At 40.7% G+C, this 143,944-nt stretch overlaps 1 protein-coding gene, 2 long non-coding RNA genes and 1 pseudogene across 3 annotated transcripts; 1 reads left to right on the forward strand and 3 right to left on the reverse strand.

Moving 5' to 3' along the window:
* Window positions 1–38: 38 nt before the first annotated feature.
* LOC136935817 (putative nuclease HARBI1) lies at window positions 39–1,295 on the forward strand (annotated as a pseudogene).
* Window positions 1,296–2,096: 801 nt separating this feature from the next.
* LOC136936331 (uncharacterized) lies at window positions 2,097–2,747 on the reverse strand. Its single transcript, XR_010875053.1, has 3 exons — window positions 2,500–2,747; window positions 2,284–2,403; window positions 2,097–2,207 (listed from the first exon to the last, which is right to left on the reverse strand). It is a non-coding gene; the product is annotated as an uncharacterized lncRNA (long non-coding RNA).
* A 4-nt stretch (window positions 2,748–2,751) lies between these two features.
* On the reverse strand, window positions 2,752–3,384 carry LOC136936330 (uncharacterized). Its single transcript, XR_010875052.1, has 3 exons — window positions 3,147–3,384; window positions 2,892–2,953; window positions 2,752–2,804 (listed from the first exon to the last, which is right to left on the reverse strand). It is a non-coding gene; the product is annotated as an uncharacterized lncRNA (long non-coding RNA).
* An 18,113-nt stretch (window positions 3,385–21,497) lies between these two features.
* Window positions 21,498–111,542, reverse strand: tmem259 (transmembrane protein 259). Its single transcript, XM_067230067.1, has 11 exons — window positions 110,649–111,542; window positions 81,165–81,488; window positions 55,101–55,227; window positions 30,327–30,437; window positions 28,271–28,393; window positions 28,033–28,133; window positions 27,792–27,849; window positions 25,595–25,678; window positions 24,858–24,990; window positions 24,300–24,399; window positions 21,498–23,218 (listed from the first exon to the last, which is right to left on the reverse strand). The coding sequence occupies exons 1-11, from the start codon at window positions 110,859–110,861 to the stop codon at window positions 22,406–22,408; spliced, it is 2,187 nt and encodes a 728-aa protein (XP_067086168.1). The 5' UTR covers window positions 110,862–111,542; the 3' UTR covers window positions 21,498–22,405.
* Window positions 111,543–143,944: the final 32,402 nt, after the last annotated feature.

Consider the following 143,944-nt stretch of genomic DNA (forward strand, 5'->3'; position numbering starts at 1 on the left):
ATAAAAACCCCGCCCACTAACTCATTCTTGAGAGGATAATGGCGTCACCGTTCGTGGAAGACCCCGTGGAGCTTGGTGCGCGGATAGTGAGAGGTGCGCTCAGAAGAGCCAGAACTTTTAGAGACCGGTAAAACCCGTTGGCATTCCATGATGACCATCTTTATGAAAGATATAGATTTTCAGCTGAGGGAATGACCTATCTTTGCCAGCTTCTTGAGCCGTATGTTGCAAATGCGACACATCGAAGCCGTGCGCTCACAGTCCCACAGACTGTATGCGTAGCGTTGCGGTATTTCGCAACGGGTACTTTCATGTACAGTGTGGGTGATGCGGAGAACCTTAGTAAAAACACGGTCTGCCGCGCTATTCGCAAGGTGATGCTTGCTCTAACGGCACACGTGGACACATTTGTTGTGTTCCCAGGGCACCTGCCCACGCAGACAATAAAAGAGGGCTTTTATGAAATAGCAGGTAAATATTCCCTTAAATTTTTACTTCATCTATAAATAATCTTGCATATGAAATATATATATATCATAATATTGAAATTCATCAAACTCTTTAGGCTTCCCAAGGGTGATTGGGGCAATCGATTGCACCCATATCCCCATTGCTGCATCGCTGGGGCATGTTTGGTCATACTGGTAAAGGAGGAGTCCTTCTAATGCACATTGATGTTTCCCTCACGTTAATGCTGTTATGTGGATGGATTCTAACACAAGATTATTTTGCAGATGACTTGTGACCATCAGTGCTTGGTGACCAGCATTGAGGCAAAGTGGCCTGGGTCAGTGCATGACTCCCGGATATTTAGGGAGTCTGCACGTTGCCACAGACTAGAGCAAGGTATGGCAATTGTAACTAACATTTTGTATTGCATTTTGTTATACCGATTATGCTAATATAAATTTTCTTCTTCAGGGCTCTTCAGTGGATTGCTGGTAGGGGACCGAGGGTACACCTGCCAGCCCTTTTTGATGACCCCCTATCCGGACCCCAACACATGGCCACAGAATTCCTTTAACGTGGCCGTCAACCAAACAAGGGTCAAGATAGAGATGACCTTTGGGATCCTGAAAGCACGCTTCAACTGCCTGCGTGGCCTCCGAGTGGCCCCAGACCGGGCTTGTCAAGTGGTGACAGCCTGTGTCGTGCTCCACAATGTGGCCTCCATAAGAAGGGAGAGAGCCCCACCTGTCAGCCAGCAACCCCCAGATGTGGTAGACCCCATCACCCTCGACTACCCTACTGGCAGGGCAGTGAGAGACGCTATAACGCGGCAGTTTTTTGTTTAAGGGGAGACAGGCTAAGCCATTTTTCTTTAGTCATTTTTCTTTACATTTAGTCATGTAGCGGCATTCTTTACCTTTTACTTTTCAGTTGGGCTATTTTGGTTCCATAGAATTTGAGCTATGTAGATTTTATTTGTGTCCTTGGGCAAGGCACTTCACCCTACTTGCCCTGGGGGAATGTCCCTGTACTTACTGTAAGTCGCTCTGGATAAGAGCGTCTGCTAAATGACTAAATATAAATGTATTTAAAGTTGCCACCATATTCGGATTACGGAGTGATGAAAGATATCCAGAGTTCCCTCTGTAGAAACTTTGGACTCTTAATATGGTGACAAAATGAAACAAGGATTTGCATTCTGTCTTCATCCAATGTTCTGATTTCCGTGCTGGAAATGTATGCAAATTATATTATATTTTACAACTTAATACATCATTTGCTCATTGAAACATACATTTAGAGGAAACTAGTATTGAAAACAATATTTGACCTAATATTAGTTATCAACTGGGGAGGTTTCATGTTGATATGTTATCCCTATTCACTGGGGTGTCTCCCCCTAACCCTTTTGTATTTGGGTTGCTTTGACCCATTTTCTAATCATTTCCATATCAGAAATTGGGGTTTCTTTCAACCAAAACATTTCAAACCAAAAAGAACAACGTGTATGGTACCATGCAATGCTCTTCAAAAGTTAAATAAATGATTTCACTACTTTCATTGAATTTTGATGTTTTTTTACATTTATTTCAATTTTCACAAACAATAAATAAAACATTGAAAGAAAGAAATTTTGAAAACCCCCTCAAAGGACTAAGGCACAAAATAACTCTTTGGGGACAAGCCACAAAAAAGGTATAAAAAGTCCAAAACATAGAAAACAAAATGCATCCTCCTCATGCGTCATTCTCCCTTTCCTAGGAACACAGAAAAAGAATGTCAGTGTAACTGTAAGTTGATTGTAAGTCATTCATACATTCAGTCATGTACTACCTTCTTCTCATACTGAAGTTTCTCAATCTCCAGCCTTGTTTGTTTTATTAATAGAGTCTTATGCTCAATATCGAGCTCCAGGGTCCTCTTGCAGAGGTCCCTCACATTGTCTGCTCCAACCTAAAACAAATAAATAGCATTGTCCCTTTGCAAGGCACACTTGGAGAAAGTTGAAGGTGTCCATTTGACTACTGTGTTTCAAGGTTCATTGCTTACCCCATGTCTTTGGCTTGACCTTGAGGTGGAGGCCCTAGGCTCAGGGGGAGGAAGAAGTTCCTCTTCCTGCTGAGTTTAACACCAAAGCAATTTAATCAATTGAGTCATATTTGAAATGAGCAATTTAAGGACTTGTGTCTCATGTTCTGACCACCACCATTAGCAAGTCATTACAGACACTTCAATCACAGCCACACGTTCACACACTCTCAGCATCTGTGTTGGAAGTGGTAAAAAACTGAAAAGCATACCCCCAAAGCGTTCTCTGAGCAGGCAGACAGAGTTTCCTCATCTAGGGCCTCCACCTGAGAAAGTGAATGGCATATTTGATCAATATTCAGCAACCACATATGGCATACATACTGGCGTATGACTATTAGTTTCACTGTTACCTCTGTATGGCACCGTGGGATGACAGTGGGTGGTGGCAGCAACACCACTGTATTTCCTTTCACTACAGAGAACAGTAATACATTTCACTCCTACAATATTCATAAATAATTGTTGAATGAACATGGTCACATAGATTACTTGAAACATACCCTGTACATATGCCTGGGTGTCATGTAACAGAACAGTTGAGACTCACCGCTATTACCTAGTCTATTACACCACTCTCGTGCTGTATCGGGTTCGTTGAGACTCACCTCACCTAGTCTGTTACACAACTCTCGTGCTGTATCCAAGTGGGGTTTGTTGTGACTCGCCGCACCTAGTCTGTTACACAACTCTCGTGCTGCTTCGGGGTCGTGGTGAGTCACAGTAATGTTATGAAAACTTTTCACAATAAAAAAATAAAGTGAAATATTTGTATTCCTTGCCTTGTCTACCTCGTCTGTTACGTGACCCTCGTGCTGTTTCCAAGTTGTTGAGACTCACCGCACCTAGTCTATTACACCTCTCTCGTGCTGTGTAGGGTTCGTTGAGACTCACCTCACCTAGTCTGTTACACAACTCTCGTGCTGTATCCAAGTCGGGTTTGTTGTGACTCGCCGCACCTAGTCTGTTTCACAACTCTTGTGCTGTATCCAAGTCATTGTGAGTCATGTTGTGAAAACTTTTCAAGATAAAAAAAATAAAATATTAAAAGTGAAATATTTGTATTCCTCGCGTTGTCTACCTGGGGCCCGTTCTCCGTACGTCGCTAACTCAGTTAGCTGGATTTGATTGTTGACGATTTCTCATTATCTTGGATTGTTCGGTTCTTCGAAGCTCATCCTGGACTTGCTGTCATAGCAACAGGTCTGTAAACTTAAACCTGCTCGGGAGCAGGTTTATTTTATGTAAACACGATTAGATTGAGGCTTTACAAGCAGAGGTGATACAGGAAGTCTGTCACAGACATGTCTTGTCCGTTTTTACTACAGGAACCTGTTGCAGAAGGTGCAAGAATAATTAGCAGAATTTAAATGAAACCGAATTAATTGCTCATTGCGTGATAGATAGGCTCCTTAAGCACAGCGCGATATTATGCTAGCCATACTTTTTGAGAGGATAGCCTATAGTTTTTTTGTGAGGGTGTCATTTACATAATACATTTGTTGAAACCACATCATATGACATTAAAGATGATAAATGAAAATATGAAAGTATGAAAATAAAAAAAAACATAGGCCTAGCTTACTGTAATAAGCGATAAAACGCGTCACTCCTCTACATTTAATTTGGTCTGCTACTTTTTGCCAGCCCTCTTTCTTGGATTTTGCAGACTTTGAGGTGTTCCCTGGCGTTCTGATAAAATCTTCAAATTCGGAGTAACCTTCGAGCAAGCTGTTGCTCTGTTGGCTCTGTTGCGGAAAAAACAGGGCGCTCATTTTGGCCACGGTGAGCAGCCATAGACTTATGTGAGCAGCCAATAGCAACGTTGCTGATCAAGGATTCTACTATCGATATACTCTTTTAGACCAACGTATAACTCAATCCAGCTATACTAATCATAAACAACAAGTGTGTTCGAAGAACCGAATTAGCCAGATCATGATAAGCAAGATGATGTCATCTTGGATGTGTTATTTGATCTCGGATGTAATAAGTGACATAATGTACTTCACCTTAACCATTTTTTATATTAAAACACTTCCATTCTGTAGGAGAGTTTAATGGACTTCTGCTTGGGGACAGAGGTTATGCCTGTATGTCATACATGCTGACACCCTACCCAAAACCAGCAACAGACCCAGAGAGAGCCTTCAACCATGCCCATGCAAAAACCAGGGCACGGATTGAGATGGTCTTTGGCCAACTGAAATCTAGGTTCCAGTGCCTAAAAGGTCTCAGGGTTGCTCCAGACAGGGTCTGTGACATAGCAGTTGCCTGTGCAGTCTTGCACAACATCGCCACCCTCGTCGTGAGACACTGCCCAGAGTGTTGACGGAGGAGCAATGGGAAGACTTGAACCCAGCCCTTCAGGACAGAGGAGGAAGAATGGGGTTTTACAAGAATACTTATTTCAGTTAATACCCATTTTAGTCACGGTCACCTTTGTTTGAATTAACCATTTATTTCAAAGCTCAGAATGTCAGTTAAATTGGTTTGAATTCATTTAAGAGGGAAATTTTCCTTGTCTTCCTTGAGGGTTTAGGGGGGTTTAGGGGGCAGTTATATGGGCATACACTACCGTTCAAAAGTTTGGGGTCACTTAAAAATGTCCTTATTTTTCAAAGAAAAGCACTGTTTTTTTTTCAATGAACATAACGTTAAATTAATCAGAAATACACTATACATTGTTAATGTGGTAAATGACTATTCTAGGTGGAAACGTCTGGTTTTTAATGAAATATCTACATAGGTGTATAGAGGCCCATTTCCAGCAACTATTACTGTATGTGTTCGAATGGTACATTGTGTTTGCTAATTGCCTTAGAAGACTAATGGATGATTAAAAGGATTATAATTAGAATGCCCACTTGTCTGCAATGTTGTAATTGCTGCAAATGGAGCATTATTTGACGAAAGCAAAGTTTGAAGAACAAAATGTATATTTCAAATAAAAATAATTATTTCTAATAATAATAATTAACCTTCTAAATGTCTTGACTATATTTTCTATTATTTGTTAAATAAAAATGTGAGTTTTCATGGAAAACACGAAATTGTCTGGATGACCCCAAACTTTTGAACGGTAGTGTATGTAAAGGCCTCTGTGACAATGCTTGTAAAACAGAATATACAAAACAACACATTCAATTTCATTTGATTTATTTATTTTCATCAAGCTGTGAAGACAAAAAATAAAAGTTATTAAAAAGTCCAAACATGACCTTCTGCAGTGTTTTAAATGTATACATACATAATTCTCCAGTTTCTTTATCTCCAACTGCAACTTTTTAATATTTAATCTATTATACTCCATGTCGAGTTTTTTGCTCTCAATATCAACAATCAAATGCCTCTTGTATATTGCCCGGACATCCTGTGAAAAAGAAAATTGTCAGAGTAGCCGATAATGTCGTCAATAGCAATATTAATAGTTACCTACTTCTTGTTCAGTTAGCCTTGCAATATGAACTAATCTACTAGGGAGACTCGCAGAGACGTAACTGCATCTTAAGAACTGTGTTCCTTTATTGAACAGGTTACATATGGAAGGTTCCTACCCCGTATTCTAACTAATACTACATCCCCCTTTCTGACTTCAAGATGCTGTCTAAGAAGATACATAACTAAACAATAAAACTCATGGAGTCAGTTGGCTGAGCGGTGAGGGAATCGGGCTAGTAATCCGAAGGTTGCCAGTTTGATTCCCGGTCATGCAAACTGACGTTGTGTCCTTGGGCAAGGCACTTCACCCTACTTGCCTCGGGGGAATGTCCCTGTACTTACTGTAAGTCGCTCTGGATAAGAGCGTCTGCTAAATGTAAATGTTAAGAAAACAGTGAATATTTTTCTTTCAGTCCTCCTGAATGTTTAACTCAACACTTCACATATTCAAGCATAAACAGGTTTATAAACTAAGACTGTTTTGTGTTAATCTCATAACCTTTTAACCTTTATGAAATAGTATTACTGGAAATATAAAATCATATCCAATGTTAACAGTTGACATATTCACTTTCAACACGTTTTTGAACATCATTCAATCATAACTTTAACAAAGTAACAGCAGTCAACATTTGTACAGTTCTCATGTCTTTTTCTTTTTTTCACGAACAGTCATAGTCATGTAAATACACTGGCGGTACTCTCACTCTGGAAGGGACATGTCTTTCTTTTACTGCTGTCCGCTGCCCAGAGTCACAGGGGATTGCAGGTGTGACAGGTGTGTTCACTGCAGCGGGTGCGGCATACTCAGGTAAGTTGGTGTGTGTCGCTGATGCTATAGGAGTGGGCGAGTGATGGTATCGGTTTCTTCGCAGAGTGCCCCTAGACGTCTCTACAATGTAGGATCTCGGAGTGCCTAATCTTTCTGCCCATGAGGAGCTCTGCTGGACTGTGTCCGTTCGCCAGAGGTGCGGCGCGGTAGGCCATGAGGTCAAGGTAAGGATCACTGGATTTCTTCAGGATACCTTTGATTGTCCTTACGGCCCGCTCTGCCTGTCCGTTGCTTTGTGGGAAGTGGGGACTGGAAGTGACATGACTGAAACCCCACTCTCGTGCAAACTTTCTGAAATGCTCAGATGCATATTGTGGCCCATTGTCTGAGCGCACTACATCTGGTATGCCATGATGCGCGAATATGGATTTGAAGTGCTCCACCACAGCCTCAGATGTTGTATAGGTGAGTTTGGCCACTTCGAAGAATCTGGAAAAGTAGTCTACGATGACCAGATAATGTTTTCTGTTTTCTGACTGAAACAAGTCTGCCCCCACAGTGGACCATGGTCTTGCTGGAAACTCGGTGGGTTGCAGTGTCTCTTTAAAGTTGGTTCTCTCACGACTGCATATGTCACAGTTCTCTATCAGTCGTGTCAGGTCTTTGCTAAGGCCTGGTCACCACACAGATTGCTTGGCCCTCTCTCTGCATTTAGTGAGTCCCAGGTGGCCCTCTAGCAGTTTGTTCAGCATGTCTGCTCTAAGTGACGCTGGAATTACTATTCTACAGCCGTAAAGTAGCAAACCCTCATTAACTGTTAGCTCACCTGAGTATTGCAGGTAGGGACAGAATGCTCTTTGTATGGAGAATTTATCCGGCCAGCCCTTCTTGCAGTATCCCTTCAGTGTGTGGAGTGTCTTTGTCCTGATGTGTTTCTATTTCTATTTGTCTTTTGTCTGCAGCTGGCAGGCTTGCCGTCACAGTATCCACATACAGGCTCACCTCTTCTTCCTGTAGGCCTTCTGCTGTGTTCTCGACTGGCGCTCTGGATAGCACGTCAGCAGTGGCGATGTCCTTGCCTGGCACATGTGAGATGGTGTAAGAGAACCTCATGAGCCTCATACGTAGACGCTGTATACGAGGTGGCAGTTCATCCAGACTCTTTGAGCCTAGCAGGGGAACCAAAGGCTTGTGATCTGTCTCTATTGGGTCGTGTCCCCCCCAATATTGAGAAAATATCAATCTGTCCCCCCCAATATACAGCAGAAAATATGTAAAATATATGTTCTCCTTTTATGAACCCTGTCAATGGATCGGTCTCTTGTTATGTTTTATTTTTCAATTTATTTCTGTTTGTTAAGAAAAACATAAGTGTGTGAATCCCCCCTCCTAATTGTACACTTGTGATTTTGTTTGAATCCACCTTGCGTCGTTCTGCGTTGTTATGGTTACCTAACACTTTTTCGTCAGTCAGTTGAGCACAAAGAAAGTAACGTTAGTTAACTTGTTGGAGAGGAGGTAGGGTAATGGAGGATTTGAGGTTACCTAAAAAGCGGAGAAAACTGGACCAGCAGCCAAGCATACGCGTTTTTTTTCAGACAGTGAGTAAGCTAACTTGATACCGAGCTAAATTTGTAAGCAAATAAAACGAGTACCATCATAAAAGCACGAGTCGCTGTTTTTCTGATAAAATGACAAGTGGTCACAATGCAGGTGTAACCAATAAACAGAATTTCCTCGGGTTGTGATAGCAGTTTACTATCGATCCAGTTTTATTTAACATTTGCTGAACTGAAATGCGTCTTACTTGATCACAATGTAGGGCAGGAAAATCATAAAACAGTAAACCTTAAATCACATGGAAATGTGATTATATCAATTAGAAGAAAAAAAAAAATATATATATATATATTTCCCCTTTTTAGGCAGTTAACCAAATACTTAAATGTCTGAACAACACCCTGTTATTCAGTACAAAAATACCTGAAGGAATGTTACTCCTCTTCTTTAATTAAATGTGTCTTTCTCAGTCCATTAAAACAAAATGAATACCGGTCTTCTTATAGAACATAGAACAAATCTTGAAGTGTCCTTATATTGTCTTTAGCAACAACAAAAAATTAAGTAACGTGCTGGCCAGCAATAATATTATAGAGCTCTATATGTGTGTGGTGGTTCAGTAGTTTTGCCTGCAATCCTCAGGATATTCAGAAGATGACGACGGCTCTTCACGAGCTCACCAGCCACAGGAAAGCACTCAGGAAACAGCGGCAGCGTCTCGTCAATGTTCATTCAATCGGCGGAGTTCCTTGCAAACGGTCTTCTTGTGGATAAACGTTACCGACGGACTTCCGGATATTATCCAAAGAAAACCGAGTACTTTGTACGGTAAATATTTCACTTAAAAATACTTTAACAAGTTAAACTCCAAAATTAAACAGCAGGAGAATCACAGCTGGACCACACATTGCTTGCAGGCATTGAAGAAGAGATCTACCCGCGAAAACTTCGTCTCCAAGGTAACAATAACACACACCGTAAAACAGCAGTCGTAAAGCTGCCGCAACATAAAGTGGTCGTAACCCTTAAAGAGACACACCAAAAACAGTGATAATACAGAAAAGCATTAGCTGACTGAAAATATATCTGGGTTACACAGGCAGTCACTGTCTCTGTGAAATGTCACTATTCCTTTAGATGTGAATTCAAATGGTCAACGTAGTCCTCGAAACTATGTTCTAAATGTGCGAATTTTCATATATAAATATAGAATTGTAGGCAATACACGTAACAAAAAAAATATTATATGGGGAATGGTATTCATTTGGACCCCCCCAATGTCTAAACTATGGTTATGTCCTTGCCTATTACCTCTCAATATTCCTCATACACAGTGGCGGAACCAGACTTTTATATATGGGGTGGCCAAGGGGTGGCCAGGGCTACTTCAGGGGGTTCACAGACCAATACTGAAAATGTGTGTGTAACCTTAGCCTGGCATCTAAGCAGTGTAAATTATTCATATGATTGCTGATGAGAAATATAAATTCAAATTCACTTAAGCCTGAGTTATTCAGTGTGGCCTAATATGGTCCACTAGGGTTACTTTAATCAAATTCTACATTTACTATGAATAGACTGTGACTCTACATCTGAATTGCAACTCATTTCTTTCTTACACACACTGTACTGTACTCACAAACTGGAGAGACTTTGGTCACTCTGTTTTCATGAATATATAATCTGGGTCTAACCAGGTTAGAGGTTTTACTTTTTTTTTTTTTACATTTTTAGTCATTTAGCAGACGCTCTTATCCAGAGCGACTTACAGTAAGTAGAGGGACATTCTCCCCGAGGCAAGTAGGGTGAAGTGCCTTGCCGAAGGACACAACGTAATTTAACACAGCCGGGTATCGAACCAACAACCTTCTGATTAATAGCCCAGCCTTTAAGTTACTAGATCATGGTTAGCCCTACTCTGAAATACATATTTTAAACAGGCATTATACAATAGCAAACAGCCAGGGTAGCTATCTGACTGCAGTGTTAATCTTTTGTAACGTTAATAGATTGATAAGGCATCTTATCAAGGAATCTTAGCAGTTAAAGTACAAAAATAGTGTAGCGACCCACACCGAAAGACGTGTTATATGTTAGGCTGAGACATTCCCTTAGCCCTCCCCTTTAAGGGGGAGGGCGGGAGTCAGGTGGCTGAGCGGTGAGGGAGTCGGGCTTGTAATCAGAAGGTCGCTGGTTCGATACCCGGCCGTGTCAAATGACGTTGTGTCCTTGGGCAAGGCACTTCACCCTACTTGCTTCGGGGAGAATGTCCCTGTACTTACTGTAAGTCGCTCTGGATAAGAGCGTCTGCTAAATGTAAGGGGGAACGATACATTTTCCCTTCCTGTTGCGTTCCCACACTCGCACCATCAACCCAGACACACATACACACAGAGTTAAGATCAAGATGTTTCATGTGATTGATGCCAAATAACAAAATAGTGGCTTAGATAAAACACAGAACTTTTGACCATAAGTAGAGACTGACTACAGGAAGATTTCGTAGAAGAACTGTTTGGTTTATTTTGAACTTATCCTACTGAGTTGACGTTGTATAGCTATGATGTTAAATGTGGACACTTAGCTAAATGTTCACGGTAGATTACGTGTTGAAAGAAATTAATAGTAATTTAAACCAGTCAGGATAGGTGACAACTATTGCAAGTGTGATGTTCCCTGTCATGAAATTTGCAAAACTTGTGTAATTACCTGTGCATGTAAGATAGCTGTGTTGCAAGTGGTAAATAAAACTCAAAAGTGTACCCCCAAAATGCTCTCTGAGCTGGCAGACACAGTTTCCTGATCATCTAGGACCTCCACTTGAGAAAGTAAATGGCATATTTGATCAATATTCAGCAACCACATATGGCATACATACTGGCGTATGACTATTAGTTTCACTGTTACCTCTGTATGGCACAGTGGGACAACAGTGGGTGGTGGCAGCAACGCCACTGTATTTCCTGTCACTGCAGAGAACAGTAATACATTTCACTCCTACAATATCCATAAATAATTGTTGAATGAACATGGTCACATAGATTACTTGAAACATACATATGCTTGGGTTTCCGAGCTGCTGCCACCAGGGTCTGAAGAAATGCCCCCTTCCACTCCTTCCATCATTAGGCGACCCTGATAGCTGGAGAGGGCCAGCTCCTCAGCAGGAGTGAAGTTCTGTGGAGAAGGGCCCCCTTAGTTTTCTTTGCCTTATTTTTCTTCCTGTTGGCTGCAAGCAATTTTATTGTTCTATAGGCCCTTTGTAGCTATACCAATATCCTACAAAAGGGACTGACTCAGGCAATTCAGCCATGTACTTGTTGGCTTTAAAATATGTGCAAGTATTGCCTACTGCTACTTACCGTTTTGAATTATGGTTTTATATTTATTTTTTATTTGCTCCCACGATCGTTTGCCAGTGCCAGGGTTGCAACTAAAACTAGAGAGGGTACCATTTCTGGGGAAATTGTAGGGTGTGCTTGCTTGCGTCGGCACAGGGGTCAGTTTTTGAATGACATTTTTATAACTGATATTTCTGTATATTTTATATAAAAATGCATACTTATTATTTATAAAGATTAGCCTACATAGATTTAAAAGCATTTTTTTTTTGCTGCTCATTTAAAACTGAAAATACGAGTGAAGTGTAGAATGAAATAGATGTATTCTCATTTCCCCTGCAAGAGGCAGCCTCATCGTTGAATCAAAACGAAAAAATTTGGCAGACCGGTGTAAAAATTGACCTAATCTCTATGACTTAAACGTCCTTTTAAGTTGTTCCCTTCTCGTGATATTTTAAGGCATTTAGCCTACTCATATTGCATTCATTCATGAATAAAGAACCCCCTTTAAAGATTATTCTACGACGTTACCGGCAGTAGAAGATGGAATCGCGATTCAAACATCTGCTAACTGAAAATATGCCCCCAAAAACGTAAATAAGCTTGACATTTATTTAGTGGAAAATCGCTCATTCATAAAAGGTTCACTGGTAGCGATCATTGTCAGTAACAACGCAAAATGCGATATAGCCCTGTGCGGAGAAGCTGCCCCGGTAAATTCTACTACTACAGTACTGTACTAGACTACTGCTGTGTTCGTCTTGGTAGCGATTGCGTTTGTTGAATTCGATTAAACGTTCCGTTGTACGGTTTAGGCTGAAATTAATTATTTTCATGAACAGATTGACAAAGTTTAGGCTGTGGCAATGAAGTTCAGGTTAGTAGTCAGATAGTTTCATCTATTGAAAGACTTTTGATTTAAGTACTGTAAGGGGAGTGCCGAACATGTTCTGTCGCCGTTTGACTTCCTAAACAGCTGTGTAAATTAGATGTTTTTGTAGTGTGTCTCGCGTAGGCTACAGCGTTGCAATGAGCAACACTGGTTTGAAACCACAGGTAATGATAATTTCACCAACAAATCGTTTACTTGTAATGTAATGTCATAATAAATCCTACAACGAAAATGTATTTGTGAGGAATGTTTATTTTAACGATTGAAAACAGATGCATCATAGACCACTGTAGTATGTGTTGCCCGGGCAACAGAGGCTAATGTCATGATGCTTATGCTTCAGTGAAATAGTAGACTACCGTTTCCGAAAGTAGATGTGGGCCTACTTCCTTAATAATATCAGCTAATATTGTAAATGTAATGTACATTGTACATTACATTTCACAATTGTGTTTCACATCACAAAGTAAAATGAGTAAATAGTTATCACCCTGGCCTCTTTTGCATGTGGCGTTTCTGCAGCTGCCTTGCAGTAAAGCTATAGTTAGCCTAGCTATCCCCCAAGTTAACAGATGCGAAACGATGTTCTGCTTACAGGTAGTCACGCGTTTTCGTGACGTTAGTGACGTCGTGACGTTAGTAACGTCAGTGACTGTGGCTAGCAAATTAGCCACCGTTAGCTTCACTTTTCACCACAAAAACTTAACTTAGCCTAAACCATGCAACGGAACATAAATCCCAACCAACGCAATCGTGACCAAGACGAACCTTTTGACATCGACGTTGTCTATGTAGTCCAAATATTGACTGAGCCTTAGGGGCGCGAAAATAAACAATAACTAGAGAGGGTACAATTTCTGGGGAAATTGTAGGGTGTGCTTGCTTGCGTCGTTTGCACAGGGGTCCGTTTTTGAATGACATTTTTACAACTGATATTTCTGTATATTTTATATAAAAATGCATACTTATTATTTATAAAGATTACATAGATTTAAAAGCATTTTTTTTGCTGCTCATTTACAACTGAAAATACGAGTGAAGTGTAGAATGAAATAGATGTCTTCTCATTTCCCCTGCAAGAGGCAGCCTCAACGTTGAATCAAAACGAATACATTTGGCAGACCGGTGTAAAAATTGACCTAATCTCTATGACTTAAACGTCATTTTAAGTTTTTCCCTTCTCATGATATTTTCAGGTATTTAGCCTACTCATTGCATTCATTCATTAATAAAGAACCCCCTTTGAAGATTATTCTACAACGTTACCCGGTAGTAGAAGATGGAATCGCGATTCAAACAGTACCATCTGCTAACTGAAAATATGCCCCCCAAAACGTAAATGAGCTTGACATTTATTTAGTGGAAAATCGCTCATTCATAAAAAGCTCACTGGTAGCGATCATTGTCAGTAACAACGCAAAATGCGATATAGCCCTGTGTGGAGAATCTGCCCCGGTAAATTGTACTACTACGGTACAGTACTAGACTACTGCTGTGTTCGTCTTGGTAGCGATTGCGTTGGTTGAATTGGATTTAACGTTCCTTTGTACGGTTTAAGCTGAAATTAATTATTTTCATGAACAGATTGACAACGTTTAGGCTGTGTCAATGAAGTTCAGGTTAGTAGTTAGATAGACTTTTGATTTAAGTAAGGGGAGTGCCGAACATGTTCTGTCGCCGTTTGACTTCCTAAACAGCTGTGTAGTGTAGATGTTTTTGTAGTGTGTCTAGCGTAAGCTACAGCGTTGCAGTGAGCTACACTGGTTTGAAACCACAGGTAATGGTAATTTCACCAACAAATCGCTTTCTAAAGTCAGAATAAATCCTACAACGAAAATGTATATGTGAGGAATGTTTATTTTAACGACTGAAAACAGATAACGCTACATCATAGACCACTGTAGTATGTGTTGCCCGGGCAACACAGGCTAATGTCATGATGCTAATACTTCAGTGAAATAGTAGACTACTGTTTCCGAAAGTAGATGTACTTCCTTAATAATATCAGCTTATATTGTACATTACACATCACAATTGTGTGTCATATCACAAAGTAAAATGAGTAAATAGTTATCACCCTGGCCTCTTTTCTTGTGGCGTTTCTGCAGCTGCCTTGCAGTAAAGCTATAGTTAGCCTAGCTATCCCCCAAGTTAACAGATGCTAAACGAATGTTCTGGCAAAGGTAGTCACGCGTGTTTTCGTGACGTTAGTGACGCAGTGACGTTAGTAACGTCAGTGACTGTGGCTAGCAAATTAGCCACCGTTAGCTTCACTTTTCGCCACAAAAACTTAACTTAGCCTAAACCATGCAACGGAACGTAAATTCCAATAGAAGCAACTCAATCGCTACCAAGACGAAACTTTTAACACCTACGTTGTCTATGTAGGCCAAATATTGACTGAGTTTTAGGGGGGCAAAAAGAATAATAATAATATATATGTGAGAGAACAAAGGTTGTGCCCTTGCCGAAGGCAAAGCACACCCAATAATATATATGTGAGAGAACAAAGGTTGTGCCCTTGCCGAAGGCAAAGCACACCTAATAATAACTAGAAAGGTACATTTCCTGAAGAAAATGTGTGTGTTTGCTGAAAGCAGTTGAAACAATTGTTTTGATGGCTTGAATAGTGAAGAAGGTTTTACAATTTTTTTTAAAGAGGTATGTGCTTTAAAAAGAAAATGGTGAGAAAAAGTGTTAAAAGTATATCTGTCATTGTTATCCATTGCGATATTTTCTTACTGTTGAAAATTGAGAAAAAACAGTGATGAAAAGAATATCTTATTGACTTTCATACATTTTTAAGCGTTAAAAGTAGTGGTGGGCATAGATTATTTTTTTTAAATCTAGATTAATCTCACTATAACTTTGGCGTTAATCTAGATTAAAATGGCTCATTTGAATTCCACCGAAGGCATTCAGAATATGTGTGCTACCCAAATAATGACTAAAAGTAAGTCTTTGAGAACGGGTTTCTCAAGCCAGGTGGCTCATTAGACCAGAGGCTCATCTCCTGTTTCCAAAATGCATCACAAACTGCTTGAGAAAGCTGTTCTATATAATTGGTGATGAAAATAAATTATGTTCAATAAGATGTATTTGTGTGTATTAACTGTTTATTAGATTAGTTAGCTTGGCTGATAGACCTGTGCTGACGGGCTTGCCTCGGTTGCACTCAAACAGTAGTTTGACGACGACTCTTCCCCTGCGCTACATCAGTGCTTGACCCGGCATCTTCCGCATTAGCTAAGGGATGCTTTGCGTTTAGGTGGTATTTGAGACTGGAAGAACTCCTACAGTAAACTAATTCCGCATAGCACAAGGTGCAAACAACCTTAGTCTTGTCGAGGTTTCCATTGGGAAGCTTCTTAAAAATACATTTTCCCTGAAGCAAACCAGGCGGCTTCATAGCTGCATCCATGTTAGCACGTTACGTTTGATGTGATAATTTCATACACAAGGCATACACACAGGTTCAAAGACTTGTTCTCGCCCTCTACAGTGCAATTCGGCTAGGTATACATCCGCGCTAAAATATCAAGGTGAAAGTCATTATAGCTTGCGTAGTACAGACCCAGCTCCCAACCCGGGGAGTCAGTTGGCTGAGCGGTGAGGGAGTCGGGCTAGTAATCCGAAGGTTGCCAGTTCGATTCCCGGTCATGCCAACTGACGTTGTGTCCTTGGGCAAGGCACTTCACCCTACTTGCCTCGGGGGGAATGTCCCTGTACTTACTGTAAGTGGCTCTGGATAAGAGCGTCTGCTAAATGACTAAATGTAACCCAACTTTGAGAATAGATTAACGGCGATATTTTTTTTTAACGCAGCGCGTTAACGCCGATAACGGCCCACCACTTGTTAAAAGTATTAAAGAATGAAAGATTGAGAAACAGAAAAAAGTTTGAAGTTAGAAAAATTAGCAAATATAGTGATGAAGAGTATATTGCCTAACAGTTATCAATATCATAGCAGACAAAAGTATGTCAGCAGTATGAAGGTGAAAAAAAGTGTTGCTTTGAAACCAAAATGGTGAGACAGTGTTAAAGGTATATCTGTCATTGTTATGCATTGCAATATTTTCTCACGGTTGAAAAAGGAGAAAAAGGAGTTATGAAAAGGGTATCTTATTTAATTTCATAAATGTTAAAGCGTTATGTTAGAGCCATTTTATATTTTATTTCATTCTAAGCCTTTTACATTTTTAAACCTTAGTATTAGACTTGTACACTTCTTATTTAAGATTCTTCTATGTTTAATGTGTGCACCTTCCTGCCATAGTAAATTCCTTGTCTGTGTGATGTTTCTTGGCGAATAAAACCCATTCTGAAAAGTATTAATAATTGAAAGATGTAGAAACAGAAAAAAGTTTGAACAGTGGAACAGTGAAGAGCGTTGGCCAATCTGATTGGTTCCTTGTTTCTTGTAACGTAGCAACTGGTCAATGTCAACATTTCTAACCTAGAATCTAGGTTTTAGGTTCAAGATGAAGGAGAAACTAATCGTGCCTGCACAACCAGTCCTGTTCAGACACTTAATTTAAAGATGACATCAAAATAATAATCCATAGTGCAGGGTTGCCGATGTTGTCGTTGTCCCTGGTGAGTTTTTTAAATTCAATCTCGTCACATTATGTGACTTTGTTGTGCAACTGGAAAAGCTAGATAGTCTAACTCAGAATGGAAATTCTGACGCTCACGGTGGAAAAAGGAGTGATGAAAAGGGTATCTTATTTAATTTCATAAATGTTAAAGCGTTATGTTAGAGTCATTTTATTTCATTCATAAGTTCCTTAACCTCTGTTGTTAATATCGCCGATAAAAAGTAAATACTGTTACGAAGCATTTGTTTGTAGGAACGAACGATAGACGTACTAGTAGCTAGTTTCGCCGTTCTATGGCAGCTACAGTACTGTATGATGACAGTCGTAGCTAGCGTTGTAAGCACTCGTCACTAGAATGGCCATAACTTTAAAACAAACGATCATATTTCAAATCTGTCTGCTGTTCTACATTGCCCACACAATTATGTATATATATCAACTCTAACATGGCCTGTATCTTGTATTGAAAGTGCTCAAAAATTAGCTCGTCTAATGGTGGACTGAGAAAACATTTGTCAAAGCGAAGCGAGCGGATGTCGTCGGAGAATTCCTACTGTGTTAGATTTACTGCTTCAAATTGAAAACGGAGAATATATTTAGAGTAAAGACAAGTTTCTTAACGTCTGTGTTCAATATCGTCAGCTAAAAGTACAAACTTTTCAGTTACGAAGCTTTTGTTCGTAGTAACGCCAGCTGCAGTAAACCTTTCGTGACCCCGGTTTGGCTGTTCGTGACAGTCGGATATGACAGTGTTGAGCCTCGATTTTTGCAGATTTCTGTGAAACTTTCTTAAAGAAAAATAATCTAGCTAGATTATGTACACTTTAAGTTCAATGTACATACCTTGTTTGGCCAATTTTGTCGATTGTGGAAAAAAGGAGAACCGTGTTAGGTTATGGAGAGCCATCGCGCTAGCTTGGAATTGCGTTATCCCACTCATCACTTCAGTGGTCATAACTTTTAAACAAAATAGTCTATTTTAAATATGTCTGCTGTTCTGAATTCACGACAAACGTACGCACATTTCATACGCTGTAACATATCCTCTATCTTGTAGTGAAAGTGGTTAAAAATTAGGTTTTCTAAAAAAGTAATGCAGACGGAGAATACTTTTGTCTGCTATGATATTGATAACTGTTATGCAATATACTCTTCATCACTATATTTGCTCATTTTTCTAACTTCAAACTTTTTTTCTGTTTCTCAATCTTTCATTCTTTAATACTTTTAACTAGTGGTGGGCCGTTATCGGCGTTAACGCGCTGCGTTAACCTGAGACTCTTATCGGGCGATACAAAAAAATATCGCCGTTAATCTATTCTCAAAGTTTGGTTGGGAGCTGGGTCTGTACTACGCAAGCTATAATGACTTTCACCTTGATATTTTAGCGCGGATGTATACCTTGCCGAATTGCACTGTAGAGGGCGAGAACGAGTCTTTGAACCTGTGTGTATGCCTTGTGTATGAAATTATCACATCAAACGTAACGTGCCAACATGGATGCAGCTATGAAGCCGCCTGGTTTGCTTCAGGGAAAATGTATTTTTAAGAAGCTTCCCAATGGAAACCTCGACAAGACTAAGGTTGTTTGCACCTTGTGTTATGCGGAATTAGTTTACTGTAGGAGTTCTTCCAGTCTCAAATACCACCTAAACGCAAAGCTTCCCTTAGCTAATGCGGAAGATGCCGGGTCAAGCACTGATGTAGCGCAGGGGAAGAGTCGTCGTCAAACTACTGTTTGAGTGCAACCGAGGCAAGCCCGTCAGCACAGCTCTATCAGCCAAGCTAACTAATCTAATAAACAGTTAATAAACACAAGTACATCTTATTGAACATAATTTATTTTCAAAACCAATTATATAGAACAGCTATCTCAAGCAGTTTGTGATGCATTTTGGAAACAGGAGATGAGCCCCTGGTCTAATGCGCCACCTGACTTGAGAAATCCGTTCTCAAAGACTTACGGTGCTTGTCCACTGCAGCGACGCGATGCGAGCGACGCAATGTTTTCCATTCATTTTCAATGGAGCCAGGCGAATCGCTTGCGTGGTGCATTGTGGGTAGCGACGCGACGCGATTCAAGCGATTCGAGTTGAGATTTTCTCAACTTGATGCAAATGAGGAGCTATTTTCGCTAGCGATGGCCAATCGCATTGTTTTCCTGTTTCTCGTAACGTAGCAACCATGGTAAACATTTCTGGCTCTCAGTTTCAGAATGGAGGAGAAAATAATTGCTTGTGTAGCTGCTTACCCGGTGTTGTACGACACATCTCTATATTCGTACAGAGATGTTAATAAAAAAACGATGCATGGCGCAAGGTTGCCGAAGTTGTTGGTGCTTTTACTTTCAAATTCAGTCTAGTCACATTACGTAACTTTGTTCTGTGTTAACTACAGTAGCTAGCTAGCCCGGCTGGAACTCCCTATCGTATCGACAGATTAGCAGACTTTGAGTAATATAATAAAACGTTTTTTACACATGTCAACGTTTATGTCTATTAAACAGTTTTGTATTTTGTATACAAGTTGTATTTTGATCGATGTTGCGAGTATGTAAACCCAAGTCTGCACACTTGGCCATGACAACTACAACAGTGACTTTAGAGAACTACATTTTACATTAATCTGTTTGAAACGCCCCCGAGCGTGGTGAACTGTGGGAAGGCGAGCGATGGCAAGCGATTCGCGTCGCTGCAGTGGACACGCACTGTTACTTTTAGTCATTATTTGGGTAGCACACATTCTGAATGCCTTCGGTGGAATTCAAATAAGCCATTTTAATCTAGATTAACGCCAAGATTACAGTGAGATTAAGCTAGATAAAAAAAAAAATCTATGCCCACCACTACTTTTAACGATTAAAAATGTATGAAAGTCAATAAGATACTCTTTTCATCACTGTTTTTTCTCCATTTTCAATAGTAAGAAAATATCGCAATGCATAACAATGACAGATATACTTTTAACAATTTTTCTCACCATTTTCTTTTTAAAGCACATACCTCTTTTAAAATTTTTGTAAAACCTTCTTCACTATTCAAGCCATCAAAACAATCGTTTCAACTGCTTTCAGCAAACACACACATTTTCTTCAGGAAATGTACCTTTCTAGTTATTTTCATGAACAGATTGACAAAGTTTAGGCTGTGGCAATGAAGTTAAGGTTAGCAGTTAGATAGACTTTTGATTTAAGTAAGGGGAGTGCCGAACATGTTCTGTCGCCGTTTGACTTCCTACAGCTGTGTAGATGTGTTTGTAGTGTCTCGCGTAGGCTACAGCGTTGCAGTGAGCAACACTGGTTTGAAACCACAGGTAATGATAATTTCACCCACAAATCGTTTACTTGTAATGTAATGTCATAATAAATCCTACAACGAAAATGTATTTGTGAGGAATGTTTATTTTAAAGATTGAAAACAGATGCATCATAGACCACTGTAGTATGTGTTGCCCGGGCAACAGAGGCTAATGTCATGATGCTAATGCTTCAGTGAAATAGTAGACTACCATTTCCAAAAGTAGATGTGGGCCTACTTCCTTAATAATATCAGCTAATATTGTACATTACATTTCATAATTGTCTTTCACATCACAAAGTAAAATGAGTAAATAGTTATCACCCTGGCCTCTTTGCTTGTGGCGTTCCTGCAGCTGCCTTGCAGTAAAGCTATAGTTAGCCTAGCTATCCCCCAAGTTAACAGATGCGAAACGAATGTTCTGCTACAGGTAGTCACGCGTGTTTTCGTGACGTTAGTAACGTCAGTGACTGTGGCTAGCAAATTAGCCACCGTTAGCTTCACTTTTCACCACAAAAACGCAATTTCTACTTAAACCATGCAACGGAACGTAAAAAAAAATACAACCAACGCAATCGCTACCAAGACGAACCTTTTGACACCGCCGTTGTGTATGTAGTCCAAATATTGACTGATCCTTAGGGGGGCGAAAATAAACAAATAATATATATGTGAGAGAACATAGGTTGTGCCCTTGCCGAAGGCAAAGCACACCCAATAATAAGTATGCAGAATAACAATAGTGTTTTTGCTTGCAGCAAACACACTAATAATAAGTATGCAGAATAACAAGTGTTTTTGCTTGCAGCAAACACACTAATAATAATAATAAGTATGCAGAATAACAATAGTGTTTTTGCTTGCAGCAAACACACTAATAACAATAGTGTTTTTGCTTGCAGCAAACACACTAATAATAAGTATGCAGAATAACAATTGTGCTTTTGCTTGCAGCAAACACACTAATAAATATATATGTGAGAGAACAAAGGTTGTGCCCTTGCCGAAGGCAAAGCACACCCAATGAGGCTATTCAAATAACATTTCAACACATTTTAAAGCAGAGTTCCAGTTTGGAATCTTTAATGTTGTGAATTTCTCCACCCAGCAGTAAATACTATGCAGTTGCTCACAGCAAAATAATTTCTGTATGCAAATGACGTGGCAAAATTACTTCCATCTTTTTGAGGATTTCAACTTTGTTAAGAAGCAAAAAGAAGCAAGTTGTAAAATATCTGCTACTTTAACACATACACTGAATATGTAAACACACAGGCTTGATTCCAATATAATTTTCCATGAACATTTTCAGCATATGGTTGAGCTTCTTTCGGACAGACATAAGTTCAACATTTTGAGTAGGTCTCATGTATGAATTCCTTTTTTCTCAAATAGACATTTCTTACTAAATGAAATATTGATTTTGAGTTTACTGACTAATTACGCATTTTAATACAACAACTGATCCTTCAGATATACATTTTCTATCACAAGATATTGTCAAACAATTCATGTATTTTTTGTGGCAAATTGGTAAAAATGTTACCATTGAGTTGCATCAAACTGCACATATGCACAGTAAATGAATTAGGTAAGACAGACAACGTGGGTTCAAATTTTGGTCTTTGTTGTACAATCTTTAGTTGAACACAATTTTTGAAATGTGTATTTCTTTAATAATCATTCATGACTAAATCACATGGTAATCAAATCATAGTAGCCTTAAAATGATTACAAATGCTTACCTGAAATGTGACACGTTCTAAACATACTTCCAAAAAGAACATGAAACTGATAAGTCCGGCCTTTTGCAGTTGAAAACTAAAAAGGTACCCCAGTCCACAGCTAATATGCAGAAGGGCACATTTTGTACCAGTCCATTTCTGTCTTTTCCCCTCTCCTCTGTTCCACTTTGCATTGTGAATGACTAGTAAAGCATACATAATGCAAGAAAGTGATAAGTGGACTCAACATTGAGTGGGTTTGATAGAATTTGAGGGGTCATATTTCTTGGAGTCCCAGTCTGTCTTGGCCTGCTTGGGTGTGGATATGTGTGCCAAGGAGCTATCTCTACAGTCCGTTTGGGAAGAGGGGGGGCTGAACATCTGGTCAGTCTCTCCTCTTTGGGTACCTTCGTTTTGAACAGAGTGACAAAACAGTGGGCCTGAAGCATGTGCACTGTGACTAAAATCACCTATGCTTTTGAATTCTACTGCTACCTTACTGGGACTACCAGCATTTGTATCTCCAACTCCCCCTGCCGCTTCACCTCCACTTACTGCTCCCATCTGAATCTCTGCCACTATGCTGAGGCCTTTTTCTGAACTCTCCACTCCATCAACCTCAACCAACTCCACCCCAGACCCTTCTGCACTATCCAGCAGGAATTCACCAAGCTGCTGGGGAGCTGAGGTGGAAAATGCCTCAGTGAGGATGGCGGCAGTCTCTGCCATCCAGTTCAGGTCTGATGTAACTTCACCCCTCATTGCGAGGTTGCTGGGCTGAGATCCCTGCATGGGACCTTGGCCCTGGGTGGCAGCTTGGGGTTCTCTTGGTGTGCTGTTCTGATCAATTGCTTCCCCTCCCTGAGCTGGAGCTATGGCAGCAGGAATAGAGCCTTGGGTTGCACTCGTTGAAGTTGTATTATTGTTGATATTGTCCTGCAGGGCTGTCTGGTTGCCCTGGCCCGCCTGCTGGTTCTGAAGCAGCATCTCCTGGATGCGGATCTGCTGCAGGATGGCAGGTAACTCGTAGTGGTGAAAAAAATAGATCATTGAGTGCTGTGGATAGATGACGGAATAGAAGCCAGGTCATGGTTAATAAATGGTTTACGACATGGTTATGGATTTACAGACTTTAGCCTAGTTCCCTAACAATCTGTGATTGTAAATGTTAAAAGCCAGTTATTACTAGTTATTTGTAGAACGTATATAAAATAGTGTGAATGTCAACAACAGCATACAAATATTTGAAATGGAATCCTAGAGATTTGCAGAACTAAAACGGAAACTAAATTGGCACCACAAAAAAAGCAGTTCACTGAGACACTGTCCGAGTCAGTCCTCCATATGCCCAAATAAGTGCTTAATAATAAGCGCTTGAGGCAAAAACCTTGGTGGTATTGCATTTCCGATAGTATTAGTATTGCATTTAACAAGGCATGAGCAAAAAAGGGAACATTAGCCGATCGCTGATTTACCTGGAGCTGACTGAGCGCAGGGATAAAAGGCTTGATAATCTACACTTTCTTTGCACATGGTTGCACACATACAAAGTTTATTCCCATTATTTTTTATTTAACAGTTTTGTAATGGACGTTATTATGTTCATGACATGACAAATGTAGGGTAAGTATTATATTATTATTGTCATTATAGTGTGACGTTGTGACTTATGCTTATTCTACAGGGGTCATTTGCCATCACTTTTAAACCTTTTAGTTTTATCCTATTTTATTGACTACTAATAAATTGCTTAAGGTCATCCTGGGTGTTTCCCCTTTTTTAACAGTGGAAGTAACATTTAAATTGCTGGTATCAAACAAGAACCCCACATGTTTGTGTGACATATTTCTTAAACCTTGCAGAAAGTAATAGCAACAACGCATTCAAAAATGAGACGCACAGTTAGGGTGGGAAATAATAAATATGTGAGATAACAGTAGTGTGCCTTGAAAGCAAGCACACCTAATATATTTATTTTTTTACAATTACTAATACAATTACTTTTTTGGGGGCATTTATCCCTTGTGGATTTTGTAAATAGAATATCTAAAATAAGTCCCAAAATAACTAAATCTGTACAAATGTAAGGAATCTGAATGCTTTTTAAAGGCATTGACTAATTGAACTTCCACATCACCTGTATGAAGAGCCAGGAAGTAACCAGTGCCAGGCTGCTGTACTGCCCATTGAAACGGTAGTGGTAGGCGTAGAACGCAAAGTGATACAGATAGAAGAACCTTGAAAAGAAACAACAGGGACTGTCTTAGCTGAAATTGCCTCAAAAATAAGGACAAAGGACAGAGTAAAAATTATGAATAGCATTTACATTACATTTAGTCATTTAGCAGACGCTCTTATCCAGAGCGACTTACAGTAAGTACAGGGCCATTCCCCCGAGGCAAGTAGGGTGAAGTGCCTTGCCCAAGGACACAACGTCATTTTTCACGGCCGGGAATCGAACCAGCAACCTTCTGATTACTAGCCCACTTCCCTAACCGCTCAGCCACCTGACTCCCACCTGACTCCCACCTGACTCCCACCTATAGCATGACAAATTGCAGCTGAGTTTGGCTTATGCTTGTGTGATCCCATTTCTCCAGCCAATTGTATTGGTGTAGTGTATGGATTTGCTTAGACACCAAACAAGCCACTTACATGACCAGTGCTGGTGTTTACAGATGTGTTTGGGTTTTACCTCAGCCAGTGACGTTTGCTGGTGTTGGTGTGGCAGCAGATAGCATCATACTGGTCAGCCAACCACACAATTAGGATGATATAGAAGGCTGTGGTTGTGTCATTAAAAAATTCTGACATGATGGCTTCCATGCCTGTGGAAAGGAGGGGGGGAAGTATGTAAGTGTCTGAACTTGGTCATTTCCCCCATATTTATGAAGTAATGCAGAAAATTACATTTACATTTATTCATTTAGCAGACGCTTTTATCCAAAGCGACTTCCAAGAGAGAGCTTTACAAAGTGCATAGGTCACTGATCATGAGAACAAGATAACCACAAAAACATTGCGAGTAGCCAAAACATGAAGCACACATTGTGAACAACCAAAGTAAGTGCCAAAGGGAAGAACCATAAGAGCATGTAGTTAAACAAGTTACAATTAAACAACATGAACCGCTATAATATAAAATATATAAAATTCAATTTGTCACAAACAATGCATGTGTTCTACTATGTAAAACTGCAATGCCAGATCCCACAGAGGTGTTCTACTTTAATTCCAAACCGCTGGACGGTCAAAGGAAGGAAAGACAAATTAACAAGCCAAATTAATTATTTAACATTTCAGTCATGTGCATAAGAGGACAGAAATGCATCAATAAAGGCAAACAATATCTTAATTTGCTGTGCGTTTATTAATAGAATACAATAGAATTGTTATTTCTAGGTATGGTCCAAAACACTTGAAGGATCTTACCCACAAGGGCCAGAATGACGGTGAGCAGAGGAGCTGCAGGGAAGGCAATGGTCATATTCATTTCCAACATCTGCAGTAAGTCCACTGAGGGCAGAGTGGGGGGAAAAAAAGATCAAAACAAAAATACATTATCATACATTTTGGATGGATGTCAAGCTGTACACCTTAATTGTATGACTTTAAAGAGGTCATTGGCTGCAAAACCGAGTGTACCTTGTCCTAGTTGAATAACGACAGTTCGGTGGGTAAAATGGACATACAGTAAATCTCCTGTACTGTATGTCCATACAGTACATTGACACCTGGGCACCCATTGACCCAGGTGTCAATGGGTGCAAGTCCATTGACACCTCTTTCCTATCTAAATCTCACAATTTGAACCGGCTGCTGTAAAACGAGCGGTTTAAAAAAATCCACATTTGTGACGTCAAAAATGTGGCTCCACCTTTTTTGGCTCTGGTCTGTACCTTTGTCACGCCCCAAAATTTGCTGCACACTGCTCTGTGTACTTCCACGGAATTACAAAGAAGAACGTTTTTCAAGGACATTGAAAATGGACTACGGTCGTAAATGCAGTGTTCCAGGCTGTACAGGGAATGCTGACACTTTTCAGAGTCTTCCCAAAGAACCAAACACTCGACCGGCTGTGATGTTTGTCTATGAGAAGATCCCTGCGCAGTTCGACCCTCAATTACACATTTGCTCTAACCATTTCACCATGTAAAGCAGGATTTGCTATGAAGCTGTTGCTGAAAAGAGGTGCTGTTCCGACCTTATGTTCATCACAACCGCAAGTTGTAGTATGATTTTGATGCTGACAGTTATTAGCAATGCTAACGTATCCTGTATCTAGCATAGGTAGAATGTGTGATGATTTAGTTTATTGGCAATGGGGCTAACGTTATTTCATGTTCCTGACTGTGTTTCATTCGAATAAATAACCTGTGTTGTCACGTTAATCTACAATTCACGATTCATGTTTGTCCATATCTTTGTCAGGTTATTTTTTATTAGTTAGCAAGATAGCTAACTGAAACTGAGTTGAATCACGATAGTTTGGTTGCTAAGCTGTAACGTTACCCACCTAAGTCGATCCCGTTTGCTTGAACAACAGAAGTGGAAACAACTAACGTATCTAGTCAATCTGTTGAAAACAGTGTGGTGTAGACACAGATTTATTTGTACGTTTTTATTTCAAGTCTCCACCTTCTATGTTTTTTTAAGACAAAGAGTGATTTATTTAATATTAAGAACCAGAAAATACAATACACTGGCCACCTTCGATGTTTCAGTGAGTGCTGTTGGCCGTGTTGCGTCTTTGCTCCGTAGCTTCACTCGTTGTGAACCAACCAATCAGCGCGCAGCTCATCTATATATTCATGAGCATACCATAAAAGGGAGAAAAGCTCTCGTTTTATTCCAGGGCTATTTCACAGGGTGAAAGAGACCTTAAGGAACAGTGTGAAATACACTATAAAATCAGTAAATGACCCCTTTAAGGACAAATACGTTTGTGAATCTCGTCAATGAAATTAGGTTTTGGCATAATAAAGCAGTTGCTACTACTTAGTCAATGACCCTCGTGCGCAATCTGTGCAGAAGAGAGATTGTCCAAAATCTTTCACATTTACATTTATGGACAATGTTATTTACCACACAAATAATTTATTGTAAAATGTTTGCATTTTGTGTGTGTATTAGTATATTTTAGTAGTAATATTATTTACAGATGTTCCTTAATTTGAGGGTTCTGGTTTTGCGGTAAGATGCCACATGTAGCATGATGGGTGTATTATAAGTGTTTGCTATAAGGGGCCGAAGAACGCTGTGACACTGATACAAAGGCCTATATCAGACCAATTCAACTGTGGGCCAACGGGCTGAATCTGGCCCTTTAACAAGGTTAATCTTAAGAATTTAGAACTCTGTTCTGAAAGGTAGATTTAGGAAAACTATAGAAATATTTTAAATTAGACACACTACACTGCTATATGGCCAAAAGACTGGTGGTGAGTTATATTTAGATATCTGTAATGTCTTTATTTTGTATATGGAGTATTATTGAATTTGACTCTTTATATTTTATGAATTTTGTACTATGTGTAATATGTCTTTCACCTATATTTAGTCTGTCTATATTTTCTAGTACATCTTGTACTCAGGGCTCCCTTGCAAGGTTGGGATAAAATCTGCTCACCTATGAAAACGAAAATCTGGTGGTGGGAGTAACGCAGAAGCATAGAGACTGACAGGGTCTGTAGGTATGGAAAGAAACAAGATTGATAAAAAGAAAACATGTATGGCACAAACTAATTTTCCCTCATGTACACCACAAAAACCAAGGGATGTAAGGTCCCTTGATCTAAAATTAAAGGTTGCCATTGGGATGATTATTTTACAGCTAATTTGCTACAGAAAAGGTGCATTGAACCACTTACAAATATGACCATGATGACAAAAGCTGCCAGGTAAGAGGTGCGAGCCATCCACATGCTTACAAATCTGTAGTGTTCACCAGATACCACATTCCTAAGGAAACCTGTTGACAAAGTGCAAAAACTGCTTGAAAATTGCCACATATTCAAATAGGACAAAAGTGAGTAGATTAGAAGGAAGTGTACTTTCTTGTATTTTTGTGAAGTGTATTTCCTTAACAAACAATGCACATAAACATACCTTTATTTTCCTCATTCTCAGCCAGAGCCTTGACACTGGACATGAGGATATCATCGTAGCCGAGGAACTCATCCAGGAGAAAGCGGCTGAAACCATCTCCAAAGCACTGATCTTTCAGAGGATCTAAAAACAAAAAGAATCAGTTGTCACCTAAGATAAGAGGCAACCCTATTATGATATAATGCTCATCTGGGAGTCAAAGGACTATCCAATTATTTAATATTTTTATGAAATGCTGGCTAGCTAAAAAGCAGCAAGATGAATAAGATGAATTTCTCTAATCAAACTGTGAAAAGGTTAACCTGTGGTATATCATCAATTTTCAACGTCTGCCAATCAGTCAGATTTCAAGGTCGGAACTACCCGCTGTACAATGAGTTATCTATGCCAATACATAACTACATGCTCTTATGGTTCTTCCCTTTGGCACTTATTTTGGCTGTTCACATTATGTGCTTCATGTTTTGGCTACTCGCAATGTTTTGGGGGCTATCTTGTTGTTATTATCAGTGACCTATGCACTTTGTAAAGCTCTCTCTTGGAAGTTGCTTTGGATAAAAGCGTCTGCTAAATGAATACATGTAAATGTACATCAGCTGGTCAAAATACAGCCAGTCAGAATTTTAAGAGCTAGATGACCATAACTAGCTATCTACAGTACTTGTGACTGGATAACTAATTAGTTAACATTGTTATCAACAATCACACCAACTCAATGACAGCATCAGTTAAGACATTTATTCTTGCCAGTTATAAAACTGAAGTAAAACCAAGGCTGGAAACAAATGTTTATGACATAGAACAGTAACATTCATATAGAATGCCAAAAAGCATTTAGGTGCTGCCAATCTCAATATCTTTAAGCGGGAGCTTGTAGTAAAAAAGTACAAACTGTCACAAAAAGGTATTTTTTGAAAGCCGTTGGAGGTTACAAACATTACACTAACGATTTTTTAAAGTCGCGTTAAGATTACATACATTTTTTAAATAAAAAGGAGCAAAATTGAAAATCTGTCCACCCTAAAAATAGTAACATATCAGTGTGCATGTAAACATACTGACTAATATTAGTTTGGAGAATAGGCAGCTGATAAGACACCAAGAGTTAAGAGATGGTTATGTGTTACAGACTTAAGTAATTCAATGCATGCAAGACATGTTACATAAAGTTCAAGACTTGATTGTATTGATTAGATTTAGTTAACAATAACAAAAGTGTCTCTGCTCCCACAAACAAGCTCTAGCTATGGCTGGCCTATTATGCTCTCTTTGTAATTTTTTTACTTAACTAAAGTCACATTCACTTTATAGTTGATATTCTTCTTAGATTGTAAGTCAAACTGATCAACTACATGAGGATGTCAAGGATCCCAAAATTAAGAAAGTGTTATCTGAATCGCATACATGAACTCACAACTGCTCATCTGCAAACCATGAAACAGTGATTTCCCCTGTGTACATGTTAAGGGTTTGATTCCCCATACATTCAATAAAGAGCTTGCAGTTGTCTTACATCACTGATTAGTTGTAATTAACTAATGTATATCTGGCAGAATAATGGCTCTGTACTGAGCTCAAATGTAAATTAACCTCTTCGCTGTACCCCAGTCACTCATTATGTCAACGTCTTAACAATCCTGTAAAATTAGCTAAACAAGGAATACCCAAAGTAAATTGAAAGTTAGAATCCCTGTAAGTGCCACTGCTTTTCTATTATTTAGGTTAGGCAGGGTATTTAGCACTTTTGTTGTTTTATTTTCTTTGGTACCGTTCATGGTTCTCCTGTGACGACTTTGTTGTTAATAAACACCTGGCTATTGACACCCTGTCTCGTTTGTGTTCTTTGTGGCTACAGTTGTTATACCCTCAGGTTCCCCCTAGACATCGTGCTTAACACCTTAGCCGTGCAAGTTCAAAGAGGGACATAACACATTGGGGGCTTGGCCAGAATATTAATCTTCCCGCAGTAGGAATTCCAGGCCATGTACTTATTTCACTGATTCTTTTCTTATAACTTTTTGTCCAAAGTTTAATAGTTGCACTTAATGTAGCTTACCTAGAGTGACCACCATGACAGGGATGTTGAGCCGCTGTCGGGTGGTTTGGGAGAGCCGGAGGAAGCCATACTCCAGAGAGTACTCCACTATGTACTCCTCCTGAGGCCATACTAAAGAAAAAAATACACACATATGTTTAATCAAAATACTCACCTTAAACACAGTGAACATTCTACCCTCTTAACACTAGAAGCGTAGAGCAGGGGTCATTTGACCCCAATTGTGTCTTCGCACTCAATCAAATTCCAGGACCCTGCTTTCTAGACTTTTTACTAGATGTGTTATATCATCAGTATTTTTTAATCACACCGGAAAAGCTCATTTAAGGCAAATTTACTCATGTTTTGGTTTAATTGCAGATTAAGATTAAAACAGATGTTGCAGGGTTCCATTGCAGTCTGTCATTCAGACAAAGGTTGTATAGCCTAAATAATATTTGTTTGTCCAGAAAAATATGTCTAGTTTATATATAGCCTATAATTACGTGCAAAATGATGACAAAAACTTTTCTGAATTCTATGAAGTGCATTAGCTTTACATGGGCGTTTGTTTGTTGACTGGTAAGCGCAATGGTAAACTAATCCGTTTATGAATATAAGTAGGCCTACTGAAAGGAGATGACGGTATGGGCGGAGGGTGTTATGATCACTGTTCACAATAGTTTAACTGATTGTTCTTGAATGTTTATAATTGACAATAATTAGAGACACGGACAGACTACAGGGCTCCTTGACTTCTCGGTGCGGCTGGCCACAATTGTCTCCACTCTCTTTGCACACAACTTCTTCCTTCAGAATCCAAGTCCCCCTTTTTTTATACCCTGCCTAACATAATAACAGGTTACTCAATACAATTGCTTACAATAGCATTTCAGAAATATCTAGTAGTATAAATGAGTAGCTGTATTTTACAGCTTCTTAGAATCTGGCTGCAATGAATGCCCATATTCTGTACAAAGAGTGCGTGAACATAACAGTAAGCTAAATTAAATGTATTCTTGAGCTGTAAGTATCAAAATGGAATGCTGGGAATGTTGGAACTGGAATAGAGTAGACAGCCTTGAAAGAAACTGATGAGCCCTAATTTTTTGATACACTACACGATCGATCATTAGAAGGGGGGATGGGATGCCTGAAAGATGCCTTCACGTTTACCAGCTGAAAAAAAGAAGAAATCCTGTGCATAATGCAATGCCAGAGAGTAAAGGGAACAAAACATATTCTAAATGATTTGTCTGGCTAGTTGTAGTAGAGAGGCCACCTACTTGATTTATCAAATGCAACTTTCGTTTTACACATAATGCACCACTGCTTTTGTGTAACCCCTCCATCCACACTTGGAACTGGAGTCCCAATGTTACAGTAATAGCCCAAATAAAACCACAATAGACATTCTCAACCAGTATGATATTATCCACTGCCCGTCTTGTCATTCCGAAAGTTGTTAAATTGAATAGGCTAAGCATCAACATGTAACATCAAGTAAGCCTATAACCTAGAATTTCCAAACTAATGACTCTTGCCTAATTTTTGTCAGTCGCCTATAACTGTATCTAGGGCTTGGTGGTATGACGGTATATACCGTGCGACGGTAGAAATGTGTCTACCGGGAGAGATTTGGCTATACCGTTTCAACCGCGGTATACTTTTATACTATATTTTTGTATTACACGTGTCAATTAAATGTCTGGTTGTTGTATTGTATATAAGCCATCATATAAATCGCATTCTTGCGATATTTAGAATTGTAGTTTAACTTTTATTTGATTTGCTATTTTCGTTTGACCTTGAAGCACATTTGCGTTGGTCTGACGGAACGGAGTGTATTTTGTGTAAGCGGACCACATCCATGCCGATGCTAATTAATTATATATTTGATGACCCATTTTGCAGGTAACCAATTCGATTTGTTGTTCAAGTTTTATGTCTCGTGCTGTAAAATTATTGTTGTAAACTGGTGGCGTTGCTAGCATTCTTGATCTAGGATGATTAGTGAAGGCTAACTACTTACTAACTGAGAGTGAGGTCATGCCGGGAAATATCAAACTGAGGCTTTAACATATCGACCGAGCTTTAACGATCCGTATTGAGCTGTGAGTAGGTCACCACACGGATGGCATGACTGCGTATCAGCCAATCGGAACGCTCGTACTCGTAACTTTTTGGAGTCTTTTGTTTTTAACTCAAGTGTTGTCTCGTGAGGCAGTTGTTTTTGTTTGTAATAAATAATCGAGTGGGATGATGAAGTATGGTAGGGTTATTTTGTACCATTTCTTAATCAAATTTACAGAACAATTACTATACCGTAATATATACCGTAACCGTGATATAAAATGACTCATACCGTGAGAAGATTTTGGCCATATCGCCCACCCCTAACTGTATCTAATTAGACCATTGGCAAGAAGCGACTTCTAGTGATCATTACGTGTCAGTAACAACGTCCCTGTCTGAAGACTCCTAACTAGGGCTGCAACAACGAATCGATTTAATAGATTAAAATCGATTATTAAAAGTGTTGGCAACGAATTTCATTATCGATTCGTTGTGTTGCGCGATTATTACTCAATATGTCGCGGAAATGCTTGAGTATATAAAAAAAAAAGTTTAGTTGAGCGCGGAGCAGAGGTAGAGGAAAGGCCATCGGAGAGACGTTGTTGAGTAACGTTGTTCTGAAACACATGGCGGAGGCAGAGAAATCAGTACGACCCAAGTCATCCAAGGTGTGGGAGCATTCCACACTAAATACATCAAACAGTGTGTTAATTGACCGAGGTGAAGTTAGTTTCATATTCGACATTCGTCTCACATTCGGAAGACGCTATTTTGCAGCATCGCGTTAGGGACCGGGTGAAAACAACCCATACCATTTAGAAAAATGTAGACTTTTATAATATTTTTAGGAATATAAAACCTCAAACAGACACCAGAGTATCTTAACAATGTCTGGTATACTTCCACAGCCTTTACTTTTTCAATGAAGTTTCAAATAAAATGATAGAAAATCACAAATCTTTGAAAATATCTTAATCCTCGCAAATCTTAACCTTTTTCAAAATTGTGTCAAAAAATCTTAAATATACACCAGATTATTCTAATAAAGTCTGGCCTACTTCCACAACCTTTCAATTTTCAATAAAGTTTTAAACAAAACTCAAATAAACTGCTCATCTTGGAAAATAGCATTACATCCACGCTAATATTGATAACTTTTTCAAAATTGTGTGCCTTTTTGTGCACATTCTGAAGATTTTTTGCACTGTGAATTTGCACAGTCAGTTCTGTTTTTGAATAAAGGGTTGGAAATTAATGCTTTTTAGTTTTTTATCCGATTCATCAATTAATCGAAAAAAGAATCGACAGATTAATCGATTAGTAAAATAATCGTTAGTTGCAGCCAGTGTTGGGTGTAACGCGTTACTAAGTAACACATTACTGTAATTAAATTACTTATCCACTGAAAAAGTAAAGTAAGCGATGACTGCATTTTTAGGTAATTTAATTACAGTTACCTGTAATGTACTTGCGTTACATACTGTAAATTAGTCAAACAGTTCTGTACAAATCAATATTGAATTAAAATCTAAATGTATCGTCTTAGGGTAAAAGTGAACGCTGCCTCTTTAAAATTGTTAGCTAGCTGTAGTGCAGTTGCATGGGGGACGTGAGTTTTTGCTGCATAAGCGCAGGCTCTAGCGGTTTGAAGTGGAAGATGTCGGACTTGGCCGAAGCAAGTAGCTCTAGCTGTTTTAACAAATGGAAATATTTAGGGATGCTCCGATCTGAGCCGATCCATATCGGCCGATATTCCCATTATCGGTTTTGATCTGCGTTCTCAAAACGGCCGATCAAACATGGCCGATCAGATTACATAAAATTTGCGAGAACTACTATCAGAGACGTTTCAATAAAACGTTAGATAGGCATTTCAGGCCGCAAATGGTAAGAAATGATTCTTTAACCTTTAGATGCGTGAGTTCTAAATATTTCCGACGCTTCCACCAGAGTTTGTTTTCCAAAACGGAAGCTAGCTAGCTTTAGTTAGCTTCCGTTACCTAGCAACCTAGCATAATACTCGTAGCAATGCTACTACCTGCTAGTGTTACTTGTTAGCCTCTAATTGTACATTTTGAAGCCATACTATAGCGTTTGTCATAGTTTTTGCCTATCGGAAAATAGTTGGTTGGAATTTTCTGAATCACACGTGCTACGTTACTCTGTGAGACCCTCATTCGAACGAAAACAGTCATGGACAGCCACTGCTTTTTGGAAGGCCAGTAAAGACCTCTTTCCTGCTCTCCGCACCTTGTACAAGTGTAGATAGCGAGCGACTTTTCAGCAAAGCAGGACATATTTTAGATGAGAAGAGGAACAGGTTGACTCCTAAAAATGCTGATATGCTTATATTTATCAAGGCAAATCTTCCAGTGATGCTGCTTAATCAGAAGCAAGGTTTGAATACTCTAGTATGCCCTCTCTCCGAGTGAGTGACTGCGTGCGTGAAGTGAGTGAAGTGAGAGTGAGTAAAGGATGTGAGAGTGAGTGAGTGAGACACTATACAGATAGATATACATGTTGTTTTTTTGTTTAATTGCTGACTTCCTGTGCAACTTTTATATTCATTAGGATTCCCTCCGTAAGGAGGAAACCTATTGTTATTGTTAGTTTTATTGGGTGTGCTTTGCCTTCGGCAAGGGCACAACCTTGGTTCTCTCACATATATCATTCTCACAATAATAACATATATGTGAGATGGCAAAGCACACTCACTATTGTTTTCCTGTTTCTCTTTATTATTATTATTCCAACTTCTTAGTTCTTCCGCCGTTTTTTGGCCTTTAACTAGTCCATACTTTCACCGATTCCTATTTTTTTTTTATCAAAACGTTCATCTCCTTCAGGAGATGTTGGCTATGACTTTTGGTATTTCTCACTTTTATACTTTTATACTTTTTAAGACATTAAGGTTTTAGTGCAAATTATTCTCCCATTAAAAGTAATGGTAAATCCTTTCAAATCATTAAAAAGATTCCTCCTCTTTCAAATGTAACTACTTCAGCATACTTTCAGCTAGAGACACCATTCAACCTTTAACATGTTCCACAAGACATTCAGCTATTCCCAAATGATTTTTGAGGTTTTTCAAATATTCAGCCAATTTTGAAATACATTAAAATGTTTGCTCCTTCTTGATTTTTATAAATGAGCAGCAAGCAGAGTGGCACACTCTGCTGGCTGTTCTTTTTCTGATATTCAACTAAATTGTCAAACAAATTCCTCTAACGTTCATATAGTTTAACTTGAAGAAACAAGTTATACCTTAAAATGTAGGAAAAATTGTCCTCTTTCAGCCAATGTAACTACTAAAGAGCTCACATTTACAGATTTTCAGCTATGAGCCTTGAAGCGAGAGCAGCCTTTCAAATTATCTCACTAACTTCAATGGAGAGGTGGGTAAAATTCGTCAGAGAAATTCGAAAGTACTGTAGACGTTTTTTAAACTGCCGGTAGAGTCGTATTTCTGACCGCACAGACATATAAAGGACATCTATGGTTTCGAGTCTTGGGTCTCGGAAAATATCCTTATTTTTTGGATTGGACGTATAGTTTTGTGTCTAGGTTAACTTGTTTGAGGTGTGGATTCTAGCTACATTTCTGTTATTGTTGGAATGCTGCTTCAGCATTCCAAGTATTGTTCTTTGAATCTTTATTCAACTTCTTCATATTCTTCTTCTATTTCTTCCTTGACACCTTTCAGCGCCTTCAAATCTTCAGCTATTAAAACCGTTCAGCTATCAAAACATTCAGCAGTTTCAGTCTATGACTGCTATGACTTTTCAGCTTTCTACCTGTTATGTTTGAATTAATATAAATCAATATTCATAATATTTTTAACATGGTTTTCCAATTGAGTTTTTTTTCAAATCCTCTCAAACTTCTTAAAACTTCTTCAACTTCCAAATCCTTCTTCTTCCTCAATCTTTCAGCTAGAGCCACCATTTAAACTTTAAAATGTTGACAAAACCCTAAACTATTTTTTTTTAAATCAGCTTTTTGATATCTATTCAACCTTTTTCAATATCACTGATTACGTTTCATGACTTTTTCAAGGCGTTTCTGAGATTTACATGGGTGTACGTGAAACCCTAGAGTGCAGACTGAAACGCTTAGAGTGGAGCTTCGGATGTTGTTGAAAAAATATTTCTAGTTTGCCAGCATTGCCAAAATTTTCGCTCTTCATGCTTCATTTTTTGATTAATAGATAGTTAATTTTGTGCTGGTCGTAGACAGTTGTTTGTTGAATCCAACAGACGTACACATTTGTTCAGAGCCCCACGAAAGCGAGACAAAGTCCAACTCTCGCCCCATAGAGAATAAATGCAAATCTGGTGACAAAATCGACAAAATTTCTGACCGCACAGAAATATAAAGGACATCTCTGGTTTCGGCAGAGTCTTGGGTCTCGGAAAATATCCAATTTTTTGGGGATTGGACGTATAGTTTTGCGTCTAGGTTAACTTGTTTGAGGTGTGGATTCTAGCTACATTTCTGTTATTCTCTGCCCTCAGCCATATCTAATGCTTCAAATTGAAAATGGAGATTTGAAAGACAGATTTGAAATATGATCTTTTGTTATGGCCATTCTAGTGACACTACGACTGTCATCATACGGCGAAACCAGGTCACATAGCTAGCTACGTTTTTACAGACATAATATTCGTTACCTAGCTACAAACAAATGCTTCGTAACTGAAGAGTATTTACTTTTTATTTCAAATTCTTCTGAATTATTTATCTTTTTGCATTGTTCTTCTCTTTTCTGTAGTTTTATGCCTTCGTCCAGCTCCTGCCCCTTTTCAAAAAATACATTTCGGGCGCTTTGAAGCTTCAGCTTATAACTTTCTACTAAATTTTCACTATTTTCAGCATGGTCAGCTATCCCCATTCAGGTTTTCAGCATTCTCACTGCTGTTTCGCAGGAACAGCTTTTTTCTAGTTAGTGTGTTTGCTGCAAGCAAAAACACTATTGTTATTTTGCATACTTATTAGTGTGTTTGCTGCAAGCAAAAACACTATTGTTATTCTGCATACTTAATATTATTATTATTAGTGTGTTTGCTGCAAGCAAAAACACTATTGTTATTCTGCATACTTATTATTATTATATAAAAAAAAATAATAATAAAAAAAAAAATCCTCCCACTTTTTTCCGTCGCCTACTCCTTTTACGCCGTTTAAGCTAGAAACACCGTACAAACTTAATTTGATAAAGTCTGAACTGCTCTAGTGTGCTATTACTTTTCTCATTGATAACTTTTCAAGTTTTTAAGGTATTAAAGTTTAAAGTGCTAAAAAAAATGAATGGGTTTCAATGGTTCAGAATGTTCAAGTCAAATTCAATTGTCATGTACAGACAGAACTGTTTCTCACCGCGTCAATTTTTGACAGTGTTTAACACTTTCCTGACTGAATATGGAGCCATTCTGACAAGTGTTCTCCGTCTGCATTACTTTTTTAGAAAACCTCATTTTTAACCACTTTAACTACAAGATAGAGGATAAGTTAGAGCGTATGAAATGTGCGTACTTCTGTCATGAATTCAGAACAGCAGACAGATTTAAGATAGACTATTTTGTTTAAAAGTTATGACCACTGAAGTGATGAGGGGGATAATGCAATTCCAAGCTAGCGCGATGGCTCTCCATAACTAAAAACCGTTCTACTTTTTTCCACAATCGACCAAATTGGCCAAACAAGGTATGTTGATCTTAAAGTGTACATAATCTAGCTAGATTATTTTTCTTTAAGAAAGTTTCACAGAAATCTGCAAAAATCGAGGCTCAACAGTGTCATATCCGACTGTCACGAACAGCCAAACCGGGGTCACGAAAGGTTTACTGCAGCTGGCGTTACTACGAACAAAAGCTTCGTACCTGAAAAGTTTGTACTTTTAATTGACGATATTGAACACAGACGTTAAGAAACTTGTCTTTACTCTAAATATATTCTCCGTTTTCAATTTGAAGCAGTAATTCTAACACAGTAGGAATTCTCCCACGACATCCGCTCGCTCCGCTTTGACAAATATGTTTTCTCAGTCCACCATACATTAGACAAGCTAGTTTTCGAGCACTTTCAATACAAGATACAGGCCATGTTAGAGTTGATATATATACATAATTGTGTGGCCAATATAGAACAGCAGACAGATTTGAAATATGATCTTTTGTTTTAAAGTTATGGCCATTCTAGTGACGAGTGCTTACAACGCTAGCTACGACTGTCATCATACAGTACTGTAGCTGCCATACTATAGAACGGCGAAACTAGCTACGTCTATCGTTCGTTACCTACAAACAAATGCTTCGTAACAGTATTTACTTTTTATCGGCGATATTGACAACAAAGGTTAAGGAACTTGTCTTTAATCAAAAGATCGTCTCCGTTTTCAATTTGAAGCAGTATCTAGCTTACTGTAGGAAATCTCCCATTGCATCCTCTCTCTAGCTTCTTCGGCTAAAGATGGACGACAATGACGATGCATGCATTATTCACGCCTACGGTGTTGATACAGTCTGTAAAAATACCACTTTGACACACTTGCAAGAAATGATCCGCTGGCTAGATGTAGCATGATCTTATTTACCACCCACAATAGTTCTGCTTTTTTTGCAGCAGCATTCTGAGTTAGAGTAGCTAGCTTTTCCAGTTGCACAACAAAATCACAATGTGACGAGATTGAATTTAAAAAACTCACCACGGACAACGACAACATCGGCAACCCTGCACTATGGATTATTATTTTGATGTCATCTTTAAATTAAGTGTCTGAACAGGACTGGTTGTGCAGGCACACATGATTAGTTTCTCCATCTTGAACCTAAAACCTAGATTCTAGGTTAGAAATGTTGACAATGACCAACAGTTGCTACGTTACAAGAAACAAGGAACCAATCCGATTGGCCAACGCTCTTCACTGTTCAAATTTTTTTCTGTTTCTACATCTTTCAATTATTAATACTTTTCAGAATGGGTTTTATTCGCCAAGAAACATCACACAGACAAGGAATTTACTGTGGCAGGAAGGTGCACACATTAAACATATAAGAATATTAAATAAGAAGTGTACAAGTCTAACTAATACTAAGGGTTTAAAAATGTAAAAGGTTTAGAATGAAATAAAATGGCTCTAACATAACGCTTTAACATTTATGAAATTAAATAAGATAACCTTTTCATCACTCTTTTTTCTCCTTTTTCAACCGTGAGAAAATATTGCAATGCATAACAATGACAGATATACTTTTAACACTGTCTCACCATTTTGGTTTCAAAGCAACACTTATTTTCACCTTCATACTGCTGACATACTTTTGTCTGCTATGATATTGATAACTGTTATGCAATATACTCTTCATCACTATATTTGCTCATTTTTCTAACTTCAAACTTTTTTCTGTTTCTCAATCTTTCATTCTTTAATACTTTTAACTAGTGGTGGGCCGTTATCGGCGTTAACGCAGCGACACTTATCGGGCGATAAAAAAAATATTGCCGTTAATCTATTCTCAAAGTTGGGTTGGGAGCTGGGTCTGTACTACGCAAGCTATAATGACTTTCACCTTGATATTTTAGTGCGGATGTATACCTAGCTGAATTGCACTGTAGAGGGCAAGAACGAGTCTTTGAACCTGTGTGTATGCCTTGTGTATGAAATTATCACATCAAACGTAACGTGCTAACATGGATGCAGCTATGAAGCCGCCTGGCTTGCTTCAGGGAAAATGTATTTTTAAGAAGCTTCCCAATGGAAACCTCGACAAGACTAAGGTTGTTTGCACCTTGTGCTATGCGGAATTAGTTTACTGTAGGAGTTCTTTCAGTCTCAAATACCACCTAAACGCAAAGCATCCCTTAGCTAATGCGGATGATGCCGGGCCAAGCACTGATGTAGCGCAGGGGAAGAGTCGTCGTCAAACTACTGTTTGAGTGCAACCGAAGCAAGCCCGTCAGCACAGCTCTATCAGCCAAGCTAACTAATCTAATAAACAGTTAATAAACACAAGTACATCTTATTGAACATAATTTATTTTCATCACCAATTATCATAGTAGAACAGCTTTCTCAAGCAGTTTGTGATGCATTTTGGAAACAGGAGATGAGACCCTGGTCTAATGCGCCACTTGTCTTATGAAAACCCGTTCTCAAAGACTTACTTTTAGTCATTATTTGGGTAGCACACATATTCTGAATGCCTTCGGTGGAATTCAAATGAGCCATTTTAATCTAGATTAACGGCAATATTACAGTGAGATTAATCTAGATTAAAAAAAAATCTATGCCCACCACTACTTTTAACAATAAAAAATGTATGAAAGTCAATAAGATACTCTTTTCATCACTGTTTTTTCTCCATTCTCAACAGTAAGAAAATATCGCAATGCATAACAATGACAGATATACTTTAAACACTTTCTCACCATTTTCTTTTTAAAGCACATACCTCTTAAATTTTTGGTAAAACCTTCTTCACTATTCAAGCCATCAAAACAATCGTTTCAACTGCTTTCAGCAAACACACACATTTTCTTCAGGAAATGTACCTTTCTAGTTATTATTTATTTTTGGCACCCTAAATCTTCGTCAATATTTGGCCTACATAGACAACCTAGGTGTCAAACGTTTCGTCTTGGTAGCGATTGAGTTGCTTGTATTTTTATTTACATTCCGTTGCATGGTTTAGGCTCAAGTTAAGTTTTTGTGGTGAAAAGGGAGGCTAACGGTGGCTAAATTACTAGCCACGGTCACTGACGTTACTAACGTCACGAAAACACGCGTGACTACCTGTAGCAGAACATTTGTTTCGCATCTGTTAACTTGGGGGATAGCTAGGCTAACTATAGCTTTACGGCAAGGCAGCTGCAGAAACGCCACAAGCAAAGAGGCCAGGGTGATAACTATTTACTAATTTTACTTTGTGATGTGAAACACAATTGTGGAATGTAATGTACAATATTAGCTGATATTATTAAGGAAGTAGGCCCACATCTACTTTCGGAAACGGCAGTCTACTATTTCACTGAAGCATTAGCATCATGACAGATTAGCCTCTGTTGCCCAGGCAACACATACTACAGTGGTCTATGATGCATCTGTTTTCAATCGTTAAAATAAACATTCCTCACAAATACATTTTCGTTGTAGGATATATTATGACATTACATTACAAGTAAACGATTTGTTGGTGAAATTATCATTACCTGTGGTTTCAAACCAGTGCAGCTCACTGCAATGCTGTAGGCTACGCGAGACACACTACAAAAACATCTACACAGCTGTTTAGGAAGTCAAACGGCGACAGAACGGCACCCCCCTAATTAAATCAAAAGTCTTTCAATAGGTGAAACTATCTGACTGCTAACCTGAACTTCATTGCTACAGCTTAAACTTTGTCAATCTGTTCATGAAAATAATTAATTTCAGCCTAAACCGTACAACGGAATGTTAAATCTAATTCATCCAACGCAATCGCTACCAAGACGAACACAGCAGTAGTCTAGTGTACTGTAGTAATACAATTTACCAGGGCAGCTTCTCCACACAGGGCTATATCACATTTTGCGTTGTTACTGACAATGATCGCTACCAGTGAGCTTTTTATGAATGAGCGATTTTCCACTAAATAAATGTCAAGCTTATTTACGTTTTTGGGGGCATATTTTCAGTTAGCAGATGGTACTGTTTGAATCGCGATTCCATCTTCTACTGCCGGTAACGTCAATGCAATATGAGTAGGGAAGGGAAAAACTTAAAAGGTTGTTTAAAATGGGAGTCAGATGGCTGAGCGGTTAGGGAATCGGGCTAGTAATCTGAAGGTTGCAAGTTCAATTCCCGACCCTGTGCCTCTGATAAGAGCGTCTGCTAAATGACTAAATGTAAATCATAGAGATAAGGTACATTTTTACACCGGTCTGCCAAATGTATTCGTTTTGATTCAGCTATGAGGCTGCCTCTTGCAGGGGAAATGAGAAGACATCTATTTCATTCTACACTTCACTCGTATTTTGAGTTGTAAATGAGCAGGAAAAAAAAGAGGCTTTTAAATCTATGTAATCTTTATAAATAATAAGTATGCATTTTTATATAAAATATACAGAAATATCAGTTGTAAAAATGTCATTCAAAAACGGACCCCTGTGCAACCGACGCAAGCAAGCACACCCTACAATTTCCCCAGAAATTGTACCCTCTCTAGTTATTAGGGTTCCTCCGGTAGGAGGAAACCTATTGTTTTTGTTAGTATTCTTATTCTTATATTTCTACGCTAAATGGCCCAATAGCTCAAAAAGTCAGATGGCTGACCGGTGAGGGAGTCGGGTTAGTAATCTGAAGGTTGCCAGTTCGATTCCCAGCCGTGCAAAATGACGTTGTGTCCTTGGGCAAGGCACTTCACCCTACTTGCTTCGGGGGGAATGTCCCTGTACTTACTGTAAGTCGCTCTGGATAAGAGCGTCTGCTAAATGACTAAATGTAAATGTAAAAGTCCTTGACCAGATTTTTTCAAATTTGGCCCAATGATACAACAGGTCACTCACTACTCCCAGACCGCGAATGGCCCATGTACGCCCATAGGTGGCGCTATAAGCCTCGCCCAAAGTCTACTTGATTTCCCCAGAGCCCCATTTTTCCAAAATGCCTGAAAATTGGTATACATGCCTTATTTCTCATGGGGAACAAAAAAGCCTCAAGAACCCATAAGGTCCGCCATGATAGATTTTGCTGTACTGTCCAAATTTGATACAACCTTCAAAACCCTTCTCCTCATGAACCATAGATCCAATCGACTTGAAAATTGTTACAGATTTGTAGAATACATGTCTTTCTATAAGGTGATTTTAATTGAATAAGGAATGCAATACAAAATGGCTGAAAGTGTATTTATGTAAATGTCAACATTGCCACAATATCTTTGTGTTAATAAATCAGATATAATTTTATGTAAATGTCCACATTGCCACAATATCTTTGTGTTAATAAATCAGATATAATTTTGACTGATGGTTTTTCAAACCTTTGTGCCTTCAAGATGACATCATTCTGAAGTACCATACGCAATTTCACCTTGATATGTCAATATATGATTGAATTCAATTGAATTGCTCCACAGCGCGCGTGCTCCAAACTCTCAGACTCATCCTGCCCCTTGACACTAGGATGACCACCTGTCGCGCTTTGCGTTGTGTCGCACAGCATTTTCACCCCTTGTCCCGCACGTCCCATATTGAAAATGCTGTGCGATACAGCGCAAAGCGGGACAGGTGGTCACCCTACTTGACACACGCGCGAGCTTGGCGAGACGCACACACATCCTTTCTGGAAATTGTGTGCTGACCAAGCCCCCACCCTCTGTTTTTAGCTCCTGTTTTATTTTGCTTCCAATCGCAGCTCGCCGTTACGAATATAAATTATTTTTCGGCGGCCATTGTTGTTTTCAACTGGAATCGCCTGATAGTGTTGGAGGCAGCCATGTTCGGTAAGTCCTATTTTTACACATTTTAAGCTAGAATCAATGATTGGTTTCGTGAAAGGACACTACTCTTGAATTATGGTGAAGGTTTTAGCACTTCTAGACCTTTAGATCGTGAGTCTGAAGTGACGGAAAACCGAACTCGAAAAGTAGCTACTGTAGCTCTAGCTTTTTTCCTCTGTGTTTTTAATTAGTGAGTCATTTTGCATCTCGGCGAATTGTTCATCAAAAAGGTAGAGGAGGGCAGCCTTTAGGAGAAAAAGCAATTCCCCACGGACCTGTCGGCTCAGAATTTTGATTTGGGGCGTGAAAGTCTTTTTAAAAAGCCTATGCGCCAGGGAGACCGCATAGGCCATGTTTTGGTCGCGTCATGTTCATAAGTTCACCATTTTACAGTTAGGTCTACACTAAAAAGGTCGAGGAGGGCAGCCTTTAGGAGATGTGGGAATTGTGCTTTTAGCCAGATGCTCCGATTATTTTTGTGATTTGTGGACTTGCAATTGGAATGATACTGCGTCCCGGGGGTACATTGTTTTGACGTTAGCCTCAGAGTCAGGCTCGGCTCGCCCACTGGCAGTGTGTAAACAATTTGGAATTTCACTCAATTCTACTCCAAAAACGTCAGGGAGGACTGCTTTTTGTAGACAATGGCCTGCTAAAGATAGCAAGTATATCTGATTTTTCAAGGCGAGCCTGTTTCATTCATCATATGCCCTGAGAAAGCGACAGGCTAGTTTTGCCAATTTCAGTAAGTCAGGCTATTTAAAGGTCTCTGACAGTCAGAATAACTGTTTACAGGCAAGGGTCGAGCTGGTCTTTTGTCAGATGTGTATATATTGACCAGTTTAGAGCTAAATACTCTTGCCAGAGCCTGGAATCGAACCCGAGTTTTGAGTGACTTGCATGGGTCTCCATCAGGTCAACACATTTGGATTCAAGTTCAAGTAATGCCACTGCATTTCACGGTCAAAACTGTAGTTTATGTCAAGTGTAGATGGATGTAACTGAACTGAAATGGATCCTTTCTTCACTTTTACAGGTCTGGAGGGTCATGCAGAGGCCTGCTCAACAGAGTTCAATAGAGGATGCTGAGAGCAACAACAAAGAATGCTGAGAGCATCACAGACCCCTTGCTGGACTATCCCTCTCTAGCTGGACAGCTTCATTCAGCTGGCCTGGCCTGGCCGCCTGCCTGCCTGCCCGCCCTCCAGAGACACAGACAGACAGTCACCCCATAGACACAGTCGCTCTGCAGTCTGCTTTTTTTGAGGACATTGATGAAAAAGGACAAACCAGCATTTTTTACTTTGATGAAAGTCTAAATGTTTAATCCTTGAATAAAAACCACTCAAGAGAAGTACTGCTTCTTTATTAATTGTATTTATGTATATATAATTGCACAGCTCCCCCTGTCAATGATCTAGCACCTCCTCAGAACCTGTATTAAAAATTATCTTGCGCCGTCCCTGCCTAGGGTTGATTGTAACTGGTGTTGGAAAACACATGTAGTAAGTCAGAATAGAGGGACTGGGCAAAGGGTGCTGGTGTGGAAAGTCCCCAAAAACTGTGCAGAATGGGCAGAAAATATTAGATGACATTGTATGGAGGCCCAATTGGAGAAGAAGCCATAGGGTATTTACAATTTTAGTAGGCCATTAGATCTGTTTTAAAAGTTCAGGGGTGTAATTTGTTGGATATGAAGCCCCCACCCTCCACTCCAGAGACAGTTGGTGACAGAGAGGTGCAGACATTAAGTTAAACATAGTCATGCGTTAAGAGTAGAGTAAAAAATACAGATCCCCCCTTTCTGAATAAAGTTCAACTGATCTGATTTGTTGGGTTCTGTTGCTATGAAAACCAGTTTAGCCAAGCTAACTAACATTGTTTTTAGCTAGCTTGCATTACCATTCAATAGCTAATAAAACATTAGTAAAAATAGCTTGCTAATCAAGCAGAACTTGTTAATGCAGGAGACTCAGAGACCTTAGCGCGTCACTAGCATCTCGTCATATCACGCAGTCAGAGCACAGCTAAATAATCAGCTGTCAGCGCTCTTGAGTACTTTTGAACCATATGCCGTATTTTTCAAAATGAGGTATCATTGGATTCCCTGGATCAAGACAAGTTCAACGCACACTATGACGTCATACCCAGTCATATAGATTTTCCGCCATTTTGAATGTTAAGGAGAAACGTTTTTTCGCTACTCCTCCTACAATTCTTGTCGAATCTTCTTCAAAATTGCCACAGATGATCTTCAGACCAAGCCTCACAAAAGTTATCCCCTGGAGCTTTGACTTTCGCAACCGTTTGTTAGTTACAGCCAATCAAATTCAGCAACTGATCCGGAAAAAGGGAAGTGAGGTCATATCTTAGTGAATCTTTGATGCATTGACTCCAAACTTGGTGTATGGATACATGACCCTGTTATGAAGAGGTCTGAAAAAGGTAGGGTCATTTGAGTTCTAGGGGGCGCTACAATAGGCAATTGTGTTTTGACCAATAACTGTTGATTTGTTTGTCGTATTTAAGTGATTCCTATGTCTCGTGATATCTTAGGAGATCCTGCGTCTGACGCATGTTAACGCATGATACCAGACAAATTGATGAGGCCGCCATTTTGAATGAATGAATTAAACTTTTTTTCCTACTCCTACACAATGTATCCAATATTCACCAGATTTGGCACAGATTATCTTCAGACCACAATCACCTTGACATGTCAAAATAGGACTGAATTACAGCTGTTTAAACTTGCGCCAAATCTGACCACGCGTGCCACAGGAGAAACGGCTTACTTTTTGTATACAGTAACTGTACACAGCAATTCCCAGCGCTGAAAATGGCTCACTGGGATAAGACGGGCTCCTTTGAAGTGCAAGGTCGTAGGTTCGAATCCAGCCAAAGTCTCAAGCATGTCATGATGCTGGTTTATCTGTTTAGTGAAGCCAGGTATGCGACAGTAGCTGTCGAGCAGTATAATCATAATGGTCACGATAATGTTTCATTCTCAGGGGATTTATACTCATAAAGAGTCAGATTTATTGTGCTTGTATATATAGTGATGCTACATCTAGCCAGTGCATCGGATTTCTTGCATCATAACTTCTGAACAGATTTGTCAATAATCACAAGATTGGTCTGTTCTGATTCTACATGGCATACTAAGTCGAAATATATCACATTGTCCCGTGTCCGCCATTTTGGGCGTCGGCCATTTGGAATTTTCATTAAAACAAACTCCTCGTTCGCCGTTGCTCCTATTTTCATGGACATGTAATCAAATAATTTTCAGACCACAATCACCTTGACATGTCAAAATAGGACGGAATTACAGCTTTTTATACTTGGGTCAAATCTGACAACGCTTCCCACGGGAGAAACTGCTTACTTTTTTTTTATACAGTAACTGAACACAGCATTTCCCTGCAGTGAGAATAGCTCACTGGGATAAGACGGGTTCCTCTGAAGTGCAAGGTCATAGGTTTGAACCCAGCCACAGTCATCAAGCATGTCATGATACTGGTTTATCTGTTTAGTGAAGCCAGGTATGCCACAGCAGCTGTCTAACAGTATAATGGTAATGATAATGTTTCATTCTCAGGGGATCTATACTCAAGAAGTCAGATTTATTGTGCTTTGTAGATATGTGTCCTCTAACCTCTAGGGGGCCGATCCCGTGTCTGACATGTTAACTTGTGATACCAGCCGAATTGATGCCGCCATTTTGAATAAATTAATAAAAGTTTTTGTCCTAATCGTCCTACAAAATTTATCAAATATTCACCAAATTTGGGACAGATTATCTTCAGACCACAATTACCTTGACATGTCAAAATAGGACTGAATTACAGCTGTTTAAACTTGGGCCAAATCGGACAACCGCTTGCCACAGGAAAAACTGCTTATATTTTTACCCAGTAACTGAACTGTGATTTGCAGCACTGAGAATCGCTCACTAGGATAAGTTGATGTCCTGGCAACGGCAACGTCAGAGGTACGAATCCAGCCAAAGCCGACGAGCTTGTCATGTCTCTGGTTCTCTGTTTAGCGAGACTGTAAGCCACTGCAAAGGAAGCCAGGTACACCGCAGTCGCTAGCTACCTATAGTCAAGCTACAAGCTATAGTCAATGCAATCCTCACACAAACTATCAAAATGCTTTTAGATTTTCGAAATCGCCAAACAGAAAGTTGTGTTGTATCTCAGCAAATCTTTGATGGATTCACGCCAAACTTGCTGCGTGTACTCGGAACACTCTTCTGAGGATGTCGAAAGTTTCTTCTGGGTCATCTGACCTGCTTGGCCACCCCATTGCTGCTTGCAGCTATATTGTTGCAGTTAAGTTTGTATTATTTTTCCACAGGAAAGCTACTGTATAAGCTCCAAGTTCTCTTGAGAGCCTCTAGAGAGTGGAATGTTGCACATGTGATTCTATTGTTGTGATTTTTATTTAAAGATTTATATTTTTATTATTATTTTAATATTTATTATTATTTACACATTTTGTAGCGAGAGAGCTTCTACACTGGAATGTTGCACGTTCCCTGCAATAGAACGGATGGTTGTCAATTAATGATACTCTCGTCTCGTAATTTAAATACTTAAAATACAATACCAATGTTGTTAAGAATAATTAATTTTTATAAAAAATGCTACACAATAAATAGAATGCTTCAATCGACACCGTGATCGGTATTATCTGATTGGCAGATACTGATTTCCGTGATCAGCACCAAAAAACCTGATAGGAGCATCTCTAGAAATATTCCATGTACTTTTTGTCACAGGTTGAGGTTGACAAGAATATTAATGTAAAGTGCAAGCTATGTCCTGGGGAGAAAAAACGATATGCGGCTGCGGCTAGCACAAGTACTGAAGCACCTCACAAGGCAGCATCGACGAACACTTTTGAGTGATCCATGTTCATCAGAATCAGAATGGGTTTTAATCACCATGAAAGTTTGCACAGACAAGGAATTTACTTTGGCATCGACAGATAACACCTCAGCAACACCTGTTAAGCAGGCAAAACTTGATTTTACATCGCAAGTGCAGAAAGTGTCTGAAGGTGAGCTTAAAAAAATTATTGCAAGCTAGATTGCAGGAAGAGATGCTACCGCTGCGTACTGTAGAATCCTGTGATGTCATGTTTAACTTAAAGTTAAGCTTTTGTGTTATGCACATATTGTTTGGTAACTAAGAGTAAAGAAGGTTACATGTGTTACTAAAATGTTGTTAAGTATAAGTAGGCTATGTTTTAAAAAGCTAAGATGTTTTAAAAAGCTAAAAGGTTAAACTATTCCAAGTTTGACTTGTATCGTTTTCAAAAACAGAACTGACAGTGCAAATTCACAGTGCAAAAAACCTGTTTGTGCACATGTGAATGTGCACAAACAGGCACACAATTTTGAAAAACTTCACAATTTTGAAAAACTTCTGTAATCAGATTCAGAGCGAATAGTGTCTTACTGAGTGTACTTCGTGACTGCCATCTGACTGTAAGTAACCAGAGTTTAACATATTTAGGCAAGTAGCACTGCAGAGGCAGCCTCGTCTGGCAGCCTCGGTGCACGAAGACTCGGTCGAACAAAGACAGGGAGTCTACCTGCGGGAGTCCACCGAGGACTGCCGACGAGGCGGATCACCTCTTCTGATAAGTATCACCCTATTTGTATTTTAACCTACCTAGAACATATTCATAGCTAGCATGTGTTTCTTCAGCATTCCCGTTCATTACACCACTCGTAGACGTAGATATGTCACAAAGTATATACGGTCCACTTCTAATCTTAGCTACCTCTCCAGATCTTCTCCACCTGCCCTCTCTCTTCTATTGGGCTCCGGAACTGCCAGTCTGCTGTGAACAAAGCAGACTTCATCCCGGCGTTTGCATCCCATGCTTCTCTTCACGCCCTTGCGCTGACAGAGACATGGATCCGCCCAGAGAACACTGCAACTCCAGCTGCTCTCTCCGTCAACCACTCGTTCTCTCACTCACCCCGCTCAACCGGGCGAGGTGGTGGGACAGGTTTGCTCCTTGCCCCACATATTAAATACACATCCACCCCACTCTCTGTTACTGCCAAATCATTTGAACACCATTATGTGATGCTAACTGATCCTATCAAAGCGTTTGTAGTTGTCCTCTACCGCCCACCAGGGCCGCTAGCTGACTTTGTGGAGGAGCTGGATATGCTCCTCAGCATCCTCTCGGATGATGGAACACCGCTGATACTCCTTGGGGACTTCAACATCCACCGCGAAGGAACGCAGGCCGTCGACTTCAAGTCTCTTCTGACTTCCTTCGACCTGAAGCTGCTGAACACACCGGTCACCCACAAGGCAGGAAAACAGCTCGACCTCATCCTGACACGTAACTGTATCACTGACTTAACCTCTGTAACCCCACTACACATTTCTGATCACTCCTTCATCCAATTCTCTGTCTCTCTCCCTCCAACTCCTCCTACCTCCCCTCCCCTCGTAACTTTCCGCCGCAACCTCCGCTCCCTATCCCCCTCCCATTTCTCCTCCATTGTAACATCTTCCCTCCCTCCCATTGACGAGTTTATGTGCCACCCCACTGACACTGCCACCAACACCCTGTTATCCACACTAACTGCATCACTCATCACATGCGCGATCTTCTCCCTCCTGCCCGTGGCTCATGGATGTGATTCGTGAAGAACGGCCCATCCTTCGGGCAGCTGAGAGGAGATGGCGCAAGTCCAAAGACAGTCTGGACCTCGATAAGTATCACTCCCTCCTCAAATCTTTCTCTGCCCGCATAACTGATGCTAAAACCCACTACTTCCTGAACAAAATTAACTCTGCCTCAAACGCTCACAAACTTTTCTCTATCTTCTCCACCCTTCTTAACCCACCTCCCCCACCCTCCCCCTCCACCCTGACAGCAGACAACTTCTCCTCCTTCTTTGAGAAAAAAGTTGCTGACATTAGCAGTCGGTTCCCTGAACCTACCTTTCCTACCCACCCACCCTCTATGACTGACCCAACTAAATGTCTAAACTCTTTCTCTCCCCTGTCCGAGGCAGAGATCTCTGACGTCATTCTCTCTCATCGCCCCACCTACTGTCCCCTTGATCCAGTCCCCTCCCCTCTCTTTCAAACCATCTCTCCCTCCATCATAACTTTTCTTCTCCATGTCCTTAACTCTTCTCTTACTTCCGGCACTTTCCCCTCTGCCTTCAAACAGGCCTCTACTCAAAAAAACCTTCAGTAACCCAGCTGTCCTCCAGAACTACAGACCGGTATCACTACTACCCTTCTTTTCTAAAACAATTGAACGCGCTGTATCTAACCAACTGTCAAACTTCCTCTCTCAGAACAACCTGCTTGACCCCAACCAATCGGGCTTCAAAACTGGCCACTCCACAGAAACTGCCCTCCTGTCAGTCACCACTGCCCTCCAGTCAGACGCTCCCATGTTACCCCGCTCCTCATCTCCCTCCACTGGCTTCCCATCACGGCCCGTATCAGATTCAAGACTCTGGTACTGACCTTCCGAGCGGTGAACGGGACTGCACCCGACTACATCAAGTCTCTCCTCCAGCCTTACAGCCCCCAAATATACAGCCCCAAATATTTTACTGTTGATTGTTTTTTCAATCATATTTTAACATACCAAGGTGAAATTGTTTGTGGTACTTCAGAATGATGTCATCCTGTTTAACTAAACAGATATTCAAATTTAAGTCAGGCTAAAAGACTGTGACTGGTTTCGAACCTATGACCTTATCCTTTGCAGGTCACTGTCCTAGCCCATTGAGCTATTCTCAGTTTTGAATATTGCCATGTTCAGTTACTGTGTAAAAAAGTAAGCTGTTTCTCCTGTGGTAAGCGTTGTTAGATTCAGCCAAAGTTGAAACAGCTCTAATTCAATCATAGTTTGACATACCAAGGTGAAATTGTTTATGGTACTTTAGATTTATGTCATCTTAAACCCTATTAGGTTTGAAAAACCATTCAAAATTATAGTTGATTTATTGACACAAACATATTGAGGCAATGTGGACATTTACATAAATACATCCCTTTCAGCCATTTTGTATTTGATTCAACTGTCTTAAGTAACGTTTTCAAATACATCAATGATACACATCTGTACAAAATGTCAAGTCAATTTGACTTTTTGTTTAACCTCTTAATATTCCTGTTAAATGTGCCTAAAAACGCCTAAACAGCATACCCAAAGTAAATTGGAAGCTGTTCTTGAACCATTTGGAGTACATGCATGTAAATGATCTCTTTTGAAAGCTGACACTCTGAAGTTATGTCCCCTGTTGTCAGGACCCCTGTCAGTCCTACTAGTGTTGAGTAATAGAAGCTTGAACACAAGGAAAGTGAACATTTCTATTTCCGCCTAGATTTTGTTTTGAAAACAGAGGCCTGAAGAGGCCTAGAGGTGGTAAGTATTAGCTGGAAGACTAAATTGGACCACAGGTTGAAGCCTTACCCAATTCAAATCAAAAGTCAAACATAATACCACAATATATTCATATTTGACACATGTTTTTATAAGAGTACATCCAGGCATTTTCTAAAAGGGCCTTTTGGAGACTCCAAAATGACCCTTTGTAACCAAGGTCAAATACTCATGATAAAAAGGTATTATTTTTCATAATTGTTATCTCTAATTAAAGGTGGTACTTAGAACTATCATATATAATAGCTAAATCCCTAATTAGTATTACTGAAACACAAAAACTGAAGCATGAAAACATTGGAGTGCTTTTTCTGATTCCAAGGATTGGCGCACAAAGAACACTGATTCTGTCAACCATATTGCGCAATCGACTTTTATTTTGAAGGCTCCACAGAGACATACAAATGAGGTATTGGCATTTTCAGCTAGCTGTCAGCTACAAGGCTAACGAGCTCATTTCAGAGCCAGTCGAACCAGTTCGAGAAATTGGGGGGGGGGGGGGGGGGGGCGCGGGGGCAGGACGCACAGACCTAGTTGGCTTTAGAGGGCTGTCAACGGGGCATGGAAGCTCCTATTGGGTCAAACAAGGTGTCAATCAAAAGGGGAGGGTTCAACGGACATTTTGATGCCTTCATATTGTAAATACTTCGTTGCTAACCGGAGAAAAGAACACTTTTACGTGAACAAGTTGTTTCTTCTGTCGGCTAACTTGCATAATGAAACAAAGGATAATGGCTATTCATGAAGTAAAACATTGTATTTGGACAAATTACTTTACATGGTTAGATACTTTGAACCCTTGGGACTGTAAGCAGATCAAGTTTTGATGGCATGATTTGCACACCTGGACCTATTTGAACCACTTAGGGTGAGTAAAACTTTTTTCTTTGGCATTGTTGAAGGAATGTTCACCGGAAAAAGACGTTGACTTTGCTTGCTATTGCGACTTGATCTTGAATTGGTTTATTTCAATGGAAGCACAAGAATCGTAGCTTTCCAATGATGTATAACATGTGTAGCGTCTAAAAAATATATTTGTTAGAATTTAGTGCGTCGTAACTGAGGAAGGGGGGGGCAGCATTTTTGTAACGCGGGCGAAACAGTAGCGTAAGAATAGATCGAATTTTAAGTTTTCCTAAATTCTCATGACAAATGAGGTATATATACCAAGTTTCAGAAGAATTGGAGCAATGGGGTGGAAATGCCATCACTTTGAAAATCAGACTTTTGGGCGTTGCCTGTGGCAGGGCGGCCCCTATGATCCGATGTGGCCCATATTTGGTGTGGGGGTGCCCACGTGGATGTAGTATCAATGTGCCGAATTAGAACATTTGTGACCAATAACATGTTGAGTTATTGTGGCGCAAGGAGAAGAAGATTTATATTAATAATAAAACCAACAAAAACAATAGGTTCCCTCCTACCGGGGGAACCCTAATAAACAGTAGTCTGCAAATAAATCTATAGAGCACAACCATACAACAGAACTCCGATAATCTCGGAAGAAACAAAGCTCGTAAGAATAAATTAAGCAAAGGCAAGGTTTATTAAATTATTTGAATGTTTGAGTTCAGTGAGTGGTGATTCACCGCAGTATTGAGACACCAAATAACCTCCGCGCGCATCGTTGATGTGCCGCCCATAGCCACCCTGATGTCGGCAGACGATGGGGCAGAGGTTGCTGTCGTAGCTGTTTTGACAAATTCACCTGTTGTGTTGGGTAGTGGTGTCGCTGGTGGAGCATAGAAACTGGCGATGGACAGATGCGGCTGCTCTCTGTGGCCAACGGCGGCCTTGTGGCTAGCACCGTGCATGTGGGACTTGACAGTGTTGATGCCCATCGAGGCTACGCTAATCTTCTTTTTACAATATGTACAGTAAGCCTCACGGTTGTTTTCAGCGACAGGCTTCAGCCATTGTATAAACTCATGCTTCTCCAACCTGGGCTGCGTTTCCCGATAACGATTGTGTTTAAACACACATGTTAACTTTTATTTCTAACTATGTTTACATTTACATGTAGTCATTTAGCAGATGCTCTTATCCAGAGCGACTTACAGTAAGTACAGGGACATTCCCCCGAGGCAAGTAGGGTAAAGTGCCGGGAATCGAACTGGTAACCTTCTGATTAATAGCCCGATTCCCTAACCACTCAGCCATCTGACTCCCGTGTTTATGTCAGGGTTGGTTGCTCATTCCATGCATGCTTGTTCGTTTACCATTGTTTTATGAGGCAGGTTTGCCGCGATTTTTCTCCCGCTTCCGGGCTTCCCTTGGTATCACATCACAACGCTGTGAATTGTGGTCAATTCCCTTTGCTAAAGTCTGCAAAAATGTGGACTAATGAGAAGGGTGCATAAAGGGCAAAAAAATTCTGCGAAAGAGCCCTCGCGCACTTGACGATTTGACTGTGGGACAGCCCAAAGCCCTCACAGACTTAGCGAGAACACGCCTCAAAGTCTGTGAGTCTGGACATTGGGATTGGGCCTAACTGTTCGTAAACTTTGAAACTCTTTTCTGAGGGAAAAAGCCGTTTATCTCTCGCATTGATTCAGAGCGTGTACAGAGAGAGGGGGCTATTCACAGACAAGTCTTTTGTAGTGAGAAAAGGCGAGCGGAGCAAGAAGGGGCTGAGCGGATCAATGTGCTGCGCACAAATCTACAATTACATCTTTTTTTGCCATGTTAAACAGTAAAAAAAAATCGAATAAAAACAATTTGTGGCAGCTTTTTTTATTTTATATGATGGGCCACCACAAATAAATCGGTATATAGGAAACACTGTACTGGCTGCATACCTTTCGTGGGCACTTGGCTGAAGGATGGATCCTGGCTCTCATTGAATCCCCCTCCTCCCTGTCCACTGCTGTCACCAACACCACTTTTCAGTGGGGACTTCAGACGTGGCTCAATGTCTAGCTCAAACTGGGGGGAGAAAAAGAGAGAGAGAAATGACGATATGGGAGAATGGAGGGATTTACAGATACGAGAAAGAGCAACTAAAATACAGAAATAGATGTTCAACAAATATTTAGGTAGAGATTCCTCTACAGTGTAAAAGAACTATAAAAGTGGTTCCAGCTGGATTCGATCCAAAAATATACATAGGACATAAAAGTTGTTAAAATAGGAAAGAATTATAGATGGAGACCTTAACCACAACACTACCAGTGAGCACTATATTCACAGTATGTTTAGTGTGCTCAGCTTAGGAATAGTCTACATAATAGCCCACAAAGGCCTTTTATTGATTACTTACAAACACTGTCAGTATAAAACTAGAGATGGATTGGATAGCTTGCCATTAACCCGCGATAACTAGTCTGCAACTGAGTGAGCTAACGTTGGTAACGTTATCAGTTGGCTAGCTAAACATGTCCTTAGTTTGGAAGTATTTTTGTTTCGAAACACCAAAAAGCAAGAGAGCAACTGCTGCAGGTTTTTGTCTAACTCGGTCACTGCTCTGTTTCAGAAGGGGCGTCCGGGCGAGGCGGCTTTCAAGCCGATGGTTCCCCCAGCAGCCAAGAAAGCATGGGATAGGGCCTTTACCCGTTGCCAAGTCAAGCCTGGTGACTAGCAGGTGCAGGGAGTGGCCAAGCTCCAGCCCCTGTCTCTGTGCCAGCGGAGGCGGAGATCGTGGTCTGGTCCAACATTCCCTAAGACTCGACTGGCGTGAGAGTCCGGTACTCATCGAAGACCTCGATGGTGATGCAGGGGAACATAAGTGGCGGGTAGCCCGGACGCTGAGTTGGACTCGTGGAGGTAAAGTAATGCTGCGCATTTGTAACCCCCAATGCACACCCTGTGACCCTCCCGCAGGAACGGGCACTAGCCAGTGTGCCCCAAATCGACCCCAAGGACGTGAGGGCACATCACTGTCTGGTGCTTAGGGCCACAGCACCACGTGAGGTAGAGATGGACATACAACTGGTGCCAGAGACCCAGCTGTCTGATCACCCAGCACTGGACCTTCAGGGTAAGGGGCTGACGACGTCCCAGCAGCTGCCATTGCGCTCCTACGCAAATGGACAGGGATCTTTGCGGCTAACAAAGGCGACTTTGGCCACACAGCGGTAGTACAACATCAGATCCCAATGGGCACTGCACCTTCGATCCGAGAGAGGTACCAGCCCATCTCACCCAATTTGTAATCTGAACTGCAAACCCTGCTCCAAGGTATGTTAGATAGCGAGGTGGTTACCGAAAGCTCCAGCCCCTGGGCATCCCCAGTGGTTTTGGTAAGTAAGAAAGATGGCTCTTGGCGGTTTTGTGTAGACTACCGTAAGCTTAATGCAGTCACCCATGAAGATGCTTTCCCTCTGCCTAGGATTGAGGAGACCCTGACTGGATTAAAACAGGCGGAGTGGTATTCAACTCTGTTGAATTCTTCTCCTGTCTGGCCCCCCAATGGTGGAATCAACTCCCCACCTCCATCAGAGAGACTGACTGTCTCCCCACCTTCAAAAAAAGGCTTAAGACGCACTTGTTCTGGGAGTACAACGGTACTTAGGAGTGATTTGCTGGACCTGATGTTTGTTTCCTCCAGGATCACAATCACTCTTATTGAGAGACTTGTTGCTTAGTTGTAACTGATTTAAAATTCTTGTACTCGCTGTGAAATATATTATTGTTGAGCGAATAGTCTTACTGAGTGTACTTCGTGACTGCCATCTGACTGTAAGTAACCAGAGTTTGTTTCATTCATTTGTGTTTTGCTAAATCTTCCTCTTGGACAGAGGGTAAGGGTATAGCAGCTAAATTGGTCAATAGGTAGCTAGCTAGAGATCGAGTTTCAGGGTACTTGCCGCCGAGTGAGACCCTGGCTTTGTTTACATAATTAGGGCCATTGTAGAATTTGGTTAAATCAGCCCTGACTTCTGTAATCAGATTCAGAGCGAATAGTGTCTTACTGAGTGTACTTCGTGACTGCCATCTGACTGTAAGTAACCATAGTTTGTTTCATTCATTTGTGTTTTGCTAAATCTGCCCTCTTGGACAGAGGGTAAGGGTATAGCAGCTAAATTGGTCAATAGGTAGCTAGCTAGAGATCGAGTTTCAGGGTACTTGCCGCCGAGTGAGACCCTGGCTTTGTTTACATAATTAGGGCCATTGTAGAATTTGGTTAAATCAGCCCTGACTTCTGTAATCAGATTCAGAGCGAATAGTGTCTTACTGAGTGTACTTCGTGACTGCCATCTGACTGTAAGTAACCAGAGTTTGTTTCATTCATTTGTGTTTTGCTAAATCTTGCCTCTTGGACAGAGGGTAAGGGTATAGCAGCTAAATTGGTCAATAGGTAGCTAGCTAGAGATCGAGTTTCAGGGTACTTGCCGCTGAGTGAGACCCTGGCTTTGTTTACATAATTAGGGCCATTGTAGAATTTGGTTAAATCAGCCCTGACTTCTGTAATCAGATTCAGAGCGAATAGTGTCTTACTGAGTGTACTTCGTGACTGCCATCTGACTGTAAGTAACCAGAGTTTGTTTCATTCATTTGTGTTTTGCTAAATCTTGCCTGTTGGACAGAGGGTAAGGGTATAGCAGCTAAATTGGTCAATAGGTACATTTTACATTTACATTTAGTCATTTAGCAGACGCTCTTATCCAGAGCGACTTACAGTAAGTACAGGGACATTCCCCCGAGGCTAGTAGGGTGAAATGCCTTGCCCAAGGACACAACGTCAGTTGGCATGACCGGGAATCGAACTGGCAAACTTCGGATTACCAGGTAGCGTGCTAGAGATCGAGTTTCAGGGTACTTGCCGCCAAGTGAGACCCTGGCTTTGTTTACATAATTAGGGCCATTGTCAGCTGCGCCTTTAACATATTTAGGCAAGTAGCACTGCAGAGGCAGCCTCGTCTGGCAGCCTCGGTGCACGAAGACTCGGTCGAACAAAGACAGGGAGTCTACCTGCGGGAGTCCACCAAGGACTGCCGACGAGGCGGATCACCTCTTCTGATAAGTATCACCCTATTTGTATTTTAACCTACCTAGAACATATTCATAGCTAGCATGTGTTTCTTCAGCATTCCCGTTCATTACACTACTTGTAGACGTAGATATATCACAAAGTATATACGGTCAACTTCTAACCTTCACTACCTATCCAGATCTTCTCCACCTGCCCTCTCTCTTTCTATAGGGCTCCGGAACTGCCAGTCTGCTGTGAACAAGGCAGACTTCATCCCAGCGTTTGCATCTCATGCTTCTCTTCATGCCCTGGCGCTGACAGAGACATGGATCCGCCCTGAGAACACTGCAACTCCAGCTGCTCTCTCCGTCAACCACTCCTTCACTCACTCACCCCGCTCAACCGGGCGGGGTGGTGGGACAGGGTTGCTTCTTTCCCCACATATTAAATACACATCCACACCACTCCCTGCTACTGCCAAATCATTTGAACACCATTATGCGATGCTAACTGATCCTATCAAAGCATGCTTAATTGTTCTTTATCGCCCACCAGGCCCGCTAGCCGACTTTGTGGAGGAGCTGGACATGCTCCTCAGCGTCCTCCCGGATGATGGAACCCCCCTGATATCCTTGGGGACTTCAACATCCACCTCCAAGGAACGCAGGCCGTCGACTTTTTGTCTCTCCTGACCTCCTTCGACCTGACGCTGCTGAGCACACCGGCGACCCACAAGGCAGGCAAACAGGTAGCTGAGCGGTGAGGGAGTCGGACTAGTAATCCGAAGGTTGCCAGTTCGATTCCCGGTCATGCCAACTGACGTTGTGTCCTTGGGCAAGGCACTTCACCCTACTTGCCTCGGGGGAATGTCCCTGTACTTACTGTAAGTCGCTCTGGATAAGAGCGTCTGCTAAATGACTAAATGTAAATGTAAATGTAAACAGCTAGACCTCATCCTGACACGTAACTGTATCACTGACTTAAACTCTGTAACCCCACTGCATATTTCTGATCACTACTTTATCCAATTCTCTATCTCTCTCCCTCCAACTCCTTCTACCTCCCCTCCCCTCGTAACTTTCCGGCGCAACCTCCGCTCCCTATCCCCCTCCCATTTCTCCTCTATTGTAACATCTTCCCTCCCCCCCATTGACGAGTTCTCGTCCCACCCCACTAACACTGCCACAGACACCTTGTTAACCACTTTAACTGCATCACTTGACTCTCTCTGTCCCCTGTCAACCAGGCCTGCACGATCTTCTCCCTCCTGTCCGTGGCTTACGGATGTTATTCGTGAAGAACGGTCCACCCTTCGGGCAGCTGAGAGGAGATGGCGCAAGTCCATCGGCGGTCTGGACCTTGATAAGTATCACTGCCTCCTCAAATCCTTCTCTTCTCACATAACTGGTGCTAAAACCCTCTACTTTCTGAACAAAATTAACTCCGCTTCAAACCCCCACAAACTTTTTTCTACCTTCTCCACCCTTCTTAACCCACCTCCCCCACCCCCTCCCTCCACCCTGAAAGCAGACAACTTCTCCTTCTTTGAGAAAAAAGTCGCCGACATTAGCAGTCGGTTCCCTAAACCCACCTTTCCTACCCTCTCACCCTCCATGACTGACCCAACTACATGTCTAAACTCTTTTTCTCCCCTGTCTGAGGCAGAGATCTCTGACCTCATTCTCTCTCATCGCCCCACCTCCTGTCCCCTTGATCCTATCCCCTCCCCTCTCTTTCAAACCATCTCCCCCTCCATCATAACTTTTCTTCTCCATGTCCTAAACTCCTCTCTTACCTCTGGCACCTTCCCCTCTGCCTTCAAACAGGCTAGAGTTACCCCTCTACTCAAAAAACCCTCCCTTAACCCTGCCGTCCTCCAGAACTACAGACCGGTATCACTGTTACCCTTCCTTTCAAAAACAATTGAACGTGCTGTATCTAACCAACTGTCTAACTTTCTCTCTCAGAACAACCTGCTTGACCCCAACCAATCGGGCTTCAAGACTGGCCACTCCACAGAGACTGCCCTCCTTTCAGTCACCACTGCCCTCCAGTCTGCCAGAGCGGCTTCCAGGTCATCCGTCATCATTCTGCTGGACCTTTCTGCAGCGTTTGATACGGTTAACCACCAGATCCTGCTCGCCAGACTTTCTGAGATGGGCATCACTGGCACTGCACTCCAGTGGATCTCATCCTACCTGTCGGGAAGATCCTACCAGGTTTCCTGGGGAGGCAAACTGTCAGGACCTCGCCAGCTCTCCACTGGTGTCCCACAGGGCTCCGTCCTTGGACCCCTCCTCTTCTCTCTGTACACCACCTCACTTGGACCAATCATCACCTCCCATGGCTTCTCCTACCACTGCCACGCTGACAACACGCAGCTGTACCTGTCGTTCCCCCCGACCGATCCGGGGATCTCAGCTAGGATTGAGGCCTGCCTCACAGACATCTCCGCCTGGATGACCGAGCACCACCTCCAGCTGAACCTCGCCAAAACAGAACTTCTCATCATCCCGGCTAAACCCTCCATCTCCCACGATCTCTCAATCACCCTGGGATCTGCGACGGTGGCCCCTTCATCCTCTGCCAGGAACCTTGGGGTTACCATGGACGACGAGCTCTCCCTCACGGCCCACATTGCTGTGGTCTCCCGGTCGTGTAGATTCACCCTCTACAACATCCGGAAGATCAGGAGATACTTGTCTGAGCACTCCACCCAGCTGCTAGTCCAAGCACTTGTCCTCTCCAAGTTGGACTATTGCAACTCGCTGCTCGCTGGTCTCCCAGCATGTGCAACCCGCCCTCTTCAGAGGATTCAGAACGCAGCGGCCCGCCTGGTCTACAATCTACCCAGACGCTCCCATGTTACCCCGCTCCTCATCTCTCTAGACTGGCTACCTATCATGGCCCGTATCAGATTCAAGACCCTGGTATTGACCTTCCGAGCAGTGAACGGGACTGCACCCGTCTACATCAAGTCTCTCCTGCAGCCTTACAGCCCCCCCCCCCCCCCCCCCCCCCCCGTCACCTACGGTCTTCTTCAGACAACCGCCTGGTGGTCCCACCGCTCAAGACCGCCCGGTCCCAACACAAGCTCTTCTCCTGTCTGGCCCCCCAGTGGTGGAATCAACTCCCCACCTCCATCAGAGATTCTGACTGTCTCTCCACCTTCAAGAAAAGGCTCAAGACGCACTTGTTCCGGGAGTACAACGGTACTTAGGAATGGTTCGCTTGACCCGATGTTAGTTTCCTCAAGGATCACAATGACTCTTGCTTAGAGACTTGTTGCTCTTGAGGTTAGTGGTAACTGTTTTAAATTTTTGTTCTCGCTGTGATATATTGTTTTTATTACTGTTGCTTGCTTTTTTCCCCCCACAGGTACACTTGCACTTATAGCGGTTCATGTTGTTTAATTGTAACTTGTTTAACTACATGCTCTTATGGTTCTTCCCTTTGGCACTTACTTTGGTTGTTCACAATGTGTGCTTCATGTTTTGGCTACTCGCGATGTTTTTTGGCTATCTTGTTGTTAGGATCAGTGACCTATGCACTTTGTAAAGCTCTCTCTTGGAAGTTGCTTTGGATAAAAGCGTCTGCTAAATGAATAAATGTAAATGCTAGCTTTCTACAGGTACACTCTTGCACTTTTGAGGTTCATGTTGTTTAGTTGTTTAATTGTAACTTGTTTAACTACATGCTCTTATGGTTCTTGCCCTTGGCACTTATTAGTTTTTTCACAATGTATGCTTCATGTTTTGGCTACCCGCAATGTTTGGGGCTATCTCGTTGTTATGATCAGTGACCTATGCACTTTTGTAAAGCTCTCTCTTGGAAGTCGGTTTGGATTAAAGCGTCTGTAAATGAATAAATGTAAACTCTGGATCTGGAGAGTGGCTACTGGGAGGTTGCAAGGCCCATGCCTACAGTGAAACAAGTTTGCTCCTTTTTGGGGTTTGCGGGCTACTACAGACGTTTTGTCCCAGTCTTCGCCAGAGTGGCGACCCCTTTACACGGCTTACTACAAGGCACGACAGGGCGTGGGGTGGCCCCTGTGGCTTGGACCCAGGGGCCACCTTGACAAGCTAAAACAAGCCTTGCTCTCTGCACTAATACTAATCTTCACAGACTTTACCCACCCGCTTAAAGTACACACGGAAGCCAGTCTGGAGGGCCTAGGAGCCGTTCTAGCCCAAATCCAAGGGGCCAGTGAGAGGGTCATCGCCTATGCCAGCCGCAGCCTTCTCCCATACGAGCATAACGATCAGAATTACAGCTCCTTCAAACTGGAGCTATTGGCCCTTAAATGGACTGTGACTGAGAAATTCAAAGACTATTTGTGGGAGGCCCAGTTCACCGTGATTACATTTACATTACATTTTACATTACAGACAACAATCCATTAGTGCACCTGGACACTGCTCGCCTGGGGGCGGTTGAACAGAGGTGGGTAGCACAACTGGCTAATTACTCTTTTGATATTAATTACAGGCCTGGGTCTTCAAATCAGAATGCAGACTTGTTGTCCAGGCTACCGGGTACACAGGCGGTGAATGCACTGGCTGTTCAAGAGTTACGGGAGGAAGTTGTGAGTCTGGAACTAGAGGGTTAAGTTACAGAATCTTTGAAAGACCCATGGCAGGCACAGCAAATGCAGGACCTTGACCTCTGCCAACTGCAAAACTGGCTGCGAGAGGGTGAGTTGCCCACAAAAGAGTTAAGGCAGAATTTCTCACCAGTGCTTTGCCGAAAGCACGCAACACCCCTTATCACCCTTAGGGAAATGGTGCCTGTGAACGGTTCAATAAAACTCTGTTGGGTATGCTAAATTCACTGGATCCGGAGATACATTCTCAATGGCACACAAGGGTACCCTTTCTTGTTCAGGCATACAATAACACTACGCATTCCAGTTCTGAGATGACCCCGCACTATATTCTGTTTAGGCGTCACACCTTCCTGCCTTTAGACATGCTACATTATGTCACGCCCCCTCAACAAAGAGAAGAGAGAAACCTTGGAAGGGTGGGTCTACCACCAACACCGCTCCCTATGTGAAGCTTACGCAAGGGTTAAAAAACAGGCATCCCACCAGCAGGCCAGGGATCAAGTACAACAAGGGTCCTCAAGCACTCTCCTTGCTTCCTGGGGGAACGCGTTTTGACTTGAAACTTTAGAAGGAGGGCCCAAGGGAAGCTTGCACCCCGATGGTTTCCCAAGCCATTTGTAGTTATTTCCCAGGTACGTCCAGATCAACCAGTGTACGTAATCCGGCCCAAAGGCAGGGAGGGCCAAATCCGTATCCTAGAGGTGAGCGGTATACCGGTATGAACACGAATACCGGTATGACGTTGTGCCATGATATGGATTTTGCCATGTCATGGATATCATGACATATTAATACATTTATTCAGTAAAGTTTTTTTGTTTGGTATAACATATAAGTCAAGTGATACAACTAGTGGGCTAGTCCAAATTTTTCGAGACTTCTCTGCCCTCATGTCCCCCGGAGCGTGTGTCTTTCCCATTAAGCTTGTTACTGGCATCTCCTAATTTGTCTGATCCCGTACCCCAGTTGGAAGAAACCCAGCTGGTTGATCCAGGCTCAGAGATCCCATCCGCCCGAATTCTGGACTGGGCACCCCCAAATTCTGGGCCAGGTTCCTCTACCACTAATGCACCAAACCTTAAACCTAACTGTGACCCTGATAAGAGACCAATGATCTTGCACTGGACTCCCCCATCCTTGAGCAACCAGACCAAATTTCAGCCCCCCACCTGCAGCTGCTTCCGTGCTATGGCCTGAGCCTTCCACCCCTAGTACTGATGTGGGATTGAAACATGGGGGGCAGCTGGGTCTTGTACCAGGCCCTATGGTCAGCCTAGGGGGAAATACCCACCAGGCAATTCTTACTAACACTAATTTGCGGCACTCCGCTTTAGGCAATGGTAATGGTCGGGACGACCACGTTTTTCGTCCGGGCCCGCCCGCGGGACCGAAAACACTGCCCCCTACTCCCCCCTGTTACTACGCACTAAATGTTAATAAATATATTTTTTAGACTACTACACATGTTATACATCATTGGAAAGCTACGATTCTTGTGCTTGTAGATATGTAAACCATTTCAAGATCGAGTCACAACAACAAGTTTAGTCAACGTGTTTGTCCAGTCACCACTTTGGTGTTGTTTACAAAGCCAAATGTCTCTACTTACCCTCAAAGGTTCCGTGTCGTCCAGGTATGCAAACAACACAACAAAACTTGATCTGCGTACATTCCCAAGGGTTCAAAGTATCTAACCATGTAAAGTAATTCGTCCAAATACAATGTTTTACGTTCATGAATAGCCATTATCCTTTGTTTCATTATGCAAGTTAGCCGACGGAAGAAACAACTTGTTCACATAAAAGTGTTCTTTTCTCCGGTTAGCAACGGAGTATTTACGATATGAAGGCATCAAAATGTCCGTTGAACCCTCCCCTTTCGATTGACACCTTGTTTGACCCAATAGGAGCTTCCATGCCCCGTTGACAGCCCTCTAAAGCCAACTAGGTCTGTGCGTCCTGCCCCCCCCGCCCCCCCTTCATTAGAGATAACAATTATGAAAAATAATACCTTTTTATCTTAAGTATTTGACCTTGGTTACAAAGGGTCATTTTGGAGTCTCCAAAAGGCCCTTTTAGAAAACACCTGTATGTACTCTTATAAAAACATGTGTCAAATATGAATATATTGTGGTATTATGTTTGACTTTTGATTTGAATTGGATAAGGCTTCAACCTGTGGTCCAATTTAGTCTTCCAGCTAATACCTACCACATCTAGGCCTCTGTTTTCAAAACAAAATCTAGGCGGAAATAGAAACTTTCACTTTCACCAGTAGGACTGACAGGGGTCCTGACAACAGGGGAAATAACTTCAGAGTGTCAGCTTTCAAAAGAGATCATTTACATGCATGTACTCCAAATGGTTCAAGAACAGCTTTCAATTTACTTTGGGTATGCTGTTTAGGCGTTTTCAGGCAAATTTAACAGGATTATGAAAAGGTTAATCAATCTGGTTTAAAAGGTTACTGTGGGGATGTGAACATGGTAAGGGTGGTAATGGATCAATTGGTTGGGTGACTTGTCAAGAGAGTATTGGGGTTGGTTGTGATTCTCCACAGGTGCCTGACTCTGGAAGGGGCGGGACCAGAAACGGGGATTGGTGGTCGCTGGCTGAAGAAGGCCGGAAGATATAGACGTGGCAGATGGGGATGGCGGAGATTCATCTTTCCAGAGAGACGAAGGATGCTAGCACCCCTGCTACGAGGAGAACTACCACGCGCCCTAGCCGACCATACAAAGGGACAGTCCAAAAATCTAAGATCGGTGTGAGTGATAGTCAGTGTATTAAGACTTGTACTAAAGCAGGGGTGTCCAAAGTCCGGACCGGGGGCCAATCAAGGCCCACGGTCAGATTTCATACGGCCCGCAGCTTCGGTCTTAAAATGTATTATTTATGGCCCACTAGCACTGTTAAATCTTTTATTTAATTTTTTATTCCTCCTTCCACCGTATGGTGGCAGCACCACTCTAATCATGCTATCTGGCTGCGCAACTTGCCGCAAACCCTTCTCTGGTCATTTCTAACATGGCAACTGCAAGTAAAAAGTGGAAAGTTGACAGTGAGTGCCGCCGCTTTCAGGAGAGATGGGAATTGCAATATTTCGTCACTGAAAATCGAGGCAATTGTAATTTGTCAAGCGACGGATGCCTTGTTTAAAGGCCATGTTGCAGGTTAACCACCACTGTCAATTAATAGGTACATAAAGCACTCAAGATATGTATGTAATTTAAAAAAATTCTCCAAATGGTGTTAAAGGCCAGTTTTTGTCGTTTTTGGTATTAGCGTGTTTTTTTTTACGCAATTCGGTGATGACGTCTCGTTGGGGAGACGTGGAGGAGACTAGCCTCAGCCTAGTACTAGAACTATGGGGACTGACTGGGATGACGAAGAGGTGGCAAGAACCACAATATGTATGATGGCCCGCAGCCGTATAATTTTGAACCTGTTAGACGTGAGGGTGAATGAGGAATTGCCAAGACCTGATGGCCGTCAAAGCCAATTAAATGCATGGTCCGAGGAGAATGAGTGGAGAGTTGGTGAAGTGTCCTAGGGCCTCATGTATACCGCAAAAATCTTGCGAACGCTGGTTTTCACTCACACGGTGTGATGTATAAAAATGTACTTGACGTGAGAATGTGCGGGCCGTCACGCAAACTTTTGAGCAGACGTGAGAATGTGTGGGCCGTCCGCAAAGTCTTGTCTGGCTCTGTAACGTGGCGAATTCTAAATTAAAAGTGCCGAAACTCACCAAACATCACAAAAGTTTCCAATAGTTACTGTCATATGTCTATGACGTTGACTATTCCAAAAACATAATTACCTCCGCTAATAAAAGTTTGATCATTGATGTGGATGATTTACATTAAAATGCCAAAACCCAAACGGGAAATGCAGTTAACTGTTTAATCCGCCACCACTTAATAACTTCTGTTAAACTTGAGGGTGTCAAACGAACAACAAAATCACTCAAAAAATGCATGTCACCCTCTGTATATGGTTAATATTGCACGCAACACAGATTATTTACCACAGATGAAATATATACTCGCTGTGCTGTACAACTACAAGATTGGCATGGAAAAATGCAATTGTTTCTGTGAGCCTGACTCTGGCTCATCCATGACGCACAGGAGGCATGACGCACGGATCCATCTCCCAAGGACCACCACTCGTTTCTTATTTTCGAGTTTTACATCCGACTATTTCTTCTCAACCCTTAGATGCGTGAGTTCTAAATATTCCCGAAGCTCCCACCAGAGTGAGTTATTTTTCCGAAATGGAAGCTAGCCAGCTTTAGTTAGCTTCTGTTACCTAGCAACCTAGCATAATACTCGTAGCAATGCTACTTCCTGCTAGGGTTACTTGTTAGCTTCCTCATTATACATTTTGAAGCCATACTATAGAGTTTGTCATATAGTTTCTGTCTATCAGAAAATAGTCAGTTGGAATGTTCGAAATCACACGTGCGATGCTACGCTGGGGTCCCGCTTTCAAATGATCACATATGCAACGCTACTCCTTAACGGGTTAATTTCTGCCATGGTCCGGTTCTCCAAACCCACAGCATTTACAGCCCTAGTGACAGTTTTCCACTCCGCCGACTTTCTTTTGTTGCCAATAGTGTTGTTTTTGGCGGCCTGTTTTAATTTTAATTTAGTCTAATCTTTGTGGCAAGCTGTCATTTTAGTTTTTATTAGTTTTAGTCACGTTCATACTCTTTTTATTTAGTCTAGTCAAGTTTCAGTCGACAAAAAGTCTGAGCATTTTAGTCTTATTTTAGTCATGACTATTTTCGTCTAGTTTTAGTCGACGAAAACTAATGACATTTTTGACTAGTTTTAGTCGACGAAAACTGATGACATTTAGTCTAGTTTAAGTCAATACATTTTTTATTCATCAAAACAGAAGTAGTCTAAGCAGTAGTCTGGGGAGGCATGTTAATGCCAAAACCATTTGCTTAATGTATTGGTCTAGAATAAGGTATTCAATACACAAATAGACACGCACACACACTAGTTACACATGGTAACCCACTTTACACTCTCTCAAACAAACACACACGGTAGTCCCACACGTTTGTCTCAGACTCTCAGTCGGTTTCAGCTCCAGTGGGTAACATTTAAAGCTAACGTCTAAAGCTAACGTTAAAATGAGACACATTAAGCACAGCCTCATGAGTTAGCTAATAATAATAACGTGACTAAACGAGACAAAATAACATTATAACATTTCGTCTCGTTTTTATTTTGTAAACTACATTTCGTCTAGTTTTTATTCCTCAATAATATTGCATTATACATTTAATTATAGTCATCGTCACATGACCAGAATTTACGTTGCGTCTCTTGATAAAGGTTCGTTGACAACGATATTTAGTCATAATTTTCGTTGACGAAGGCAAGACTAGTTGCCAATAACCAGGCCCAAACATTTGAGCGCAGAATTCTGACGAAAAGCCAAAGAATTTCTAAAAGAATGCATTGGTCTGAGACAGGTCTGTGATAACAATCGAAGGAAGCCTGTCAACCCATAAATTGATCCAGTAACGTTCTCGTTAGACTAGCTCGCCTACTGTAGCCAATATTAAAATTACAGCAATAGACAGGGCCAGGGAGTTAGCTACTTGATTCAACCTGGATTTTCTTTGTGGGTATTATAATTAAGAGACACAATTCAAGTTAATGATTTTTTTTTATCAGGCTGGATTGTTGATGCCATCAAGCTCTGAAAAGAACTCCAACACAGAAAAGAGAGAACAACGAAACAGAGAAACAAATATATACAGCTTTGCCTACAGTTCCGTGTCTTCCATTTGTCTCCGCAGCCCTCCGACTCTGTCTTGACACCCTTGGTTACAGTAACTGCCGAAATTAGAAAAATGTGTATGTGTATCTAGGCCTAGGTTATTTATTACAATACAACACTTTGACATGACATTTATATGTTTATTTAGCTCTAGAGTATATAGGCTACATAAAAAAAAAAAAATCTGACCAGTGTGTTGAGAGCTAGCCGGTTGGGTTACCTTTGCGCTGGCTATTAGAGCCCGACCGATATATCGGCGGGCCGATATTATCGGCCGATATTGGGCATTTTCCAAACTATCGGTATCGGCATTTATAATGGCTGATAAATGAATATTAATGTTTCTTCTTTTTTTGTGTGTGTGTTTTTGTTCAAAGGACTTTAAGTTTCATATCTTAAGTTTGTATTTGTATACATTTTATTTATCAGAAACTGCATTAACATTATTTTAGTGAGGAAATAATAACAGGAGTCAGATGGCTGAGCAGATAGGGAATCGGGATATTAATCAGAAGGTTGCTGATTCGATTCCTGGCCATGTCAAATGATGTTGTGTCCTTGGGAAGGCACCTTAACCCTACTTGCCTCGGGGAATGTCCCTGTATTTACGCTCTGGATAAGAACTTCTGCTAAAAGTGACTAAATGTAAACTACAAATAACTACTGTTAGGGAAATCAGTTTGTTTTGTTACGCGTTTCTGGATTTTTTAAATATTTTTTTATATCGGCCGATATTGGATTTTTAAATCACCAAATATTCGTATCGGTATCGGCCTTAAAAATCCTTTATCGGTCGGGCTCTACTAGCTATAGCCTTGAGCTCACTCAAACCTAGCTCATTACAGTAACTTTACACATTGTTGTAGGCATAGGCTACAAGCAACATACTTATCGCAAAACTTTTTGATATTTTTCTACTTCCATTTACTTACCTAACAACGAATAATACTGCTCCTTCTGATGTGAAGATAAATGACGGTTTAAAAAGTGAGCGCCTCTGACTCGTGAGTCTCCGGCTCGAGATATGCTTGCAATAATACAACATGGAATGAGCATAATGGAACGTTCTTGTTGAAACAGTCAGTTATGAGCCGACGATGAGCCGACCTATCTGAGACATTTGAAATAGAGCACAGGGATGAGAAGAAATCCGATCATGGGCCGATGCTTGTCCGACATTATGAATAGAATGCAACGTTTCGATTTCCGGCCAACGTCGGCAAGACGTACAGTTAGGTCCATAAGTATTTGGACATTGACACCATTTTCATCATTTTGGCTCTGTATACCACCACAATGGATTTGAAATGAAACAATCAAGATGTGCTTTAAGTGCAGACTTTCAGCTTTAATTTCAGGGTATTTACATCCAAATCAGGTGAACGGTGTAGGAATTACAACACATTTTATATGTGCCCCCCCCCCTTTTTAAGGGACAAACTAACATAATCATAAATCTAATTGTCACTTTTAATACTTGGTTGCAAATCCTTTGCAGTCAATGACAGCCTGAAGTCTGGAACCCATAGACATCACCAGACGCTGGGTTTCGTCCCTGGTGATGCTCTGCCAGGCCTCTACTGCAACTGTCTTCAGTTCCTGCTTGTTCTTGGGGCATTTTCCCTTCAGTTTTGTCTTTAGCAAGTGAAATGCATGCTCAATTGGATTTAGGTCAGGTGATTGACTTGGCCATTGCAGAACATTCCACTTCTTTGCCTTAAAAAACGCTTTGGTTGCTTTCGCAGTATGCTTCGGGTCATTGTCCATCTGCACTGTGAAGCGCCGTCCTATGAGTTCTGAAGCATTTGGCTGAATCTGAGCAGATAATATTGCCCGAAACACTTCAGAATTCATCCTACTGCTTTTGTCAGCAGTCACATCATCGATAAATACAAGGGAACCAGTTCCATTGGCAGCCATACATGCCCACGCCATAACACTACCTCCACCATGCTTCACTGATGAGGTGGTATGCTTTGGATCATGAGCAGTTCCTTCCCTTCTCCATACTCTTCTCTTCCCATCATTCTGGTACAAGTTGATCTTGGTCTCATCTGTCCATAGGATGTTGTTCCAGAACTGTACAGGCTCTTTTAGATGTTTCTTTAATCTGGTCTTCCTGTTTTTGAGACTCACCAATGGTTTACATCTTGTGGTGAACCCTCTGTATTTACTCTGGTGAAGTCTTCTCTTAATTGTTGACTTTGACACAGATACGCCTACCTCCTGGAGAGTGTTCTTGATCTGGCCAACTGTTGTGAAGGGGTTTTTCTTCACCAGGGAAAGAATTATTCTGTCATCCACCACAGTTGTTTTCCGTGGTCTTCCGGGTCTTTTGGTGTTGCTGAGCTCACCAGTGCGTTCTTTCTTTTTAAGAATGTACCAAACAGTTGATTTGGCCACACCTAATGTTTTTGCTATCTCTCTGATAGGTTTGTTTTTTCAGCCTAACGATGGCTTGCTTCACTGATGGTGACAGCTCTTTGGACTTCATATTGAGAGTTGACAGCAACAGATTCCAAACACAAATACCATCCTTGAAATGAACTCTAGACCTTTAATCTGCTCCTTGTCAATGAAATAACGAACTCCCTTTATGAGGGAATAACATACACCTGGCCATGGAACAGCTGAGCAGCCAATTGTCCAATTACTTTTGGTCCCTTAAAAAGGAGGGGGCCACATATCAAATGTGTTGTAATTCCTACACCGTTCACCTGATTTGAATGTAAATACCCTGAAATTAAAGCTGAAAGTCTGCATTTAAAGCACATCTTGATTGTTTCATTTCAAATCCATTGTGGTGGTATACAGAACCAAAATGATGAAAATTGTGTCAATGTCCAAATACTTATGGACCTAACTGTATGTTATACAAAAACGGAATTTACTGTGGCAGGGAGGTGCAAAACACTAAACATATACAGATCTTAAATAAAAAAAAAGTACAAAAGTTTGACTATTTCTAAGAACTAAACAATCTAAGAATACAACAATTTAAATATAAAATATATATAAAAATAAGAATAGAATGAGCAGTGTGAATGGTCAACATAGTGCAATCGGATACTGAGATAAAGTGGCTTATGCATACTGAATTGCCATGAGACGGACTTATATTAGTTAAATAAGTGAATGAATGTCAATGGGAGTCCTGTTATAAAACAGCAATAACAATGATAAAACATGTTTTATCATTTACACCGGCATTCAGTGTTATTAACGTCAGGCTTAGGTTAAGCCTAAATTGGCTACAGAATTATGTTCTAATCGTTTTATTAAAGGAATAGTGTAACAAAACAAGATGAACATTTTTGTTGCACCTTTTGGGTGAATGAGCATTCTAAGCAGCGTCACTGAACACTTCTCGGTTAACTAGATATATTTTCTGAGATAAACTACTTTCTCTTGTGTCAGTAAGTACATTCAATAAAAAATTGCATTTAACTCCTGATTGGACAGACGGACTGTCTGTCTTTTAACAGGAAGGAGAGTGAAAAACACGAAAAGCGCCTGCTGTCAACCTGTTTTTGGTTGAATGGCCTACTGTAGGGACCAAAAGTAATTGGACAATTGGCTGCTCAGCTGTTCCATGGCCAGGTGTATGTTATTCCCTCATAAAGGGAGTTCGTTATTTCATTGACAAGGAGCAGATAAAAGGTCTAGAGTTCATTTCAAGTATGGTATTTGTGTTTGGAATCTGTTGCTGTCAACTCTCAATATGAAGTCCAAAGAGCTGTCACCATCAGTGAAGCAAGCCATCGTTAGGCTGAAAAATCAAAACAAACCTATCAGAGAGATAGCAAAAACATTAGGTGTGGCCAAATCAACTGTTTGGTACATTCTTAAAAAGAAAGAACGCACTGGTGAGCTCAGCAACACCAAAAGACCCGGAAGACCACGGAAAACAACTGTGGTGGATGACAGAATAATTCTTTCCCTGGTGAAGAAAAACCCCTTCACAACAGTTGGCCAGATCAAGAACACTCTCCAGGAGGTAGGCGTATCTGTGTCAAAGTCAACAATTAAGAGAAGACTTCACCAGAGTAAATACAGAGGGTTCACCACAAGATGTAAACCATTGGTGAGTCTCAAAAACAGGAAGACCAGATTAGAGTTTGCCAAACAACATCTAAAAGAGCCTGTACAGTTCTGGAACAACATCCTATGGACAGATGAGACCAAGATCAACTTGTACCAGAATGATGGGAAGAGAAGAGTATGGAGAAGGGAAGGAACTGCTCATGATCCAAAGCATACCACCTCATCAGTGAAGCATGGTGGAGGTAGTGTTATGGCGTGGGCATGTATGGCTGCCAATGGAACTGGTTCCCTTGTATTTATCGATGATGTGACTGCTGACAAAAGCAGTAGGATGAATTCTGAAGTGTTTCGGGCAATATTATCTGCTCAGATTCAGCCAAATGCTTCAGAACTCATAAGACGGTGCTTCACAGTGCAGATGGACAATGACCCGAAGCATACTGCGAAAGCAACCAAAGCGTTTTTTAAGGCAAAGAAGTGGAATGTTCTGCAATGGCCAAGTCAATCACCTGACCTAAATCCAATTGAGCATGCATTTCACTTGCTAAAGACAAAACTGAAGGGAAAATTCCCCAAGAACAAGCAGGAACTGAAGACAGTTGCAGTAGAGGCCTGGCAGAGCATCACCAGGGACGAAACCCAGCGTCTGGTGATGTCTATGGCTTCCAGACTTCAGGCTGTCATTGACTGCAAAGGATTTGCAAGCAAGTATTAAAAGTGACAATTAGATTTATGATTATGTTAGTTTGTCCAATTATTTTTGGTCCCTTAAAAAGGGGGGGGGGCACATATAAAATGTGTTGTAATTCCTACACCGTTCACCTGATTTGGATGTAAATACCCTGAAATTAAAGCTGAAAGTCTGCACTAAAAGCACATCTTGATTGTTTCATTTCAAATCCATTGTGGTGGTATACAGACCCAAAATGATGAAAACTGTGTCAATGTCCAAATACTTATGGACCTAACTGTAAGTACACAGAACATAAATTACATCTATGCTAAGCTTAAATAAGTAAACCTCCTAAATATACATATAAATATGAATAATACAATATACTAAACCCTAAATACACATAATAACCTATTGCTAATCCAAACCTATTCTAAACTAAGTGAAGTACAGTGAAGTACAGGGATGTCAGGTGGCTGAGCGGTGAGGGAATCGGGCTAGTAATCCGAAGGTTGCCAGTTCGATTCCCGGTCATGCAAACTGACGTTGTGTCCTTGGACAAGGCACTTCACCCTACTTGCCTCGGGGGAATGTCCCTGTACTTACTGTAAGTCGCTCTGGATAAGAGCGTCTGCTAAATGACTAAATGTAAATGTAAGTACAATAGTGCAATATTACTGATAGTGCAACTAGTAGCTGAAAGTGAAGGTAATAACGGTTTTGCCGGGATAACTGGATCTATCAGACCCTTGAATGTTTATGAGACTATTTCAATAGCTCCTTCTATAGACCTACTGATCGCAAACTATAGTTTGAGTATCCACTAATTCGCCTTACATAATCAATTTTCATTGGTGATTTTATCGGTTAATGATTCGTTAGACCCATGTTTGAATACTGCAAAAATGCTTTTATTAGTTACGTTTATCTGCTTTACAAAACATAGCTTATTTGCAATCGTAAATTCTTATTGCCGCTACAAATGCACTTCGTATAATTAAACTCTTGTTATCATTTTATAATGTATAAACTATACATATTAGGTATATTTATACACTACATCTTAAACTTTGTCTGAATAACAGAAGACTCCCATACGGGAGCACTTGCGGCATCTGTTGATAGAAAACAGAATCGCAGCCTTGGAATGAAGGAAAGAAAATGGCAGAACGCGCACCTGGCAGCAATATAACAGTAAGCAGGAGTGAAATAGCCTTAAATTTGCCTTTCCCGGTGAGATTTTGAAAATAAATGAATGGCTGATAAAACGCATATCTAGGAAAAGTCATGAAAGCAGGGTCCTGGAATTTGATTGAGTGCGAGGATAAAAATGTATTTTCCTCTTCACTGGGTCAAAATGACCCGTTTCTAAATTGAAAAGTTCCAAAGCTACCCCTAAACCTGTAGACTTCAGAATTTCATTGGCTATCAATCACAGGGTTCATTAGTGAAACAGTTGAAGCCAAGTGTAATTTTTTAACCCAGACAGAGCAGATGGGGGGGGGGGGGGGGGGGGGTGCACAGATTTTGGGAGCCACCACAACTCTGAGCGTTTTACCCTGCCCAAACAAAACCTGAGCTGAAAATGGGTGAGAAACTGTTCAACGATCTAACTCCACATTTCAGTGTGACAAAGTTTTTGCGCTTTGCACATGCTTTTAGCAATTCATTTCACATGTATATAATGTACTGAGAAGCAATCATGGAATTTGCTTTACAGCATCTTTAAGAAGATTAAATAATCTAATGATCTCATGTTATTTAGCATTTTTGTTAGGAAGCTAACAAGCAGTAATTGGCTTTTAAACAGCGGGAGAAAGGATTCACTTCTGCCAGCAATCTAGTTTTCTGTTGCAGGCTTAAGTCAAAGTGTTACAACATAATACACATCAGGGCTCTAGAGTGCAACCAATTTGGTCGCACTATGCAACCAAAATTTGTATATTTGTTCTCCTTTGACGGAACTCACACTCGTGGTTGGATCATATCGTGGTCTAAACCACGATAATCCGCACACCGGAAGCTGTTCCTCCACCCCAGGCCCTGGTTCTCCAGTGCTCTGGCCCAGGGGATGGCTCCCCCTGCTGGAACCTCCCAATCCCTGTGCTGCTTAATTCTAGAAGGACGTGATTGCACTGTGCCAACACTACCACTCACGGATCTAAAAACAATCTTCGCCCTCTCAAAAAACACGCACCCTGCCCCCAAAAACAGAAGTCTCTCAAATTTGCCTCCCTGAACATCCAGTCTCTCACAAACAAATCACTTATACTATATGATTTTATATCTGATCATGGCATTGACATTCTATGTCTCAGTGAAACCTGGCACTGCAGTGGTGACTATCTCACCTTAAATGAGGCGGCTCCTGCAGGCTATAAATACATCGAAAAAGCACACAGCTCTGGCCGTGGTGGGGGGCTGGCAGTGTTCTATCGGGACACTTTCGGCCTGGTTGAACTGTAGGTCCCTGTTTCCTCATCTTTTGAATGCTTAGCTGCCAGAAGCCTCACTCCTGAACCTCTGCTAATTGTTTCTATTTATAGACCACCCAGAGCTAACCCCTACTTTTATATCAGATCTCTCAAATCTCCTCACAACCCTGTGCCCCACCTTTTCCAGGATGGTGGTACTTGGTGATTTTAATATCCATGTAGATGCCCCTAAGTGCCCGCTGGCCGTTGACTTCCTCAACCTCCTGGATTGCCTCCCGCTCACTCAGCATGTACAAGGACAAACCCATCAACACAATGCAGGGTTTTTCCTGGGTCAAAATGGGTCTTCGGTGCTCAAAAAAAATATATATATTCGTTTTTTTAAGTTTTTTTTTCTAATCAATGTATTTATTCCCAGGTGTTTTGCATCCCCCCCCCCTCATAAAGTATTTTGTAAATGGCATAAATGCTGCCAATTAATAATTGACGTAACAACTTATTGTAAATGGTCAGTAGCCTAGCCTATCGATTAAGGCATGTACACTGCCTGCTTCATTTGATCTTGATAGGCTAAGCATTCTGTAGCAAATTAACAATAAACCCATTTTTTATTAATTAAAACTACTTAAGCATAATAATGCACCTAAAATACAAACCTGAGCAAGGGCAGCAATCGCTATCGAATCAACATACATGTGCAATTTAGCTAGCAGGGGAAGAATACAAACAACGAAAATCACCAGTTAACTTGATTTAAATTTGCAAGAACTATCGACTTATACAATAACAGGCTTAAAAGAACTGACAACATAAGTTACACGACTTGCAGTTCTCAAGGACGCACACACGCAATCTCAACTGCGGTGTGAAGCGCGTGTCCGTGCAATTCTCCGACATGCACTCTAACAATCACTGCTGATAGACGGCATAACATTTTGTACAGCCTGATTTCTGATACCGTGGCGGCAGACATTTAGCCATAGAGGAAACACTGCACTATATATTATCATTCCAGGTTAAGAATACCAATGGAGGCTGCATTTGAAATCATAAATCAAACTTTTGTCAGCATTTTGAGTGGAAATTTCATTTGCATTTTTACAGGTGTATTCGTGCACGTCGGGCTGGCCCTCGCAGCGGAACGACAGTTTATTGGCCACTCTGTCCATTCGCGCACCTCACAGTTGCGTATTGATCAGACAAGAAGACACGCTTAGCAACTCGATTACTATTGATCAAAACAGAACGAGGGTTCGGCTGTAGCCTACTTGAAACATACTATTGAGAACATATTCGCTGACATGCATTGCACGCATGATGAACACAGCTTTGTTTTTTTTCATCGCAGACTTTTTTTTGCCTTTGGCGCTCGGGATTTGTCATTGGCGCTCAGGAAAACAGCATTGGCGCGCGCCAAAATTTTCTCTATGCAGGAAAAACCCTGGGGTGTCAAGCTGGACTCATCATTGTCCTTTGATGCACACATTAAATCGATCTGTCAAACCTCTTTTTACCACCTGAGATACATCTCAAGGCTGAGACCCTCTCTACCAAAACATGCTGCAGAAAAGCTGGTGCACGCATTCATCAGCTCCCGTCTTACATTTAGTCATTTAGCAGACGCTCTTATCCAGAGCGACTTACAGTAAGTACAGGGACATTCCCCCGAGGCAAGTAGGGTGAAGTGCCTTGCCCAAGAACACAACGTCATTTTGCACGGCCGGGAATCGAACCAACAACCTTCTGATTACTAGCCCGATTCCCTAACCGCTCCCGTCTGCGCTCAAGCCACCGTCTTGACTACTGCAACTCTCTGCTGGCAAGTCTACCAGCAAAAACCATTCAGAGGATGCAGTATGTTCAGAACAGTGCTTCCCGGGTTCTCACCCGGACACGGAAATCGGAACACATCTCCAGGACCTCCTCACCCCTCATTTCACATCTAGGTCACTTAGGTCCGGAAACTCAAACCTCCTTGCAGTTACATTAGTATCCTATCAAAGTAAAAAAAGAAAAAGAAAAAGGTAATTCATTATCTTTCTTACATTTTATGAACAAAGGCTAACCACACTAACCCTAACCCAGACCTGGGCATTTTACGGGGATCCGTAAAATGCGGTTTGTCCCAGTCAGGCCCGCGTGAGGTAAATCAAAAATGAACAATAAATGTGAGCGGTAGGAAATCTGTAGTCCTGAAAGACTACAGTGATAAGGTGATTTACGTATGTGCACTTATGCAACTTCACCGACAGGAGACACAGAGTTAGCTGCTGGTTAGCCCTCGAAAATGTCCGCTCACAGTAAAAAAACGAAAGGTTGATACAGAATGTCTAGTTTTTAACAAGACTTGGACCTCTAAGTATCTGTTTACTGAAGTCAAAGGAAAAGCTGTGTGCTTAGTTTGTGGAGAACATGTCGCTGTTTTGAAGGATTACAATTTGAATCGGCACTACGGGCAATAGTATGTGCCTGCAGAGCCTGAGAGCTGCAGTTTCAGGACCGCAGTTTTAGGACAGCAGTTCTAGGACCTTAGATTTATCTGACAGCGCCACCTAGCGAATTGGATGACGAAATATACTATTCAGTGTCACTAGATCGCAACAAGTTAGGCTATTTGAATGGTTTGAGAGAGGCAAGAAACAAGGAAAACTCTGGAGAATTTGATTATTCAGATATGGATACATATACATAAATATATATACAATAATAAACAATAGGGGTGTAACGATACACTCAGCTCACGATTCGATACGTATCCCGATACTGGCGTCACAATACGATACGTATCTAGATACATTGAACCCCCCAGAAAGAAAAAAAATAATAATTCTAAATCAACTTCAAGAATGTGCAAATATTTTTATTTGAACTTCTGTATGTTAAGTAACAATGTTTGTGTACAACAGTGGTTCTCAAACTTTTTACACCCCGTACCACCTCAGAAAATATTTGACTCCAAGTACCACCATTATGACCGACGTTACAGTAGTAAGCCTACCCTCAGGGACGTGCACAGGTACAGGCTAGTGTGGCCCGGGCAACAGCCTGTTTTCCCTGATTGGCTGATCTGCCCCTCTGGAGAAAGAAGCTAAATAAACTTCTTTTTTTTGTGGCTGCATCAATACGATAAGCCCATCATCAGTAAAGTTAAATTGCGATATCATCCAGTTCTGTGTTAATTTATTTTACATTTACATACATTTAGTCATTTAGCAGACGCTCTTATCCAGAGCGATTTACAGTAAGTACAGGGAAGCAAGTAGGGTGAAGTGCCTTGCCCAAGGACACAATGTCATTTGGCACGGCTGGGAATCGAACTGGCAACCTTCAGATTACTAGCCCGACTCCCTCACCACTCAGACTCCATTTTGCCACCATAACGTCATTGTTTGTATTCGCACGCCGGTGGACTGCGAGTGAAGGAGGAAAACCCTTACACTTTCACGTGACTTTTTGAAGTAATGGAGATAATGACAAATGCCCTGTGAATAGTAAAAAAAAATATATATATATCCACTTGTGTCTTGAATAATGTGCAGCATCAGCTTGTAACGTTTGCATCAACGTCGCGCTACCTTGCCTTATATTGACGTATAATCATGCTACTTTACATGAATCAAAGCAAAGTAATAGCCTATGTAGCAGCAGCAGGCTAACATAGCTACATTATGTCCGGTCACTGTTGTATAGTACTGTAATAGGAACCCGGGAAACAGTTTGGTCCTAGCGTGTGCCAACATTTATCTTTGTTTCAAAGCTAAAATATTATAGGGAAGGCAAAACTTATTTAAAATCACATTTCAATGATATCATGGTTAAAGTATTTAAATATTTCTAAGATTCCTCTGCGTATCACTAGAAGGGGGCACGCGTACAACAGTTAGAGAACCACTGTTCTATATCAGTCAAACTCATTTTGCCCTGCTAGGCTACTGCCCAGTTCAAGCTGTGAATGCTCAATGCTGTGTGTACGCGAGACGTAGGTGCAAGATAGGTAGCTAAACCAATAGGATAAAACGAATGTCATATCGAAAACATATCGTCATGACTCCACAATACATATTGTTACATTTTTGTACCGCAATGTATTGTACCACGATATATTGTTACACTCCTAATAAACAATAACAATCGCAGTATCACATCCATCCACCCCTCCACCAAATACACCTGCATCGCTCAATCCAACTCTATCATTCCCTCCACCCCATCAACCACTCGAGAGCAACATTTTGAAGCTTAAGTTTCAGAACCACATTTCTAGATTTTCGCGACTACCAAAATACCAAAAAGAGTGCGACCAAAGCAGTATTCCCCACAAATAGTACTTTCTCTCTTCAACTTGGTTGTTAACAGTAAAGCTATGTATAAGCTATGTATGTTAACGTGTGGCTATGTATAAAACCACTCCCGTGTTGTGAAATGATTTCTACAGCAAAGTTGAAGTTAGCTAGCTAACGTTAACTTTATTGTCCAATTCAAGACCCAGAATTGTTTTACACATAACCACGTGTGATTCTCAGCTACTTACACTCTGATTCGTGTCCATCTTGTTACGAAAAAAGCTACATTCACTTCCTCTTCTTCTTGTTATAATTTAATGTCGAGCCGTAACCTACATTCACTACTGCAGGAAAATATTGATTATCTTGTTCCAGTCCATGGTTATCCAATTCGCAAGGTGGCACTGTCAGATAAAACTAGGGTCCTAATTTTGAGCAGAATTAAAGATCCTATAAAGAAAATTCCATGATTTGCTTCTCAGTACATTATATACGTGTGAAATTATTTCCCGAAAGCATGTGCAAAGCGCAAAAACTTTGTCGCACTGAAATGTGGAGTTAGACCGGAGAACAGTTTCTCTTCCGTTTTCAGATCAGGTTTTAATGGGCGGAGCCAAAAAATGACCAATCTACATCAGATCACAGACGGTTGCATTCTGTTACTCAGCTGGTACGATGCAAAGACAAAGTAATTAATACATAAAACATTCAGAGACTGCAGGTAGGTCTGTTCTGATATCTGCAATTGATTAAGCTAGTGTTGCTTTTGTTGCTAAATTCAATAAATTCGAGGGGGCGGAGATTCAGCTCCTTCAGGCGACAGGCCCCCCCAGTCTCAAGCAGAGAAGACCTCTGATTTCTCACGATTTCAAGCCTCATGCTTGTCGGTGGTTTTTTTTCATTCGAATTTGGATGAGTAGTTAACAACACATTCTTCTGTGGTGTAATGAACTTAAAACTCATTTTCAATTCCAGTTTACAGGATCTTTAAGTTCAGCCTATTGGTTCAGCCCGCCACAACGGCCCCAATTTCTCATGTGGCCCTTCGGGAAAATTAATTGCCCACCCCTGCCCTACCCCATCAGAAAAGTGAAGCAGCTTACCTGTACTGAGCTGTTGTCAAACATCTCCAGGGTCAATTCATCATCTTCCTCCTCTTCCTGATTTAAAGCAGACAGGTCCAATCCACCTGCTGCTGCGCCATGGAATTCTCTTTCCACCTCTCCTTCAGGTTTCTTCACCAGACCCTGAATACTGTCAATTTCATAGAACTGCAGATATATAGGTGCCCTGCTGGAGTTGCGTTGAATTTCTACACGCAGAATACCATCACGTGGCCATTTCTCCCTTACATGTTCCAGACAGTTGATAGGTGAACGGGAGAAGGCAATATGGATGTATGCCAGAATGAACAGTACAAACAGGGCCTGAAAAGAAGGGACAAAAACAGAATACAATTCATTAACAAGAAGCACTAACGTGTCAATATCAAATGTAGAAAACAGACATAATTGAGTTGAGTGAGAGCAGCACTAAGTTGCAGATACAACCCATTAATTTCATCAACATGAAATTACAGTAACTATGACCAAAAATATAACATATAAAATATAACCGTAACACAATCAAAAATATATATAATCTCAATCATGATTGTGCATGAGTCAGAAGCCTACCTTTCGTAAAGTGGAAAAAAGGCACAGTTCGAACCAGCTACCTTCTGATTACTAGCCCAATTCCCTATCCGCTCAGCCACCTGACTCCCATTTCTGGAGGGTATCATGATTACGGAACCAGATTGTATTATTTTTTATATTACTACTGATGAAGAAAGTGTTTTGTCCGTCTCTTCATAAACGGAGTGACTAAGTTCAGTTGAGTTCTGGATTTTAAGTATTATCAATCTGCAGATTGGGAGAGAATACCAGACCCCTGACAATAAAATGACAACACGACACCAGGCTTAGGTCTCAATCATGTCTCTCTCAGCTCTGAAAGCCGGAGGACCATCTTTTATAGGGCACAAGAATGTAAACATAGATTGTGACAGTCAGGCAGTAATGACGTTTCAACAGTCTCAGAGAAAGAGATTCACTGCTCCCAACACATGACAACTCTCAGACTAGAGAGTTCATAGTTGGAGCTCTCCTTGTAGTCATGACAAGGAACGTTTAGCCAGTACTTTCTCCTGACCCCGAACGTCTATTAACCCTGACACATAGACACAATATACTCTTATTAATAGCAAGCTTACATGAGAACGTACTAACTAGTATCCAATGACTAGTTCTATTGATTAGTGAATAATGTAAGCACACAGGATATCCCAAGTTCTTCCACACTACCATTTTTGAGAATGCTTATCGATCCGAGTGTTAATCAGGAGCGGAGGCAGACGTTGTAAACATTCAGGGCTTAGCCAAAACCTAAGACATATTCTGGGTTTAATGTGATGCTAAATAGGGACGTCCACACTTAAAGGGGTGATTGACTGAAATGGCCCAGGTGCTGTTTTATGAGCCCTGATGCATCCTGTGAAATAGCCCCAGAATGAAACGCTAGGTTTTCTCCTTTTATGGTATGCTCATGAATATATAGATGAGCTGCACGCTGATTGGTTGGCTTGCAACGAGTGAAGCTGCAGAGCAAAGACGCAACGCGGCCAACAGAACTCACTGAAACATCGAAGGTGGAGACTTTAAATAAAAACGTACAAATAAATCTATTGTGTCTACACAACACTGTTTTCAACAGATTGACTAGTTATAATTTGAAATGATAACGTTAGTTGTTTCCACTTCTGTTGTCGAAGCAAACGCGATGGACTTAGGTGGGTAACGTTAGCAATACAGCCAAAGAGTATAGAAGAACATTCTTTGCTACAGCTTAGCAAACAAACTATCGTGATTCAACTCAGCTTCAGTTAGCTCTAGCTATCTTGCTGAAAAATGTATCTGGACAAACATGCATCTAGAATTGTAGATTTACATGACAACACAGGTTATTTATTTGAATGAAACACAGTCAGGAACATGAAATAATGTTAGCCCCATTGCCAATAAACTAAATCATCACACATTCTACTGATGCTAGATACAGGAAGGATACGTTAGCATTGCTAATAATTGTTAGCAATTAACATCATACTACAGCTTGCGGTTGTGATGAACATCAAGGTCGGAACAGCACCTCTTTTCAGCAACAGCTTCATAACAAATCCTGCTTTACATTGTTCCAGGTTTTCAAAACTGTCCTTGGTGAAATGGTTCGAGCAAATGTGTAATTGAGGGTCGAACTGCACAGGGATCTTCTCATAGACAAACATCACAGCCTGTCGAGTATTTGGTTCCTTGGGAAGACCCTGAAGAGTGTCAGCATTCTCTGAACACTGCATTTACGACCATAGTCCATTTTCAATATCCTTGAAAAACATTCTTCTTTGTAATTCCGTGGAAGTACACACACAGCAGCGCGCAGTAAATTTTGGTGCATGACAAAGGTACAGACCAGAGCCAAAAAAGGTGGAGCTTTTTCAAAACCGACTGTTTTACAGCTAAATTTTTTAATTGTGAGATTTGCGAGGTTGTGAGGTTCACTGTATGTCCATTTTACATTTAGTCATTTAGCAGACGCTCTTATCCAGAGCGACTTACAGTAAGTACAGCGACATACCCCCCAAGGCAAGTAGGGTGAAGTGCCTTGCCCAAGGACACAACGTCATTTTGCATGGCCGGGAATCGAACAGGCAACCTTCTGATTAATAGCCCGCTTCCCTAACCGCTCAGCCACCTGACTCCCATTTTACCCACTGAACTGTCGTTACTCAACTTTGACAAGTTAAATTCGGTTCTGCGCATAGCATGCAAGCAACTTTTTTGGCCTACATTTCAGCGCCAAATCGTTTTTTGAGCTTTATGTAAAATACACATTGCCGTTTTCCAATTGGTAAAACCTTGTTTAGTGAAGGTTATGTCTATCATTTATGGCTCCAAATTGTCGACAGGGGAAGCAGAAACATGCATCTAGCTTGGCTGAGTACTCTAACCAAGTTCGAGAGCGATACCAACTTGGGTTGAATGCCCGGGACCTTGACTGAAATGGGGGTACGTTTGCAGAACCGACTGTCATTCAAACCATGCTCGCCTTCACAGCACCCACAGCAACGGTAACGTTGCTTCCACTAGGACCAGCACGTTCTGCCTGCTCTGGAGTAGGATTTTTCCAATATCCCTTGTAGCAGAGGCAGTAGTAGATGGTTTGGGGATCAGACATCCATGCATGATAACAGGTTTTTCTTTGTACAAACACGCATGCACAGAACAACCGGTGACTAACCAAGCTAAAAGACTACTATACTGTACTGTTAACGTCTTACTAGCCTTGTATCTTCTATGAAAACAAATAGGCTAAAGATTAAAATGGAAACAGAAGTATGAAATTGCAGGGTTTATTATTAAACACCATGCTACACTTTACTATCTGTATCTTTTTCATATACCTTCAACTTATAACATTTTTGGCTGAAGTCAGAAGGAGCTGGGGGCACAGCAGAAAGAGTCAGAAGGGGTGGGGGGCATAGCCTACCCCTGCACCTCCCTGGATCCGGCCCTGGCTTCCAGCACCTTGGGCAGATCCCACCTGGGCGCTGACATTCTTTGAAACAGTTTTACCAACGGGTGGCTGAAAAGAGTTGTTCAACCAAAACCTTCATGATAAGTCGAGACGGCCGTTGCGTAAAACTTTACTGAATCCGCGGCTAGTTCCATGTCAAACAGCGATGTAAAAAGCATTCAAAAGTTTTGGCCTTCACACAACTGAGAGAAAGTTTGCCATTGTGTTGATGTGGATTGAGCGTACGCGCTGTGTATAGTTTGGATGACAGCCTCAGACAAAACTCTGCATTTTGAGAGGTCCCTATGTTGATATCGGGGTACGCATTTATAGACCAACTGCAATCTAACCTGCAACGTGCGTGACATCCTTTAGCCAGTAAATAAAATTTTGCGTAATGGTTGAAGGGCCAGGCAACAAACTTTATAATGAAACTAGAGAGGATACAATTTCTGGGGAAATTGTAGGGTGTGCTTGCTTGCGTCGGTTGCACAGGGGTCCGTTTTTGAATGACATTTTTACAACTGATATTTCTGTATATTTTATATAAAAATGCATACTTAGTATTTATAAAGATTACATAGATTTAAAAGCATTTTTTTGTTGCTGCTCATTTACAACTGAAAATACGAGTGAAGTGTAGATTTAAATAGATGTCTTCTCATTTCCCCTGCAAGAGGCAGCCTCATCGTTGAATCAAAACGAATACATTTGGCAGACCAGTGTAAAAATTTACCTAATCTCTATGACTTAAACGTCCTTTTAAGTTTTTCCCTTGTGATATTTTCAGGCATTTAGCCTACTCATTGCATTCATTCATTAAAAAAGAACCTGCTTTGAAGATTATTCTACGACGTTACCGGCAGTAGAAGATGGAATCGCGATTCAAACAGTACCATCTGCTAACTGAAAATATGCCCCCAAAAACGTAAATAAGCTTGACATTTATTTAGTGGAAAATCGCTCATTCATAAAAAGCTCACTGGTAGCGATCATTGTCAGTAACAACGCAAAATGCGATATAGCCCTGTGCGGAGAAGCTGCAAATTGTACTACTACGGTGCAGTACTAGACTACTGCTGTGTTCGTCTTGGTAGCGATTGCGTTGGTTGAATTGGATTTAACATTCCGTTGTACAGTTTAGGCTGAAATTAATTATTTTCATGAACAGATTGACAAGTTTAGGCTGTGGCAATGAAGTTCAGGTTAGTAGTTAGACTTTTGATTTAAGTAAGGGGAGTGCCGAACATGTTCTGTGGCCGTTTGACTTCCTAAACAGCTGTGTAGATGTTTTTGTAGTGTCTCGCGTAGGCTACAGCGTTGCAGTGAGCTGCACTGGTTTGAAACCACAGGTAATGATAATTTCACCCACAAATCGTTTACTTGTAATTTAATGTCATAATAAATCCTACAACGAAAATGTATTTGTGAGGAATTTTTATTTTAACGATTGAAAACAGATGCATCATAGACCACTGTAGTATGTGTTGCCCGGGCAACAGAGGCTAATGTCATGATGCTAATACTTCAGTGAAATAGTAGACTACTGTTTCCGAAAGTAGATGTACTTCCTTAATAATATCAGCTTATATTGTACATTACACATCACAATTGTGTGTCATATCACAAAATAAAATGAGTAAATAGTTATCACCCTGGCCTCTTTTCTTGTGGCGTTTCTGCAGCTGCCTTGCAGTAAAGCTATAGTTAGCCTAGCTATCCCCCAAGTTAACAGATGCGAAACGAATGTTCTGCCAAAGGTAGTCACGCGTGTTTTCGTGACGTTAGTGACGCAGTGACGTTAGTAACGTCAGTGACTGTGGCTAGCAAATTAGCCACCGTTAGCTTCACTTTTCGCCACAAAAACTTAACTTAAGCCTAAACCATGCAACGGAACGTAAATTCCAATAGAAGCAACTCAATCGCTACCAAGACGAAACTTTTGACACCTACGTTGTCTATGTAGACCAAATATTGACTGAGTTTAAGGGGGGCAAAAAAAATTAAAAATAATATATATATGTGAGAGAACAAAGGTTGTACCCTTGCCGAAGGCAAAGCACACCCAACTAGAGAGGGTACAATTTCTGGGGAAATTGTAGGGTGTGCTTGCTTGCGTCGGTTGCACAGGGGGGTCCGTTTTTTATGAAATGTTTACAACTGATATTTCTGTATATTTTATATAAAAATGCATACTTATTATTTATAAACATTACATAGATTTAAAAGCATATTTTTTTGCTGCTCATTTACAACTCAAAATACGGTGAAGTGTAGAATGAAATAGATGTCTTCTCATTTCCCCTGCAAGAGGCAGCGTCATAGCTGAATCAAAACGAATACATTTGGTAGACCGGTGTAAAAATTGACCTAATCTCTATGACTTAAACGTCCTTTTAAGTTTTCCCTTCTCGTGATATTTTCAGGCATTTAGCCTACTCATTGCATTCATTCATTAATAAAGAACCCCTTTTGAAGATTATTCTACGACGTTACCCGGCAGTAGAAGATGGAATCGCGATTCAAACAGTACCATCTGCTAACTGAAAATATGCCCCCAAAAACGTAAATAAGCTTGACATTTATTTAGTGGAAAATCGCTCATTCATAAAAAGCTCACTGGTAGCGATCATTGTCAGTAACAACGCAAAATGCGATATAGCCCTGTGTGGAGAAGCTGCCCCGGTAAATTCTACTACTACAGTACAGTACTAGACTACTGCTGTGTTCGTCTTGGTAGCGATTGCGTTGGTTGAATTGGATTTAACGTTCCGTTGTACGGTTTAGGCTGAAATTAATTATTTTCATGAACAGATTGGCAACGTTTAGGCTGTGGCAATGAAGTTCAGGTTAGTAGTTAGATAGACTTTTGATTAAGTAAGGGGAGTGCCGAACATGTTCTGTCGCCGTTTGACTTCCTACAGCTGTGTAGATGTTTTTGTAGTGTCTCGCGTAGGCTACAGCATTGCAGTGAGCAACACTGGTTTGAAACCACAGGTAATGATAATTTCACCCACAAATCGTTTACTTGTAATGTAATGTCATAATAAATCCTACAACGAAAATGTATTTGTGAGGAATGTTTATTTTAAAGATTGAAAACAGATGCATCATAGACCACTGTAGTATGTGTTGCCCGGGCAACAGAGGCTAATGTCATGATGCTAATGCTTCAGTGAAATAGTAGACTACCGTTTCCAAAAGTAGATGTGGGCCTACTTCCTTAATAATATCAGCTAATATTGTACATTACATTTCATAATTGTGTTTCACATCACAAAGTAAAATGAGTAAATAGTTATCACCCTGGCCTCTTTGCTTGTGGCGTTCCTGCAGCTGCCTTGTAGTAAAGCTATAGTTAGCCTAGCTATCCCCCAAGTTAACAGATGTAAAACGAATGTTCTGCTACAGGTAGTCACGCGTGTTTTCGTGACGTTAGTGACGTAGTGACGTTAGTAACGTCAGTGACTGTGGCTAGCAAATTAGCCACCGTTAGCTTCACTTTTCACCACAAAAACGCAATTTCTACTTAAACCATGCAACGGAACGTAAATAAAAATACAACCAACGCAATCGCTACCAAGACGAACCTTTTGACACCACCGTTGTGTATGTAGTCCAAATATTGACTGATCCTTAGGGGGGCGAAAATAAATAAATAAATATGTGAGAGAACAAAGGTTGTGCTCTCGCCGAAGGCTTGAGCACACCCAACTAGAGAGGGTACAATTTCTGGGGAAATTGTAGGGTGTGCTTGCTTGCGTCGTTTGCACAGGGGTCCGTTTTTAATGACATTTTTACAACTGATATTTCTGTATATTTTATATAAAAATGCATCGGGCCTACTTATTATTTATAAAGATTACATAGATTTAAAAGCATCTTTTTTTTGCTGCTCATTTACAACTCAAAATACGAGTGAAGTGTAGAATGAAATATGATGTCTTCTCATTTCCCCTGCAAGAGGCAGCTGACAGGCTGAATCAAAACGAATACATTTGGCAGACCGGTGTAAAAATGGAACGTTTAGGCTGTGGCAATGAAGTTCAGGTTAGTAGTTAGATAGACTTTTGATTTAAGTAAGGAGAGTGCCGAACATGTTCTGTCGCTGTTTGACTTCCTAAACAGCTGTGTAGTGTGTCTCGAGTAAGCTACAGCGTTGCAGTGAGCTACACTGGTTTGAAACGACAGGTAATGGTAATTTCACCAACAAATCGTTTACTAATGTCAGAATAAATCCTACAACGAAAATGTATATGTGAGTAATGTTTATTTTAATGATTGAAAACAGATAACGCTACATCATAGACCACTGTAGTATGTATTGCCCGGGCAACACAGGCTAATGTCATGATGCTAATACTTCAGTGAAATAGTAGACTACTGTTTCCGAAAGTAGATGTACTTCCTTAATAATATCAGCTTATATTGTACATTACACATCACAATTGTGTGTCATATCACAAAGTAAAATGAGTAAATAGTTATCACCCTGGCCTCTTTTCTTGTGGCGTTTCTGCAGCTGCCTTGCAGTAAAGCTATAGTTAGCCTAGCTATCCCCCAAGTTAACAGATGCGAAACGAATGTTCTGCCAAAGGTAGTCACGCGTGTTTTCGTGACGTTAGTGACGCAGTGACGTTAGTAACGTCAGTGACTGTGGCTAGCAAATTAGCCACCGTTAGCTTCACTTTTCGCCACAAAAACTTTACTTAAGCCTAAACCATGCAACGGAACATAAATTCCAATAGAAGCAACTCAATCGCTACCAAGACGAAGCTGTTGACACCTACGTTGTCTATGTAGGCCAAATATTGACTGAGTTTTAGGGGGGCAAAAAGAAAAAAAGAAAAAAAGAATAATAACTAGAGAGGGTACAATTTCTGGGGAAATTGTAGGGTGTGCTTGCTTGCGTCGGTTGCACAGGGGTCCGTTTTTGAATGAAATTTTTACAACTGATTTCTGTATATTTTATATGAAAATGCATACTTATTATTTATAAAGATTAAATAGATTTAAAGGATTTTTTTTTTGCTGCTCATTTACAACTGAAAATACGAGTAAAGTGTAGAATGAAATAGATGTCTTCTCATTTCCCCTGCAAGAGGCAGCCTCATCGTTGAATCAAAACGAATAAATTTGGCAGACCGGTGTAAAAATGGACCTAATCTCTATGACTTAAACGTCATTTTAAGTTTTTCCCTTCTCGTGATATTTTCAGGCATGTAGCCTACTCATTGCATTCATTCATTAATAAAGAACCCCCTTTGAAGATTATTCTACGACGTTACCCGACAGTAGAAGATGGAATCGCGATTCAGACAGTCCCATCTGCTAACTGAAAATATGCCCCCCAAAACGTAAATAAGCTTGACATTTATTTAGTGGAAAATCGCTCATTCATAAAAAGCTCACTGGTAGCGATCATTGTCAGTAACAACGCAAAATGCGATATAGCCCTGTGTGGAGAAGCTGCCCCGGTAAATTGTACTACTACGGTACAGTACTAGTAGACTACTGCTGTGTTCGTCTTGGTAGCGATTGCGTTGGTTGAATTGGATTTAACGTTCCGTTGTACGGTTTAGGCTGAAATTCATTATTTTCATGAACAGATTGGCAACGTTTAGGCTGTGGCAATGAAGTTCAGGTTAGTAGTTAGATAGACTTTTGATTTAGTAAGGGGAGTGCCGAACATGTTCTGTCGCCGTTTGACTTCCTACAGCTGTGTAGATGTTTTTGTAGTGTCTCGCGTAGGCTACAGCATTGCAGTGAGCAACACTGGTTTGAAACCACAGGTAATGATAATTTCACCCACAAATCGTTTACTTGTAATGTAATGTCAAAATAAATCCTACAACGAAAATGTATTTGTGAGGAATGTTTATTTTCACGATTGAAAACAGATGCATCATAGACCACTGTAGTATGTGTTGCCCGGCCAACAGAGGCTAATGTCATGATGCTAATGCGTCAGTGACATAGTAGACTACTGTTTCCGAAAGTAGATGTATTTCCTTAATAAAATCAGCTTATATTGTACATTACACGTCACAATTGTGTGTCATATCACAAAGTAAAATTAGTAAATAGTTATCACCCTGGCCTCTTTGCTTGTGGCGTTTCTGCAGCTCCCTTGCAGTAAAGCAGTTAGCTTAGATATCTCCCAGAAGTTAACGAGTTGCTAAACTAATGTTCTGCTAGAGGTTGTCACGCGAGTTTTCGTGACGTGAGTGACGTAAGTAGCGTCATTGACTGTGGCTAGCAAGTTAGCCACCGTTACATTTACATTTAGTCATTTAGCAGACGCTCTTATCCAGAGCGACTTACAGTAAGTACAGGGACATTCCCCCGAGGCAAGTAGGGTGAAGTGCCTTGCCCAAGGACACAACATCAGTTGGCATGACCGGGAATCAAACTGGCAACCTTCGGATTACTAGCCCGCTTCCCTCACCGCTCAGCCACCTGACTCCCCACCGTTAGCTTCACTTTTCACCACAAAAACTTAATTTCCACTTAAACCATGCAACGGAACGTAAATCCCAATAGAAGCAACTCAATTGCTACCAAGACGAAACTTTTGACACCTAGGTTGTCTATGTAGGCCAAATATTGACTGAGTTTTAGGGGGGCAAAAAGAAATAATAATAATATATATGTGAGAGAACAAAGGTTGTGCCCTTGCCGAAGGCAAAGCACACCCAATAATATATATGTGAGAGAACAAAGGTTGTGATCTCGCCGAAGGCTTGAGCACACCCAATAAGTATGCAGAATAAAAATAGTGTTTTTGCTTGCAGCAAACACACTAATAAATATAGCTGCAAGCAGCAATGGGGTGGCCAAGCAGGTCAGATGACCCAGAAGAAACTTTCGACATCCTCAGAAGAGTGTTCCGAGTACATGCAGCAAGTTTGGCGTGAATCCATCAAAGATTTGCTGAGATACGACACAACTTTCTGTTTGGCGGCTCTGCTCCTGATTTCAATTGGCTGTACCGGACAAACGGTTTCGAAAATCTAAAATCATTTTGATATTTTGTGTGAGGATTGCATATACTATAGCTTGTAGCTTGACTACAGGTAACTAGCGACTGCGGTGTACCTGGCTTCCTTTGCAGTGGCTTACAGTCTCGCTAAACAGAGAATCAGAGACATGACAAGCTCGTTGGCTTTGGCTGGATCAAACCTCTGAACATTGCCGTTGCAAGGACACCAACTTATCCTAGTGAGCGATTCTCAGTGCTGCAAATCACAGTTCAGTTACTGGGTAAAAATATAAGCAGTTTTTCCTGTGGCAAGCGGTTGTCCGATTTGGCCCAAGTTTAAACAGCTGTAATTCAGTCCTATTTTGACATGTCAATGTGATTGTGGTCTGAAGATAATCTGTCCCAAATATGGTGAATATTTGATACATTTTGTAGGAGGAGTAGGACAAAAACGTTTTATTAATTCATTCAAAATTGTGGCATCAATTCGGCTGGTATCACAAGTTAACATGTGTCAGACATGGGATCGCCCCCCTAGTGGTTAGAGGACACATATCTACTAAGCACAATAAATCTGACTCTTCTTGAGTATAGATCCCCTGAGAATGATAATTATTACCATTATACTGTTAGACAGCTACTGTGGCATACCTGGCTTTACTAAACATATAAACCAGTATCATGACATGCTTGATGACTGTGGCTGGGTTCGAACCTATGACCTTGCACTTCAGAGGAACCCGTCTTAACCCAGTGAGCTATTCTCACTGCAGGGAAATGCTGTGTTCAGTTACTGTATAAAAAAGTATGCAGTTTCTCCTGTGGGGTTGTCAGATTTGACCCAAGTATAAAAAGCTGTAATTCAGTCCTATTTTGACATGTCAAGGTGATTGTGGTCTGAAAATGATTTGATTACATGTCCATGAAAATAGGAGCAACGGCGAACGAGGAGTTTGTTTTAATGAAAATTCCAAATGGCCGACGCCCAAAATGGCTGACACGGGACAGTGTGATATATTTCGAGTTAGTATGCCATGTAGAATCAGAAGAGACCAATCTTGTGATTTATGACAAATCTGTTCAGAAGTTATGATGCAAGAAATCCGATGCACTGGCTAGATGTAGCATCACTATATATCGACAAAGCACAATAAATCTGACTGAGTATAAATCCCCTGAGAATGAAACATTATCGTGATCATTATGATTATACTGCTCGACAGCTACTGTCGCATACCTGGCATCACTAAACAGATAAACCAGTATCATGACATGCTTGAGACTTTGGCTGGATTCGAACCTACGACCTTGCACTTCAAAGGAGCCCGTCTTATCCCAGTGAGCCATTTTCAGCGCTGGGAATTGCTGTGTACAGTTACTGTATACAAAAAGTAAGCCATTTCTCCTGTGGCACGCGTGGTCAGATTTGGCCCAAATTGTTGCCCCAACAGCTGTAATTCAGTCCTATTTTGACATGTCAAGGTTATTGTTGTCTGAAGATAATCTGTGCCAAATCTGGTGAATATTGGATACATTGTGTAGGAGTAGGGAAAAAACATTTTATTCATTCATTCAAAATGGCGGCCTCATCAATTCGTCTGGTATCAGGCATTAACATGCGTCAGACATGGGATCTCCTAAGATATCACGAGACATAGGAATCACTGAAATACAACAAACAAATCAACAGTTATTGGTCAAAACACAATTTTTCCTATTGTAGCGCCCCCTAGAGCTCAAATGACCCTACCTTTTTCGGACCTCTTAATAACAGGGTCATGAATCCATACACCAAGTTCGGAGTCAATGCATCAAAGATTCACTAAGATATGACCTCACTTCCCTTTTTCCGGATCAGTTGATGAATTTGATTGGCTGGAACTAACAAACGGTTGTGAAAATCAAAGCTCCAGGGGATAACTTTTGTGAGGCTTGGTCTGAAGATCATCTGTGGCAATTTTGAAGAAGATTCGACAAGAATTGTAGGAGGAGTAGCAAGAAAACGTTTCTCCTTAACATTCAAAATGGCGAAGATTCTATATGACGTCATAGTGTGCGTTGAACTTGTCTTGATCCAGGGAATCCAATGAAACCTCATTTTGGAAAATGCGGCATATGGTTCAAAGGTAACGTGTGTAAATACACCTTCAACTTTGACCCATTGGTGGCGCTAGAGGGTTGAAATGGGAGACATGAAACTTGGTGAAAGTGATGAGGGGACAGGTCTCAAAAATTTCACAACTTCTGACCATGTGGTTCTAGGGGCTGCCATAGACTCCCATTGCAGATGTATAATAATAATAATAACTAGAGAGGGTACAATTTCTGGGGAAATTGTAGGGTGTGCTTGCTTGCGTCGGTTGCACAGGGGTCCGTTTTTTAATTACATTTTTACAACTGATATTCCTGTGTATTTTATATAAAAATGCATACTTATTAATTATAAAGATTACATAGATTTAAAAGCATCTTTTTTTTGCTGCTCATTTACAACTGAAAATACGAGTGAAGCGTAGAATGAAATAGATGTCTTCTCAGTTCCCCTGCAAGAGGCAGCCTCATAGCTGAATCAAAACGAATAAATTTGGCAGACCGGTGTAAAAATTGACCTAATCTCTATGACGTAAATAAGCTTGACATTTATTTAGTGGAGAATTGCTCATTCATAAAAAGCTCACTGGTAGCGATCATTGTCAGTAACAACGCAAAATGCGATATAGCCCTGTGTGGAGAAGCTGCCCCAGTAAATTGTACTACTACGGTACAGTAGACTACTGCTGTGTTCGTCTTGGTACATTTACATTTATTCATTTAGCAGACGCTTTTATCCAAAGCGACTTCCAAGAGAGAGCTTTACAAAGTGCATAGGTCACTGATCATAACAACAAGATAGCCACAAAACATTGCGAGTAGCCAAAACATGAAGCACACATTGTGAACAACCAAAGTAAGTGCCAAAGGGAAGAACCATAAGAGCATGTAGTTAAACAAGTTACAATTAAACAACATGAACTGCTATAAGTGCAAGTGTACCTGTGGAAAAAACAAGCAACAATAATAAAAACAATATATCACAGCTAGTACAAAAAATTTAAATCCGTTACCACTAACCACAAGAGCAACAAGTCTCTGAGCAAGAGTCATTGTGATCCTTGAGGAAACTAACATCGGGTCAAGCGAACCATTCCTAAGTAACGTTGTACTCCCGGAACAAGTGCGTCTTGAGCCTTTTCTTGAAGGTGGAGACAGTCAGTGTCTCTGATGGAGGTGGGGAGTTGATTCCACCACTGGGGGGCCAGACAGGAGAAGAGCTTGTGTTGGGACCTGGCGATCTTGAGCGGTGGGACCACCAGGCGGTTGTCTGAAGAAGACCGGTAGCGATTGCGTTGGTTGAATTTGATTTAACGTTCCGTTGTACGGTTTAGGCTGAAATTTATTATTTTCATGAACAGATTGACAAAGTTTAGGCTGTGACAATGAAGTTCAGGTTAGTATTCAGATAGTTTCACCTATTGAAAGACTTTTGATGTAAGTAAGGGGAGTGCCGAACATGTTCTGTCGCCGTTTGACTTCCTAAACAGCTGTGGAGATGTTTTTGTTAGCTACTCACTAGTGTCTGGGGTAGGCTACAGCGTTGCAGTGAGCTACACTGGTTTGAAACCACAGGTAATGGTAATTTCACCAACAAATCGTTTACTAATGTCATAATAAATCCTACAACGAAAATGTATATGTGAGGAATGTTTATTTTAACGATTGAAAACAGATACGTCATAGACCACTGTAGTATGTGTTGCCCGGGCAACACAGGCTAATGTCATGATGCTAATACTTCAGTGAAATAGTAGACTACTGTTTCCGAAAGTAGATGTACTTCCTTAATAATATCAGCTTATATTGTACATTACACATCACAATTGTGTGTCATATCACAAAGTAAAATGAGTAAATAGTTATCACCCTGGCCTCTTTGCTTGTGGCGTTTCTGCAGCTGCCTTGCAGTAAAGCTATAGTTAGCCTAGCTATCCCCCAAGTTAACAGATGCGAAACGAATGTTCTGCCAAAGGTAGTCACGCGCGTTTTTGTGACGTTAGTGACGCAGTGACGTTAGTAACGTCAGTGGCTGTGGCTAGCAAATTAGCCACCGTTAGCTTCACTTTTCGCCACAAAATCTTAACTTAAGCCTAAACCATGCAACGGAACGTAAATTCCAATAGAAGCAACTCAATCGCTACCAAGACGAAACTTTTGACACCTACGTTGTCTATGTAGGCCAAATATTGACTGAGTTTTAATGGGGCAAAAAATAATAATAATAATATATATGTGAGAGAACAAAGGTTGTGCCCTTGCCGAAGGCAAAGCACACCCAATTATAAGAAAAGGTAGAAACCCTTAAGGTAGCTTCGCCGCTTCGCGGCTTGGCCACCAATAATAATATATATGTGAGAGAACAAAGGTTGTGCCCTTGCCGAAGGCAAAGCACACCCAATAATCACAGACTAACAACACCCCAGATAGCACACATACGTCTTGCCGACGTCGGCCTGAGATCGCAACGTCATGTTCTATTCATAAAGTCGGACAAGCATTGGCAAATGATCGGATTTCTTCTCATTTCTGTGCTCTATTTCAGACGTTGCAGATACGTCGGCTCATCACTGACTGTTTCAGCAAGAACGTTCCATTATGCTCATACCGTGTTGTATTGCAAACGGAGAAGCATATATCAGCCTTCTGACTCGCGAGTCTCTGGCTCGAGATATGCTTCTCCGTTTTCCAAAAAACGGACACATGGGAACGCCCTCCTCTACGGGGAACGCCCTCTCCGAGCGCGCCGAGAGCCCTCGGAAAGCCCCGGTGAGCTCTACGTGCACCTCCTGAATTTAACTATCCGTCATAATTTCGGCTGTGATTGGTCAGTATTAAGAACCACTTGCGTCAGGGTTGCCGTGATAAACAGGACGAACATAATCCTTTGACCGCCATTGCTGTACGTTTTTACAATTCATATTTCAGCTAAACAGTGCATGTAAATCAGCATCTGAATTAAAATGTGACAAGAAATGGGCAGTGTAGTTGCTGAAAATATGTATATTTTATTGATGAAACGGCTAATTTGTAAATTTGCTCCGACTTCTCGATAACCTAGGTAAATAAACACTCGACGACGACTTACAAAAAAACGTTGCGCCACCTAGGCCTGTCGCGATAGTCAATATATTGACTTATCGCACGATATATGGAAATGAGCGCAATCATTTTTGGTGCCGCGATATATTGCAACTGATAATTTTTATAATAAAAAATAATGATTATATAACATTTTTGCATAAAAACGCATGTCACCAACATTTTAGTCGATCCCGCTGCCTCTGTCATCTTGTCTGCTTTCTGTGTCGAAAGCGTAGGCGGGTCTAGCGTATCCACACACACAGAGCGGACACCGACGGGTGAAGAGAATGCATGAACCCACTGTGTTATAAAGTGTTCTGTTTCGTGACATCTACAGCTAGTTAGAAAGAGCCGGTGTATATTTTTTGAAAACAGTGGAAGCAAAGAGGCAACCTAACATCCTAACCTAACATCTCATCTAAAACATAACTATCCCACCCAGTTGTTCAACCTGTGACAACAAACGCAGCTGGAAAGGGGTCTTCCATACAGTTATCTGTTACAGATGCCTTTTACATTTACATTTAGTCATTTAGCAGACGCCCTTATCCAGAGCGACTTACAGTAAATACAGGGACATTCCCCCGAGGCAAGCAGGGTGAAGTGCCTTGCCCAAGGACACAACGTCAGTTGGCATGACCGGGAATCGAACTGGCAACCTTCGGATTACTAGCCCGATTCCCTCACCGCTCAGCCACCTGACTCCCTTTTCCCGACAGTGCAAATATAAACGTGACAAATATGCTGCAAACTTTTGACAAACACATGGCTGACAACTCTCACGCATTTCAAGCATTTCACACGCTCTCACGCCACACCTGGTATATCTCACGTTGAAAAGGCAACACCAACCAAGTAGCCCTGTTAACGTTGTAAACAATAACGGACGATGCGCAGGTTCACGGAGTGAAGCGACATAGACTCGCGAACAGGCGTGAAAACTCGCCTTGGGGGGGTGCATAAAATGGTCTGAAAATTACAATAATATCGTTTATCGCAATTAATTTGGTGCAACCCTCGCACAACAAAAGTAGTTATCGTGACAGCCCTAGCGCCACCTACTCTTCTGGCGGTGACTTGTTTTCAGCGCCCACAGCCTACGGAAAACCATAAACGCAGTCTATCCGTCCGTATCCGTCCTATCCATAAACCCATCCGTAAACGGAGTCAGAGAAGCATATTGCGGCCTAGAGGCGCTCACTTTTTAAACCGTCATTTATCTTCACATTAGAAGGAGCAGTATTATTCGTTGTTAGATAAGTAAATGGAAGTAGAAAAATATCAAAACGTTTTGCGATAAGTATGTTGCTTTTGATGCCTACAACAATGTGTAAAGTTACTGTAATGAGCTCGTTTTGAGTGAACTTTAGGCTATAGAGCTAGCTCAAAGGGACCCAAACCGGCTTGGCTAGCTCTGAAAACACTGGTCAGAAATTTTACAAAAATGTAGAGCTAGCTAATAGAGCAAAATAAACATATAGGCCTACATGTTATGTGAAAGCGTTGTATTGTAATAAGTAACCTAGGCCTACATACACATAGGCTAATACATTCTGGTTTAACAGTGATATGTCTGATTTTTTTTCTTCGGAGGGCAGCGAAGACCAATTAGTCCAGTCATTTTATGAAAAAAGATAGGACAAATTGCAACAGAAGCAAACAACTGATTTTGTATCCTCAATATGTCCTCAGTAAGGAAAAAAAATCCCAGAAGAATTACATTAGGGGAAAGTTTCGAAAAAGACCCAAATATAGCCTATTCATACGCCTATAAAAAAATATTCTCAAGTGAATAGGGTAAAAACCTTTAGATAACACCATAGAAATTACTGAGTTGATTACTTGCATCAAGACAAACAAAAAATGTATATATATTTTTTTTTTATTGTTTGACATTGATTGCGCGACATTTCATTGATTAACATGGGCAAAAGGTGCATAATCGAATTAGGTATGCGCTAATTTGCATAAACACCACAACAGATATAAATGTTGGATATAGCCAGGTCAAAATGTCTTGTTGAATCTTGTTGACATACAACAGTAAAATACTTAAAGTTAAGGTCTGAATGGAACCCATTTAGGCTACCCATGAGCATTAATACCTAGAGGCAGGAAGAAGTACTTTAAACCAGCCTTTATTAATTATTATTGCAGAGATGGGGTTTGGGGCTGGGTCGTTTCACCAATAATAGTCGTACCACAGCTCAACACACATCCAGATGTAAATTGTAGTTAATCACCAGGTATGTTTTATTAATGTAGGTTGAATAATCCATGTAGGATAAACAAAAGGAAATCTTTCTTACCTGAGTGACAGCTTAGTGACAATTGATTGACAGTTGAGTGGACCTTGAATGAATGACTGAATCTCTGCCCCTAATGGTGACATTTGTTTGCCTCTATAGTTTTTTACTCTAAGATGTCAACTAGATTCTACAAGACATTTTCACCTGGCTCTATCCAATGTTTAGATATGTTGTGGTATTTATGGAAATTAGCGCATACATTATTATACACCGTTTGTTCATGTTACCAAAACATTAAAAAAAAACTTGTAATACATTTTTTGTTTGACTTAATGTAAGTAATCAACTCAGTAATGTTCATGGTGATATCTAAAAGGTTAAACATTTTTGCCTATTCACATGAGAAAAATAATGAATAGGCGTATGAATAGGCTATTTGGGTCTTTTTCAAAACTTTCCACTGACGGGATTCTTTGGGGCCTTTTTTTCCTTACTCAGGACATATTGAGGATACAAAATCAGTTGAGTTTGCTGAACTCTTGCAACTTGTCCTAGGTTGACCCCCATTTTGGCTTAAAATGACTGGACTAAATGGAAGACGCGGAACTGAAGGCAAAGCTGTCTATATACATTTATGTTTCTCTGTTCCGTTGTTCTCTCTTTTCTGTGTTGGAGTTATTTTAAGAGCTTGATGGCATCAACATCCAGCCTGATATAAAATCATTAACTTGAATTGTGTTTCTTCATATTTAATACTCACACACAGAAAATCCAGGTTGAATCAAGTAGCTAGCTACTGCTAATAGCCCATTTTTGGTGGTCAAGCATATTGTTTTTCATTGACTCCTTATATTCCTATCAAAGTCGATGTTCAGCCTATAGGCTTTATGTTCATTTGCTAAGTGACATTTCAGATCAGTTATGGATAGTGAAATATTAGCTGTCTGAGAGATCCGAACTAAATAAATAAATGTAGTAGTTAACAGGATATATCTGTAGAGCAGCCGGGTGGTGCAGCTTTGATTCATCGTCGACACATCGTCTGGAAATCAGTTTCGATCAAATGCCGACGTCTCAGTGATGTCTTGACGATTAGCAAACGCTCTCCATACTACATCTTCCCGACGTAACTTCTAAACATCGGGCCAACGTCGGCAAGGCGCATGTGTGCTTTCTGGGACGGAAATTAATGACAGATTGACAAAGGTACGTTTATTTTCCCGACCTTGCTTTTGCGCCGTGCAAGAAGTGCCATCTAGTGACCATTACGTGTCAGTAACAACATCGCTGTCTGAAGCATAGACTGTTTATAAAGATAAATGACACGTCTCCCCTTCCTCCTACAGTACAAAAATGATGCCAAAATACATTAGATACATGGCAGTATCTAACAAACTGTATAATGACAATTAACCAAGGAACAACCTTAATTAATGACTCGACAGACTAATGTAAACCTGCTGATTTCTGGTTATGGTACTAGTAGACTATAGCTAGTTACTGTACAGTAATGGTGTTGCTTTACTAGTCTAACAAATTATTATCTTACGATAAACTTTCACCCTCTCCTTCCCCGTGACCTTCCCTGCTTGCTTCCCTGCTTGGCTTCTATCGTATTGTCTAGTTATTCACGGAGAAATGCTCTGAAAGTTTCAATCATTTGGATAGTTTTTGAAGATATTACTCAAAATCAAATTCGGACAGGGGCAAAGTGGATCGACTACAACCACAAAAAGGAACAACCTGAGAGGACTGAAACCCAAGGAGAACAGAAGTATTTTGGGCTGCCCTCCAAGACTGACCACAGGCAAGCAAGCTAAAGCTTGTTCCCTGTAGAACTATGGCTTGTAATGACTGCAAACAACTTACTCGGAGGATAGTCGAACTGGAGCTAAGAGTCAGAACCCTCTTAGATATCAGAGACCGAAGACTTTATAGATCAAGCCTAATCAGACAACAATATCACAGGATTATCAAGATCCAAGGTATGCTAAGACTACCCACAGCCCATCAACACTTAGAGGAGCTAACACTGCTAGCACTCTAGAATCTACTGCTAGCACTAACGCAGTGGCTAACCTTGGTCTAGTACAAGGTCCTATCATTGCTAACCCAAATAAGATAAGAACTGGCCCCGCAGCTACCGGTAAGGCAAACGCTAGAAATGCAAACACAACACCACATATGGCCACTATCTTGATTGGAGATGCCATGACAGCACATGTTAAACTGGCAAAGACAGAAAATATTTGTCTTAGCAACACATCTGTCGAGGAACTGTCGTCAGAGGTACAAACAATCCTCAACAATAAACCAAACAACCCTAAGATTATCATCCACACTGGCTCGTTTGATATCCTACACAAGAAAACTGGCACTGAGATACTTAAAAAACATTTCACCCATCTACTGAACACACTCAACAGATATCAAGATGTATTCATCAGTGGACCGATTGCATGCTTTCGCAGAGGAAAAGAAGCCTTCAGTCGACTACTATCTTTCAACACATGGTTGGCATCTGTCTGTCTGACACACAAACTGAGATTTATCGATAATTTCAATGTGTTCTGGAACTGTGCAGACCGTTTTCAAGCTGACGGACTCCACCCAAACCGTAGTGGGTCTCGACTACTAACAGCAAACATCAGTCATGTGCTCCTGACCAGAAATCAAGTTTCTCTCCCTATCCCTGTTGTGTCTAAGCTGACTGACGCATCCCAAACAACCTCCCATGGAACAGAACAGAACATTCAAACAGCCTCCTGCAAGGACATGGGCCCTGCACAGATCTGCACCCCCCGGATGAATTCCCTTGTGATGGAACAGCTCAGTGACATAGACTTTCCCAAAGAAAAGCTACGCTAGGACAGCCACCATGCTATTTCATTAAACATACCGGTCATCATCACAAACAGAAAATGGCATGGTAAAATGCATGTGCATAGTGCATAGTGTTAGAAGTCACAGAACTATCCATATTCTTCCAACAGATTTATCTACCCCTGTTTTATCTGTTAATACCCCACAGATGAAACTGGCCCTTCTAAATGTTAGATCACTAAATAACAAAACATTTCTAGTTAATGATCTAGTCAAAGAAAACAACTTAGACTGCATCTGTCTAACAGAAACCTGGCTAAACAATGACACGGCAACACCAACTTTGATAGAAGCGTGTCCGCCCGATTACAACTTTCACCAAGTTTCTAGGAAATCAAAAAAAGGTGGAGGAGTCGCAGCTATTTTCTCCTCTAAACTGTTGTTCAAAATCACTGAGCTAGGTGAATTCACATCATATGAATATCTTGCTATAGAGCTCAAAACCGAATCAATACTTTTTGTTATTATATATCGGCCACCCAAGCACTCGCCAATATTCATACAAGAATTCTCTGAACTATTATCACTATGTGTCACTAGATATGACAAAGTAGTTTTAAACGGAGACTTAAATATCCAAGTAAATAAAAAAGCAGACCCAAGAACTATTGAGCTCTTAAATCTCCTCGACAGTTTCAATCTAACTCAACACATAACAGACCCAACACACCGGCACGGAAACACACTAGATCTAGTGATAACAACTGGACTAAATATCAATAATATTTCAATAACTGATCTACCCCTCTCAGACCATCATTATATACTTTTTAATGTGGAAATTATCCTAACAAAAAACAAAAAAGAATTCTTAGTCCATAGAAGATATTTAGACGATAGAGCTATGATGACATTTTCTGAACAATTTGCCTTATATGAGCCGACTAATCATGATTGCTCTCTGAATGAAATGGTAGAGAACCTCAATGATGCCCTATTATCCGTGTTAGACTCTGTTGCGCCACTGAAAACCAAAAAGAAGTACACAAGCTGAACCTCCCCATGGCTGAGAAATAAAAATGTTTGTGAAACGAAAAGAAAATGCCGTGCAACAGAGAGAAAATGGAGGAAAACAAAGATCACTATCCACTACAATATCTACAAAGATACACTAACCACCTATAACAAAACCACCCGTCTAGCAAGGAGAGAATATTTCTCCAACATTATTACAGAAAATGCCAGAAATTCCAGAGTTCTTTTCTCCACCATTGACCAGCTGCTAAACACTGTCCCTGCCCCACCTCCATCCTCAGCAGTTAAATGTGAAGAGCTTGCTTTGTTCTTCAAGAACTAAATAACTTTGATCAGAGCTAGTATTATTAATAGTGGGGTCGAAACTGACATCAGTAGATTCTGCAACGTAACCATGAGCACATTTACCTGTATCACACTTAGTGAACTTTCCAAAATTGTCAACGAATCTAACTTCACAACCTCAGATATTGATCCTATACCCACAACATTCTTTAAGCGAGTGTTTGATAGTGTCTCAGGTCCGGTGCTAGAGATTATAAACACATCCCTTAGAACTGGTGTCTTCCCCGATGCCTTCAAAACAGCTGTTGTAAAGCCCCTATTAAAGAAACCCAAATTGGATAACAGTCTACTTGCAAATTACAGACCAATATCAAACCTTCCATTTATTAGTAAAGTACTGGAAAATATAATTTTAGTCCAATTAAATTCTTTTCTTGAAGAAAATAACATCCTGTCTCGCAGTCAGGTTTCAGGAAATATCACAGTACTGAAACTGCTCTCACCAAAATAATTAGCGACCTCAGACTAAACTCTGATGCAAATAAAGTCTCTATCCTTATCCTGTTAGATCTCAGTGCAGCATTTGATACAATTGATCACGACATCCTAATCAATGGACTGGAAAAGCTTATTGGGTTCACGGCTAGTGTATTGAACTGGGTGAAATCATATATCACAGGAAGGAAGTTTTATGTTAGTTTAGGTGACCATAGGTCCAAGAAACATGAGAACTGCTACGGGGTTGCTCAAGGAAGCTGCTTAGGTTTTCTCTTTATATGTTACCACTCTGCGACATAATCAGAGAACATAACATAGATTTCCATAGCTATAAGGATGACACACAACTATATATATCCACTGAACCCAACGATGCAATGGCCATCAATTCCATTACCAACTGCCTGTTGGCAATAAACAAATGGATGAATGATAACTTTCTTAAATTAAATGAAGACAAAACCGAAGTCCTACTATGTGGCCCCAAATCCAAAAGAGAGATGCTTATTAAGAATCTTGGAGGCTTAACCCCCTGTCTTAAACCAGAGGTGACGAGTCTTGGTGTAATCCTGGACTCAGATTTGAATTTCAAGTCTCACATTAATAAAGTGACCAAAACAGCTTTCTTCACCTGAGGAATATAGCAAAGGTACGACCAATCATAAACCAAAATGATGCAGAGAAGTTAATTCATGCTTTTATATCCAGCCGGCTGGACTACTGTAACGCACTTTTCACTGGTCTTCCCAAGAAAACCACTGAAAGACTACAGCTCATTCAAAATTCTGCAACTAGATTATTAACCAAAACTAAAAGGAGAGAACACATTAGTCCTGTCCTAGCTACTTTACACTGGCTCCCTGTTACCTTCAGAATTGACTTTAAGGTCCTTTTCCTCACATACAAAGCTCTACACGGACAAGGACCTAGCTACATTGCTAACTCCCTTATAAACTACACACCAGCTAGAACACTGCGACCATCAAATGCAGGCCTATTAGAGGTCACCAGAAGCAGTCACAAGAAGATTGGTGATTCGGCCTTTGTCAATTACGCCCCAAAAATATGGAACAAATTACCCATAAATATTAGGGTAGCAAACACTAGACATTTTTAAAAGACAGCTTAAAACCTACGTTTTTACCGAAGCATTTAAGTAATTTTATCTCAAAAGGGTTTTCCTACTTTTATTAGTTATATTATTGTAGAAACTTGGTTTAGTAGATTTGGGTCATTATTTGACTTGCTATTTTTACTTAGTCTAGGCCAGAGTTGGCGAACTCTGATAGCGTACAAGAACTCTGGTTGCGTGAAGTATTTAAACAAATATGTAAAACAATCTGTATTCTTGATCTGAGGCAAAGGATCTGTTAACAGAGAATACGGCCCATACTCTTGACCTGGGGAAAGGATCTGTTAACAGAGTGTATGGTTTTATATATACAGACCAGGGGTGAACCAAATGTATATGTTACTTTTAAGATGCATGTTTAAAGTTGTTTTTTCTCTTGAACAGAGATCTTATTGGGATTTTTATTTGAATTGTTTATCACTTGTATTATTGTTTTTATTGATTTTATGTAAAGCACCTTGAGCTACAATTCTTGTATGAAATGTGCTATATAAATAAAGTCTTACTTACTTAAACAGGCTATATAAAATACCACTTTTAACCAAATATCCACCAAAGTATTGACCCCCCTTGGCGTTTTTCCTATTTTGTTGTCTTACAACCTGGAATTAAAATTGATTTTTATTTGGATTTCATGTAATGGACATACACATAATAGTCCAAATTGGTGAAGTGAAATGAAAAAAACAACATGTTTAAAAAATTACAAAAATAAAATAACGGAAAAGTGGTGCATGCATATGTATTCACCCCCTTTGCTATTAAGCCTCTAAATAAGATCTGGTGCAACCAATTAATTTCAGAGGTCACATAATTAGTTAAACAAAGTCCACCTGTGTGCAATCTGTGTCTGAATCAGTGTCACATGATCTCAGTATATATACACCTGTTCTGAAAGGCCGCAGAGTCTACAACACCACTAAGCAAGGGGCACCACCAAGCAAGCGGCACTATGAAAACCAAGGAGCTCTCCAAACAGGTCACAGACAAAGTTGTGGAGAAGTACAGATCAGGGTTGGGTTATAAAAAAATTCCAAAACTTGAAATATCCCACGGAGCACCATTAAAGCCATTATAAAAAATGGAAAGAATATGGCACCACAACAATCCTTGCAAGAGAGGGCCGCCCACCAAAACTCACGGACCAGGCAAGGAGGGCATTAATCAGAGAGGCAACAAAGAAACCAAAGATAACCCTGAAGGAGCTGCAAAGCTCCACTGCGGAGATTGGAGTATCTGTCCATAGGACCACTTTTAAGCCGTACACTCCACAGAGCTGGGCTTTACGGAATAGTGGACAGAAAAAAAGCCATTGCTTAAAGAAAGCATGCGATACAACAGCAATATGTTTCAGAACTATGATTTAATGATGTTTGTGCAGTGGGAAGAGAGACTGGGTCAGATAAATTATAGGGCAATTCAATGCAAAGGTCACCCTTACCATTAGGGTGACCAGATGTCCGGATCTCGTCCAGACAATCCGGTTTTCCAGCCCTTTGTCCGGACCGCTGTTGCGTGTCCTCCTTTTCACCATTTTGTCCTTTTTGAGCCTTCCTGCCCACCGTCACAATTTACCACTCGCGTAGGCTTTCAGATGCCAAAAAGAAAGACCTCCTTCAAACCTATGTGGAGTTCAGAACTCCACTTTGCCACTAACAGTGCGTTTACACTGCAGCGACGCGAATCGCTCGCCTTCCCACAGTTCACCACGCGCGGGGGCGTATCAAACAGATTAATGTAGAATTGTAGTTCTCTAAAGTCACTGTTGTAGTTGTCATGGCCAAGTGTGCAGACTTGGGTTTACGTACTCGCAACATCGATCAAAATACAACTTGTATACAAAATACAAAACTGTTTAATAGACATACCCGTTGACATGTGTAAAAACGTTTTATTATAGTACTCAAAGTCTCTGCTAATCTGTCGATACGACCAGGGAGTTCCAGCCGGGCTTATAGTAGTAGCCCGGCTGGAACTCCCTGGAACGTAACTTTGTTCGAGAGTACAAAGTACAAAAAAAACACCAGGAGCACCGACAACGTCGGCAAACCTGCGCCTGGCCTCTTTATTAATGTCTTTGTACAAATACAGAGACGTATCGTACAGGACTGGATATGCAGCCACACAGGCGATTAGTTTCTCCATCTTAAAAAACTGAAAGCTAGAAATGTTTACCATGGTTGCTACGTTACGAGAAACAAGAAAACACTGCCATTGGCCATCGCTAGCGAAAATCGCTCCTCATTTGCATAAAGTTGAGAAAATCTCAACTCGATCGCGTCGCGTCGCTACCCACAATGTACCACGCAAGCGATTCGCCTGGCTCCATTGAAAATGAATGGAAAACATGTTGTCGCTCGCATCGCGTCGCTGCAGTGTAAACACACCGTAAGAGCAGCAAAGATCAATATCGTGCCTTCTGTAAGCTCTGCCGCATTAATATAGACGTGAGTAGTAGGGGGAAAGGGGCTTTATAGCGGCATGCCTGCGCTAGGCAACGGCACAAGGATAATTGCTAGTTCTGCCGGGCACTCTTCCTGAACATCATTTTTTGCTCCGAACACAACAACAGCGGATGATAAAACAACCGCTGCTGAGCTGACCAAATTATATATTTAAATTGTATTTAATTTCTTCATTTCTATGAAGTATTGGATTTGTATTAAAATTACAAATGTTGACTTACTAAAATGACTAATGTTATTCTCTTAATTTCATCCTAATGCCCCCCCCCCATCCTAATGCCCCCCCTCCCTCCTTAACTGCATAAGCCTCTTGTTTATGAGTCAGTTCCATGGCCAAGTCACTTCCGTAATGTTTTGTAGAATTAGTTTATGACATTCAAACAGTGCCGATGCTACAACATCCAAAGTTTCTGTGCAAAGCTTATTTATACCAATGGTTAGTTTAATTAACAAATCTTGCCCCTTTGTTACTTTTAAAAACTTTAATGATGTGTTATGGGCGTGACGTTACGGATGCTACACAATGTTAATTTTCACAATACACTGTTCACAACACAATGTAGGCTAAATGTTCTCAAATGAAAAGGCAAAGCTGACAATCGTGTTTTTCGGCATAATGGCTATTATAACCCCTTTCACCGACGTGTTTCAGTGAAACGGACATTTCAGTGATGATTATAGGGTAAACCAAACATGATATAAACATATCTTCAACGATTGACATCTTCTCGAGTGACACTGAAATTTCGAGTGGCATAATTATCTTGCCGTAACTGTCTTTGCCATAACCTCGTTCCCCGCTCTGTTTATAGTATTTACTTCCTACTAGGAGTAGGGGTGGAACGGTACATGTATTCGTACCGAACCGTACGGTACGAGCGTCACGGTTCGGTGCATGAAATTACACAGAGAATACACGGTATAAAAATAAATAAAACTCACATGCAAATTAATGTAATGCGGAACTAGTGTTAGATACTCGTGTTCTTTCAGGACATCTAATCTGTAGCACTAAGGACGAGTATGGCGAGTGGTGGCGACCCACGAGAGATAGAGGACCCGTCGGCCGTTTTAAGATTGCAAGTTTGGGAAAACTTCGGATTCCCATTCAGTTACAGTAGTACAGACGAGAGAATGGTGGATAAGACGAGCACTGTGTGTCGGCGTGGTTCAGCAGTTGTTGGCAGTGACGTGCAGTCTGGGTAGGTTGGCACTGCCTACCCTGCCAAAATTCAAAAAATATTTTTATTAAATCATTTTATTTAATAAACTTGTATTTGTATTTTTACTGTTTATTTTTGTGATTTATATATGCAATATGTGTGTTATTGCAATTGTTTAGACGTTACGATGACGACTGTAGCAGTTACGCCTAATCAAATACCAAAAAATGTGTAGAATAAGCAGTGCTTTTACTGTCCGTTCACCAAGGATGACAAGCGAAAAACTCACTTGCGCACTTCGATCCTGTATTCTTCATGTACAGTAGGCTACCAGTGAAAAGTTTGGACACATTTTCCCATTTAAGTGCCTAGCCTCTTACTGACATCACCGCACGTCACTGGGGTATGTGACTGGAAATACATCTAACATGCTAACGCATAACGCATCTGGCGTGTGCTAAATGACAAAAAATATCCGACGCCATCACCCAGGTGTGCCAATCGTTGGAACGAGACAAAAAAAAATCTACTCCCTACAGTGCTTAACCAGCCATTAGATACACATACAAATACGGCCAAATAAATTACTGAGGACCCTGGCCGGACAGTAACAGCTAGCCTGAAATTAGGATCTGAGACAATTCTATTCCTTTCTCAGATAACATGGGTCAAGGCAAATATTACATGACATTATGAGTTAAAGGCCTACTTTTAGAACTTCCTAATTATTATGAATTATGGCTATTTAATAGAATTTGCCCTATGAATTATGGCTATTCAATAGGATTCATTTTCAGTAGGCATTATCCATGGGGTTCTTACCAGACCATACTGATACACAAAAAATGCTAGGTTATTGCATTGTTTATATTGACTTTACTGTTTAATTTATAGGTAAAAGGTAAGTCCAATGCTTTGCGTCAAAAAATGACGAAAACTACAAAGGAAAAGAGGAAAAGAAAGAGGAAAGGGCCAGAAACCGATGCTAACCGATGAAGAGAAAGAAAGGCTGCGGGCTCTTGCAAAATACAGACAGAGAAAAAGGAGACAGAGAAAAGGAGATTTAAAAATCAAAGTTTAGCTCTACCAGGGTCTCCCGTGTGTGCATACAAAACAAAACAGTCACTTGGGCGAGCAGTCAAACGAGTCCTTGATGCTCTTCCTCAAAGTCCAAACAAAGAAAGTTTTCCTGCATAAAATATATGAGTATGTACTCATATTTTATGCAGGAAAACTTTCTTTGAAAACTTTAAAGATTTAATTCAGATTTCCCATCAGTCATTGTGAACCACCGTCGTATTGCGACAACTTTACCGCATACAAAAACAAAGTGAAGCATTTTCTTTTAACCGTTGGGCTGTCTCAGACCCCCCACATTGCGAAGGTTAAAAGAAAATTATTTTTATTTGTTTTTGTATTGGGTAAAATTGGGTAAACACAACGATGGTTCGTTATGAACCTTTGGGTCATGTGACCCGAAGGCAGCACGAGGGTTAAGAAATATGGATTTGAATTAATTGCCCTATCCCCACCCCAGGAGGTTAAGGACACTCGGTGACTAAAACCACCCCCACCCCCCGTCTGACATTGAACAACCCCCCCCACCCCCACCACAAATTGCGTTCTAATCTGTGGAAAACACTGGTGGTTATTTGAGTTACTGTTGCCTTTCTATCATCTCAAACCAGTCTGCCCATTCTCCTCTGACATCAACAAGTCATTTTCGTCCACACAACTGCCGCTCACTGGATATTTTCTATTTTTTGGACCATTCTCTGTAAACCCTAGAGATGGTTGTTCATGAAAATCCAAGTAGATCAGCAGTTTCTGAAATACTCAGACCAGCCCGTCTGGCACCAACAACCATGCCACGTTCAAAATCCCCTTCCTCATTCTGATGCTCCGTTTGAACTTCAGCAAGTTGTCTTGACCACGTCTACATGCCTAAATGCATTGAGTTGCTGCCATGTGATTGGCTGATCAGCTACTTGTGTTGACAAACAATTGAAAAGGCGTACCTAATACAGTGGCCAGTGAGTGTGTGTATCTATCTACATAGATAGATAGCTATAGATACATATATGTTGTGGCTCATAAGAGCATTATTTAAGGATTTTAATAACGTGTGAATTAAATTAATTAAGTTAATTATTCGTGATAATATCTTACCTTCAAAAGGACGAAAAACTCAAAGATTCTCCGGAAAGACGGTGGAAACAGCCGGGCGTAAGTCACTGCCATCTTGAAGAAGAGGGCGTGAAAAAGTCTGTCTCTTACATTGATCAGTGGGTTCTGGTTGATGTTAGGATTTCGCATCCTGTTCACCCCACCGTTGTTATTTAGTGGGATGTTATTGTTTACGTTAGCCTGGTTTTCCGACATTTTTTCGTTACTTTATGGAGGATGAAAGTAATGCTTATACAGTCAACTGTGGTCGCAGTTAGAACAAAACTAACTTTTCATAAAATTCCACGAAAATGGTTGGTAGCTTGTGGCATAGGCTCAAAAACAATCCCAGATATATCACACCTTTGTTTGCTTCTTGTTTGTAAGTACAGTAACGGTGGTAAAAGGACGCCTTTTTTAGCTAGCTAGCCAATTGTTTGCAATGCTCCCAATCTATCTGAATACACATGCTAGCTATTTAAGCTTAGACTAATAGAGCTAGCTACTGTAGCTTCAATCCATCTTCAGCTGCAAAAACAAGCAAACGTTATGTTGCCAGCTAAAACTGTTGGGGCACAGTAACCTATGGATCAAAATTCAATAGAGCAAGATAGTCAACTATCCGTTGTTTAATAGTTAGATACCTAATATGCAGATAATTTTTTTACATTACAAGCTAGATCAACAACCAACTGGGCCGAATTTTAACGTGTTAATGACTAACCTGTACAAACGCTGGATAAGCCACCCGAAAGAAACTAAAGGACTACAGTACAGGACGACATCTAAGAACAAAGCGGTAACCCGACCTACATTAATCAGCCCACTTTATTAGCATGACGGTTAGCTAGCTAGTTTTGTAGAGCTATTGCTTATCATTAGTTCAACTTCTAGGTCTACTCCAGAACCCGTATGTTTTTGCCAATAGCTTCCTTTTAGTCGTGAAATGGCAGTACCGTGAAATTGGCCTATTACATCGAACTTCCGGTTTAGTGAATTCGCCTTCAGAATAAGAGCATGCCTTTCTTAGTTTTTAAAGGTCCCATGACATGCTGTTTTTGGATGCTTTTATATAGGCCTTAGTGGCCCCCTAATACTGTATCTGAAGTCTCTTTCACAAAATTCAGCCTTGGTGCAGAATTACAGCCACTACGAGCATAGGCGAAAATCCCGGGGGGACACACGACCCCCCCATTCTGGGAAAAATATGATTTGTCCCCCCCAATAAATCACTGTAAACATAAGGACATTTCAATAATGTTAATAATATACATTTAACATATTACAATGTAGGCTGTGTGTTACAGCAGTAATTTTGGTGTCCCCCTCAGGAATTGCTCTTGATAAAATGTCATATAATTCCCCCCCAAAAAAATTGATAGCAGATTTTCGCCACGGGCCGAGCAGTCCCACAATGAGCTTTCCTCAGGATGTGCCGTTTCTGTGTCTGTAGCTTTAAATGGTAATGGTTTGTAGCTGGACCAAGGACAGTTGGTATTGATCCAGACTTTAATAACGGTCAGCAAGGCAAACTTTGTATTGGACCAAGTTGAGGAAACAGTCGTCGCTGAAATGTTTGGCGCAGACATACAAAAGTTAGGGAAGTTGTGTCAGCGAATTTCCAGAGAAAATAAAATGAAGACACTGAGTCTTCAGAGGCTCAGATGAATAAACTAAAAAAAGTCTTTGGTTTTCATTTGTACATCCAAACACTGAGCAACTTTTTTGTGCTTCGTTCGTAGGCAAGCCATGATGTCTCTCAAGGAAAAAAAGATATCGCACCCGCACGGTCGTAGCTCAGTTTCTCATGGGCGTGCCAGATTCTCTGTGCGGGCAATGCTTTTTTTATGACGTCATAAAAGTAGCATTTTCAAAACCGAGCGTTTCAGCATTCATTTTCTCAAAGGCGGATAAGAATACCTAGGGATTGGTTTACACCTATCAACATTTCTAGCCACTGGGGGACAAAAGGTAGGCTAGGGGAACTCATATTAATGTTAACCCTTGTGTTATCTTCGGGTCATTTTGACCCATCAGTCGTTGTGACCCACCGTCGTATTGCGACAACTTTACCGCATACAAAAACAAAGTAAAGCATTTTCTTTTAACCGTTGGGCTGTCTCAGACCCCCCACATTGCAAAGGTTAAAATAAAATTATTTTTATTTGTTTTTGTATTGGGTAAAATTGGGTAAACACAACGATGGTTCGTTATGAACCTTTGGGTCATGTGACCCGAAGGCAGCATTAGGGTTAAATAACCTCCCAAAGTGACATTTTCATGTCATGGGACCTTTAATTTTTGTGATATACAGTACCAGTCAAAAGTTTGGACACATTTTTTTAATGGGAAAATACAGATGACTTGAACCAGAGACATAGAAAAAGAGTTGCGACACTCTTTGATCTCACCAACAAGCGATCACGTGGTTCATGTAGCTCTCTATAGTAAAATTATTGTTGGTATATTAACACAGAATATCAATTGATTACTGGTGTGTTTTAGCATGTCTGCTACTTTATTGGGTGTGCTCAAGCCTTCGGCGAGAGCACAACCTTTGTTCTCTCACATATATATTATTATTATTATTTTATTTTTTTGCCCCCCTAAAACTCAGTCAATATTTGGCCTACATAGACAACGTAGGTGTCAAAAGTTTCGTCTTGGTAGCGATTGAGTTGCTTCTATTGGAATTTACGTTCCGTTGCATGGTTTAGGCTTCAGTTAAGTTTTTGTGGCGAAAAGTGAAGCTAACGGTGGCTAATTTGCTAGCCACAGTCACTGACGTTACGAACGTCACTGCGTCACTAACGTCACGAAAACACGCGTGACTACCTTTGCCAGAACATTCGTTTAGCATCTGTTAACTTGGGGGATAGCTATGCTAACTATAGCTTTACTGCAAGGCAGCTGCAGAAACGCCACAAGAAAAGAGGCCAGGGTGATAACTATTTACTCATTTTACTTTGTGATATGACACACAATTGTGATGTGTAATGTACAATATAAGCTGATATTATTAAGGAAGTACATCTACTTTCGGAAACAGTAGTCTACTATTTCACTGAAGTATTAGCATCATGACATTAGCCTGTGTTGCCCGGGCAACACATACTACAGTGGTCTATGATGTAGCGTTATCTGTTTTCAATCGTTAAAATAAACATTCCTCACATATACATTTTCGTTGTAGGATTTATTCTGACATTAGAAAACGATTTGTTGGTGAAATTACCATTACCTGTGGTTTCAAACCAGTGTAGCTCACTGCAACGCTGTAGCTTACGGGAGACACACTACAAAAACATCTACACAGCTGTAGGAAGTCAAACGGCGACAGAACATGTTCGGCACTCCCCTTACTTAAATCAAAAGTCTATCTAACTACTAACCTGAACTTCATTGCCACAGCCTAAACGTTGTCAATCTGTTCATGAAAATAATTAATTTCAGTTTAAACCGTACAACGGAACGTTAAATCCAATTCAACCAACGCAATCGCTACCAAGACGAACACAGCAGTAGTCTAGTACTGTACCGTAGTAGTACAATTTACCGGGGCAGCTTCTCCACACAGGGCTATATCGCATTTTGCGTTGTTACTGACAATGATCGCTACCACTGAGCTTTTTATGAATGAGCGATTTTCCACTAAATAAATGTCAAGCTTATTTACGTTTTGGGTGGCATATTTTCAGTTAGCAGATGGTACTGTTTGAATCGCGATTCTATCTTCTGCCGGTAAAGTCGTAGAATAATCTTCAAAGGGGGTTCTTTATTAATGAATGAATGCAATATGAGTAGGCTAAATGCCTGAAAATATCACGAGAAGGGACAACTTAAAAGGACGTTTAAGTCATAGAGATTAGGTCCATTTTTACACCGGTCTGCCAAATGTATTCGTTTTGATTCAGCCCGTCAGCTGCCTCTTGCAGGGGAAATGAGAAGACATCATATTTCATTCTACACTTCACTCGTATTTTGAGTTGTAAATGAGCAGCAAAAAAAAGATGCTTTTAAATCTATGTAATCTTTATAAATAATAAGTAGGCCCGATGCATTTTTATATAAAATATACAGACCCCTGTGCAACCGACGCAAGCAAGCACACCCTACAGTTGCCCCAGAAATTGTATCCTCTCTAGTTATTATTTACATTTTATTACATTACCTTATAGGCAGCAACACGGTCGGACTGGCCGTCGGGAGATTTCCGAAAAATTATATATACCGTATTTATGCGAATAAACGCCGCAGCATTAATTAAATAACATTAATTTTTGATGCACCGTTTATTCGAGGGCGCTGTTTATTCGTCTTATTATTAATTAGTAAGAGAGATTTTGTGAATTGTAGCTGCAGTGCAGCCATAGACAACTTCGTTGCTGGCATTGTGACAAATGAATCATGCAGCTAAAAACGCAGGTTTCATTTACTACCGCTGACCTCCTTGTCTATTCTTTTTTTGTCTACGAGTGCGGCAACTCCCTTTCTCATTGGCTATCAATTTGGTGTGCGTTGGTAGTACAACTGTCTCAAATACAAGTGTTCTACATTGTGTAGAAAAATCTAAGCAGCATGCCGAAACGTTCATACACGTTAGCTTTCAAACAGAAAGCTGTGCAGAAGTACATTTGTAATAAATACTTTAATTAACCAATTAAATAACCGTTTTAAGATATTTTCTTTGGTGCAACGTTTATTCTAGGGCGGCATTTATTAGAATAAATACGGTATATGTAGCCAGGTGGGAAAATGTATTTACTTATTAAACATCCTGTTAAATTAAGTAAATTCCATGTTTTGCTTCTAAGTACATTATATACGTGTGAAATGAGTTCCTGAAAGCATGTGCAAAGCGCAAAAACTTTGTCACACTGAAATGTGGAGTTAAACCGAAGAACAGTTTCTCTTCCGTTTTCAGATCAGGTTTTTATGGGCGGAGCCAAAAAATGCCCTCTCTACGTCATTTCGCCCCATCTACGTCAGATCATTGAATGGCTCCTCCTGCTGTACTGTTATTGTAGCTTACATCAGCTAGCTAGCTAGCTTCAGGATGTCTCCCACCACCCGCAACTGCATCTTCCCTGGATGCAAGAACTCCAGCTGCGCTGCAACGCCATTTAAGTTCCCTGTTGATAATGAAAGGAAAAATAGGTGGATAGATTTTGTGAAGAGCCACGCTCATGGAAAGCTTTGGATAAACTCCAACAGCCGCCTCTGCGCCACTGACCATTTCACGGCGGACAGTTTTAACATGGACCAGAGACAGACGGGGTTCACCAACACACGGCTTCTCGTGCAGCGCGGAGCCGTACCGAGCATCACACCCCCCCGGCCGTTCATCCTCCGGTCGCACCTGGACCATCCACCGCCGCCAGCAGTTCATCACTCAGTTCTGTGTGCTTGTTATAATTATACTACATAGCTTTTCCAGAGGTATCTGCTATAATTAGTGAAAACCACTAACTTGATATTAGGCTACTCGGTGTAGAATGATGGTATTTTGGTGAAAGGTAGCTAATGTGCTAGAAGTAGTTGGAGAGCTCACTGTCTGCTGTCTCTGCTGTAAATGTTTACTCCTGTGTTACAGCTCAGGGGAATATTTCATTTATATGCATCTGTATGTTTCACTCGTTGAACAAATACATTCTAATTCTATACTGTTTTGTTCGGCTTGACGTAGCGTCCATTATCTGGGTCGTAGATAGCTTACTTGAGAGGGGGGGCCGAGCTTCAGCTCCTTCAGGCGACACGCCCCCCCAGTCTCGAACAGAGAAGACTGCTGATTTTCTTACGATTTCAAAGCCTAATTTAACATACTTGTCTGTGTTTTTTTTCATTAGAATTTGGATGGGTAGTTAATAACACATTATTCTGTGGTGTGGTGAACTTGAAACTCGTTTTTAATTCCACTTTACAGGATCTTTAACGCCACCAGATGGCACTGTCAGAATTTCGTCATCACCTGTAGAGCAAGGAACGTTGGGAAATAACTGGCACAAAGCGCGAATCCATGTTGACAGTCAATCGGATACGCACTTGTGTTGTTTTTTTTGGGGTGTTAAAAGGTAAATGTACATATTTTGGCGATTTGTTGGCATAAAATATCCACGTGTAAACATTTATTTTATTGGACACCTATAAATGCCGAAAATGTTGTAGACTGATTTTTGTGTTTCATCGGATGTTAACAGATACTGTATGCAGACATTGTCCAGGTTTAGCCGCATGGCTGAGAACTATTGTATTATCTGATACGGATCTGTACAGGTTAGTAAGTTATGTGTTTTGAGATTTATCCATTTAATTACTTGTTTATCAATGTACACGTTAATTGTAAATTATCTTTGTGTACAGGAGTCACTAAAGTAATTTTTGCCCGCTGTAGTTTAAGTAAATAGAAACGCATAGTGTACAACTTTATAGTACCGTATTTTACGGAAAATAAGGCGCGGCTTGTACTCCGATTTTACAGTTTTCTTGTGCGGCTTATATTTCGAAGCGGCTTATACTTCGGTTTTAGAACAAAAAAGTGGTTTCTCTCAAGATCTCTACTGACCGTGCAGCTAATTTTATGCTCAACACTTGAACGGGGGCTTATTACTTGAAAGATGAATTATTTACTGTTTACTCAGTTACACTATCAGGGCTTGGAAATACAGTGACTTGCTAAAGTAGGCAAATGGCTAGTAGAACATAACATTTCATAATAATTTCAGTTAATCAAACAGCTGCAAACCCAGTGAAATGTTATAGGCTAGGCTAGCTAGCAAAATAACGCTAGCATCGCTAACAACATTACTAATTCAACTTTGGTAGTCTAACCGAGCTCTTTGTAAGTTCGTTTTTAGATTGTATATGATTGTGTGGACAATAAGACACGGTCTCTTTTCATAACTTGTATTTTACCACTGCTCTTCTTGACATCGCCATTCGAACAGCCCTCACTGATTTCACGTAATGCGTTCAGCATCAAGCCTACGGCAACTCCCGAGGGACAAAACACCCTTGTCCGTTGTCACATAGAAAGGTCTGCTACGGTCAAGCCCCCACTCCTCGGCCTGAGGCAACGGCCCCGGTGGATGTAGGTGGTATTGCATTTCTTGTTAGACTTCCGGCTCTTCCGGTCGTTTTTATTCTATTAACTCCAGTCAACATTTACAAAACTATCTCCCCCAATAATTTTTGTTCGATTCCCGAACCTGGCTCATACTACTAGCTTTTTCATAGAATAATTTTTCCAGATTTTTTCTGAGTTTGAAACCAATCCAAAATGGGTAAACTAGCACCCCATTTATTTGCTTACGTCAATAAAAGTTGCCTGCATATGTGCTTGCGAATACTAACAGGGCACGAGCACAAAAGTTCACATCGCCGATAGGCGATTTACATGGAGCTGAATGAGCCATAGACTTATATTGAATGAGCACAGGGAGAAATGGCTTGAGTTGCCTGCCCTGTTGTAGCAAGTTTAGCAAATGGTTGTCACACATACATGAAATGTTGTTAATATAGTTTATTCTCATTATTTTAAAACAGATGAGATTTTTCGGATCTTATAAAACGTAAAAACGTTATGACATGATTGCAAATATTGAATTATGTTAAGCGTGAGCATAGATTGTTGACATGTCTATCTGGAGAAAAGACGAAGATTAATACTTTAACTGATAACAATATTGTTATGGTTATGCTACATTAGGTTGGGTATCTACACAACAATGGCATACAATAGTTTGTAATAATAATATTAATAATAATAAAGCAATAGGCTACTCATCGTCATCATAACAGTAACAATATAACACAAGGCTATATATATATATACATACATGTATATACAAATACTGTGTGTCTTTATTTATATTAATAGGCCACGCACTTTGCAAAAGAAAAAACGATGACGTTGTTAATTTTTCTGCTGTAATTTAGCCAGATGATGATGCATTCATCATCCTGACTCCGCAACTACTGAGATACTACTGAGATACTGACTGTCTCTCCACCTTCAAGAAAAGGCTCAAGACGCACTTGTTCCGGGAGTACAACGGTACTTAGGAATGGTTCGCTTGACCCGATGTTAGTTTCCTCAAGGATCACAATGACTCTTGCTTAGAGACTTGTTGCTCTTGTGGTTAGTGGTAACTGTTTTAATTTTTGTTCTCGCTGTGATATATTGTTTTATTACTGTTGCTTGCTTTTTTCCACAGGTACACTTGCACTTATAGCGGTTCATGTTGTTTAATTGTAACTTGTTTAACTACATGCTCTTATGGTTCTTCCCTTTGGCACTTACTTTGGTTGTTCACAATGTGTGCTTCATGTTTTGGCTACTCGCGATGTTTTTTGGCTATATTGTTGTTATGATCAGTGACCTATGCACTTTGTAAAGCTCTCTCTTGGAAGTCGCTTTGGATAAAAGCGTCTGCTAAATGAATAAATGTAAACTACACTCACTCATCAATTCGGTCGCTAGTAGCAGGTATTCTGTCCTAACAAAAACCATGGTGATTTGTGCCGCTGTGTACAGTACAGCAATGGTCGGACCTTAAAACGGACTTGTGAGGCAAAAAGTTTCAAAAGGTAGTCTTTAATGTTCTATGTTCTAGCGGAGTTAACAATCTGGCAGAGTCTGGATGGTGAGCAGGGTCTACATAAATAGTTGATTGCTGATCTGCCACAGGTGAGGATGGTTGTCTGTCCCGGGAGACTCCACCCATGCACACACACAGGGAAAGGGAGGGAGGAGAACACAAAGGAAAAGAGAAACAGTCCCCTAGTGGACGTCGCCGGACGTCCTACCAGGCTTATCAGGGAAGGACCTATAGAAATCCCGGAGGAGGGATGCATCCAGGACAGAAGAACGAGGAACCCAGGAGCGCTCCTCCGGGCCGTATCCCTCCCAGTCGACTAGATATTGGTAGCCCCTGCCACGGTGGCGAACATCCAGAATGCGGTTCACTGTGAAAGCCGGGTGGTCATCAATGACACCGGCGAGAGGAGGGGGATCCGCCGGAGGGCTGAGAGGACTGGATGAAACCGGCTTGAGGAGGGAAACGTGAAAAGATGGGTGGACCTTCAGGGAGGCAGGTAACTTGAGGCGAAGAACAGAAGGGTTTATGACCCTATCAAAAACAAAAGGGCCAACAAACTTAGGTGCCAGTTTCTTCGAGTCCACTTGAAGGGGAAGGTCACGTGACGACAGCCAAACCCTTTGTCCAGGCTGGTAAGCTGGGGACGGCCTGCGATGTCTGTCTGCCATTTGCTGGTTACGGGCTGCTGTGCGCTTGAGCAGCTCTCCACACCCGTTGACAGCGTCTCAAGTGCGCCTGGACTGATGGGACAGCCACGTCTCCTTCTTGTTCAGGGAAAAGGGGAGGTTGAAAACCCAAAGACACCATGAATGGTGACATACCTGTGGCAGAGGAAACCAGAGAGTTGTGGGCGTACTCAATCCAGGGTAAACAGGAGCTCCACGTAGAGGGGTTGCGGGCCGTGACGCAACGTAGAGCGGATCCCAGGTCTTGATTGGCTCGCTCTGTTTGACCATTGGATTGAGGGTGGTAACCAGATGAGAGGCTGACTGAGGTTCCCAGGGCTTGACAAACAGCTTTCCAAACTTGAGAGATGAACTGAGGTCCTCTGTCTGACACAATGTCTGTGGGAATGCCATGGAGCCTGTACACATGAAGGACCAAGTGTTTGGCGGTTTCGCTGGATGTAGGTAATTTGGGAAGGGAAATGAAATTAACAGCTTTTGGAAAACGATCCACAACAGTTAGTATGGTTGTATTACCCTCTGATACCGGGAGCCCGGTCACAAAATCCACAGCAACATGGGCCACGGTCTCCTGGGGATAGGAAAAGGGTTGAGGAGGCCAGCTGGAGCTTGATGGTTGGACTTGCTACGGGCACAGATAGAACAGGCAGCAACAAAAGAACGAGTATCTTGGCTCATAGAGGGCCACCAGAATCTCTGCTTGAGGAAAACAAGGGTCCGGTGGGACCCAGGATGGCAGGTAAGTTTGGAACTATGCCCCCACTGCAGGACCTGAGCTCGAACTGAGTCTGGGACAAACAAACGATTAGGCGGACCACTACCTGGGTCGGGTTGGTTGAGTTGAGCCTCGCGGACCTCTCTCTCGATCTCCCAGTGTACTGCACCAACCAGGTAAGGTGATGGGGCATTCTTGGACAGGGCGTTTGACTCATCCGGGTCGTCAACCACACAAGTGGCGGGCAGAATGGAACCAGGCTGGGACTCTGGGTCATCAGGCATGGATTGGCGTGACAAGGTGTCCGGCTTAACGTTCCGGGATCCAGGGCGATAGGTCAGGGTGAAGTTGAACCTTCCCAGAAACAGCGCCCATCCAGCCTGTCGAGAGTTCAACCTCTTTGCTGATTTGAGGTAGGAGAGGTTCTTATGGTCTGTCCAGACGATGAACTGATGCTCTGCTCCTTCAAGCCAGTGTCTCCATTCCTGTAAGGCCAGTACCACCGCTAGAAGTTCACGATTGCCTATATCATAGTTTACCTCAGCGGGAGAGAGCCGCCGCGAGAAAAAGGCACACGGATGTAGCTTCTGATCCTCAAGACTGCTCCCACACCGGAGTCTGAAGCATCGGCCTCAACGACAAACTGCCTGGAAGGGTTAGGGTGAGAGAGCACAGGTGCAGAAGTAAACAGTCCCTTTAGAATGGAAAAAGCCTCTTCGGCCTCTCTGGACCACTTAAAGGGAAGGAGGGTGGAGGTGAGGCGAGTCAGTGGGGCAGTCCTTCGGCTGTAGTCTTTGATAAACCTCCTGTAAAAGTTGGCGAACCCAAGGAAACGCTGAAGCTGTCTTCGGGTTTCGGGCCTTGGCCATTCTGCCACAGCTTTTACCTTGTTGGGATCTGCCTTCACTTGCCCCTGCTCGATTACAAAACCCAGAAAGTGAACAGAAACAGTATGAAAAACACACTTCTCGGCTTTGACAAAAAGCTTGTTCTCTAGGAGGCGCTGCAGTACTAACGTCACATGCCGTATGTGATCTTGAAGAGTCCTGGAAAAAATAAGTATGTCATCCAAGTAAACGAAAACAAACTTGTTCAGCATGTCCCGGAGAACGTCATTTACAAGGGCTTGGAACACAGCAGGCGCGTTTGTAAGGCCAAAAGGCATCACCAAGTACTCAAAATGTCCTAGTGGAGTATTGAATGCAGTCTTCCATTCATCGCCCTGTCTGATGCGCACCTGGTGGTACGCGTTCCTCAAATCCAGTTTTGTGAATATGGTGGCTTGAGGGAGAGGTTCAAAAGCGGAATCAATGAGGGGAAAAGGGTATTTGTTCTTCAGTGATCCGTTTAACCCTCGATAGTCTATGCAGGGCCGCAGTGTCCTGCCCCTACAGGTGAGGAGGAAGGACGGGAAATCTTGTACAGTCGGCTAGTAAGCAACGGGGCACCAGGAAACAGTTCTATGGCGCAATCATAAGGGCGGTGAGGAGGCAGGGACAGCGCCCTCTGCTTGTTGAACACCTCACCGAGACCATGGTATTCAGGGGCACAGCAGATAGATCAGGAGGACTAGGTGGCGGGGTGTCTGCTTGTTTGCTGGAGATCACGGCCGACCGAAGACAGCTGGAGTGGCAGAACTCGCTCCAGCTGACAATCTTGTTGGCTGTCCAGTCAATGTGTGGGTTGTGTCTCTTTAACCAGGGAAACCCCAAAACCACTGGGGCATGTGGTGAAGAAATGACCAAGAACTTGGTGACCTCCCTGTGGTTTCCAGACACCACCAGAGTCAGCGGAACAGTGAGGTGAGTGATTCTGGCTAATCTCTCCATTCAGAGCATTGACATCCTGAGGGCGATCCAAGGGCTCCATAGGGATGTTAGCCCAAGAGGCGATGCTGGAGTCAATATAGTTGTCATCTGCTCCTGAATCGACTAATGCGAGAAGAGGAATGGACTCACGTGACCATAGTAGGGTGCACTGGAGTTGGAGCCTTTGGGGGGGTGAAGACTGGAGAGAGAAGGTGTGGCTCACCAGAACCTCTCCGTTTACTGGTGAACCCTCTCTTTTGGCAGCAGGGGGCACGTGTTGGTGTAATGTCCGGCTTGTCCACAGTAAAGACACAGCCCGGACCTTTGCCAACGTTGGCGTTCGGCAGGTGTAAGACGAGCCCGACCAAGCTGCATAGGTTCCTCTACGGCAGAGGGTCCAGGAGAACTGGAAGGCACAGGAGAAGGTGCAGCTGAAAGAGAGGGAAGGAACGGTGGGGAGTCGAGAACACGAGACGTAGGCTGTCGCATGGCTCTCTCCCTTCTCCTTTCTCTAAGCCTGTTGTCAAGGCGGGTGGCTAGGGAGATAAGATCCTCAAGTGAGTCTGTCTCATCTCTGGCAGCTAGCTCGTCCTTCACGTTGTCAGATAGCCCCCTCATGAAAACGTCTTGCAAAGCAGTGTCTTCCCAACCACTCTCAGCAGCTAAGATACGAAGGTCTATGGCATATTGTGCAACGGGAGACGAGCCTTGAGTGAGTGACAGTAGCCTCTTAGCTGCTTCCTTGCCCTTAAGAGGGTGGTCAAATATCTTCCACATTTCCAAAGTGAAAACAGCATAGGAGTCACACACAGGAGAGTTACTCTCCCAAACTGCTGTAGCCCATTGCGCTGCTCTGCCAGCGAGTAATCTTAACAAAAAGGCAATACGGGACTTATCTGCATGATAGGTGTTGGGTTGTTGGTCAAACACGAGGAAGCACTGGAGGAGAAACCGGCCACAGGCTCCGGGATCACCCGCATAGCGCTCTGGAGTCGGGATGTGAGGCTCTCGAGCGCCTGCGGTGAGGGGCTGGTCCGAAGACCGTGCAGGGACCTCAGGTTGATCCCTGGAAGGCAATGGTGGTGCAGCCAACGTGGACACCTGAGCGGTGAGGTGGATCATCTGGCTGCCAAGCTGAGTAACGTCAGCGGTGAGCCCATTGAGCTTCTCCAACAACTCCCGTAAAACCTGTTCATGCTGGCCCACTCGGGTTCCTTGTGTGGCCAGGGCCGTCTGAAGCGCGTGTTCTTCCGTTTGGTCCATTTGGCCAGATTGTTCTGTTACGGTACAGCAATGGTCGGACCTTAAAACGGACTCTTGAGGCAAAAAGTTTCAAAAGGTAGTCTTTAATGTTTTATGTTCTAGCGGAGTTAACAATCTGGCAGAGTCTGGATGGTGAGCAGGGTCTACATCGATAGTTGATTGCTGATCTGCCACAGGTGAGGATGGTTGTCTGTCCCGGGAGACTCCGCCCATGCACACACACAGGGAAAGGGAGGGAGGAGAACACAAAGGAAAAGAGAAACAGAAAACAGCGTCACAGCCAGGGGCATGACACTTATGGCCCTAAAGGGTCGAAGAAGGTTTCACTGTATAGGTAAGTCGGTTTTTACATTATTATTCAAGATATATAGTGTGTTTATACTTTTTATATCATAAGCCAGGTGCACCTGTATTGATAATTAGGCGGGATTCTTTTTAGGTCTGCTTGGTTTAGAACAGATTAGCAAATATTGTATTAAAATTAATCGAACAAACAACTAATACATAGAAAACGATTTCCAAACACATTTATTTTTAAATCCTGCTGATATATGTATCGACTGGTTGTCATTTTATAGTCCACGTGCGTTTCTAATGGATCTTGTTATAGAAAATGTGCTAGCTAATGGTACGCCATAGTAATGATTCTGGTTCACATTACAGAAATGTAAATGGTCTGTTCAGTTGTGTTGCCGCAAACTACACGTGACTATAAAAGCTTCCCTGATGGAATACATCATAATTAAATTAATATGACACAATAAGTTGCCTTTTTACATGCTGGATTGTGTGTTTATGTTAATTGTGGTCAATTGTACATGCGACCTACAAACTACTAAATTTTAGACATTCACATGGTTGCATTGATCTTCTTAAGGTAAACTTTTAAGCAGTACAGTAAAGTCTGTAATGTAAGCCATTTTATACATAATTAGTGTGTTTGCTGCAAGCAAAAACACTATTGTTACTTATTATTTTATTAGTGTGTTTGCTGCAAGCAAAAATACTATTGTTATTGGGTGTGCTTTGCCTTCGGCAAGGGCACAACCTTTGTTCTCTCACATATATATTATTATTATTATATATATTATTTTTTTTCCCCATTAAAACTCAGTCAATATTTGGCCTACATAGACAACGTAGGTGTCAAAAGTTTCGTCTTGGTAGCGATTGAGTTGCTTCTATTGGAATTTACGTTCCGTTGCATGGTTTAGGCTTAAATTAAGATTTTGTGGCGAAAAGTGAAGCTAACGGTGGCTAATTTGCTAGCCACAGTCACTGACGTTACTAACGTCACTGCGTCACTAACGTCACGAAAACACGCGTGACTACCTTTGGCAGAACATTCGTTTCGCATCTGTTAACTTGGGGGATAGCTTGGCTAACTATAGCTTTACTGCTAGGCAGCTGCAGAAACGCCACAAGAAAAGAGGCCAGGGTGATAACTATTTACTCACTTTACTTTGTGATATGACACACAATTGTGATGTGTAATGTACAATATAAGCTGATATTATTAAGGAAGTACATCTACTTTCGGAAACAGTAGTCTACTATTTCACTGAAGTATTAGCATCATGACATTAGCCTGTGTTGCCCGGGCAACACATACTACAGTGGTCTATGATGTAGCGTTATCTGTTTTCAATCGTTAAAATAAACATTCCTCACATATACATTTTCGTTGTAGGATTTATTCTGACATTAGAAAACGATTTGTTGGTGAAATTACCATTACCTGTGGTTTCAAACCAGTGTAGCTCACTGCAACGCTGTAGCTTACGGGAGACACACTACAAAAACATCTACACAGCTGTAGGAAGTCAAACGGCGACAGAACATGTTCGGCACTCCCCTTATTTAAATCAAAAGTCTATCTAACTACTAACCTGAACTTCATTGCCACAGCCTAAACGTTGTCAATCTGTTCATGAAAATAATTAATTTCAGCTTAAACCGTACAACGGAACGTTAAATCCAATTCAACCAACGCAAACGCTACCAAGACGAACACAGCAGTAGTCTAGTACTGTACCGTAGTAGTACAATTTACCGGGGCAGCTTCTCCACACAGGGCTATATCGCATTTTGCGTTGTTACTGACAATGATCGCTACCAGTGAGCTTTTTATGAATGAGCGATTTCCCACTAAATAAATGTCAAGCTTATTTACGTTTTGGGGGGCATATTTTCAGTTAGCAGATGGTACTGTTTGAATCGCGATTCCATCTTCTACTACCGGGTAACGTCGTAGAATAATCTTCAAAGGGGGTTCTTTATTAATGAATGAATGCAATGAGTAGGCTAAATGCCTGAACATATCATGAGAAGGGAAAAACGTAAAATGACGTTTAAATCATAGAGATTAGGTCAATTTTTACACCGGTCTGCCAAATTAATTCGTTTGGATTCAACGATGAGGCTGCCTCTTGCAGGGGAAATGAGAAGTCATCTATTTCATTCTACACTTCACTCGTATTTTCAGTTGTAAATGAGCAGCAAAAAAAAATGCTTTATAATCTATGTAATCTTTATAAATACTAAGTATGCATTTTTATATAAAATATACAGAAATATCAGTTGTAAAAATGTCATTCAAAAACGGACCCCTGTGCAACCGACGCAAGCAAGCACACCCTACAATTTCCCCAGAAATTGTACCCTCTCTAGTTCAGCATACTTATTTATTTATTTTTTCTCCCACTTTTTTCCGTCGCCTACTCCTTTCACACCGTTTAAGATAGAAACACCGTTCAAACTTCATTTGATAAAGTCTGAACTGCTCTAGTGTGCTATTACTTTTCTCATTGATAACTTTAAAAGTTTTTAAGGTAATAAAGTTTAAAGCCTTTTAATGATGTAAATATTTATATGTTCATGTTAGGCAAATCATCCTTTATCAAGACGGTTTCACGGAGCCATTCTGACAAAAGTCTTCTCCGTCTGCATTACTTTTTTAGAAAACCTCATTTTTAACCACTTTCACTACAAGATAGAGGATAAGTTAGAGCGTATGAAATGTGCGTACTTTTGTCATGAATTCAGAACAGCAGACAGGTTTAAGATAGACTATTGTGTTTAAAAGTTATGACCACTGAAGTGATGAGTGGGATAACACAATTCCAAGCTAGCGCGATGGCGCTCCATAACTAAAAACGGTTCTACTTTTTTCCACAATCGACCAAATTGGCCAAACAAGGTATGTACATTGAGTTTAAAGTGTACATAATCTAGTTAGATAATTTTTCTTCAAGAAAGTTTCACCGAAATCTGCAAAAATCGAGGCTCAACACTGTCATATCCGACTGTCACGAACAGCCAAACCGGGGTCACGAAAGGTTTACTGCAGCTGGCGTTACTACGAACAAAAGCTTCGTAACTGAAAAGTTTTCACTTTTAGTTGACGATATTGAACACAGACGTTAAGAAACTTGTCTTTACTCTAAATATCTTCTCCGTTTTCAATTTGAAGCAGTAAATCGAACAGTAGGAGCTCTCCCACGACATCCGCTCGCTCCGCTTTGACAAATATGTTTTCTCAGTCCACCATACATTAGACGAGCTAATTTTCGAGCACTTTCAATAAAAGATACAGGCCATGTTAGAGTTGATATATATACATAATTGTGTGGGCAATGTAGAACAGCAGACAGATTTGAAATATGATCTTTTTTTTTAAGTTATGGCCATTCTAGTGACGAGTGCTTACAACGCTAGCTACGACTGTCATCATACAGTACTGTAGCTGCCATAGAACGGCGAAACTGGCTACGTCTATCGTTCATTACCTACAAACAAATGCTTCGTAACAGTATTTACTTTTTATCTGCGTTATTGACAACAGAGGTTAAGGAACATGTCTGTAATCAAAATATCGTCTCCGTTTTCAATTTGAAGCAGTAGATCTAGCTTACTGTAGGAAATCTCCCATTGAATCCTCTCTAGCTTCGCTTCGGCCAAAGATGGACGACGATGATGACCATGCATGCATTATTCACGCCTACAGTACGGTGTTCTGTACAAATACCACTTTGACATACATGATCCGCTGGCTAGATGTAACATGAGCTTATCTACTACCCACAATAGTTCAGCCTTTTTGCAGCAGCATTTTGATCAGAGTTAGAGTAGCTTTTGCAGTTGCACAACAAAGTCACGTAATGTGACGAGATTGAATTTAAAAGTATAAAAAAACTCACCAGGGACAACGACAACATCGGCAAACCTGCACCATGGATTATTATATTTATGTCATCTTTAAATTCAGTGTCTGAACAGGACTGGGTGTGCACACATGATTAGTTTCTCCTCCACCTTGAACCTGAAACCTAGATTCTAGGTTTGCTGACAATGACCATCCGTTGCTACGTTACAAGAAACAAGGAACCAATCCGATTGGCCAACGCTCTTCATCACTATACAGAAAAACTGTTCCACTGTTCAAACTGTATTTCTGTTTTTACATCTTTCAATTATTAATACTTTTCAGAATCAGAATGGGTTTTATTTGCCAAGAAACTTCAAACAGACGTGGAAGTAGAAGTGCACCATCATTGTCTTTGGCAGGTTGAATTTCTTCAGCTGCCGTAGGAAGTAAATCCTCTGTTGTGCTTTCTTGGTGAGGGAGCTGATGTTCAGTTCCCAATCGCGGAAGGACTCCACAGTATTGACTGGGGTTGCACAGGGTAATGGGGGTGAATGTCTTAAGAGCATTGAGCTCTAACATAACGCTTTAACATTTATGAAATTAAATAAGATACCCTTTTCATTTCACTCTTTTTTCTCCTTTGTCAACCGTAAGAAAATATTGCAATGCATGACAATGACAGATATACCTTTAACACTGTCTCACCATTCTGGTTTCAAAGCAACACTTTTTTCTTATTTATGCAATATGGCAGCACAAAGCACTTAAAACATTAAAAGGTTTAAATGTCACAAATGTACTTCCTTGCTGTTCACTACATGTTTAAGCTACCTACTCCATTCAAACATCAATGTGTTCTATTGACCAGCTGTTTACAGCTTTAAACCCCCAACTTTCTATATTTTGAAATGGTCATGTTTTAAAATCAATGGAAGTCAATGAAACATAGGTTGCTAGGCTTGTTAAACTGCTCCGCTCATCGAGTCACGCGCTCAACCTGAAACTCAACAAGCCAACTGTCATTTTCAAGCAGTTGCTACAGTTGACTCGACAGGTAAGTCCAGTTATTTTGCTTGAAAGATTGGTAAACATTGCTAATAGATATCAAAAAATATTATACAAAATGATGTTTACCTTGGGGTAGGCTATTTAAGTATTTACAGGATTACCTCTAGTACTACCAACTTGCTATCTAGAAAGCGTACGTTTTAACACGGCTAACTAGCTAGCTAACTGTTATAACCAGACTACCGTAGCTAGCTCGAGCGCGACAGTAATGAGCATTCTTGTTAGCTAGGTAGCTAACCATGGTCTGCTGTTCTAGCAGAAAAATTATGACTCGGAGTCAATGGGTGGAAATAATTTCTGAAAACAATCTTCTCTCTTACAGTGCTTGTCTAAGCGACTGCTGTACGCCTCACTGACTTGTGGTGAGTTTTCTTATGCTCTGACTTACTGTACTGTAGTAACGATGAAATAAACCAAATTGGCATTAGTGTACTGTATAGTAAGCCGGGGAGCCCATTATAGGTCGGCTAGCTCTCGACACTCGGAATTTTACGAAAATGTAAATGGAGTTAGCTTATACTCCAAATATAAAACTTTATGTCACAGCATTGTACTTTAATATGTAAATAGACACCTACAGCATATCTAAACATCCCTGCTTAGAAATCCAATCCTAATATGTCGTCAACGTCAGAGTTTGAATCGTCGATAATGGGTCACATCCATACACTTTCACAATAGACAATGACTTTAATATGAATTCCCTTCTTTTAACGGCAGATACTCATCGTGGTGACCGTCCTACATTGACCTGTGGTGAGTTCGCATAGACACACAAATGCTGTCATTACATTTATCTTTCTATGAAGACGACGATGACATTGAAATACATTTCCTTTTCTTAACAGTAGACACTCGCTCTCCAGGCAGATATTTCTTCTCAAGTACTGGTAAGTTAGTTTTTTGAGGGTTTATTTTTTTCCTTAACATTATGTACAATGAGCTATTATGATTAATGTACAAAAATGTTTCAGACACATACAGCTCTGAAATTGTGTTGAAAATGTTATACACACATTACTCTAAATGGGCGGTAATATTTCATTTGTGTACAGCTTTATGAACTAGATGTTCAACTATTTATTTATGGTTCTGTCAACTAAATTACTTCATTTCTGTGGTAGGTCTGTCCTGGGAGAGAGGAAGCTGTGTGCCTTGGGTGTGTTGGTCTCACCCCCACCAAATTCTCGGTGTTGGTTTGAAAAAACCTCACCTTGAACTGAAATAAATCTCTCTTGGTTTGGGTTTTCTTTAAACCTCACCTTGCCAGAAATCTTTTCTTGAAATACGAGAATTATAAATCAACTTGAAATACCAGAATTATAACAACAACTTGAAAGATCTGAATCTCTCTTGGTTTGGGTTTTCTTTAAACCTCACCTTGCCAGAAAAATCCTTTCTTGAAATACCAGAATTATAACAACAACTTGAAAGATCTGAATTATCATTGTTGGTTGAAGAAAAAATTAACTGTGTCCAACTGTAAGCATTTGGGTGATATTGTGTTTAACTACACACCCCACACAAGTTTAACAACCATCTTTGAATACTACTGATATATATTTGTATATTTCTGAATTCAAAACAACTTCATATATATATACACACACACACAAACTTTATTACTGCAGGCTTGACAACTGTTTAACTTGTTTCTGTGAAATTCCCTGAAAGCATTTTAGAAATCTCCGACCTTCATCTTTCAGTAAATTATTGTCTTTAGTTTTTTTGTGAATTATAGAATATTGGTTCTTTACTGTTTTGCTGTAGTTGTACTAATACATGTGATTGTAACTCAAGTGTTTTGTTATTGTAATCACTTATCGAAATATTTCACTGTCATTAAAAAGAAAACTGCTGGTTTACCATTTGTAATTAATCTCCTGCACAAAAATGCAGAGGAAAGGAAAAAGATCTGCAGCCGCAAAGCAGCGCTGGACGAAGTTGGATCTCACAACTGTAAGCATGCCAGATTTACAGAATCAGATGCAAGGTCCTTGGAACAGACAACAGGTGGTACAGCACACTCACATTGAAAATGCAGAAAAGACCCACAGACTGGATGTTGTAAGTGTTCAAGCTTCCCACAGTCAAAGTGATAATAAATACGGTTCTTTCTCCAATAATCGACAGTGCACTTGTGATGCGCTAACATTTCTTGTCCATCACTTTGAGAATGAGCATCTGCAAGGACCGGACCTTGATGATATATTAAAGAAAGGTGACGCCATGTACAGAGAGGTTAAGAAAAAGCTGATGAAAGAGGGAAAACTTGTATCTAATTATTTGGCATTTGATGAACTTCCATGCAGAGTAACGACTGATGGACATCGGTACATTGTATTAAAATCACCTGTTATGAATGGTTACATGAGAGCTTCTGCCCCGAGTAAAGAGATGGAGGAGTGGTACCTTAATCTTTCAACAAGACTTAAGTTTTTGGCATCAGGTGCTAACTATGCATTGCTCACACTGGCTTCAAACATCATTGCTCTGTTCAGAGACAGCTCTGGAAGGTATGGAATATTTGATCCTCACTCAAGAACGCCTGAGGGGTTTGCATGTCTGAATGGTACGGCCATAATGCTCACTTTCAAACATTTAGGTGAAATGATCGATAGGATCCACACAATGTTTTCAGGTGTGTCTGATGTCAGCAGCTATAATTTCATGCCACTTTCCTTCCAGAGCGTAATAAGCTACGCAAATGACAACCAAGACATACACGTATCCAATCCTCAGAGTCCTGCGATTGAAGATACATCTAATCCTCAGGAGCTGTGCATCAACTGTGATGAACCTCCAACATTGAACCCCCTCAAGAAATTGAGCAAAGAGAAGAGAATTAAGACAATGAAAAAACAGAGAGAACAACAAAGAAATGAGTCAAGGAAGCAGAAATGTAGACAAAAATATTCAGATTCCGCATTTAAATAGCAGATTTTTTTTTTTGAGTCTGCTAAATATAAAAACAAACTGCTGCATGATAGGAACAAATATGCAAGTTGTCTTAAGTACAGAGTGAAAAAACAACAGTCAGTACTTCATAGATATTCACATGACATACAATACCGTTCAAAACTGAAATCTCGTGTCACAGACCGCTATAGTCAAGATGAGGCATTCAGAAGGAAACTGAAATCTCGTGTCACAGACCGCTATAGTCAAGATGAGGCATTCAGAAGGAAACTGAAATCTCGTGTCACAGACCGCTATAGTCAAGATGAGGCATTCAGAAGGAAACTGAAATCCTATATCACATCTCGATATGCAAATGACATGCAATACAGAGAAAAACAAAAACTGTACATTCTTAACCGGTACAGAAAAGACACACATTTCAAACACAATCACGTTAAACGTTGCACACTTCGTTCAAATTACAGATATGTTAATGAACCGTTTTATAGAATGTGCACAAAATGAGGTGTGCGGTACACATACGAAGAAAATACCAAAGGCACGTACACATCAACCCACAACTGACGAATGAAAATCAAACCCCAGTGGTTCAAGTGGAAGATAGGTTAATGCAACAAGCTATATCCTCCTTCAAGTTAAAGACACAAAATGGGCCCACTTATGTTTGCACAGTTTGTCACAGAGCCTTGTTTCCAGATCAAGTAAGGGTATGCAAACGTGAAAGCTATCAAAAGAATCCAGACATGGTATCAGTTTGCTTGACTGGTAAATATTTTCATGTTTGCACTGAAACATGCGCTGATCTTGAGCAATGTACTGTTCCTGAGAGGAGAGAAGAATGGGTCTGTCATAGCTGTCATGAAAATCTTAAGGTGGGAAACATGCCGGTCATAGCTGTGGTGAACAAGTTAGAGCTGTCACCCATTCCGTCTGAACTCTTTGATCTAAACATACTTGAGAGACACATTATAGCCAAGCACATCCCATTTGTTAAAATCATCACCCTTCCCAAAGGACAACAGAGAGCAATTCATGGCGCTGTAGCTTGTGTACCTTCAGAGGTGGAAACGACTGTAAACTGTTTACCAAGACCAAATAGCCAAAGTCAGCTGATGAAAGTGAAGTTAAAAAGACGCCTGAGCTATAAAGGTCATTATCAGTTCCAGACACTAAACATGAAGAAAGTTTTGACAGCCATTTTGAAGCTTAAAGACATTCATTCCGAGTACAGGGACATATCTGTTAGAGATGATGCCGCCTCTTGTGATCCAACCATTGACAGCATGGCACAAGGTAATTTTGTCAATGACACAAGCGATCTGATGGACACTGACAGCAGGGATGAAACAAGTAACACAGAAGAACATGGACAAGATGATCTGGTGTTGTATTAGACACATGTTTGCAACCAACTGACATTGGACAAGAGATATTAAGTTACGGTGACGGTGTATTTTGTGTTGCCCCTACCGAAGGAAATAGCCCTGTAAGCTTTTTCAGAGTTCCAAAATTGGAGGCTATGGCTTTCCCAGTTCAGTTCCCTACTGGAGAGAACACATTAGATGAGCTCAACCGAATGAAAAAAATATCACCGAGCAGATATTTCAACTCTAGGCTCTTCTGTGTTGACAATCGTTTTGCCAGGGACACAAATTACATTTTCTTTGCACAGTTTGTGACAGAGATTCACATGGCTTCTTCCAGTATGAGCATACAGCTCCGCAAAGGGAAAGTAAGAACCAGAGATGGACGCAGAATATGCAACAGATTGCTGCAAGACAAACGCTAGGTTCAAAGATTGGTGCAAAACAAAGATGCAACCAGATTCATGATGCCACTGAGAGGGACTCCAGCCTATTGGGATAAAACCCTGAAATATCTTTTTGCTATGCTCAGGCAACTGGGAACTCCGACCTTTTTCTGTACGTTTAGTGCAGCAGAAATGAGATGACAGAGATGCCAGAAGTGATAACAGCAATAAAGGCACAGCAAGGTGAACAAGTTAACTTTTCAGAACTAGACTGGTCCACAAAATGCGACATACTGAGAAGCAACCCAGTGACAACCATGCACATTTTTGAAAAACGCGTTGAGGCTTTAATGACAGACCTGCTCATGTCACCTGCACAGCCCCTGGGACACTTGGTTGACTATTTTTACCGTGTTGAGTACCAAGCAAGAGGGAGCCCTCATATTCATATGTTGGTATGGATTCAAAATGCACCGGTATTCGAGGAGAACTCTGATCAAGAGGTTTGTGAATTTGTCGATAGGCACATAACATGTCAGCTGCCGAACCCCAACACTGATCCAGAACTTTACAAAATTGTAACGGAAGTACAGACTCACAGCAAAAATCACTCAAAGTCTTGTAAAAAAGGTAATAAACACTGTAGGTTTGGATTTCCTAAACCTCCTGTGAAGAAAACCATGATCACCCGACCATTGTTAGCGGATGTCAGAGAAGCAAGTGGCGAGGCTGAATCGAGTGCTGAATCGATCATGACCCCAGACAATGCCAAAATGAAGTTAAAACCAGTGTGGGATTTTCTGACAGACCCTAACCAATCCTTTGAAAACACTGCACAGCTGCTTGCACAGTGCAACTTGAGATATGACGAATACGAACAATGTGTAGAGTCTCTGACCAACTCCAGCGTGGTTGTCATGAAGCGTGATCCAAAGGACTGTTGGGTGAATGGATATAATCCACACTTGCTAAGAGCATGGAATGCCAACATGGACATCCAATACATATTGAATCCCTACTGCTGTGTCATGTACATTCTATCCTACATTTCAAAGGCTGAACACGAGATGAGTGAATACCTCAAAACAATAATGAAAGACACGAGTCAAGCCGACACAACTGACCGTGAAGAAATGAAACAGATCATGCAGGCATATTCTAAAAACAGAGAGGTCAGTGCTCAAGAGGCCGTTGCCCGCGTATGCAGTTTGAAGCTTAAGATGTGTACACGAAGTGTTGTGTTCATACCGACGGATGACAATGCGCTAAAAATGAGTCTTCCGATGAGCAGTCTACATAACAAAACACCTGATTCTGAGGATGTGTGGATTGTTGTACTGGACATACATGTTGATCTGCCCTGCAGCAGAAAATAAGGTATTTCATTATTGTGAATTATAAACCTTTTTAGCAAGTTTAGTTTCAGACTTTAGTTTATAACAATAACTTCCTGTTTTCTCTTGTCAGGACCAGCTCTGTCCTCCTACCCTCCATCTCCATTTGTGCATCCATTGCTGTGCACTGTTCAGTTCAGTAGAGACTAACTACAGTTGGTTCTTAAGCGAGAGATCAGGTGTACGACTGGAAGGAAACAAATTGCTGCATATCAGTCATCAGTCAGTCATCACTGTCACAGTGACAGCCCCACCTTTGTGCAGCATCAAGCTCCTCCCTAAACCAGCTGTAAAGGTAACAATTGTTATCACGTCCTTTGTAAAATATCTCTCTTTGACCACAACAAAAAAATCACTGTTGGTCTTACTACTTGTATTTATTATTCATGTCATCCTGCCCTTTTGTCAGTTTTTTTAACAGATATATGAAAGATGAAGGATGGAAATGTGTTTTTGTTGTTGTTGTTGAAATGTGTTTTTGTTTGTCAATTGTTTAATTGTTACATGCATATGAACTAATTAACCTTGAAGAAATTACATATTTGTATCATAATGAGTCATTAGTATGGGGTTTCAGCTGGTAGGTATATTCAAGGTTTTTCACATGTGTATACCTATTCTTGGGGTAACCCAAACTCTAATGAAAAGACGAATATTCAAGTGTTAAATTGTAAATTGACTGTGTAATCCAAGATAAATGTATTATCTTCAGATTGGCTAAAAAATTACTTGGTTCATAGAGCCTTGTCAAAAGATTTAATTGGAAAACAGATCCTCCCAAGCTCGCCTTCTAATCTTGAGTCAACTAGTGATTCTAACCCAATGTTTCATCAAAGTAAGGAAAACCCAGTGTTTCAGTGAGCCTCAGTAAACTGAGCTTAATGATGGTATAGTTTAAATGACAATGTTGATAAGACTGTAAGTCCAGGGCTACTGGTCCTTGAAGTCTTGAACTTCTGTGAGTATTAACCTAGGTCTGGAAACAATGTGAAAAGCCTTTGATTGTAGGAAATGAACAATATTGTAAACTATTGAAATTCTAATATATTTATTCATAAATATCAAACAAAGGGCCCAATGTTCAGAAAGCTCTGTGTTGATAAATGTGTCACTCTGGCAAAAATGAGTTTTTTAGCCACGAAATACATACAATTGTGTCATTTATTTACAAATATTTGCTATTGTTTTTTCTCATGGAGAGATGGTGATGATTTTTTGTTTGTATGTGCAATATATGAGGCTTGTCTGCATGTTAGTTTTGACATGCTGATACTAACTACTAATTATTTCAAAATTGTCGATTAACAAAATGTTTTCTAAATGTAAACAAATAAAACTTGTTTTTGATGAGGTCACCGTCTGCTTTATACTTTTAACATCACTATATTTGCTTGAATACTTTTAACGCTTTTAAACTGATGAAAGTAAATTAGATACTCTTTTCATCACTCCTTTTTCAACAGTAAGAAAATATTGAAATGTAAATATGTTTCTGTCGTGATGGCATTAAATGTTTTTTCTCACCTATACTTTCACAACATACTCTCACATTGTTTATTGCACATACCTCTTTTAAAAACTTTTAAAAACCTTCTTCACTATTCAACTTTTCAACAGCAAACACACATTTTCTTCAGGAAATGTACCTTTCTAGTTTTTTTAATTTTCCTCCCACTTTTTTCCGTCGCCTACTCCTTTCACACCGTTTAAGCTAGAAACACCGTTCAAACTTAATTTGATAAAGTCTGAACTGCTCTAGTGTGCTATTACTTTTCTCATTGATAACTTTTAAAGTTTTTAAGGTATTAAAGTTTAAAGTGCTAAAAAAAAATGAATGGGTATCAATGGTTCAGAATGTTCAAGTCAAATTCAATTGTGACTTCATGCACTGACAGAACTGTTTCTCACCGCGTCAATTTTTGACAATGTTTAACACTTTCCTGCAGAATGGTCCGTGTACCTTGTGCCATTGGTTTTTCTAATTTGCAACCCGTGTTGACAAACGCAAAATAGGGCCGTAATATCGTTTTGTCACTTTAGTAAATCGAAAACACATTTAAGTATAACGGCTTGTTTTTGGTTGTTTCGGTTTTTTTAAATAATGAAATAACCATATAACACAAATGGTATAACGAGCCATTAATCGTTGTTTTGATTATTCCATATCCTTTATGCTGATATCTGTAAAAGATGAAAAATAGGCTCGTAATATTGATTTGTCCATTTCGGAAGTCAGAACCAGATGATGGGGAAATGCGTGGTATCCGTTGTTTTGTTTTATTTTGGAATAACGGAATAACCATATAACACAAATGGTAGCAACGACTAGCTTAAAAAAAAAAATGTTCCTGTGATCTGCAGGCCTACAATCTTGACGACATGGCAGCAGGTTCTTTAGTAGAAGACACACACACCAAACTGAAGGCACATGTTGACCGCGTTTGCTAGTTGCTACTTAGTTAATAAATCTTTGATGAACCCAAGTTTCTTTAATACATATTAAGTTTCTTTAATATATATTAGAAACATTACAAGACGGGGCTCCAGTGTGTGTTCAAACAAGGCCAAAAGTGCCAGACGGTATCAATCACACCCGTGCAAGTAACACTCCACGCCCCAACCCTCCCTCCCCCCACCTAAATGACGCTTTCAGTTCTGTTGTACGTCTTAATTAAGTGCATTGAGGCAATCATAGTAAGAAAGTTGAGGTCATGTGGGCTACCTTTGCAGTTTACATAGACACACAACTGACAGAGGCACTGTTGTGGATACTTTTTTCAAAGTTCTGATCATATTCCAAATTCAACTTCTTCAAAGTCCAAAAACAGCACGGAGCAGCAACGAGAGGGTTCCAAGGAAAATCTGATTTCCCTTTTGTCTGTGCTTCACCTTTTATATCCAACAAATTACACCCCTGAACTTTTAATCTATTGGCAGATCTATTGGCCTACTACAATTGTAAATATCCTATGACTTCTGCTCCAATTGGGCCTTGATGCAATGCCATTGAATAGTTTCTGCTGTTTCTGCCACGTTTTTGGGGACTAACCAGGGACCAAACCAGTACCTTGTGCCCAGTTCCTCTATTCTGCCCTACTACATGTGTTTTCCAACACCAGTTGCAATCAACCCTGGGTTATAGCCCTTCACCATTGCATAGTGCCATTCATTCTTCACAGGTCACACCCATCAAGTCAAAGTGAAAAGTAACTGGTCCAACTCCATGTCCAAGCCCATGGTATCTGTGGAGGAATACAGTCATCACATTTGTCAAACCCTCCCCACACAAGTCCAATGACTTAATAACTTTCGTGTAGGCCCATACTATAGCAGTTTGCAGACATACAACACAGATGAGACTCAGGAGAGTGAATTAGAGATAATGGTAATGGGAGGGTGTTGCACTTTTCTGCTTCTCTTTTCTCCACTCACTTCTTTACCTTCTCACGCTTTCCAATTGTTTAAACAAGTCTCTATACTCTATTCTCTCTGTATCCTGCACAAAAGATGACTGTGTACTGTATATAAAACATTCCGGCATATAAATCCACGTATCTCCACACTCAGATCCTGTCACCCTTCCCCAGTCCGCTGCTGTTTTCAACTAACCTAAATACTACAACAGCTTAATACAATTGCTGAAATTCAGTTATGACTTGTGATTTTGGAAAGCCACCCCAGGATTTCAGTGGCCCCATCTGGCCACTCCTATAAAACATTTCTGGGGGTGCCACTGCATTTGCCTGTTAATGCCTGCACTGCAGTGAAGAAAACTCTATGACAACAATAATGTTTAATGTAACTGGCCCCTCTAACAGAACCTCTGGCCCCAATGTAACTGTTGCCCCCCCCCCCCCCCCCCCCCCCAAGATAGTATACTAACTTTAAGCACAGAAGTGTAGGCTGATATACAAATCATCACAAGCAGAACAGAAATTTTCTTTCAAAGGACATTTTTAAATTGTGTGTCACAGGGTATGAATGCATTGATGTAGGCTAAAACGTGTTGTACATTGATGGATGTAAGGACAATTGTATTGTCCCTACAATGGCCTTTTGCAAAACTGAATAGATTTAAATGTAATGTTTTGGGTCAAGTTAACTCTACATTTAATCCAAACTGAATAAAAGTTACATGAGAAAATAATGTTTTTTTATAAATAAAAAGGGAAGATTTGCTCAATGATGCTCGGTGCACTTCATTAAAGTTCTTCATTAAGCTGTTTTTGGATTTTTAAGAAGTTGAATTTGGACATAGAATATGATCAGAACAGAAAAGTATCCACAACAGTGTCAGTTGTGTGTCTATGTAAACTGCAAAGGTAGCCCACATGACCTCAACTTGCTCATTATGATTGCCTCAATGCACTTCGTTAAGACGTACAACAGAACTGAAAGCGTCATTTAGGTGGGGGGAGGGAGGGTTGGGGCGTGGAGTGTTACTTGCACGGGTGTGATTGATACCGTCTGGCACTTTTGGCCTTGTTTGAACACACACTGGAGCCCCGTCTTGTAATATTTCTAATATATATTAAAGAAACTTAATATATATTAAAGAAACTTAATATATATTAAAGAAACTTGGGTTCATCAAAGATTTATTAACTAAGTAGCAACTAGCAAACGCGGTCAACATGTGCCTTCAGTTTGGTGTGTGTGTCTTCTACTAAAGAACCTGCTGCCATGTCGTCAAGATTGTATGCCTGCAGATCACAGGAACATTTTTTTTAAAGCTAGTCGTTGCTGCCCTCTGGTGTTCGCAAGTAATAACACCCCCAATAGTTTCACATTTTTCCCCCTCTCTCTCTTTTTCACTTGTGCCAGTATGCATAATACGGCCGATCAAACAAATGAGTAAATGGCTCGTTATACCGTTTGTGTTTTATGGATATTCCGTAATTCCAAAATGAAACAAAACAACGGAAACCAAGCCTTTCCCCATAATCTGGTTCTGACATCCAAAATGGACAAAACGATATTACGAGGCTATTTTTCATCTTTTGCAGATATCAGCATAAAGGATATGGAATAATCAAAACAACGATTAATGGCTCGTTATACCATTTGTGTTATATGGTTATTTCATCATTCCAAAAAAAACGAAACAACCAAAAACAAGCCGTTATACTTAAATGTGTGTTCGACTTACTAAAGTGACAAAACGATATTACGGCCCTATTTTGCGTTTAACAACACGGGTTGCAAAATAGAAAAACCAATGGCCACAAGGTACACGGACCTTGTAGAAAGCAATGACTGTACGTTTTACAAGATCATAATATGTATATAACTGAAATACAATGACTTATTGTAACTTTGATTATGTTTTTTGTATGTTTAAATAGTCAAACGCAATCGCTGCAACTGCACGATACTACAGCGAGGTGAAGTTAGTTTCATATTCGACATTCGTGTCACATTCGGAAAACGCTCCTTTGCAGCGTCGAGTTAGGGACCAGGTGAAAATTACCCATACAATTTTGAAAAATGATGACTTTTATAATATTTTTATGGATATAAAAACCAAACTGTCACCAGATTATTCTAATAATGTATGGCCTACTTCCACACCCTTTATTTTTTCAATAAAGTTTTGAATAAAATTCCAATTAATCGTTAATCGAAAATAGCATGAAATCCTCGCTAATCTCAATATCTTTTTCAAATATTTGTCAAAAAATCTCAAATATACACCCGATTATTCTAATGATGTCTGGCCTATTCCACACCCTTTACTTTTTCAATTATGTTTTTAAAAGAATGATAGAAAATCGGTAATCTCTGAAAATAGCATGAAATCCTCGCTAATCTCAATATCTTTTTCAAACTTGTTTCAAAAAATCTCAAATACACACCATATTATTCTAATAATGTCTGGCCTACTTCCACACCCTTTACTTTTTCAATTATGTTTTTAAAAGAATGATATAAAATCGCTAATCTCTGAAAATAGCATGAAATCTTCACTAATCTCAATATCTTTTTCAAATTTGTGTCAGAAAATCTCAAATATACACCATATTATTCTAATAATGTCTGACCTACTTCCACACCATTTATTTTTTCAATAAAGTTTTGAATAAAATTCCAATTAACCGTTAATCTATGAAAATAGCATGAAATCCTCGCTAATCTCAATATCTTTTTCAAATTTGTGTCAAAAAATCTCAAATATACACCAGATTATTCTAATAATGTCTGGCCTACTTCCACACCCTTTACTTTTTCAATTATGTTTTTAAAAGAATGATAGAAAATCACTAATCTCAGAAAATAGCATGAAATCTTCACTAATCTCAATAACTTTTCCAGACTTGTGTCTAAAAATCTCAAATATACACCAGATTATTCTAATAATGTCTGGCCTACTTCCACACCCTTTACTTTTTCAATTATGTTTTTAAAAGAATGATAGAAAATCGCTAATCTCTGAAAATAGCATGAAATCCACGCTAAACATCATAACTCAAGTCTTTATTACTGTTGTATTAGTCATTTACATTTACATTTACATTTATTCATTTAGCAGACGCTTTTATCCAAAGCGACTTCCAAGAGAGAGCTTTACAAAGTGCATAGGTCACTGATCATAACAACAAGATAGCCAAAACATTGGAACTGGTTCACATGAAGACATACAAAAAATGTATTACATTGTTTGTTAAAGATCATGTAAAGTAAATTCCATGTTTTGCTTCTAAGTACATTATACATGTGTGAAATTAGTTCCTGAAAGCATGTGCAATGCGTTAAAACTTTGTCACACTGAAATGTGGAGTTAAACCGAAGAACAGTTTCTCTTCTGTTTTCAGATCAGGTTTTAATGGGCGGAGCCAAAAAAATGCACTATCTACGTCAGATCACTGAATGGCTCCTCCTGCTGTACTGTTATTGTAGCCTACATCAGCTAGCTAGCTAGCTAGCTTCATGATGTCTCCCACCACCCGCAACTGCATCTTCCCTGGATGCAAGAAATCCAGCTGCGCTGCAACGCCATTTAAGTTCCCTATTGATAATGAAAGGAAAAATAGGTGGATAGATTTTGTGAAGAGCCTCGCTCATGGAAAGCTTCGGAAAAACTATAACAGCCGCCTCTGCACTGACCATTTCACGGCGGACAGTTTTAACATGGACCAAAGACAGACGAGGTTCACCAACACACGGCTTCTCTTGCAGCGCGGAGCCGTACCGAGCATCGCCCCTCCGGCCGTTCATCCTCCGGTCGCACCTGGACCATCCACCGCCGCCAGCAGTTCATCACTCAGTTCTGTGTGCTTGTTATAATTATACTAGATAACTTTTCCAGAGGTATCTCTGCTATGAGTTAGTGCAAACCGCTAAATTGATATTAGGCTACTCGGTGTAGAATGATGGTATTTTGGTGAAATGGTAGCTATGTGTTAGAAGTAGCCTATTTGGAGAGCTCACTGTCTGCTGTCTCTGGTGTCCATTTTTACTGTTACAGCTCAGGGGAACATTTCATTTATATGCATCTGTATGTTTCACTTATTGAACAAATAAATTCTAATTCTATATTTACATTTACATTTAGTCATTTAGCAGACGCTCTTATCCAGAGCGACTTACAGTAAGTACAGGGACATTCCCCCGAGGCAAGTAGGGTGAAGTGCCTTGCCCAAGGACACAACGTCAGTTGGCATGACCGGGAATCGAACTGGCAACCTTTGGATTACTAGCCCGACTCCCTCACCGCTCAGCCAACTGACTCCCCTATATGGTTTTGTTCGGCTTACATAGCGTCCATTATCTGGGTCGGAGGTAGGCACTAGGCAGCGAGGGGCGGAGCTTCAGCTCCTTCAGGCAACACGCCCCCCCAGTCCCAAACAGAGAAGACAGCTGATTTTTTCACGATTTCAAACCCTAATTTAAAATACTTGTCGGTGTTATTTTTTCATTCGAATTTGGATGGGTAGTTAATAACACATTATTCTGTGGTGTGGCGAACTTAAAACTCGTTTCCAGGTCCACTTTACAGTATCTTTAACACAGGCAAACGGTGCATAATCTAATTAGGAATGTGCTAATTTTCATAAAAACCACAACAGATCTAAACGTTTGGTATAGCCAGGTGAAAATGTCTTTTAGAATCTTGTTGACATCTTACAGTAAATAATTATAGAGGCAAACAAATGTCACCATAAGACATTTTCACCTGGCTATACCCAACGTTTAAATACCCAAATATAGCCTATTCATACGAATAGGCTATATTTGGTAGGGATGGGACGTCTGGCACTGATTTTCGAAAAAGTGGTTTGGAGCTTGTGTCAAATTACGATGTCACGTGATTGATGACGTTCAATGCTTCAGACGTCACGAACTGGTTCAAAGTTGTGGCGCACTTCTAAACAACAACAAACAAGTAACAAATCCTGTTCCTGAATAAGAACTTATAAATGTTATCAAATAAGACTGTTGCACAAACACATTCCCCCGAACCCTGTTATGGTACACTGCCTTTTCATATTGCACAAGCACATCCCCACTGTCCCAAGTATTCCCCTGATTCACAATACATATCACAAAATGTAAGGAAAGAGACAGCTATATAAGCAGAGTGGTCGTGTAGGCTACTACTCTGTATCAGGTCATTTAATACTTCCATACACTTAAGCATTCTACCGCCCTACAAAGTGTGGTGTAGACATTTATTCATTTAGCAGACGCTTTTATCCAAAGCGTCTGCTAAATGCTAAATGAATAAATGTAGACTAGTTGAACATCACAGTAAAACATATTTATTGTATGAAAATTACACAGTTCTCAAATACACATGTATGGTTTTAATGAATGAACACGAATATTAGACCATCATGTAGCCTTACAAAAATGAACGACATTGAATAATTAACAGGCGAAGTACAGTCAGAAACTACTGGTACATCTCATTCAGTTAGTTTAAACGGCTGCTATAATTTTAGCTGACCA

Source organism: Osmerus mordax, chromosome 26, assembly GCF_038355195.1.
Source record: "Osmerus mordax isolate fOsmMor3 chromosome 26, fOsmMor3.pri, whole genome shotgun sequence".
Classification (NCBI taxonomy): domain Eukaryota; kingdom Metazoa; phylum Chordata; class Actinopteri; order Osmeriformes; family Osmeridae; genus Osmerus; species Osmerus mordax.

Bases quoted from the DNA above. Each gene is read 5' to 3' on its own strand.
- tmem259 (XM_067230067.1), bottom strand. From the start codon at position 110,861: ATGTCGGAAAACCAGGCTAACGTAAACAATAACATCCCACTAAATAAC. The intron at 30,438-55,100 runs GTATGCAGCCAG...TTTTTTCTTTAG, and splicing joins CAGCCAAGTGCCCACGAAAG to TATGGCCTCAGGAGGAGTAC. The intron at 28,394-30,326 runs GTAAGCTACATT...TTTTGTTTTTAG, and splicing joins TGTCATGGTGGTCACTCTAG to ATCCTCTGAAAGATCAGTGC.